At 37.2% G+C, this 124,064-nt stretch overlaps 1 protein-coding gene across 1 annotated transcript; it reads left to right on the top strand.

Moving 5' to 3' along the window:
• Positions 1–15,303: 15,303 nt before the first annotated feature.
• Positions 15,304–93,282, top strand: eIF2D (eukaryotic translation initiation factor 2D). The gene is made up of 7 exons (XM_090373822.1): positions 15,304–15,394; positions 44,739–45,980; positions 66,887–66,976; positions 78,033–78,122; positions 86,495–86,615; positions 88,084–88,255; positions 93,171–93,282. Exons 1-7 carry the CDS (start codon positions 15,339–15,341, stop codon positions 93,236–93,238), a joined length of 1,839 nt encoding a protein of 612 aa, XP_090229948.1. The 5' UTR covers positions 15,304–15,338; the 3' UTR covers positions 93,239–93,282.
• Positions 93,283–124,064: the final 30,782 nt, after the last annotated feature.

Below are 124,064 nucleotides of genomic sequence, written 5' to 3'. Positions count from 1 at the left end.
AATTTGTATACAGATTACTAGTTATAATTGATAATATTGGTTTTTAAAATTGCATGTACGCTCTTTTCTTTATACAGATTTGATTAACAATGCCTTCAAGTGAAGAGGATCTCTTAGGATAAGAAGGGTTAACGGCCACCTCAGAAGTGACTGAAGATGAAAGAGATTAAATAGATCGTGAAATTCTTTCTCAAGTTCAAGAAATGACTGACATTGAGGTTTTCTCGGGGCGAAATATACCTAGGACACCTATGCAGTAGCCAACGAAGTGCGGGAATACCCGACATCCTATACAACCGTCCAGGTGGACGGTGAAACCCCCTGGACAGCCATTCTGGTTAGGAACCCAAACCTAACGGTCACAAAGATCTCACAGTTATGCTAGGCGGAGCCCTCTTGCTTGCACATCATCTCCGCCCTTCGAGATTTCTATATCATATCTCACTACTGTCGACCGGGCAAAGACATTCTCCTGGAAACACAGTACCTGAATCAAATTCTGGCAGAGCTCTCAGACTCCAGAATTCTAATCTCCTGAGTAAATTCGTTCCCCCTTTGGAACAATGCCACCCCAGAGCACAGAGGATCCAGGAATGCATAAAAAATGAAGGAATTCTTGGTAAACAGTGGCATGTCCCATTAAAATCTGTCCAAACAACCTTCCAACTTTTGCCTCCACACTCTGGGAGGCATCTCTGGATGTTACGCTATCAACAAGATCTCTCGACCGCTATATAACGGAATGGAAGGTCCAGGAGGGTTGGACCACATTCGACCACCGTGCCATCACTTTCACCATGCACAGAACAATACATCAAGAGCCCATTCCAAGCTAGAAGCTCCAGAGATACACTGTGGAAAAGGAAGAGTGGAATGTGTTTGCGGAAGCGATCATTACAAACGCACAGAGACTGTCGACTGAGCACTACCAGACCCAAACCCCTGACCTCCACCAGCGTGCAGTCACAAATGCAATTGTAGACGGAGCAAACCAGGCCATTAAGAGAAAATCACCACGACCAGGGGACGTTCTCTGGTGGTCTAGTGATCTGGATGCCCTGCACAGAGAACTCAACCAAAATAGATGAGCATTCCAAACAGCCAAGCGTTCCTCGCCCCCGACAGAGGTGGAGGCTCTCAGGCAACCATATTGGGAAAACAGAATGCCGACACTGCAATGATCAGGCAGCGGAAAAAGTTATCCTGGGAGCATCTGGTCTCCACAATGAGAAACTCATACCCCTGGGGCAAGCCTATAAAATCACAATGAACAAACTGCCCAGAAGTGACACTCTCTACCAGGACGCCCCAGAGACGAATGACGAAAAATTGGAATGAATCCAATGGAATTGGAAAATAATCGGTTAACGAGATCCTAAACACCATATTCAAAACCATGGACAGTCAAAACTCCCCTGAGCAAGATCGAATCTGCCAGGAGAATGACACATGTCGCACAATCCTCAGAGAGGTACCTTCACGCAGCTGCACCTAATATCCGCAGTCGGCAAATTAAGAAACAGGAAATCACCAGGAATGGATATCTGATAGAACCTAAAATAGTCAAAAAGTTGGCAGAGCTTGCCCCAAATCTTCTCCTGAACCTATACAACAATGCCTCCAAAGCGACCGCTTTCCCACAGACTGGAAAACTGCCAACATTAAACCGATTCTGAAAAGCCCACCCAAGCCACAACACAGGCCTGATTCATACCGCCCAATCGCTCTTCTATTTGTACTAAGCAAAGTCTTTGAGCAGTTCCTATGTCAAAGCACAGAAACCTATTACAACTCAGCACAGAACCAATTTGGATTTAGGAAAGACCGATCCACCACTGACGCACTTGAAAGAATCATCATCGCAGCTGAAAATTGCCAAAGAAAATACCTCCTCGTCGTCTCAGTCGATTTTGGGGAGCGTTCAACACCCTCTGGTGGCCAAGCGTCCTTGTTTGTTCATTTGTTTGTTATTTGGTTTTTAGGAGTATTAGCAACAAAGGCCATACTAGTCCGGGGTATTGCGGTGGTCATTCCCTGACCTATCCGCATCCTCCGTATTTGGTGTCAAGGGATCGAAACCCGGTCTGTTCGCACTGAGACCATCAAACCTTCCCATGAACCTGTACAACTGCCTGCAGAGTTATCTCACCGAGAGAAGAGTGATTATCCAGGAACCTTACTCTAGAATTGAAAGACAGATCTCTGGATCGCTCCTTTGGAACTATGTATTGGATGAATTCCTCTCCATGTACCTTGAGGGCATCAGGGAGCTGGCTTTTGCGAACGACCTGACCATGATCTTGGAAGTTGACTCAAGGGCTCAGATGGACAGAACTGCAAATGGAGCCCTATCAGTCCATCAGGAATGGACCAGAAAGCACTACTTTCAAATCTCTCCAACCAAGAGTCAATCCATTCTCCTCAAAGGATAACAAACACACAGAGACGTGTTGTCCCACAGATATAAGGAATGCAGAACTGGAATTTGGGCAGTACAACATCTATAGAAAGGATAGACAGGATAGGAAGGGAGGAGGGGTTATGCTATTAGTTAAGAAACACATAAAATCCAAGGAAGTGAAGCCAGTCGACATCGCTGGACAGTGCAGTGTCAAGTCGGTTTGGTATGACATAAACATTGGAAGATCAAAATTGAGGGTAGGAGTGTGCTATAGGCCTAATGATTCTAATGAGTATAATAAGGAACTGTACAGGGAAATAGAGTGGGCCAGTAAATCAGAGAGTGTTAATATGGGGGATTTTAATTTACCAGATATTGACTGGAATTTGTGGGTTGGTCACTCACACACTAGAAAGGATTTTGTGGATTTATTGGATGATTGTTTTCTACATCAGCATGTTCGGGAGGCAACTAGAGGGAGTAGTACTCTTGATTTGATTATCAGTAGTGATTCTTCATGCATTAAGAATCTGCAGATAAATGAACCACTAGGTGGCAGTGATCACAGTGTGCTGAAGTGGGATTTACTCAAAGAGGTAACTACCATCAGGGGTAAATGGAAGGGTTATTGCTTTCGAAAAGGGGACTACGATGGTGTGAGACAGTATTTATATTCTATACGGTGGGACCAACTGATGATGTTACCAACGACAAATTCAAAATAGGAAGCGTTCAAGGAACTTATCTTGGAAGCCACTAGGCTTTACATACTAACTAAGAAATATTGTTCAAGGTTTAGGCCTAAATGGATGTCAGATGAACTAATGAGACATATGGCAGAGAAGAAAAATCCAAGGGATAGATATAAATTAACACGTGACACAGAAGCCTATGATCTGTAACCAAGTTACAAAGGAGGTTAGGCAGGCGAAGGCAGATTACGAGAAATCTTTGGCAAAGGATGCAAAGAAAAACAGAAAAGAGTTCTTTACTTATGTAAACTCTAGAAGGAGGGGGGTGAATCAGATTGGTCCACTTGATATCGATGGTTCAACTGTTCATGATCCTGCTCAGGTAGCTTACAACCTAAATGAATATTTTGCATCGACATTCACACATGAGGAGATATTCAGCGAGGGGAATGCCAGAGGTTTATTCAACTCTGGCAGTAAGCTAGATGATCTTGTAATAACTGAGAGTAAACTGGAGGAGAAATTGTTAAAGATAAACACCAGAAAGACACCTCGGGTGGATGGGATCTATCCAGTTATATTAAAGGAGGCAGCAAAGGAAGTAAGCAAACCCTTAGACATAATTATGAGAACTTCCTTAGACTCAGGGGAGGTACCCATAGACTAGAGATGTGCAAATATGATCCCAATTCACAAAGGAGGATCGAAGGCTGACACAAGCAATTATAGACCTGTGAGTTTAACTTCGGTTCCAGGAAAATTAATGGAGGCACTGGTTAAAGAAGCACTGCAGGATCATCTAGACAACACTTCAGTTATAGTTCAGACACAGCATGGTTTTGTTAAGGGGAAGTCTTGCCTGACCAATTTGATTGGATACTATGATGCAGTCACAAAAGAACTGGATGCAGGGAATAACTTTGTTATTATATACTTGGATCTTAGAAAGGCTTTCGATACTGTTGCACATGGAAGACTGCTGCACAGATTGGAGCAGTGTGGCATTGGAGGCAAATTGCTGCTATTGATAAGGGGGAGGTTGAGGGGAAGTAGGCAGAGAGTGGTAATCAATGGACACTGCTCATCGTGAACTAATGTTATTAGTGGAGTCCCTCAGGGTTCAGTGTTGGGTCCATTATTGTTCTCTGTATTTATAAATAATATTGATGATGGTAAATCAAGCTTAATGTCCAAGTTTTCAGACGATACAAAGGTTGGCAGGGTTGCGAAGGACACTACTGACGCTATTCTGCTGCAACAGGATCTGGAAAGGTTGAGCAGATGGGCTGAGAGGTGGCAAATGAAGCTTAACGTTGACAAATGTAAAGTACTACATATGGGAAGCAGCAATCCCAGAGCAACGTATCAACTCTGTGGTACTACACTGACAGTGGTAGAGAATGAAAGGGACCTGGGGGTGGTTGTGCAGGCAGATATGAAGTTTTCTGAGCAGTGCAGACGGGCTGCTAGAGTAGCTCATGGAGTATTGTCGCTGATATATAGGAATTTTTCTATCAGGTATAAGGAGGTGATTATTCCCTTGTATAAGGCAATGGTCAGGCCACATCTAGAGTACTGTATACAGGTCTGGAGGCCTCATTTCAAGAAGGATGTAGAGCTGATGGAACGAGTACATAGAAGGGAAACAAGATGGAATGGAACAAAGGGTTGCTTTTAGGAAGAAAGGCTTAAATTTTGCAAATTACAGTGTCTGGAGACAAGGCACCGGCGAGGTGATCTCATAGAGGTGTATAAAGCCTTGAATGGTTTGAGCATGCTCAATCCTGATGGAATTCTTCCTCTTGCTCAGATAATCACCTGAGAGGGCATAAATTCAAATTGAGGAAAGACCGATGTAGGATAGATGTGAGGAAATTTGCTTTTAGCCAGCGGGTGGTTGGTTGGTGGAATAAACTTCCATCTCTTGTTGTGGAAGTTGATAGCCTAAATAAATTTAAGACTCGCTGGACAGGTATTTCGAACGAACTGAGGGGTCAAGTGGAAGTGTTTTTTTTTTATTTTTGGCTGATGCTGCATAAGCTTTCTTTCTTGCATCATATGCCTCTACTAATGCTAACACCCACAAGGCCTGCACAAATTAAAATTAAAAACAAAACCATAAAACTGGTCATGGAACTAAAGTACCTGGGAATCATTCTCGATAATAAACTATCTTTACTATCAATCCATCTGAACTACATCCAAACAAAAAAGAAGAAATACACAGAAATGGTGGCAAGGATCGTCTGCCGGGACTGGAGCCTAAACAGGCCCACTCTTACCCTCCTCTACAAAAGTATTCATTCCAGCAGCTACATATGCGTCAGGTGTGTGGTTTAAGGAAACTCAATATTATTCAACTACCAGATCTTCTTACCATGACGCGGGCCTGTAACGCCGTCTTTACCCACACCCTGCAGGTGATCACGAGAGGCTGGGAATCGATCTGCAGAAAAGAAACGACTGCAAAACTACCTCCCATCATAATAGCAACAACGTTGGATGGAGTCCACAAAAGGGGGGATAACTCGCAAGTTCATTCTAGATGAGAAACTGCAGATGATACAAAGGTTGGCACTTGGCAAGTTGTTAATGACAGTAATGACGGTATGCGTCTACAACAACAACTAGGATCCATCAGAGTTGGGCAGATGGGCTGAAAGGTGGAAACTGAAGTTTAACGTTAACAAATGCGAACTACTGCATATGGGTAAAAGTAAACCCTGAGTAACGTACCATCTGTGCAATACTACACTCCCAGGAGTGTAGTATTGCACAGAAAAAGTCCTGGGAGTAAATTTGCACTCAGTTATGCAATTTTAAAGCAGTTCAGACACGATGACAGAATAGCTAATTGGGTCGTCTGAGTGATATACAGAACTTTGATAGCCGGGATAAGGAGGCGATTATCCCCTTGTATAAGGCAATGGTCAGGGGCCACACATGGAGTACTGCGTACAGGTCCGGAGGCCTCATTTTAGGATGGAAGTAGAGCGGCTAGAACGAGTACAGAGAAGGGCAACCAGATTGGTGAGGGAGAGAAAAGGGTTGCTTTTTCCAAGGAAGGCTTAAATTATACATATTGTAACGTCTGGAGACGAGATGCCTGCGAGGTGATCTGATTGAGGTGTATAACCTCTAGAATGGTTTGAGCTGGCTCAATGTTTATGGGATTCTTCCTCTTGGTCATATTGCGAACCTGAGGGGGGCATTTTGTTGGAACGATCAATATTCACCCTCAGGCGGCATGATATATTGTTGGAATTCCTGACCAAGAGCTAATCAAAGAAAATTTAATTAAATTCAAATTGAGGAAAGACATTTGTAGAATAGATGTGCAGAACTTTGCCTTTATCCAGTGGGTGGTTAATTGTTGGAACAAACTTTTCCGACCATCTGGCTTTACGGAAGTTGATAGTTAAATAAATTGAAGGAAGAACTGCATAAACTTTTGGAGCGAACGGATTGGTGAAATGGGATTTTTTTTTTTTCTTCTTTTTGTTTGATGCTGTGTAAGCCCGCTTTTTTCATCATATGCCACTGGTAATGCTAGTCTTTCCAGACTTAATATTTTAAAAGCCGGGTTGCCACTGGTGTGTCGAGGTGGGGGGAGAGGAAAAAGTAGGTCAAAGGAGTCAGGATGCCCAGCGATTAGTGTGGTATGATTATTATAGATTAGTGGTTCTCAAAGTGTTGAGTGGCCCCCGCTGGAAGTTTACTTGGTTTTTGTTGGGGGGAGTGTTGTTGTTTTCACGAAGCACTGTTTTAACAAAATATGGACAGACTATTCAACTAATAAAGGTATGAAGCGTTTATTTCTGTTCTTCTATATGATATCGGTGTTGATACACCATAGTTTACCTATGAATTTAACTACGTAGTGTAAAGGCATCGTTTAATTTTATGTCATATTTTGGTTACCTTCAGAACGAGTTACCAGGCATTGCACTATTTTGAATAAATATCGCTTCTATTGGAGAGGAGGCTACTGTTATATATTCTCAGGGTGCACCACTACCGAGATGCGGTTCGAAGCTTGTTGACTTACTCATCGGTGGGTGGGAAGGTCAGTGGTGTATTCGGGCCGTAACGCACCGGAACGGCTTTCCGATACTTTTTTCTAAATTTCATAATAGAAAATCATTAAATTTATACACCTAATATTATGAAACAATAGCATAATCAAAGGGGAGGGAGAAATATCTATTTTACCCATTGCTACTAAGAATATATATTAATAGTAATCTTTAAAATTAATAGATCTCTTTAAAAATTTATTTAAGAACAAAAATATAAATTTCGCAATGAAACTTGAACGTTTCTTATTAAAGTACAATGTGTTAGATAAAGAGATCGAATGAATGAAATATGCTGTGATGCGTGCGAACGCTGCATTTTGATTCGTATGAGCTGAACACTAGAACTAGTTGTTCTATGAACTGTGAGTCTGAAGTCTGATTCAGTTACTGTACAGTCGATGACGCATTATCATATAGTCTTCTGGAGAACGAGCGTTCCGGTACTATTTTTTTAGCAATACTCCTCTGGGAAAGGTACTCTGATAAGTTAAAGTTATGGCTAAACTATGTATCTACACTGATATTGTATAGTTAATTTAAACCCATATCATATTATGCCTTGTGCATTTAGTCTTTAAATACAGTATTATTCTGTTCACCATTTGACATCTCTCAAATTGTGGAATTAAATTCGGAAAACTCTGATGGCATGTTTGCATTATTAGGGTACCTGCCCACCCACCGATGAGTAAGCCAACAAGCTTCGAATTGCGCCTGGGTGGTGGTACCTACTGAAAAAAAAAATAATAATAACAGTAGCCTCCTCTATTAGAGAAGCGTTAATTATTCGAAGTTTTGCCATACGATGTCTTTGCCATAAATTAAAAGTTTTGCCATAAATTAAACGATGTCTTTACACTACGTATATAGTTAAATTTATGGGCAAACTGTGGTGTATCTACACCGATATTATATAGTTAATTTAAACCCATATCATATTATACCTTGTGTAATTTAATCTTTAGATTCAATTTCTGTTATTCGTATTTTCTTTCTTTGAGATTAAACATATTGAAGTATATATTAATTTATAAAAGTATGTATGAGTGAAAAACTTTATGCGAAATTTTAAGGGGCTCAGGGTATAAAAGTTTGGGAACTTCTGTTACAGATCATGTGAGGACAATTCAGCAATCGTTCTCCCTCTCTCCTTTAATGCAGGTTAATCTGGGGAAGGTAATACAGAAAGAGCAGTAATACAGAAAGACAAATGATACTGAAACTGATGAATAGCGATGGTGTACTTATAAACAGCAAAGAAGGCATAATTCAAATAGCAGAAGACTACTATAGAGAATTATACAAGGGGGGCTTAGAGGGGAACAGGTATCCTGTGTGTTATCAGACACTCAGCCTAAAACACTGACGGATCCAATATCTCTCTATTACAGAAGATTTAGGAGAAGTCCGGTTGGCCTGCCTCCCTAAAATCCACTCATGCACACCTTCTCGATGGTAAGCCCTGTTACGTCACTTAGGTGGCAACGAACGTGTAGAGTGGTTCTCTTCAAGACGCCTGGTCAGCGTGAAGAGGAAAAGACCAAACCCTCCAGCAATGAGAGCACAACAATACAAATGGCCCTCAGTCCCCAGCAGCTTTCACTCTCCCTCTTACGGCAGCGAGAGGATCAGAGTGGAAGCAGAGGGTGCTAAGAATCTCTGGGTACGACCAGGCTGCCATGCACGGAAATTGAACTTGGCCTGTTATAACGTACGATCACTCATCGGTGAAGACAGGATATTAGAGCTGGAAAAGGAATTAGAAAATGTGAATTGGAATATCATCGGTTTGGCTGAAACAAGATGAAGAAATAAATCACTTATAAGTTTATCAAGTGGAAATCTGCTGTACACCAATGGAAACAGTGAAAGGAGTGAAGGTGGAGTTGGGTTTCTGGTCCATAAAGATTTTAAAAACAACATTTTGGAATTCAAAAGTACATCACCAAGGGTGTCAAGACTAATACTCAAGATTTCTAAGAGGTACAAGCTAAAGATTATAATGATTTATGCACCAACATCGAGCCATGATGATGAAGAGGTTGAAGAAATGTACACTGAAATTGAGAGTCTTCTAGATGAGCAGAAAACCCACTACACTATTATTATGGGGGACTTCAATGCTAAGGTTGGAAAAAGGCAGAACAGCGCAGAAAGAGGAACTATAGGAAATTTTGGAATTGGTGAAAGAAATAAAAGAGGTGAAAGACTTGTGGAATTTGCAGAATCTCAAGGAATGTCAGTAATGAACACTTTTTTCAAGAAAAGGGTGAACAGAAAGTGGACATGGAAGAGTCCAAATGGATTAACAACTAATGAAATCGACTTCATCCTCACTAACAGAAGATATATTGTGAATGATGTTACCGTCCTGAATAAGGTAAATGTTAGAAGTGATCACAGAATGGTAAGATGTACACTTGATATAGATGTAGGAAAGGAAAGGAAAAAACTGACTCGAGTAAATAATAAAAGAAAGGTCTTTGAGATAACAGAAGAGGAGAAAAAGCAGTATGTACTGGAACTTAAGAACAAGTATGAGCTTCTGCAGACTGCTGAGGACCAAGATATCGACGAGGAATATTACAACTTTCTGAAAGTGATAAAGCCCAAGAAACCTATAGGGAAACAGAAATCCAAAGAAGAAAAAATTAGTCAAGAAACACTTGTCATGATGAACCAAAGACGACAAATGAAGAGCAAGAAAAACACTGACAGGGAGAAAATTGACTATACTGAGTTATGCAAAGCCATTAGAAAGAGACTCAGAGAGGACATAAGAAGATTTAACACAAGAAAAGTAGAACAAGCATTAAGGGAAAACATAGGATTTAAATCAGCAGCCATGAGCAGTAATACAGAAAGACAAATGATACTGAAACTGAAGAATAGCGATGGTGTACTTATAAACAGCAGAGAAGGCATAATTCAAATAGCAGAAGACTACTATAGAGAATTATACAAGGAGCGAGGGAATGATACCAGCAGTGGGGAAGATGGATTGCAAAGCAGCAACACATACGACATACCCGATATTCTTCCTGATGAAGTAGAACATGCATTGAAGAAAATGAAGAATCGGAAAGCCCCGGGGGAAGGTGAAGTTACTGTAGAGTTGTTAAAATTGGGAGGAAGAGACATAACGCAAAAACTGGCAAGGCTCTTCACAAAGTGCATTAGAAAAGGTGCGATGCCTAAGCAGTGGAATAATGCAATCATAGTTTTGCTGCATAAGAAAGGAGATAAATCAGAAATTGGAAATTATAGACCAATTAGCTTGTTATCCCACATCTACAAGTTGTTCACAAGGGTCATTACTAACAGATTAGAAAGAATACTTGATGAGAATCAACCGAAAGAGCAAGCTGGCTTTAGGACAGGATTCTCAACTATGGATCACCTTCACGTAATATCACAGCTAATGGAGAAAGCAAATGAATATAAAACACCATTATGCCTGGCATTTGTGGATTATGAAAAGGCATTTGACTCCATACAGCATAAGGCAATGTTTCGGACACTGGAAAGACAAAGCATAGATACTCCATATATTATGATTTTGAAGAAAATATATGAGAGTGCTACATCCTTTATTAGACTAGACAAAGACAGTAGCAAATTTAAAATCGAGAAAGGAGTTCGACAAGGAGACACAATATCTCCGAAGCTGTTTACTGCTGCCCTTGAGGAAGCTTTCAGAAGATTAGACTGGGCGCAGAAAGGAGTCAATGTGAACGGAGAGTACCTAAACCATTTACGATTTGCAGATGACATTGTGGTCATAAGCCACGATCCCAAAGAATTAGAGGAAAATCTTAATCAGTTATGCACAGTTAGTAAGAATTTTGGACTAAAGATGAATATGGCTAAAACAAAAGTAATGATGAACAAGTATGCCACAGAGAGGGAAATAATGATTGAAGGAGCAGTAATTGAAATGGTGGAGTCATATACTTATCTGGGACAAGTTATTAGCTGTAATAATGATAAATGGCTGGAAGTCAAGAGAAGAATAAATTTTGGATGGATAGCATTCAGGAAATATAGTCACATACTGAAGAGTAATATCCCAGTTTGTCTGAAACGTAAAATAATGAATCAATGTATACTCCCCACCATGACTTATGGAAGTGAAACTTGGACACTCACCAAAAGAATGGAAGAGAAGCTGAGAACTACACAGCGAAGAATGGAACGAATTATATTGGGAATCAGACGGTTAGATAAGAAGAGAAACACATGGATTAGGCAGCAAACTCAAGTAAAGGACATTCTTATCAAAACTAAAGAACTAAAATGGTCTTGGGCAGGACACATAGCTCGAAGACATGATGACAGATGGACTAAGAACAGAATGGAACCCAAGAGGAGCTAGAAGAAAACCTGGAAGACAAAGGAGGAGATGGATAGATGAAATTCATGAGTTTTTGAGTAGTAAATGGATGGCCAGTGCTCAAAACAGAAGGAACTGGAAAGTTGCTGGGGAGACCTTCATCCTGCAGTGGATTGAAAATGGCTGATGATGATGATGATGATGAATCTGGTGAAGGGTGATTAATGACCTGCTCGAAAACACTGCTTCCACGGTGGCTCACATCTGGTGAGTATGGACGTGGCACACACAGGGTCCTGAGCTGGATATCATCATTATTCTCTCTCTCGGTGATTCCTTTCTACTTCTGACTTCTCTCTCTCTAACCCCCCTCTCTCTTTCTCTCAGGGTAATTCTAAAATTTTTTTTTTTTTTTTTTTTGGCTGGTGCAGCATAAGCTTCAGGCTTCCTTGCACCATAAGGCTAATAATTAGAATCAGCAGAAGCCTGAAAAACAAGATGCATGGTATTTCAGAGACTTCTGGGAGCCATTGCGGTACAAGTAAACACATGGGTTGTGTTAGGGTAGCTAAGAATAGAAACAGGTGCAGGTATACTTGCGTGTACACCAATGCTAGGAGTTTAGTAAATAAATTTGATGAATTTGAGGTATTGCTCAAAACATCAAAGGCAGATATTGTTGCGATATCAGAGACGTGGTGTCACACAGACATAAGGGATGCAGAACGGCAATTTGGGGAGTACAACGTCTACAGAAAGGATAGACAGGATAGGAAGGGGGGAGGGGTTATGCTATTAGTTAAGAAACACATAAAAACCAAGGAAATGAAGCCAGTCGACATCGCTGGACAGTGCAGTGTTGAGTCAGTTTGGTGTGACATAAGCATTGAGAGATCAAAATTGAGAGTAGGAGTGTGCTATAGGCCTAATGATTCTAATGAGTATAATAAGGAACTGTACAGGGAAATAGAGTGGGCCAGTAAATCAGAGAGTCTTATAATGGGAGATTTTAATTTCCCAGATATTGACTGGAATTTGGGGGCTGGTTACTCACGCACTAGCAGGGTTTTTGTGGATTTATTGGATGATTGTTTTCTACGTCAGCATGTTCGGGAGGCAACTAGAGGGAGTAATACTCTTCATTTGATTATCAGCAGTGATTCTTCATGCATTAAGAATCTGCAGATAAATGAACCACTAGGTGGCAGTGATCATAGGGTGCTGAAGTTGGATTTACTGAAAGAGGTAACTACCATTAGGGGTAAAGGGAAGGGTTATTGCTTCCGTAAAGGCGACTACGATGGACTGAGACAGTATTTAAATTCTATACAGTGGGACCAACTGATGATGTTACCAACAGCAAATTCAAAATGTGAAGCATTCAAAGAACTTATCTTGGAAGCTACTAGGCTTTACATACCAACTAAGAAATATTGTTCAAGGTTTAGGCCAAAATGGATGTCAGATGAACTAATGAGGCATATGGCAGAGAAGAAAAATGCATGGGATACTTACAAATTAACACATGACACAGAAGCCTATGATAGATACAAGTTGATATGCAACCAAGTGAAAAAGGAGGTTAGGCAGGCGAAGGCAGATTACGAGAAATCTTTGGCAAGGGATGCAAAGAAAACAGCAAAGAGTTTTTTACTTATGTAAATTCTAGAAGGAAGGGGATGAATCAGATTGGTCCACTTGATATTGATGGGTCAACTGTTGATGATCCTGCTCAGGTAGCTAACAAACTAAATGAATATTTTGCATCGACATTCACACGTGAGTAGTTATTCAGCAAGGGGAATGCCAGAGGTGTATTCAACTCTAGCAGTAAGCTACAGAATCTTGAAATAACTGGGGGTAAAGTGGAGGAGAAACTGTTGAAGATAAGCACAAGAAAGGCACCCGGGGTGGATGGGATCTATCCAGTTATATTAAAGGAGGCAGCAAAGGAAGTCAGCAAACCCTTAGCCATAATTATGAGAGCTTCCTTGGACTCAGGGGAAGTACCCATGGACTGCAGATGTGCAAATGTGACCCCAATTCACAAAGGAGGATCAAAGGGCGACACAAGTAATTATAGACCTGTTAGTTTAACTTCTGTTCCTAGAATATTAATGGAGGCACTGGTTAAAGAAGCACTGCAGGATCATCTAGACAAGACTTCAGTTATAGCTCAGACACAGCATGGTTTTGTTAAGGGGAAGTCTTGCCTGACCAATTTGATTGGATACTATGATGCAGTCACAAAAGAACTGGATGCAGGGAATAACTTTGATATTATATACTTGGATCTTAGAAAGGCTTTTGATACTGTTGCACATGGAAGACTGCTACACAAATTGGAGCAGTGTGGCATTGGAGGCAAATTGCTGCTATGGATAAAGGGGTGGTTGAGGGGGAGAAGACAGAGAGTGGTGATCAATGGACACTGCTCATCGTGGACTAATGTTATTAGTGGAGTCCCTCAGGCCTCAGTGTTGGGTCCATTATTGTTTTCTGTATTCATAAATGATATTGATGATGGTATATCAAGCTTAATGTCGAAGTTTGCAGACGAAACAAAGGTTGGCAGGGTTGTCAAGGACACTACTGACACTATGCTGCTGCAACAGGATCTGGAAAGGTTGAGCAGATGGGCTGAGAGGTGGCAAATGAAGTTTAACATTGACAAATGTAAAGTACTACACATGGGAAACAGCAACCCCAGAGCAACGTATCAACTCTGTGGTACTACACTGACAGTGGTAGAGAATGAAAGGGACTTGGGGGTGGTTGTGCCGGCAGATATGAAGTTTTCTGAGCAGTGCAGACGGGCTGCAAGAGTAGCTCATGGAGTATTGTCAATGATATACAGGACTTTTTTCAGCAGGGATAAGGAGGTGATTATTCCATTGTATAAGGCAATGGTCAGGCCACACCTAGAGTACTGTATACAGGTCTAGAGGCCTCATTTCAAGAAGGATGTAGAGCTGCTGGAACGAGTACAGAGAAGGCAACAAGATTAGTGAATGGAACAAAGGGGTGCTCTTACGAAGAAAGGCTTAAGTTTTGCGAATTACAGTGTCTGGAGACTAGGCACCAGCGAGGTGATCTGATAGAGGTGTATAAAGCCTTGAATGGTTTAAGCATGCTCAATGCAGATGGGATTCTTCCTCTAACTCAGAAAAATCACCTGAGAGGGCATAAATTCAAATTGAGGAAAGACAGATGTAGGATAGACGTGCGGAAATTTGCCTTTAGCCAGCGGGTGGTTGGTTGGTGGAACAGACTTCCATCCCTCGTGGTGGAGGTTGATAGCCTAAATAAGTTTAAGGCTCAGCTGGACAGGTATTTTGAACGAACAGAGGGGTGAACTGGAAGTGGGGTTTTTTTTTTTTTTGGCTGATGCTGCATAAGCTTGCTTTCTTGCATCAAATGCCGCTACTAATGCTAATGCTAATAATTATTAGCATTAGCATGTACATGGTTAAAAATACACTGTACGATATACACACATACAGTATTATGTGTAAAATAATGACGAAATTATATGGTTTACCGATATTTTTCATTGACAGGGTGCAGCACTTTGATTTCCAAAAAGCGTTTTTGGAGAAAGCACATCTGTAAAGGGATATGTAGGGTACAAACATGTGTGTTCTGAAAACGGAGGTCTGGCTGATTTTGCCTGTTTACTGAATTAACTGATGTCAACCGTTATTGTTCAATAGATTTTTTTTTTTTTTGTATAAGTTAAAATGCATTTTGTGTAAACCGTATGCTGCATTTATATATCATTATAAGAGGAAGTAATATTTAAAACAAAATATCACTTAGTGACTTTGGCAGCTATGTTTCGCAAACCATTTAAAGTGAAAACGAATTCTCAGATGAAAGGATCTGAAAGGTGATTTATTTTTCATACGAGTCATTTTTATATTAATGGTTTGTTACTTTGTTTTGCTAAGTTACTATTTAAAAAAATGTATACTATGCTGTAACGAAACTATAACATTGGAAAGGAATAATAGTTTCTTTACTGCATATTATTATTATTAGCCATATGGTGCAAGGAAGTCTGACGCTTATGCTGCGCCAGCCAAAAAAAAAAAAAAATTCTGAATTATTCAGAGAGAAAGAAAGAGAAGTAGAAGGGAATCATCAAGAAAGAATGATTATATCCAGCCAGGACCCTGGGTGTGCCAAGCACATATCAGATGTGAGCCACTGGGTTGTATCCCCCAACTGTAGCTAGCTTCTCGAACAGAACATCCATGTGCCTTATGGTAGTTTCGCCGTTGTGAATTTGTAATCAGTGACGGATGACGACACTCTGGGTGCCCCCTTGACACCCAGGTTTTGCAATAACTCTTATCACACAGCCACACTATGCATGTGGCAGTTGCACCAGTCAGTAGGCTCTTAGGATTCACATAGTTGGAAGACAAAAAAGATGAGTATGTATCAAATTAACTATACAAGTGAAGATAGATGTAAAAGTTACATACAAATATTATTGTATTTTAATTTCTTAGAATAACAAAATAAACTGTTTTGGCTGAACTCCAGATTATGGGTACACCTTGTTACTGCGTTGTGGGCACGGCCAAATTCGAGTCGGATTTGAAGATGAGTGCAGAATAGAAAGCAAAAGAAGTATGGGTTTTTAAATAGACTTTCATTTTTGGCTAGTGAAAAAAAGGTTAGGGTAGTTTACTCCAGTAATTTGGGATGGATTCAAGCAAAAGAATCCACTTCCTCCGGTGTATCCATAATCACTGTTTTTATTATTTATTTATTATTTTTTTTTTTTTCAGTAATACTGCTTACATAAGTCAATATTCTTGAGTGAGTCATAAGGCAATGCCTCCAGTGCCTATTGAATAATCTAGCAATGTATGTAATCCATTTATGTATGGAAACATATGTTCCTATTGGGTTGTGACTAAGAGAGGGCACTACAACCACACGGGAGTTAAGCAATACCACCAACATTGCAGATGGTGTCGATATGCCAGGGACCCATTCAAGAGATTCTCTTTATGCCAGCTTTACTTAAGGAAACTTTCTGTCTCAAGCATCATTCAGACTAGCACTACACCTTGTAAAAATTGGGACAGAGCTACTGTTCCAATTTTTACAATGGCAAGTTACTGCTCTGGATAAAGGTATGGGTGAGTGGGAGAAGACAGAGTATTTATCAGTGGACATTGCTCTTCGTGGACTAATGCTATTAGTGGAGACCCCTCCCTCCAGGGTTTCGGTGCTTGGTTCATTGTTGTTTTCTGTATTTATTCAGGATACTGATGAAGGTATATCGGGCTTAATGTCTAAGTTTGCAGATGACACAAAGGTTGGCAGAGTGTTAATGATAGTAATCAAGGTAAGCTACTGCAGCAAGATCTGGAAAAATTAGTCAGATGAACTGAAAAATGGTAGTTGAAGTTTAACATTGACTAATGCAAGGTACTGCATATGGGTAGCAGTAATTCCCAATTAATGTACAAACTATGCAGTACTACACTCAGGGTAGTGGAAAATGAAAAAGACCTTGTGCAGTCAGATATGAAGTTCTCTGAGCAGTGCAGACAGACTTCCATGACAGCACATGGAGTTTCATTAATGATGTACAGAAATTTTGCTAGCAGGGATAAAAGGGTCCTTATCCCATTGTATAAGGCAGTGGTCAGGCCACATCTTGAGTACTACATACAAGTCCGGAGGCCTCGTTTTAGGAAGGATGTAAGTTTGCTGGAATTGGTGCAGAGAAGGGCAATGAGATTGATGAAGGAAACAGAAGGGTGGTTTTACCAAGAAAGACTTCAGTTCTGCAACTTGTAGCATCTGGAGACTAGCTACCTGCAGTGTGTGGTCTGATTGAAGTGTTTAAAGCCTTGAATGGATTGAGCAAGCTCAGTGCTGAAGGCATTCTTCCTTTTACTCAGACTACACACAGGAGGGGACATAAATTCAAATTACGGATGGATGGGTGCAGAATAGATGTGCCAAAGTTTACTTTTAGCTAGTGGGTGGTTGATCATTGCAACAAACTTCGATCTGTTGTTGTGGAAGTGGGTAGTTTGACTAAATTCAAGGAAGAACTAGACAAATTACTGGAGGGGATGAACAGGTGATGTTTTAAGTTTTTTTGGCTAATGCTTTATCTTATCTTATCTTCCTTCATAGATTAGGCGACCTGCCTGTTCTAATCTCGAAGAGGTCTGCCCATCTTTTCTTTGGTCTTCCTCTGTCTCTTTTTCCTTTTGCTCTATATGTATAAGATAATTTAGGGTATCTATTGTCTTCAATTCTTTCTACATGTTCTTTCCATCTTTGTCTATATTCTATAATTTTTCCATTAATTGAGTAAATCTTTAATTCCTTTCTAATATTTACATTTGGTATTTTATCTAATTTTGTACATCCTTTAACATATCTTAAAAATTTCATTTCTGTAGCTTGTATTCTATTAATGTCTCTTTGCTTTATAAACTTAATTTCTTGCACCATTTGCCACTACTACCGGTAATACTAATCGGAATTAAAGCATGTGTTTAGGGTTAGAAAGATACAAATATATGTACAATTTATTATATATGTATTTTTATACAAAATATATAGGTTGTTTCTTATCTCTTAAAACCCAAGAATTGGTTTTGTTCTTCACCAGATGAAAACAATTCATAGAATTTAAGAGTTATGCATGCAGGTTTACTTTTTGAGTTCCCGAAAAGAAAATAAGCTTATATATTGGGGCATTATTCACTGAGAAACCAATTTGCAGTGTAGTACTAAACAGACAACAAGGAATGGTTACATAATCAAAGCCTTGAACATACACATATAGCATCACTAAAAATTACGATATCATCTATGCCTGTAAGTTTTTGTTTTCTACATAAGGGAACACTGTATAGCTTACTGCTTTCTTTAGTTTACATTTAAGTGTAATGAAATGTCATGATGTAAACTTTTAGAAGAGAGAGCAGAAATAATTGAATTCAAAAGTGGACTGTTCTTAATGCAGATTTTACTCTAATACCGGAGATGTGAAAGATGACTAAGGAAAAGGGGGCTGACTTGTGTGGTACGTGATTAGGATGAATTTTCAAAGCAGAAAATATGTTGACTTATATGCTGGAATATATGATATGTAGGGGAATCACGTCTGCCTTAGCTACTGGCCAGCCTTGAATTTTTAAAAAATCCTGTTTAATGGCAGACTTCAAACTTAGCTTGCCACACATGTAAAAATTGGGATAGAACCCCTAAATTTTAGATATCTGGTCACTACTATATATATATATATTTATATATCATTGTGTATCTAGTCACCATATATATATATATCCTTAAAGCATGGCACCACTTGTGGGGGTTATGCTTTAAGAATAAGATTAATTCAGGACCTGAAAACAGTAAAAATAGTTTATATAAATGTCTGATTCTGAACAGGTGTAGAGCTGTGGCTGTTTGAATTTTTAAAATGACTGAGTTTTAAATATTAAAAATAATAAATAAAAATAAGCAGGTGCATACCTAGTAAATGTTTATTAATACTAGGTACATGTGTTCTTATATACAGTATTTTTTATTCTTTTTATAATAAATAAGAAGAAAAATTAAACAGCTATAGCTCCATAACTATTCAGAATCTGACACATTTGTGTGAACTTTTTTTTTTCCATTGTTTTCATATGACTTTCATATGCTGAATCAATCATCAAAGTACTATCCATATGTCACTAAACACCCTGTATAAATTATTAATATAATTTCACTTAAAATTTCAGAACTGTGTTCTACCCCCCCTTTGTGTTTAGAAGTTTAGTGGCCAACAATTGCTTAAAGTATAATAGAACATTGTAAAATGTTTCCTTGCATCATTTTGCCCATATTAATATTAGTTTACTTTGCTTTATAGATTAAAAAGGTGATTCCCTTCTACTTTCTCTCTCTCTCTCTCTCTCTCTCTCTCTCTCTCTCTGGGTGATTCAGAAAATTTTTTGGCTGGTGCAGCATAAGCCTCAGGCTTCCTTGTACCATATTTCTAATAATAATAATAATCTCTATAGATTTACATTAGGTGCTATATTGCATATCGTATGAAAAAGTGACACAGCTCAAAAAATGTGATTTTTCAGAAAAGCAAAAACATTGAAACCAAATAAGGTTTCACTTCAATTGCGGGCATTAATAATAGATTTGAAAAAAAATTACCAATTTGATAAAGTGCAATAAACCTTTCTAACAGATTTTATAAATATTATTTTCAAATTTGTTACCATAGAGGCCATACCATGACTTGTCACTTTTTCTTATTTGTTATTTATGTTTTTTCAGTTGTGACATTTTTCTATAGGTAAGGTACAGAAAAATTAACATTTTGAAATAGTTTAGACAAAAATAGCATATTTTGTTAATTAATAAAAATGTTTTGAAATGAAAAATTAAAAAAAATACAATAATTGTCTTATTAATCAAAACAAGGTTTAAGGTTTGAATGCCGAAACATAAAATGGTTCGTAACTTTTAGGGATCTGATTTTTTTAATCAGATCCAGGATATCTGATTTTTTTTTTTTTTAAACCGAAACTTGTATCTTCTTGGTTTATGCTGATTTCATTTCGATAGTTTTACCCTGAGATTACTGACGTCTCTTGTTAGTTGCAGTTTTTTTGTAGTCCTCCTGCTCGTACAATGTTTTTATGAAGAATGTGCTGGGACTACGTTTTTCAACCTTCAGTATCTTGATTTCGCCTAACTTTACATTTTCATTATCTTCCATCTTTGAGTTGTTCCCATAATGCTGACAAACGTTTCTAAAATCAATGAAATCATCATGAGTCATTTCAGTTATTCTATACGGGTTCCCTTGTTTCTTTGCTGCACATATTAATATAACATACTGCCAAGGAATATAAATTGGTCCTGATTTTAATGCTTTCTTTACGGATTTTTCTATCATGAATGTACATTATCCCATTCATTTTGCGTATGTCCTGTAATTAGGAACTTGTGAGTGATGGACAATACGCAAGTAGATACAGCATGCATGTTCATGGCAACAGTGAATTTATTCTTCTGTTGTCCACTGCAGTTGTCTAAGTAGAAGGTAATCTCAAGATTCTTACTGTTCACGGATCTGCCAGTCTCTTCTAAATATTTGTAAATGCGATTGTCTATTTCTATGGCCTCCCCAGTTACCTTCACCATCGTGCCAGAAGAAACACTGTACTTTTATCACTTTTAAGTTCTAAAATTGTAAAGTTATAGCAGTTTAATTTATATTTGTAATAGAATAAGGCAACATCACCCCATCACCCAGTCACAATTAAAAAAGTGTTGTTTTACCAGCACAATAAATACAGTCTTGTCTGTTACAACTGTGATGTGTCACTTTTCTACTGTGACCAGTGGTGATACCTGTTTAGTAGAAAAGTGACACAACTGCACTCTACTGGCTCAAAATTGGAGTTAAGTATTTCATGTTTTCCAGGATGTGGAGTTCAAGCTTGTGCATCCTCCTATTATTAACTCAAATTTGACAATTTTCGAGTTCTCTCTTTTCCATACAATGTGCAACATTTGCATCATTGTGTTTTTATTGATTTAAGATTTTCCAGAAGACAGCTTTTAGTAATATCCATTTAAAGTGTTGGGGTAGATTTTAGTTATACAGGGTGTTTCAAAAGTGTTAGTCAATAATTTAAAGGTGAACTATATAGACTACAATATGCAAAAAAGCCTAGTAAACATGGGTCCTTAAGTGAATCGTTTTCGAGATATTGCACATTTCTGGTTTGGATCCAACACTAACAAGATGAACTGTACAGAGTTGGGATCAACTACTGACTTGTTTGTTTAGGTTAGGTTATGCTCATTCTCTCCATTTTTCCCTGTCTCAGTGCTCTGAGATGTAGCAGGTATACTAGTACTTGCCAAAGGATAGTCAACATGGAAAGAGGTTACAGCAACGAAGGGTATGCGGACATGCACTTCATGTATGGTGAAGCCAATGGCAGTGCACTCAAGAGTGCACGTTTGTACCAAGAAGCATTTCCCCTCCAAAGGCAGCCCAACAGGTACGCATTCACCAGGGTACATCTATGCCTTAGAGAACATGGGCGCTTCGCACATGGAGTATGAGCAGGTAGGCCCAGAAAGATGTTGAAGAAAGGGTGTTAGAAAGAATATTATTATTATTATTGTCTTTGGTGGCCCCTAGACATTTGTCCAAATCCACCTGGTATCCCTGATTTTATTATCCTTATACAGAATACCCAGCCACCAGAGAGCAGTCATCACCGAGGATAACTGCTACCTGATGCTCGTCTTTATGAACATGGAGTTGGGCCTAGGTCTACTGTACTGTCTGTGGTGACCGCACAAAATTCCCGCATCCTCTGGTAGAAGTGCTAGACCAGAGGGCGCCAGCAATCCCACCCCAAGCCGCCCAAGCCTGGGAGCCAGAAAAAAAAAAAAAAAAAAAATTACTAATAAAAAATAACGTTTACAAAAAAAAAATATTTATATATTAATAAAATAAACTAATAAATCTCTCCTCCCCGCACAGGTATTCAGGAATCAAAGCTTCCTACTCCTATGGGCAGAGAGAAAAAAAAAAACCCTTCCTGGTCCACAATCCCACACTTAGTTACTTACATAGTACCAGCAAACACAACAAAAATAAAAAAATAAAAAATAATAACAATAAATAAATACTAAAAAAAAAAACCTCTAGCTCCCACCCAAATCTCACCCTGGCAATTTATCCCGCACTATGTTAATTTCCACAGTGCCAGCAAACAAAAAAAAAAAAAAAAAAAAAAAAAAAAAGTAATTAAATAAATAAAATAAAAAAAAAAAAAGCAGGATAAGAATAGGATGGGGAGAGAGATAGGGAAAAAAAAATCTATACAGTAAATAGCTATTAGTTGTTTACTGTATAGATTTTATTTTCTTTCTCTCTCCCCCCATCCTATTATTATACCTGTTTTTTTTTTTTTTTTTTTAGAAAGAATAGAAAGAAATCCAGGAATTTTGACAAGGAGGGTTGCTCTGCAAGAGCACGTACTGAGTCATAGCAGTGTGTAGTGAATTTTACATTGCCAGTTACTGTACCCCTATCATATCCATTGTGTACAAGGTCTCAGCAATACAGACTACCCTCCTAGAGTGAACTTCTGTCAGTGAATGCGACAACAGTGTGTCCTGACCCCCCCCCCTTTTAAACAACATTTTGTTCATTGACGAAGCTGGGTTTACTCGTGATAGTATTTTTAATTTTCATAACTGTCACGTTTGGTCTGACTAAAATCCTAATGAAATTCATGCGTCACAACATCAGAAATGTTTCTCGTTGAATGTCTGGGCGGGACTACTAGGAGACCGTCTAATATTACCACAGTTTCTGCCAAACAGGTTAACAGGAGAGCTGTACCTTCAGTTCCTGCAGAATGTTCATCCAGACCTCCTTGATGATAATGTTCCGCTTCAGCAACCAGAACATGTGATTTATGCATGATGGTGCCCCACACATTTTGCTTGAGTTGTGACTCAGTATCTAACTAGAAGGTATGGTCAATGGTGGATAGGTAGAGGTGGGTCTCCCAGATCACCAGACTTAAATCCTATAGATTTTTGTATCTGGGGTCATGTAAAAACCTTGGTGTACATTTCTGACATTAACACAGCTGCAGAATTGCAGCATCTGATAGAAGGAGCCTTTCAGCAAATCAAAAATAACCCAAGAATGCCTGAGAGGATTTGCAACTTAGAATGTTAGTTCTAAGTTGCGAATCCTCTCAGGCATTCCAACTCAATGCAGAGAAGACTACAAAGCTGCGTATAGATGTAAGGACAGCATTTTGAACACCTTTTGTAACATCCTGTAACATGTAACATCTGTAAAATCCTGTGGTGTTGAAACCAAAAATTAAAATGTATTATCTTATGTTTAATAAAACCACCCATAGTAAAATTTACAGCTTTTTGCTAAACTACTGCTCCCATAGTCAGTGGTGGATCTTAACAGAAAATGTGCGTTATCTCAAAAATGGTTCATTTGCAGCCCGATGTTCACTGGGACTTTTTTGCTTATTTTAGTTTGTACTTTTCACCTTTAAATTATTGGCCATCATTTTTGAAACACCCTGTATATATAATTAGTTTTTGCTTATTTATTTTACATAGAGCTATTGTCATTCGTTTCAGAATCTGCCAGAAAAACACCAATCTGGATGTTCCTTTTATTCCCTGTAAAGTGGAATAAAATTTGATAATTGATTCTTCCATATTCAGCTGTTAACTTTGTAAATAATAGTGACATTGATGTTATCTTTTAACATTCTAAAGTCTAATATTCTAAATAAAGAATAACATTCTAAAATTATAGATTATAATTTATTATCATGTTTAAAAATGTGTTTATAAAGCTCTTTTCTGTGCAGTGGCGTATCCAGGTATCGTATTTGTAAGTGGCGTATTTGTATGTAAGAAATTGAATATGTCTATTCTTTCCGTTTCCACTATACATTTTTTATCTCGGTGTAAGCACCTCCAACATATTCAGGTATGTCATTCAGGGTATCTCTTTCCTGCTGTGCTTTTGTATATATCTTAATGATGAACTGATGACCAATAAACTGATATTTATTTGATGTATTGTTAAAATGAGGCTTCTACCTGTATGCAGTACTGAAGATGTGGCCTAACCATTTTCTTTTATAATAGGATAATCCAGGGCTTCTTAAACTCTAGGGGTCATTAAAAATTTTAGGGGGTTGCAGAAATTTAGGAAAAATAAAAAATTTTAAAAGGCTAATGGAGTTACTAATCACCCTTTCTTGAAAAGGTAACTAATATAAGCTATTAGAGTTTTGCACCTGCACTTACAGTCGAGAGTGTGGACTTACACAACAGTCAGAATTTGAATCACATTTACAAAAGTATGGTGGCATAACTTTGCTGGCTGAGCCGGTACAATTACGATTAGTATCCGAAAGAGGTGTTGAGAGTAATGGTATGATGTCATGATTTAGTGGTAAATATGAATTAGAAGTAAACAAAAATTAGAAGAATTACATTTCATTTATGCTTTCATCTATTGACAAACCTGTTGCGAAATTGTATCGTATAACTACACGAATTTCATTTTGCGACCATGATGCCATACTTGATATTTTTAATTGAATTGTGCTCAACAATTGCTGCATTTCCATTAATGATTATTACTATTCTCCCCCCTCTTGACACATTCTTTGAAATTACACCCACCTAAAGTCTCTACTGTTCTTAGAACTAACACACTGCAAAACTTTCCTTGTAACCATTGTACTACAAACAGCTATTGTTCCAAACATAATTGAAAGCAGCTCAGTTGTTATTCATGCAGGGCGATCTGATTGTTGATTTTCATGCGATCCTTCAACATTTTTTGGGTGAGTTTATCATCGTGGGAAACTAGTGTGTAACAGTATTTGAATTTTAATAGTACTGAAAATTTAAACTATGATAAAATTAATTATCATTATGGATAAATGGTTAAATTTAGTTTAAAAAGACAAAACAGGAAAAGATGATGATGTGATGGATGCTGAAATATCAGGAAGTAGTAAAATGACACAAGAATCAAATAAGGGCACACTCGCACGTACAAAAAAGAGGAAATATAATGAATTGTTTTCCCAATATGGATTTGCTTTTAACTGTAATCATGATGAACAGCAACCAGTCTTTAATTTCTAACGAAACTTTGGCCAATGAAAGTTTGAAGCCTGCAAAATTAAGAAGACATCTCAAGATGTCTTCTTAATTTTAACTGTAAACCAGTAGAGTATTTTGAAAGGCTCTTAAACTCCTTGAACAAGAAAAACAATTTTTCGAAAAATATGTAAGTGTTCAAGAAAAATATTTAATTGCATCTTATGAAGTGTCATATTTAATAACGAAAGCTAAAAACCATATACGATTGGTGAAGACCTTATTCTGCCTGTTGCAGTACAAATAACAGAAACATGGAAAAAAATATGCAGGCAAATTACATAAAATTCCTTTGTCAAATGACATGTTCAGTAAAAGAATTTCAGAAATTAGCAATGATCAGTTCCAGCAACTTATTGTAAGAATTAAAGAAAGTTCCAAATTTGCTATTCAGCTGGACGAGTTGGCAGACATTTCAGGCTTAGCCCTACTGTTAACATGTCATATATTATTATGATGGCAATGTACATGAAGACTTATTGTTCTGCCGGCCATTACATGGCCCTACAACAGGTGAAGATATTTTTCAGAAAGTAGATGAATTTTTCAAGGAAGAAGGTCTAGAATGGAGTAACTACATTAGTGTATGTAGGTGCTGGAGCAATGATAGGAAAGAATGCTGGATTTGTAGCCAGAATTAAATCTGCTGTTAATAAACATTACTTTTATTCATTGTGTAATTTGTCGAGAGGCACTTGTGGCTAAGAACATTTCTGCTGATCTAAATATTGTACTACAAGATGCTGTAAAAGTTATCAACTTCATTAAATGTCGTGCACTTAATAGCTGCCTTTTTGCAAATCTATGCAAGTATATGGGATCCAATTATGATAAATTGTTGTTGCATATGGAAGTAAGATGGTTGCCAAGGGGGGGAGCAAAGTTTGAGACGGCTAATAGAGTTAAAAAATAAAGTAGTGTTATTTTTGTCTGAAATTCACTTGGATTTTGCAAAACTTTTTCACAATGACATTTGGCTTTGAAAATTATCTTATTTATCAGATATATATGAGAATATGTCTCTGCAGGGAGAGAACACTAATATTTTCCTTCTGAAAGATAGTCCAAACATTTATGAAAAAAATAAACATGTGGAAGAGCGAAATGGAAAATGACTCATTTGAAATGTTTTCATGCATGGATGAGTTTATTAGTAGAAATAATTTCAGTTTTAATCTGATAAAGCAGATTATACTTGGTCATTTGCCAGGTGGGAAGGAGCAGCAGTGCGTAGCACACGCTTCTTGATTAGACCGGGGTTCGAGCCCGTCACCACCAAATACGGATGATGTGGAAAGGTCAGGGAATGACCACCGCATATCCCGGAGCAATATGGCCTTAGTTGCTAATGCTCCTAAAAACCAAATAATAACAAATAACTTGGTCATTTGATATGCGTGGAAAATCAGTTAAATATTTTTTTCCATTTTTTAAAACTGATCATTTTGATTGGGTTCAAAACCCATTCATTGTACAAATGGAGGAGTTAAAACATCTCTCATTGTATAGGCTCAAGAAGAATTTGCAGAGCTTTCTAGCAATGGAAAGCTTAAGCTTGAATTCTCGAAGAAATCTTTAAATGCTTTTTGGCTTCAGGTTAAAGATGAATATCCACTACTCTCTGATCTGGCAATGAGAGCACTTCTACCATTTGCCACCACTTATTTATGTGAGTCAGCATCTTCAACGTTGGTTCTAATGAAAACGAAATAACATTCTAGCCTTAACAACATTGAAGTTGCTATGAGACCTGCATTAAACAAAAATTTTGCCAAGATTTAATTTATTGTGCCGAAATAAACAAGCTCATCCATCTCATTAAAGAATTTTACATTTATGGTTGTTCTTCTGTTTGCTACATATTTAGTTGCACTTTTGTATTTTTTTATGTTTGTATTTTTTGAAAGGGAATATTTTTTGTAAAACTATAAATTTTAGTGTAATAAAGTTTTTGTTTAATACCACAATATGTACCTCAATGTACAAGGTAGAGATAAGTGTATTAAGGAAGGAATGTGTGACACACTTGCTAATAATCACCTATCCTCATGCTCACATCTGGTGAGTATGGGCTTGGCACACCATCATTCTGGATATCATCATTCTTTTTCTTTGTGATTCCTTTTCTCTCTCTCTCACAGGGTAAATTCAGAATTTTTTTTTTTTTTTTTTTTTTTTTGGCTGGTGCAGTATGTTTCAGGTTTCCTTGCATCATATGGCTAATAATAATAATAATAATATATTGTAATTGTATGAAAAAATGTAAATTTTAGGTTATGCCTGTCTGATAGAGGTTTGTTTTGGACCATATGTACCAGGGATTGCAAAAATTTTTCCATTGTAAAAAGGGATTGTGGGTGAAAAAAGTTTAAGAAGCTCTGGGATAAACAAACTTTATCTTATCCCTCTTGAGTTCCTGTATATCATTGACAAAACCCTCATGAGCTGTCCTAACTGTCCATTTTCATGCTTAGAAAACTTTCTGACTGCACAATTACCCCCAGGTCTTTTTAATTCTCCACCACCCTGATTGTGGTACCATACAGTTAATGTTATTCTGAGATTACTGCTACTACCCATATGCAGTACCTTGCATTTATCAGTGTTGAATTTCAGTTGCCTTTACTCAGCCCACCTGTCTAATCTTTCTAGATTTTGTTGCAGTAGCATAACCTGATTACTGTCATTAACCACCCTTCCAACTTTTGTATCATCTGCAAACTTAGACATTGTCTGATATGCCTTTATCAATATCATTACTAAATATAGAAAACAACAATGGGCACAGCACTAAACCCAAGGGAAATACACTAATAACAGTAGTCCAAGAAGAGCAGTGCCCTTTTATAATCACCTTTGGTAATGATGAAGAAAACAGCTGTGTTGTGAAACTAACAAATGTGTTTGTCAGTTTCTCAAGCATAAAGTCGTGACAATGTTAGGGCCAAGAACAGTGTGCAGAAATTCTAACACAGTGTTAGCCCTATGTAGCATGAGTAGTGCTGCAAAAACCATTGGGTGCTCACAGGAAGATGAGATACTGTGATCTGTTGTAGAAAGTCATTCTGATGCATATGAAGGATATCACTGCAAGTTAAAAGTTATGTTGAAGAAGATGGGTTCAGTTAAACTTGCCAGAGCTACCCATATGGTCCCTTTTCCTGTGTGTCTGTTTTTGTCAGGAAGCTGGTAGGGAGGTTGTGGTGTCTGAACACCCATATTCCACCCATTGAGTTTTGGTCTCTGTTATATTTTGTTTTTTGCTTATAGGCTTTCATGAAGTCTCCCCTCCCCCTTTATTTTCCCTGGTGCTTGTAATATTATTTTTTGCTGCAGAAATGCACAAAAGAAAGTCTTCTGGAAGTAATGGACAGTCCATTAATAAGAAAGTGATAAGAAGACATCTATCAATTAACTATCAAGCATTGATAGTAATTTGTTACATAGTACAGTGGGATTGATAGTAATGTTACATAACTTGTTATTACATTTGGTTTGCAAAAATCGATAGCATTAAATGGAGGGATGTTTTTTGATAAAATATAAAAAGTTGTTTATCTTACCAGTCTTTATTTATTATCTAGTACAGTGTATATAGTATGACTACAATATAAACACATATCAACCAATTTCAGTTTAGAAATTTAAAAACAAAATACAAATAAAAAAATAATAATAAATAAATTAAATAAATACAAAAACAGATTATAAACATTCTGGTCCATTTAAAAAAATTCCCAAATTTTTGTTGTTTTAAATCCTTGGCAGTTAAATTTTCAATACATTCTTATAACCTCTACAGTAATTTGTAGTATTCACTTTTCCCTTCCTTAAGTTCTAATGCACTCTGTAACACTTAAAAATTCACTGGTCATTGGCATAACTCTCTGGACCTCAATATCTTCATTATCAGAATTTTCCTCAGTGTCAGGATTATCTGGTATAATGCCGACCGGGCTGGCCGGGTAGGTAAAGTGCTTGCCTGGCAACTCAAAGGTCGCGGGTTCAAATCCCACCTCGGGCTTGGATCAAAGTACTGCAAAAATCTTGGGAGATGCATTATGGCCACAGAAGCCGATGCACCAACAACTAACTAAAAAAAAAAAAAACAAAAAAAATCTGGTATAATTCCATCGACTATATCCTTTACCAGGAGATCACTTGTTACCAGAAGATTTTCATCAATTTTTATCCATGCTTCAAACTTTTATGTAACATTAAATGAATTACTGGTATACTCTGGCACTACACTACTTTCTTCAGTATTTATCACAACACCTGGCTGAATAAATCCAGCTTTATGAAAACAGGTTTTGATTGTTTGGAAATTAAATCCCAAGTGCCAGCCATCATATTCTGCTTAACTTATCAGATGTGCTGCATCTAATAAGTTAATTCTTTTTGCTATGTCCTTAGCTTGGGCATCATTGCTCTTCAATTTGTGTAATAAATTTTCATTGCATTACACTCTGTACAATGCTTGCACGCGGTAAAACCATTGAGTCCTTGTTCCAAAAGTTGCACAATGGACGTTTTATTCACTGAAAAAATATGATACATTCAGCTACACATTTGGATGAGCTGTACAGTTGTCTAAGGTAAGCGCACTTTTTTTTATTGACTTGTGATAATTCTCTCTCCTGTTCCTTCTGAAAGTCAATGTAAATTTGACACACAATCCATACAATTGTTACTCTTATATTGAACTTGTAGTGTCCCCCCCCCCCCGTTGAAGACACATGGATGCTTACTTTTACCAATTAAGAAAAGCCTTTTTGTTTTCCTTTTCCTTTTGCCTGTTATATTGCACATAAGAAGTACAGTCACACTTTCTTTCTTTCTGCTTTTTTCCAGCTGTTGAATGTTCATTTCTGAATAAAATAGGCTTAGGCATTGCTCTAAAACAAACACTAATTTCATCAGTATTGAAAATACAGTGAAAACTAAATTCTTCCAATAAATTAGGTAAGACATTTTCCACCCATTTTTGTGCTAAACCTATATCAGATTTTTCTCTGATGCTTTTTTTTTTTGTACACAATGTTGTGTTTTTCCTCCCACCTGCTTAGCAACCCATTTGTAGGCTTAAAACCATTTATACAGAGTTCATTAACAAATTTCTTTGCCTTTTTCCATAGGATATTTCTATGGACAGGAGCATTTTTTTAATCTTGCATTTGTGAACTATCTCAGAAGCTCTTCTTCAACAAGTTCATTCTGTTCATTCTTTCCACATCTTTTCCTTTTCCTGTTCGAATTGTCATTTTCAGTCACTCCTAATTCATGTGATTTTCTATTCTTTAAAAGTTTATGCAAAAGAGGCAGTGGGACAGTTTTAATTCAGCTTCTCTCTGACTACACTTAGAATTTTGTTCTTTTCACTCAAAATTAAATCTATGTTTCTGTAACATTTCTAAGAAAAATCTCAGTTCACGCCTCTGCATACATTAATTGCAAACTAAACTCAAATCTGTTCATGGAAAGCAGACAGTGGATACTGTACTATACATACGCACAGTAATCATGTGATCTTACTTCATGTAAGATCACATGAAGCACATGTGGGAAAATTTCAAATGTGTTTGCAAATTAAACACCAATAACTTGTACATAGTTGTAAAACTTTACAATAGTGTGTTAGATTGCTCCATTCCTCAAATGTATAGCCCAGTAGCAAAAGCATAACTTTCTTGATTGTTCACTTGCTTTTGTTTATGGGCACTCTACTTCTTTTCCAGAAGGCTACAGATGTGGCAGGAATTATAAGTTAAAAGGCATCACTTTCACATAACAAGGGGGCAGGGCCGTAAACATTATTTGGCATGGTTGAAGGTTGTAAATAATTGCAAATTTCTGATTATATACAATTTTTGGTTTTCTGAAAGACATCTTTCTCCTAATTGAAGTGAAAAATGATAACAGTAAATGACAGTATGATCATATAAAGTTATAAAGTGGCAGTATTTATATACATAATAATAATTTATTTATCCCTATTTTATGTTACATTTTTTTTTTTTTTTGGGAGCAAAAAGGGAGGGAGAACACATAAGCCAGTGGCTTTTTAGGGGGTGTTTGCTTAAAAAATTATGAATATACAAATATACAATTGAAAAATGTACAGTTCCGAAATTTTGCAGGTAATGTTCAACAGGAAAGACATAAATAAATTGGAGTTTTTTTGTACATTTCTTTACAGAAGACTTCAAAAAGCATCACTACTTATAACATCATTGTGAACATTTTTACAATTAAATGAGAAGAGAAAAGAAAAATGATGAGATACATGCACAGAAATTTACAAACTATTTGCCAATTGCCTCCTTTAACATTTGTACATTATTTCCATGTTGGTGTTTTTAAAATCCAGGTTAAGTGGAAGGTAATTTGAATCAGACATCCCTGGTGATGTGTTTAATTAGTAGTTTCTTGAATTGATTTAGTGAAGTGACATTTTTGATTTTTGCAGGAAGTTTGTTCCAGGTTTAAGCACCTCTGTATTTTATGCTTTTCTGACCTATGGCTTTTCTGAAAAGTGGAATCTTCAGGTTTGGTTTCATTACTTAGATTGTATGATATTTCTTCTTCATCTGTGGTTATGAAAAAGGATCTGAAGAGAGGGGGAAAGTCTGCTGTCTTCATAGCATTGTAAACAAGGATTGCTTCGGCTTTCTGCAATAGTTGGTAGATGCTTAGGAGTCTCACTTCCTTGTATCTCGAACTAACCGATGTGTTCCAGGGAAGGCCCAAAATTGAACGAACGCATCGATTGAGAATGGAGTTGATTCTTGCGAGGTTTTCTTGGCTGGTGAGATGATTCCATAGGTGAGGTGTGGCTGAATTAAAGAAAGGAATACTTGTCTGAGAAGAGAAGGAGACACCCAGGCAGAGGCCCTGGCAAGTATTCTCGCTAGTGACGAAGTTTTCTTTCATAGGGTTATCATTTGTTTTGCCCAATTTAGCTTATCATCTAGCCAGATTCCGAGAAACTTGGTTTCATTCACCCTTTCAAGTTGTTTTTCTTTGTATGTTATGTCTAAACCAATATTTAGTGGTTTGTTTTTCGTTCTAAACACCATATTTTTCTGGATTCAGTATAAGCTGATTCTTTTGAAGCCAATTATGCATCACAGAAAGCAAGGCAGAGATTTTGAGTTGGAGCTCATTAGGGTCTTTATCTGTGATTAGGATGGAAATATCATCGGCATACGCTACTAGGTGAGAAGATGGAAGAAGAGAGAGAAATTCATCGATGTATAGAACAAATAGGATAGGTCCAAGAAGTGAGCCTTGAGGTACTCCCCTGGAGAAATAACAGATGTCAGAGTATGATTGATTTGTTCTTATGACAAATGGCCGATTGGTAAGGTAGTTTTCAAGGAGAAGGTTAATTTTCCCTCTCAAGCCAAGGTTATTGAGTTTGTTAAGTAGAATAGTATGGTTTATGCAATCAAAAGCTTTAGATAAGTCAAGAAACAGTGCTATAGCATAGTGACCCTTTTCATTTTCAAGGCTATCAATGATCCTTGAGCAGAAGTCAACAATTTCAAGATCAGTGAATCTTTTAGCATACTGTTGTTGATGGATGAGCTGATTTTCTTCAAGAAAACCCATGAGTCTGCTATGAAGAATTTTTTCGGGTAATTTTTGTTCGGGTTGAATTTCGGGTTGAAAGTTGTTGATTGAGTTACAACGGTTTCCCTTTGGAACAGGAATGATTATTGCTTTTTTGAATTGTGAAGGGAATTTACCAGATTGAAAGGAGAGATTGAATATATACTTCAGTGGCATAAGAATTGAGCTAAGGACCTTTTTCAGCAGAGACGGAGATATTTCATCAAAGCCAGGGGCTCCTTTTTCTTTCAATTGATTCCCTGCTTCTTAAATCTCTTGATCGGAGAGAGGAACGAGAAAAAAAGAGTTTCTGACTGATTACTTGGCATATTCTCTCATTTCATTGTCTCTGAAGTCAAGTTCATCTTGAAAAAGGTTATTCACACTTGAATTAAAGTGGTTACAGAAGGCAGTAGCTTTTAGCTTGTCATCTGAAACGAATACCTTGTTTTTCAACTACATCTCCAACGTAGCTCCGTGATTTCAGTTTCCTTCCCAGTAATAGTTTGTTCAAAACTGTCCATTTTTTCTTGCTTGTTATGATACCTGTAAGTTGAGAACTGTAGTACTGTATTTTCTTTTCTCTGACCGAATGCAGTCAGTGACTATGTTTCTGTATGTTGTGTATTTAATTTTATCTGCCTCGATTCCTGTTGCTCTAGCAATTCTTGCAAAGTTGTCTCTTTTCTTTAACATATTACAAATCTTGTTTGAGATGAACGGGCATATTTTCCCTCTTGGCCTGGTGGCCTTTTTATTCTCTGGGTTCCTGATATATGACACATTGCAAGATCAGGATAATATAAATGGTTTTAGATTTTTATTTTTGATTATAGTAAATGACTGATAATAATAACGAGCATTTACTGTATATGCAAGTTGTTACTGGAGTAACAAATGTCCAGTAACAAATGTATAAAATCAAAAATATATCCCTGTTATAAAATTTGCTTGCCAGAATTTTATTTTTATTACATTTCAGTATGATGTTTTCAAACCTTATTTATGATTCATATGTGTTAAATATGGTATTGATTACAACTAGGGCTTACAATATCGGGATATCAGTCTTTTTTCCGGTATTCAAATACCGGTATTGATACAAAAATACCAGTTTTTCAGTACTAATTTAAAAAAAAAATAGCTTATAATTTAATCACATAAAGGTTATAAAATCATCTTTATGTGATTATGATGTCCTTATCTCTACTAGCAAATGTTCGATAAATCATCGTTAGGACACCATGCAACATTGCAACCCGTCCACAATTCTCGGACAACTTTGTGTCTGACCGTATCATAACTCCCAAGTCCCGTTCCTCCACTACTGACTTTAGTTCAGCTCCACCAAGTGTATAAGTTATTTTGGGGTTGCTGTTCCCCGGGTGCTATCCATCTAAGGATTTTCCCTATGATTCCACACTGCTCCAATTTATAAAGTAACCGCTTATGTGGTTACTTTATAAATTGGTATCTTTGCTGATATCTAAATAAACAATGTCGAAATTATTCTCTAAATCCAGCTCACAAGTGACCTGTCAAAATGGCTAACCAGATTTGTTAAACATTATTTTCCCTTTACAAAACCATGCTGTGTATCCTACAGAATTCCATTTCCATCTAAATGATCCTGAATTCCACCCTTGATCATTGCCTCCATGATTTTCCCTACTACTGAAGTTAGACTGGCCGGTCGGTAATTTCCTGTTATACTCCTAGAACTGCCTTTATGTTCCAATTTACACCAATCCAACAGAATCTCTCCTGAGTCCAGTGATGCTCTCATAACTAGCCTTAATGGTTCAATGCACTTACTTGCCCCCTCCTTTAAGATTATAGGGTATATGCTGTCAACCACAGGAGCCTTACTCGCCTGTGGGTGCAAAAGTTTTCTTATTAAATCAACATGTGAAATTTCAACATCATTAATTACAATTTTTTTCAACTTCACTCCCATAATTTCTCATTGACGTGAAGGGTTTTTCTTCTATAAATATTGATGCAAAGTAACTGTCAAGTTCATCTGCAACATCAGTTGGGGTATCTAATACTATTCCACACAGTTACATATGTATCCGATCTGATTTGTCCTTCTCTTCTTGCATTTATATACATGAGGAATTCCTGAACTGTACTCTTTGCTCTCTTTATTCCTTATCCCCACTCTTTGCTCTCTCTCCCAGACTCAGTAAAGATGCTATAGGGAAAATTATACTTCTCTGAATAAAACGTCTTTCTCCTTCAGAAAATGATGAACATAATTCAACCATGGAAGACCAACATGGAACAGAACATCAGTGTTCCGCAAATTCTTTCCGAAATAAGAAATTGCCCGACTCCAATGAGATTTTAAATGATGAACTTGAGTCAGAAATTAATGAAACACTTTTAATTATTTTTGCTAAAAAAAGTTCAAAGCCTAGAAAATATGGACTGAGATCATCTACGATTATCTCAGTACAATAGTACCAGAATATAATCCGAAAGGGCATTTTCTGCGGCTAATCAAATAATGTATGTACCATAATTAGATCCATTTTAAATGATCATACTATTGATTGCTTATGTTTCTTAAGAGCTCACTTTATTCGGACAGGTAGTGTGGATGCTTAAACATAACTAAACTTTGGCGCCTCTGTAGCCAGGTGGGCAGGAGCAGCAGCAGTGCATAGCACACGCTTCTTGATTAGGCCGGGGTTCGAGCCCGTTACCATCAAATACGGAGGATGCGGAAAGGTCAGGGAATTGATCGCCGCATATCCCCGGAGCAATATGGCCTTAGTTGCTAATGCTCCTAAAAACTAAAAAATAACAATATAACTAAACTTTGTAGTAACAATGTGTATTTTTTGTTTTTGGAATAACTGTATTTTTAATGATTTTTTTTTTCAGAATATTTATTATTGTAATAAATGTTTATTCGAAACTTGGATTCAAGTAATTACAGTACTGTACTTGTTTTTTCCTTACTTGATTAATAGTCATAAAAATTTATTGAGAAAAACGTTTGTTTTTGGAATACACCAGTATCCCGGTTTCATAAATTAAAAATACCGAATACTGGTATTTTGACCGGTATTGTAAGCCCTAATTACAACATCAGATTCATTTCTGATGTACATATTAGGTGTAATAGTAATAGCCATATAGTGCAAGGAAGCCACAGGTTTTTGCTGCACTGGCTGGGGGGAAAAAAGCAACTAGATAAGAAAATACAAATTATTTCCTTCTCTCCTCGCATAGGTGTCTATCCAGTTGACCTTTAAATTTATTCAAACTGTCAGCCTCAACTACCTGTGAACTCAACCTGTTCCAGCAATCAACGACTCAATGACTAAAAAAAAACTTCCTACAATCTAATCTGCACCTTTTCCCCTGTAAGTTGAATTTATGCCCCCGAATTCTGGAATTCTGTATAACAGTGAAAATTACTCCTTCATTCATTTTACTAATCCCTCCCAGAGCATTATAAACCTCAATCACATTACTTCTGAAGTGTGGGCACCTCCGTAGCCAGGTGGGCAGGAGCAGTAGTGCATAGCACATGCTTCTTGATTAGACCGGGATTTGAGCCTGTGACCACCAAATACGGAGGATGCAGAAAGTCAGGGAATGACCACCGCATATCCCCAGCCCGAATAAAGGGTGAGGGTTGGCATCAGGCCGTAAAAATTGCATGCCAAAACAATAAAAACGCTGACCCCATATAATAATGGGAAAAGGCGAGAACAAAAAAAAAAAAAAAAACATCTGAAGTGCCTTTTTCCAAACTCTGTAGTCCATATGTACAGAGTCTTGCTTCATGCAGTCACCCTTTTGCCCGATCTCACCATGCTAGTTGTAAATCTTTGGACCCTTTCAAGAAGCTCAATTTCTTTTTTTCAGATGAGGTCTCTGTACTTGAACACAGTATTCCAATTGTGGTCTTACAATTGCCTTATACAGTAGGACTATGACTTCCATATCTCTACAGGATAATGTTCAGTAAATCATCGATAGGATGCCATGGGCTTTCCTGGCGGACTGTTTATGCTGCTCAGAAAACTTCATATCTGTCCATATTATGTAACCCCCAGTCGCTTTCTTCCTTTACTGTTTTTAATTCAACCCTACCAAGTGTATAATTTATTTTGGGGTTGCTATTCAAGTAAGACCTTGCATTGCATTTTGCTGCATTAAAACATAGCTGCCACTTTTCAGACCATTCTTGTAGCCTGTTCAAGTCATCCTGAAGGAGCACTGCTTGGTACTGATTATTAATTACTTTACTAATCTTTACATTGTTTGCAAATTTTGACATCAAGCCTTCTATCTCATTGTCAATGTCATTTATGAAAATCAGAAACAACAATTGTCCAAGAACCAATCCATGGGACCCCATTTCTGACTTACCACCACTCTGAAGAATATCCATTAATCACAACCTTCTGCCCTGCAGCCACCCACCTTAGAATTTTTCCAGTAATTCCAACATGTTCCAGCTTATACAATAACTTTTCAATGGACTGAGTCCAATGCCTTGCTAAAATCCAAATAGACTGTCAAAATTGTTCTCTACATCTAGCTCATGAGTAACTGACAAAATAGCTTACTAAATTAGTTAAACATGATTTTCCCTTAAAAATCACGTATGTCCTTCAGAATGCCATATCTATCTAAATTTTGAGCAGAAAAAGACAGCATGGAAAAGTTAGAGCGATAAAAAGTACTGAAGCCTATAACAGCTACAAATTGATCTGTAATGGTGCCACAAAAAAGATTAGGCTGGCAAAGGCAGATTAGAAATTGCTGGCAAAGAGAGCAAAGAGGGGGGGATAAGGAATTCACATATATAAATGCAAAGAAGAGAATGACAAATCAGATTGGACCCTTATGTAGTGGACGTGGGATAGTATTAGATACCCGTGCTGAAGTTGCAGATAAACTCAACAGTTATTTTGCATTGATATTTACAGAAGAAAAACCCTTTATGTCAATGAGAAATTATGGGTGTGAAGTTTTAAAAAAATGTGATTATTGATGTTGAAATTTCACATGTTTATTTAATGAAACTTTTTTAGGCTCAAAAGTTTTTAAAAAAACATTTGAGCCTACAGGCCAGTAAGGCTCCTGGGGTTGATGACATATACCCTATAATCTTTAGTGAGGTGGCAAGTGAGTGCATTGCACCATTGAGGCTAATTATGAGAGCAATCACTGGACTCAGGAGTGATTCTGCTGGATTGGAAAAGTACCAATGTGTCTTCAGTACATAAGGGTGGTTTTAAGAGTGAAGTGAGGAAATTACCAGCTGGTTAGTCTAACTTCAGTAGTAGGGAAAATCATGGAGACTATGATCAAGGATGGAATTCAGGATCATTTAGATAGAAATGGAATTCTGAAATATACTCAGCATGGTTTTGTAAAGGGAAAATAATGTTTAGCTAATCTGGTTAGCTATGTTGACAGGGTCACTCAAGAGCTGGACTTAGGGAATAATTTCGACATTGTTTATTTGGATTTAAGCAAAGCATTTGACTCAGTCCCACATGACTGGTTACTTTATAAGCTGGAACAGGTTGGAATCACAGGGAAAATTCTTATGGATAGTTGGATGGCTTTAGGGCAGGAGGCAGATGGTTGTGATAAATGGTTATTCCTCAGATTGGGTTGATGTAAGAACTGGGGTTTCCCAAGGATCAGTATTAGTACTATTTTTGATTTTTGTTTTTGATTTTCATAAATGACATTGATGAAGGGATAGAGAGCGTGATATCTAAATTTGCATATGATGTAAAGGTTGGTAGAGTAGTTAATGATCATAACCAAGCAGAGCTTCTTAAGAGTGACCTAGATAGACTTCAGGGATGGTCGGGAAAATGGCAGCTATGCTTTAATCCAGTAAAGTGTAAGGTAGTGCACCTGGGGAACAGTAACCCCAAAATAACCTATACACTTGAAGGAGTTGAACTAAAGCTGGTAGTGGAGGAAAGGGACTTGGGAGTTACGATACGGTCAGACATGAAGTTCTCTGAGCATTGTAGACTGGTTGCAAGGAAGGCCCATGGTGTCCTATCTATGATTTATCGAACAATTGCTAGTAGAGATAAGGATGTCATAATCCCATTATATAAAACTATTGTTAGACCACACTTGGAATACTGTGTTCAAGTATGCTTGTTGAAAGGGCAAAAGGTTGTCCATATGAGGAAAGACTTCGAATATGTGAGTTGCAGAGCTTGGAAACTAGGCACCTTAGAGGAGACTTGATTGAGGTGTTTAAGGCTCTGAGAAGCATAAGCAATGAATGAGGATAAAATTTTCATGGTTATAAATGATTCGAGGACAAGGGGCCGTAATTTCAAGGTGGGGGGAGGGATGTTTAGACTGGATTGCAGGAAGTTTTATTTTAGCCAACAAGATATAAATTACTGGAAAAAGTTACCTACATGGGTGGTAGGGGTGACAGTTTGGGGAAATTAAAAGGTCAGCTGGATAATTACCTACAGGAGAAGGAAAACGCATAGATTGTAGTTGTCTATTTCCTTTCCTTTTCTCTTATTAATTATTATTTTTAAAATTTTCTTATTTTATTTTATTTTTTGTTATTTTATTTTATTATTATTATTTTTTTTTTTTTTCTTTTTGGCGGGTGCAGCATAAGACATAGGCTTCCTTGCACCATGTGGTCATTGCTAATAATAATACTAAATGTCCCTGGATTGGACTCTTAATTATTGCTTCTAAGATTTTCCCTACCATTGAAGTCAGACTAACTGGTCTGTAGTTACTAACTTCACTCTTGAAATTGCCTTTATGTATTGGTCTGTTGGCACTTCTCCAATCCAAATACTGTAATTAACTTTAATAGTACAGTACACTCCCTGGTGGCCACCCTCAAAATTACTGGGTACATGCCATCAGCATGAATTGTTGAGGAGGCTTCCATCCTGCAGTGGGTTGATAATGGCTGCACTTTACCTTTTATATGCCATCAAATGTTCATGTATTTTCAGTTCGAGTGTGTTTCTGAAAAGCAGTGTTTAAATTAAAAACACTTAAATAGAACCAATTTTCCCATTAAAAAAAAAAAATATGGAAGAAGTTGGGAGGGTGTCTCAAATGATAGATAATTTCTAATGAAAATTCCTCTTATATAGCAAACTACTGCATATGTGGTGGTCTGTGCTTGTTAATGGGCGAGATTGCTTCAACAGGGATGGGATACACTTAAATAGAAGAGCTGCAAGAATATTTGCAGATGCTATCGAGGCAATGTTAGGTGGGTCGGAAAACTGCCAGCTTTGGGGGGGATTCACAGGCTAATAGATTAACAGTAGCTGAAGGCAGAGGTGGAAATGATTCTTGCACTGCTTCAATTGTAATGAGCAGCAGCCTGGAAAGCCAATTGCTGGGGGTTTCAGGAATTGCTGGGGGTCATGAAAGAAGTAAATACATGGGCTGTGTTAGAGTAAGAACAGGTGCATGCATACTTATGCTAGGAGTACAGTAAATAAACTTGAAAGATATCCAAGGCGGATATTGTTGGGATATGTGGTGCCACTCGGATATAAAGGATGCAGAAGTGGAATTTTGGGAGTATAGTGTGTACAGAAAGGATATGAAGGGAGGAGGGGTAATGCTGTTAGTTAAGAAACACAAAATCTAAGGAAAATGCATCCAGTTGACATAGATGGACAGCACAATGTTGAGTCAGTTTGGTGTGACATAAGCACTGGTAAAGCAAAAATGAGGGTAGGAGTTTGTTTTAGGCCTAATGACTCTGATGAGTACAATGAACAATTATACAGAGAAATAGTGGGCCAGTAAATTAGTGTGTCTTATAATGGGGGATTTTAACTTCCCAGATATAGACTGGAACTTGTGAGTTGGTCATTCACACACTAGCAAGGCTTTTGTGGATTTATTGGATGATTGTTTTCTACAGCAGCATGTTACAGAGGCAACAAGAAGGAGTAACACTCTTGATTGGATTATCAGCAGTGATTATTCATGTATTAAGAATTTACAGATAAAGGAACCACAGGTGGCAGTGATCACAGTATACTGATGTGGGATTCACTTAAAGATATACCTACCATCAGGGGTAAAGGGAAGGGTTTTTGCTTTCATAAAGGCAACTACAGTGGTCTCGGAGATTTTTTAGGTTCTATACAGTGGCCCCAACTGATGATATTACCAACAGCAAATTCTAAATGGGAAGCTTTCAGGGAAGTAATTTTGGAAGCACTAGGCATTTTGTTCCAACTAAGAAATACTGCTCTAGGTTTAGGCCCAAATGGATGTCTCATGAACTAATGAAACTCCTGGCAGAGAAGAAAAATGCACGGGATGCATATAAATTGTCAGGTGACACAGAAGCCCATGGTAGATACAACTGGTCTGTAATCAAGTCACAAAGGAGGTTAGGCAAGTGAAGGCAGATTATGAGAAATCTTTGGCAAAGGAGGCAAAGAAAAACAGCAAAGACTTCTTTACTTAAATAAACTCTAAAAGGAAGGGGATGAATCAGGTTGGTCCACTTGATATCAATGGTTTGACTGTAAATGATCATTCTCAGATAGCTGCTGAACTAAATGAGTATTTTGCATCTACATTCACGCATGAAGAGTTATTCAAGTAGGAGAGGGCCTGATGTTTATCAAACTCTAAAAAAAAAAAAAAAGGTAAAGTGCAGCCATTATCAACCCACTGCAGGATGGAAGCCTCCTCAACAATTCATTGTGAGGGAAATGGACCATAATCTGCCACGCTGGTCCAGTGCGGGTTGGCAGATCAACCATATTCAGCAGTCAGGGGCTTTAACTCCGGTCTACTCAAAGAACGTGTACTACTGCACTCCCGCTCCTGACCACTCGGCTACGGGATCAAACTCTAATAGGGAGTTAAATGATTCTGTAATAACTGAGAGCAAAGTGGAGGAGAAATCATTGAAGTTAAACATAAGAAAGGCACGTGGGATAGATAGGATCTATCCAGTTATATTAAAGGAGGTGGCAAAGGAAGTAAGCAAACCCTTAGCCATAATTATGAGAGCATCCTTGGACTTGGGAGAAGTCCCCATGGATTGGAGATGTGCAAATGTATCTCCACTTCACAAAAGGGGGGGGGATGATAGGGTGACATGAGTAATTACAGACCTGTTAGTTTGACTTCTTTTCCAGGGAAAATAATGGCGTCACTGGTTAAAGAAGCATTGCAGGATCATCTAGACAAGGCAGCTGTAATAATTCAGACACAGCATGGGTTTGTCAAGGGAAAGTCTTGACTGACCAATTTGATTGGATATTATGATGTAGTCACAAAGGAACTGGGTGCAAAAAAATATTATATACTTGGATTTCAGGAAAGCTTTTGATACTGCTTAATGTCAAAGTTTGCAGATGTTATAAAGGTTGACAGGGTTGTTAATAACAGTAATGACAGTATGCTGCTGCAACAGGATCTGGAAAAGTTGAGCAAATGGGCTGGGAAGTGGCATCTGAAGTTTAACATTGACAAATGCAAAGTACTGCATATGGGTAGCAGTAACCTAAGAGAAATGTATCAACTGTGTGCTACACTGACAGTGATAGAGAATGAAAAGGACCTGGGGTAATTGTGCAGGCAGACAGGCTGCCAGAGTAGATCATGGGGTCTTGCTAATGATATACAGGAATTTTGAGAGCAGGGATAAGGAGGTGATTATCTCCTTGTATGAGGCAATGGTCAAGCCACACCTTGAGTACTGCATACAGGTCTTGGAAGCCTCATTTTAAGATGGATGGCGAGTTGCTAGAATGAGTACAGAGAAGGACAACAATACTGGTGAAGGGAACAAAGGGGTATTCTTATGAAGAAAGGCTTAAGTTCTGCAAATTGCAGCTTCTGAAGACTAGGCACCTGCAAGGTATCTGATTGGGGTGTATAAGGTCTTTTATGGATTGAGCAGGCTCAATGCTGATGGGATTCTTCCTCTTGTTAAGATTACATACCTGAGGGGGCATAGATTCAAACCAAGGAAAGGCAGTTGTAGAATAGCTGTGCGAAAGTTTGCCTTTAGCCAGTGGGTAGTTGATTATTGGAACAAACTTCCATCTGTTGTTGTGGAAGTTGATGGCTTAAATAAATTCAAAGCAGAACTAGACAAACATTTGGAATGAATGGATCAGTGAAATGGAAAGGTTTTTTTTTTTTTCTTTTGGTTAATGCTATATAAGCTTGCTTTCTTGTATCGTGTGCCCCTGCTAATGCTAATATGAATCACACGGAGGATGAAGTTTAGTACACAACTACTGCAGCTGTGATTTCTTATTTCATGCTTTTATCTTTTTTTTTTTTTTTTTAATTTGCTATTGGATTTTATAGTTAGTTTTAATTTGGGCTTCTTTTCTTTTCTTAAACTGAAGATAAGGCTAATAAGTAAATGAAATTGGTTTTACTTTTTATTATTACAGTATAGAAAAATGCAAAGTTACAATTCAATATTGAGAAATTTAAATGCAACCAATTTAAATTATAAATATTTAAATTGGTGGCATTTATAATAAATAATAGGCTTGGAATCTAGTTAATTTTTTTTTATTCTAGTCTAAAGAAAAAATTAATGTTTTCATGGTGGCATTTTGTGAGGCTGTTGCTGCAAGTTTCTATAGTGTAAAAGGCATATGCTAGTATATCTGTTTTGATGATTATTGCCATCTCATTTGTGTATGGCTTTACAACCCACTGACAATTTCACTAAAAGTATGAGCCTCATGCTACATGGTAGAATAACTAACATCTATTAGTGCAATTGCATCAGTTTAATTCGTAGCCATTTACCAAAGTAGTTAAATTGGCATCCTTTTAATTATATCTCATATCGCGAATACCTACTTTGGTAGATGGCTACGAGTTAAACTGATACTATTGCACTAACCTATATGTTAGCTATTTAACCACATAGCATGAGGCTCTTTCCCTAAAATACTCTATAGTCTATGCTACTGCATCAGGAATTTCTCATATTGTGGAGTTATACTTCATAACTGGATTGTCACTATTGCAACACCAGGGTACCTTCCCACCCACTGATGAGAAGCCAATAAGGTTCGAAACAGTACTGTCTGGGTGATGGTATCTACTGAGAGTAAGTAACAGTAGTCTTCTCCACTGGTGAAGTGTTACTTATTCGAGGTAGTACAATACCATGACAACTTGTTGTGAAGGTGTTCATAATATGAGATATAATTAAAACAATGCCAACTACTTTGGTAGATGGCTATGAATTAAACTGATGCTATTGCACTAACCTATACATTAGTTATTCCACCACACAGCATGAGGCTCTTGTCCTAAAATACTCTATAGTAACTAACTATTGTAACTTTCAACCAATATTCTGCATTTTGGTTCAATTTTTAATTACAGTAATAATCAGATAAATGTTCTTCTAAGTGTTATTCTAGTTGAGCGATAGTAATTAAAATCAGCTTTTAAATGTGTTAACTGTGTATAAATAGCCCTGAAACTGTGCCGTCTGGGTGGTGGTATCCATCTGAGAATAAGTAACATTAGTCTTCTCCCTAGGTGAAGCGTTACTTATTCGAAGTAGTGCAATATCATGGCAACTCGTTGTAAAGGTATTCACAATATGAGATATAACTTAAAACGATGCCGTTTTACTAATACTCTGATTTATTCAGATATAGCTATGTATTTCTGATGCGCTTGCACTATATTTATACATAGTCTAGACTCCTCCATAGCTTGAGGCTTATGCCCTAAACGCTTTGAGTGAACTGTTAAAGTTTTTTATGTCAAAGTTTGAAAGCTTTAAAGTTTTGTTTATTTGTTGACTTTTCATCATCAGAGAGAACTTATATATACATATTTTTTTTCTTTTTATATAGGAAACGACTGAAAACTGTGTTAAGCAGTAATTTTGCACTGTCTTCTGATGATCTAAGCAATCTGTTATCAAATGCTACTAATGTGAATCAAGCAAAACTGGTATGCTATAATGGTAGTATCGTCACAGTTTATTATTGTGGACAGAATCCATATTTCTTTGTTGTAGATGGTGTATATTTTCCCACTGTATATTTGCTCTGGAGGTTTCCAAATTTGTTACCCATTGTAGCTACATGGCCGCCAGTGTTTGAGAAATTGTCTGGTGGAGCTGATCTAATGCTTCCTGGAGCAGTCATAAAATCATGCCAAATAGAAAACTTGAGGAAAGGTGACACGTGTTCAATAAGATTAGTGGACTGTGGTGTACCTATTGCTGTTGGGACTGCTGTTGTAGGTCAAGAATCTTTTTTGTCTGAAGAAAGAAAAGGTAAAGCTGTACTAATTAGTCATATTTATAAAGATTATCTCTGGGCATCTGGGGATAAGTCGCATCCTCCTACATTACTTGAATCTCCTTTTTCAGATCCATGTTCAGAATCAAACATGCAAGTAGAGGAAGAAGAAGAGGAGGAGGAAGAAGAAGAAGAGGAGGAGGAGGAAGAAGAAGAGGAAGAGAAGGAGGATGATGATAAAGTACATACAAATGAAGATCTTTTAGAAAATGAAGAGAGGATTTCCGAACTACATCTATGTGAAGCTGTAGAAATACCAGAAAATTCCCATGAAAAGGAAGATATTGAAAAACATGATGTTCCAGCAGTAGAAACAGTAGACTTGAAAGAAAACCCCAAAATAGATATGGATAATCTGTTAATGAAATATTTTATGACAGTATTAAAAGTGATGGGTAAAAAAATTGAAGTTCCAATACTAACAAGTACGTTCTATCGATCCTACGTACTCTCTTGTTGCTCTCAAGGAGAAAAGTTGGACATTAAAAAAACAAGTTATAAAAAACTTTCTACTTTTTTGGAAACCATACAAAAAACTGGACTTATAAAGGTACAAGAATTAACCAAAGGTGTTGAAAGCATTGTTTTTATTGACACTGCTCACAATGACCTAATGTCATATATTCCTGATCGTACTGTTGTGCTTCAGCTGAAAAGCCAGATGGAATCTGCTGCAACTGGGAGTTCCTCCACAGATAATTCTCAAAGTAGTTACCAACTTCCAGATATTAAAGAACTGTATACAATAACAGCTAGCGTCTTTCCACTCTTCCGATCTCAGAAGTTAAGGTATGTAATTTTGTTACTTTGAATTTAAGATTGCAGTTTTGATTAATAAACTAATTCTTTTTGTGCTCTGTTGCATTGATTGAAGTTGGAAGAAAATTAGCATCTGTCATTTTGCAACTTTGTTCATAATTAGGTTGTCAATGTTGTAATAATGAGATGTATGAAGATCTTATAATAGGTAATGTTATATGGAAGGAATGTTTTAGTCTCACTTGCCCTAATTTATATGCCCTGATCTCAGAAACACTAATGGTCACTTGCCCTAATTGCACATACCCTAATGAATGCTTGCCCTAATCACATATGCCCTAATGTCACATGCCCTAATAAATGCTTGCCATAAGGTAACTTGCCCTAATTGTCCCATTGGTAGAGGGGGTGCTACTGTCAGTTGCCCTAAGTAAGTATATAACTGCATACCTACAATCCCTTTCACTCTAATGACCCTTTACAGAAGGTTGATGAGCAAGTGAGGTAACGCCCCCCCCCATTGTTTCCATCTACATTTGTCGACCTAAGAATTTGTTCAAATAGAGAAAACATCAGCATGGCATTTGCTTTTTACAGCAGGGGATAATACCTATTAATATACTTATATTAATACCACATGAAATTAATAATATAATAATATAGTTTAATAATAATAATATAGTTTATTAGGCTGTTTGCCTACATTACTATACGTTAAGGTGATGTTTCGGGTATCTTACCAATACCCATCATCAGACCATGCTATTGGTGTGCAGGCTGGTCCAGAGTATGGGATTTGCTGGTCCAACCCTGATGTTCAGAGTATGGGAGAAAAGGTCACCCCAGGCTCCTACTACACAAGAACCCTGGATCCAGGATAAAAACTTGGCAGCAGCAGCAGCAAGGTGTGATGATAGGTATCGGTAAGATCCTGTAAGATCGGTAAGAGCCAATGGAGTTAATCCTCTTCTGCTAAGAGGGATTAACTCCATTGGCTAATGGAGTTAATCCCTCTCCTATAATTAACTGCTGGCAGCTCCTCTCGCCTGTTTGCACATCAGGTTTCTGGTAGCATCGGCAGTTAGAATTTAATTTTATATTATATTATTATTAGCCCTATGGTACAAGGAAGCCTGAGGCTTATGCTGTACCAAACAAAAAATACTTTCTGTGTTACAGAGAGAGAGAGAGAGAGAGAGAGAGAGAGAGAGAGAGAGAGAGAGAGAGAGAGAGAGAGAGAGAAGAGAGAGAGAGAGAGAGAGAGTAATGATGATATCCAGCTCAGGACCCTGGGTTCTTTGTATTTACCTTAGAGTTTCCTGTTTTCTATTGTAATGGCAATTCAAACAACCTTAAAATTTAATACTTTAGGATCATAATTTGCAAATTGTAATTGTAATATTAGTATTTTAGGGCATGAGCCTTATGCTACGTGGTAGAATGACTAGCATATGGGTTAGCGCAATTGCATCAGTTTAATTCATTGCCATCTACCAAAGTAGTTAAGTTGGCATCGTTTTAATTATATCTCATATTGTGAATACCTTCATAACAAGTTTCCATGGTATTGCACTACCTTGAATAAGTAACACTTCACCAGTGGAGAAGACTAATGTTACTTATTCTTGGCAAAGTTTATTCAAAGTGAGTGTCAACTTAACTACTTTGGTAGATGGCTACGAATTAAACTGATGCAATTGCACTAACCTATATTGATAAGTGTAATTGTAAAATTGGTAATTTTAACTAATATTTATTTGTAACCCTTTCTATTTTCCTGTCCCTTTAATTATATTAACCATTAAATTCTATTATTAAATTTAGTAAAGAATATTATTATGTATTATTATATTAAATAAAACTCACTAATTAATTTAAATATTCGTTTCCATTTCATATTAGACCTTTAAAATGTCCTCAGTCGAGATCTGCAAAACTAATAAAAGAAAACAGGAATATTTTATTGATGGTTATATTTACCAATATAATTCAAAAGGTCATTTTCAATTCACCTCCATGCAATGTTACCTGCACCATTGGTGCATCCACATTGAGGACTTAATTAAATACATTAAATTTAAAAACAGTTAAATTTTTTTTTTTTTTTTTTTTTTTCAATTTTGGATCAGTCTTTTAGCCCCAGTCACCACAAGAAAATATTCTGTACTTTATGACTGGGTTACCGCCCCCAACCCCAGGGAGGTAGACCCTACTATCTAGCTCCAAGACTCATTTTATAAAAGAAACTCTTATATACATTTGTTGGCTCCCAGTTGCAGGACAACGAAGAGCATGCCACCGCTCTTAACCAACCAGCATCCACTACTCCATGTCATCATGCATCTCAACTTTACATCGAAATAGTTACTTTATTGTTTGCTCCATTAAAATTAATATACAATAAAACTAAAATTTGCATATCATAAAATCTAAATAAAATTCTTTCACCTTCACAATCTGATACTAAAAACCCTTCTAACAAAAGTCAGAAAGGAAACATAATTTTATTTAGTTGCGAAAACCACATCCAATGTCCAATCAAATTCAATTCCATCATTTCCAAACGACAAGCCTTATAACACACACACGATGTGTTCCATGCTTTCTATTTCACCACACTGGCAAAGAGGAGATTCTGTTATGCCAAGCTGAAAAAGCCTTTCCTTCAGCCCATGTCCAGTAATCATCATGGTCGCATGAACACCCAAATCAGGCCATGTCACACATTCTCTGATCCTAAAGGCATTTGGCAGATAGGCAAATGTGACTCTCCCCTTTTCTGAGCTGTTCTGTCTTTCTTGCTAAATCTGCTCCAACTCTCTGTTTATCCTTTTCATCTCAAGTTTTCTTAACTGCCTGACATAAGTCATGCTTCTATTTGGACATGCAACAACTCTATCTCAGTCAGAATATTTTTCACTGTTGCATATTGCAAATACTTGGCAATTACCATGAGATCATTTTCTCAGCAAGAACAATTAGAGCTAAATTCAAAAGGACAGAAGGGTGTTTATCTTTTATGCAGTTGATACTGTCGTCATGGCTGTTTGGGGGTATATGACAGTTATCAAAGTGGAGAATGGAGCCATTTTTAAAGCAAAAAGTGGTTGTCATAATCATGAGTCTGATATTCAGAACGCTATTAAAGCGAAAGTGGAACAAATGAAGGAGTAAATCTTTACACAGCGAGAAGCAATGGTTACTACATTTTATAGAAAAATATTAACCAAAGCACTAGATTCTGAAGACAGAAGTTGTTTCTGCTATGCCTAGCTATGAGAACGTATGATCACTGTTTCATAGAGCTTCTGCTAAAAATTTTGTCCTTGTCTTCCGGATTCATTATCAGAACTGATCATCCCGGATGAATATAAGAAGTTGGAAGATGAAGAATTTTTGCTCTTTGAAGATGGTGAGGAAGAAAAGAAAAGATACTTGGTTTTGGAATTGCGCAGTTACTTCAGATTCTGTGCAGAAATTCAGGAAATGCTATTTATGGATGGGACATTTAAAGTTGTTATTTTGCCAACTTTATACTCCTCATGCCATGCATTGAGGCCAATTATTTCCATTTCTTTGTATTCTTCTAGATAAGTCAAAATCAACTTACAATTGCATGTACTGATTAATTCAACAGAAAGCATTGCAAATCGAGACAGCATTTCAACCAAGAAAATTCCAAGTTGATTACGAAAGTGCTGTTATCAGTTCCATAGAAGAAATATTTTCTGATGCTGAGATTAAGGGCTGTTTATTTCATTTCAGTCAAGCAATTTGGCAGAAAGTACAGCATTTAGAATTATAATTGGTACACATCGAGGAACAAATTGTTAGAAAGTTAGTGAAGTCAGTGGTGGGATTGGCATTTGTTTCTTTAGGTGAACTAGTGGAAGCTTGGGAAGGAATTATTCAAGAACGTCCACTGCCATAGCATCCTTCAGATGAAAAGTGTGAAAACAAATTGGATTTGACCCACTGCTCGCTTTCTGCCATCATTCTGGAATCATCGTGCTAATTTTGGTCCTCGGACAGAAAATCATGTGGAAGGATGGCATTATGCTTTAAATAAATCTGTAAAGAACCATCGTGTTAATATATGGAAAATGATTACCCATTTAAAAAAACAACAAGCTAACTTTATAGGATTAGTAAATTTGGAAATCTTCCACCTCTTAAAAACTAAATATGAGGGAATAAATAAGAAATTAATGAAATTAACAGCAGAAGCAAAACAGGGACATCGATTTACACACTTTTGTGCAAGCATTTGGTTACTTTCATTCCACTAAATGATTGGTATAATTTAAATTCTAATAAAATGTATTTTAAACTTTTGCTTATTTCTTTATTTTATACTGAGGAAAGAGTTGTAGGATAGATGTGCAGAAGTTTGCCTTTAGCTAGTGGGTAGTTGATTGCTGCAACAGACTTCCATCTGTTGTTGTGGAAGTTGATAGCTTAAATAAATTGAAGGCTGAACTAGACAAATATTTCGAGTGACCAGATTGACAAAATGGGAAGGTTTTTTTTTTTTTTTGTCTGTTGCTTTCTTGCATCATATGCCTCAACTAATGCTAATATCAAAACATTTGAATTTTAAATTTGTTTATTTTTTTATTTGATATCAAAACATTTATATGAAGAAAAATAAATTGTTTATCAACTAAACAATATTTTTTTATTACTGTATTTTTATTTTAGTGTTATTTTTTATTATGTTTTTGAAGTACATTTTTATATTTTTATCGCTCCGAAAAAATAGAATATGGTTACATACACAATGGAAATGTGGGAATAGGGCAAATAGGGAATAAGTCATGCGATTAGGGCAAGTGGGACATAGAGCATATACTTTTAGGGCAAGTGGGACATAGAGCATATACTTTTAGGGCAAGTGGAATATAGGGATTAAGCTATTAGGGCAAGGGGGGTAATACATTATTATTAGCATTAGTAGAGGCATATGATGCAAGATAGCATGAAATTAACAGCAGAAGCAAAACAGGGACATCGATTTACACACTTTTGTGCAAGCATTTGGTTACTTTCATTCCACTAAATGAAGCAAGCTTATGCAGCATCAGCCAAAAAAATTAAAAAAACACTCTCCCATTTCACCCCTCCATTCGTTCCAAATGCCTCTCCAACTCAGCCTTAAATTTATTTAGGCTATCAACTTCCATAACAAAAGATGGAAGTCTGTTCCACCAATCAACTACCTGCTGGCTAAAGGCAAATTTCCGCATGTCTATTCTTCAACTTGTCTTTCCTCAGTTTGAATCTGTGCTCCCTCAAGTTCTTAATCTGAGCAAGAGAAAGAATCCCATCAGCATTCAGCTTGCTCAACCCATTCAAGGCCTTATATAGCTCAATCAGATCACCTCACAGGTGCCTACTCTCCAGGCACTGCAATTTGCAGAACTTAAGCCTTTCTTGGTAAGAGCACCCCTTTGTTCCCCTCACCAATCTTGTTGCCCTTCTTTGTATTCATTCTAGCAACTCTACATCCTTCCTAAAACGAGACCTCCAGACCTGTACACAGTATGCTAGGTGTGACCTGAGCATTGCCTTGTATAACGGGATAATCACCTCCTTGGTCTTTTTCACTTTCCACTTCCCTGAGTGTAGTACCACACAGTTGGTATGTTTCTTTTCAGTTATTGCTACCCATATGCAATACTTTGTATTTGTCAATGTTAAACTTCAGTTGCCACTTTTCAGCCCATTTGCCCAACTTACCCAGATCCAGTTGGAGTAGCATACTGTTTTTACTGTTGTTAAGACAGTGTGCTACTCCAACTGGATCTAGATAAGTTGGGAATATTATTGATAATTACTCTCCATCTTTTTCCACTCAGCCATCCCTTTATCCATAGTAGTACCTTTCCCCTTAATGCCATACTGCTCCAATTCGTACAGCAGTCTTTTATGTGCAATAATAATAACAAAAGATTCCATGAAATACAAGTATATTATATCGAAATTATTTTTTGTGTCCAGTTCCTTTGTGACTTCATAGTATCCAGTCAAATTAGCCAGACAAGATTTACTCTTAACAAACCCATGCCGTGTCTGAAGTGTAATTGCACTCCCGTCTAGATGGTCCTGCATTACTACTTTAACCAGTGACTCCATTATTTTCCTTGGAACAGAAGTTAAACTAATATGGCTGTAATTACTCCTGTCACTCTCTGATCCCTCTTTGTGAACTGGAGACATTTACACATCGCCAGTCCCCAGGAATTTCCCCAAGGATGCTCTCATAATTATGGCTAAGGGTTTGTTCACCTCCTTTGCTGCCTCTCTTAATATAAGGGAGGAGCAAAGGAAGTTATGTTTAATTTCAACAATTTTTCTTCCACTTTCCTATCAGTTATCACAAAATTGTTTAGCTCTCTCTTAGAGTTTGACAAACTTCTGACATTCCCCCCCCCACCCACTAAAAGAATTCTTCCTCGTGTGTGAATGAAAAATACCTATTCAGCCTGTTGTCAACCTGGGCAGGGTCTTTTTTTTTTTTTTGGCTGATGCTGCATAAGCAAGTGTATGAGCTTATGCAGCATCAGCCAAAAAAAAAAAAAAATCACACCATTCCCTCCAAATGCCTTTCCGGTTCCTCCTTAAATTTATTCAAACTACCAACTTCCACAACGACAGATGGAAGTTTGTTCCAGCAATTAACCACCCGCTGGCCAAAGGCAAATTTCCGCACATCTAATCTATATGTCTTTTCTTAATTTGAATTTATGCCCCCTTAGGTTCGTAATCTGAACAAGTGGAAGGATCCCATCAGAATTCAGCGTGCTCAATCCATTCAAGGCCTTATACACCTCAATCAGATCACCGCGCAGGTGCCTAGTCTCCAGCCACTGCAATTTGCAGAACTTAAGCCGCTCTTGGTAAGAGGATCCCTTCATTCCCCTCACCAATCTTGTTGCCCTTCTCTGTACACGCTCAAGTAAATCTACATCCTTCCTAAAATGAGGCCTCCAGACCTGTACGCAGTACTCAAGGCGTGGCCTGACCATTGCCTTATACAGAGGGATAATCACCTCCTTTTCCCTGCTAGCAAAATTCCTATATATCATTGACAAAACCCCATGACCTGCCCTGGCAGCCTGTCTGCATTGCTCAGAAAACTTCATATCTGACTGCACAATTACTCCCAGGTCTCTTTCATTTTCTACCACCTTAAGTGTAGTACCACACAGTTGGTACGTTTCTCTGGGGTTATGTCAGGTGGACCTGCGTGATTCATCCCCTTCCTTCTAGTATTTACAAAAGTAAAGAAGTCTTTGCAAAAGATTCAAAGAAAATGGCCAAAGATTTCTCCTAATTTGGCTTGGCTTGCCTAACCTTTTTTTAACTCCATTACAGGTTTCTGTAGTAGTAGTGGCATGTGATGCAAGAAAGCAAGTGTATGAGCTTATGCAGCATCAGCCAAAAAAAATCACACCATTCCCTCCAAATGCGTTTCCAGTTCCTCCTTAAATTTATTCAACTTATCAACTTCCACAACGACAGATGGAAGTTTGTTCCAGCAATTAACCACCCGCTGGCCAAAGGCAAACTTCTGCACATCTATTTTACATCTGTCCTTTCTTAATTTGAATTTATGCCCCCTTAGGTTCGTAATCTGACCAAGTGGAAGGATCCCATCAGAATTCAGTATGCTCAACCCATTCAAGGCCTTATACACCTCAATCAGATCACCGTGCAGGGGCCTAGTCTCCAGCCACCGCAATTTGCAGAACTTAAGCCTCTCTTGGTAAGAGGATCCCTTCATTCCCCTCACCAATCTTGTTGCCCTTCTCTGTATCGGGTGACACTTAAGTCAAGTGGACCCAATTTCGGTGAAGTCCGGACGGTCTATGACAGCCAAATCCTCTGCTTGCACCTTCACGATGGTGGGACTGTTAGTAATCCTGGGTATAACCTCCATGCACAAGTACATGGTGGGTGACCACCTAGGTGTGAACCAACGTAAGCAGGTGTCGAGGTGTGGCGCCCACACCACATGGAGGAACGCCGCCCCTCTATGTTACCAGGCAGTACTAGGTGGTAGATGACTCTCATCAACCGGTGAAATACCACCACTTTGCTTATTGGAGGCTTGAAGTGGTGGAACCCATGTTTAGTCTCTAGAGCTAAGTTCCGGCCAACCTTTCCCTATCTCTTCGATCATGCAGTATGATTGATGATTTTTGAGGTTATGATGAACGTCGTGGCGAGATCCAATATTCCTTACATTTCGAGGGTACAGCTCTAAAACGGTGTTCGCAGGCCGGCCGCTAGATAGTACACCGGACCAAACCTATTGGTAACTCTCTAGGAGGCTTCCGGATCAGCTAGTGTATAATCTTGCTACCTCTACTCTGCCAGATAGTGACTGGAGGGAGTCCGAGTAGTGTGTATGCGGGGAGCATTGTTGAGGCCACGTTATGTCAAGGATCTGCGTATATTCTTACCACATGTACGCCATATCCAAAAATTTCATTACTTCATACAGCATGTCCCACCCACTTTTTCTTACTATTCAATACACTATGAATTGTCAAATTAATAGAGCAAGCTTATCTGCGAAAAGATCTAAACCTCCCAAGGACTTCCTAATTCATTTCACAAATATACGTGGTCTTAATTCCAATCTCAACGATGTCCATTTCCACTTGCAGTCTTCCAAACCCCATGTACTTTTTCTGACTGAATCTCAGTTATCAGTTGATTCAACTACTTCTCATCTCAGATGTCCAAATTATTTGCTGTATGATTCCTTTCGCCCCAAAGGTGGTACTTGTGCATATGTCCGTTCTAATATATTCCCTGTCAGAGACTTGGCAATTTGGAATCTCCTCTCTTTGATCTTCTCTGGCTTAAAATCTCTCTACCTCATACCCGGACAATCCTAATTGTGTCAAATTCATCTGTTGTCTCTACCGTTCTCCCAACTCCACTAATCACTTGGAGCTCTTTGACTTCCTCTCTTTGCAACTTGACTTTCTCCAGTCTAACTTTCCTAACAGTGAGGTAATTTTCCTTGGTGATTTTAACGTTCACAACTCCAGCTGGCTTCCATTTTCTAGTCACACCGACCCAGCAGGTCGAGATGCTGAGGCTTTTGCAATTACTGATGACCTAGCACAGATTGTTCATTTACCTACAAGCATACCGGACAATCCTAATCATACAGCCAATACGCTTGATCTTTTTCTCACAAACAACCCTTCTAAGTACAAGGTCGAAGTGAGAGGTCCTTTAGGCACTTCAGATCACAACTTGGTGATTGTCATTTCTCCAATGGAACCTTTATCTCATGGCTATACCCAACCTCGTATTGTTTGGCATTACAAGAATGCAAAATGGGATGACCTGCGAGACTTCTTTTCTTCTTTTCCTTGATCTGATTACTGTTTCAAAACTTCTGATGTCAACGTTTGCTCAGATCGTGTCAGTGAAATTATTCTTCCAGGAATGGAATCCTTTATCCCACACTCCACTTTAAAATCTCGTCCTTTATCTAAACCTTGGTTTTCCAATAAATGTGCTAAGGCTGTCCAAGAGAAGAATGTTGCATATCGTAATTGGCTTGTTTCTAATTCTTCAGTTTCATTTTCTGCCTACACCAAAGCTCGCAACAATTGTAAAGCAGTTATTAATCAGTCCAAACTAGAGTTTGAACAGGCTAAGAGTAGAAAACTTGCTTCTTGCCCTAATGGTAGCCGAGCATTCTGGTCTCTTTCCAAAGCTATTGGCCGCAACTTTTGCCCATCTCTGCTCCCACCTCTGTCCAAACCAGATGGTTCTGTTGTCACTTCAGCCAAGGATAAAGCTGACCTGCTAGCATCCCATTTTTCTTCCAGCTCATGTATTAATGATCTTGGTAAAACACCTCCCACCATTCCTAACACGTTCCATTCAATGCCTCCTGTGGTCTTCCGTCAAAAGGATATCAGAAGGATTTTGATGAATCTTGATGCTAAGAAAGCTCCAGGTCCTGATGGTATTTCTCCACTTGTTCTCAAAACTTGTGCTCCTGAACTTACTCCTATTCTTTGCCGCCTTTTTTCACTTTCTTATTCCAAAGGTGTTTTTCCTTCTGCTTGGAAATTTGCTCATATCCAGCCAGTTCCTAAAAAGGGTGACAAATCCCTCCCATCCAATTATCGTCCCATTGCAATTACTTCTACTCTTTCTAAAGTAATGGAGAAATCAATTAACCGCCAACTCTTAAACTACCTAGAAACCTTCCGTCTGATCAACGATCGCCAGTATGGATTCCGTCAGTGTCGATCCACTGGTGATATTCTGGCTTATGTTACCCATTTATGGACTAATTCAATGGAAAGGTTCGGTGAAACACAAGTAGTTGCTCTTGACATCTCAAAGGCTTTTGATCGTGTTTGGCATAAAGGTCTTCTAAACACGCTTCCATCTTATGGTTTGCCAACTGTTTTTAGTAATTGGTTATCCAGTTTTCTCTCTGATCGCTCACTGAGGGTGATGGTAGATGGCTCTCTGTCTTCTAACTTCTCCACTAATGCCGGTGTCCCCCAAGGTTCAGTTCTTTCCCCCACTCTTTTCCTCTTGTATATCAATGACCTTCTTCCATCGACTGGAAATCCTATCCATAGTTTTGCCGATGATAGCACATTGCATTCAACTTTCCATTTTGAGAAACCCTGTCCTGCTCAATCAGCTTCAAGTTCTCGAAAATCTGCTGCCAATTCCTTAAATGCCGATCTTCAGGTAATTCTCCAGTGGGGCAAAGACAACTTAGTTAATTTCAATCCTTCTAAAACTCAGTCTTGTCTTATATCTCGCAAAAAGGGTTCTTCTGCTCCTATGCTTAACTTTAGTGATACTCCCATTTCTAGGAAAAATGATATATCTCTTTTGGGGATTACCCTGACTTCTAATCTCTCTTGGCACAAGCACATTACAAATATTGCTTCCTCTGCATCAAAAAAACTTGGTTTTCTCTTTCGCTGTCGGCGTTACTTTTCTTCCAAACAGCTGCTCACTCTGTATAAATCGCAAATCCGCCCTGCCATGGAATATTGTTCCCACATCTGGGGTGGTGCCGCCAAAACCTCTCTCAGGCTTCTTGATTCCATTCAGAAGAGGGCAGTTAGGTTAATTAATGATTCATCTCTAACAGAGTCTCTCCACTCGCTTTCTCATAGACGCACTGTTTCTGCTGCTTGCCTCTTTTACAGATACTTCCATGGGCACTGTTCTTCTGAATTGGCTTCTATAATTCCCGCTCTCTCTTTCAAAACAGTCCGAACACGTGCCGCCACCAGCCAACATCCATTTACTGTCCAACTTCAAACCCACAGAACCAACTTTTCATCTTCCTCATTTATTCATTCAACTGCCGTTTTCTGGAACAACCTTCCTTCATACGTATTTCCTGAAAATTACAAACTACAGAAGTTCAAGTCCAATTTCAACAAATATCTTCCTTCATCTTCTCAACCTCCAACCCAAGCACGGTACTAAGTACTATAGGTTCTAATACCTCTCGTGTTTGGGGTTCACATAAAAAAAAAAAAAATACGCTCAAGTAAATCTACATCCTTCCTAAAATGAGGCCTACAGACCTGTACGCAGTACTCAAGGCGTGGCCTGACCATTGCCTTATACAGAGCGATAATCACCTCCTTTTCCCTGCTAGCAAAATTCCTATATATCATTGACAAAACCCCATGACCTGCCCTGACAGCCTGACTGCATTGCTCAGAAAACTTCATATCTGACTGCACAATTACTCCTAGGTATTTTTCAATTTCTACCACCTTAAGTGTAGTACCACACAGTTGGTACGTTTCTCTGAGGTTACTTCTACCCATTTGCAGTACTTTGCATTTGTCAAGTTTAAACTTCAGTTGCCACTTCTTAGCCCATTTGCCCAAATTATCTAGATCCTGTTGCAGTAGCACACTGCCATTACTGTCATTAACAACCCTGCCAACCTTTGTGTCATCTGCAAACTTCGACATTAAGCCTGATATACCTTCATCAATATCATTGATAAATATAACATTAATATATTAATGTTATATTAATATATAACATTAATATAACATTAACATTAATATAACATAAATATAGCAATAACTAATAACATTAGTCCACGAAGAGCAGCACCCATTGATTACAACCCTCTGTCTTCTCCCACTTAACCATCCTTTTATCCATTGTAACAACTTACCCTTAATACCATTCTGCTCCAATTTGTACAATAGTCTTCCATGCGCAACAGTGTCAAAAGTTTTCCTGAAATCCAAATATATGATATCAAAATAATTTTTTGCATCCAGTTCCTTTGTAACGACATTATAATATCCTATCAAATTTGTGAGACAAGACTTTCCCTTAACAAACCCATGCTGTGTCTGAATTATTGCTGTAGTCTTGTCTAGATGATCCTGCAATGCATCTTTAACCAGTGACTCCATTATTTTACCCGGAACAGAAGTTAAACTAACTGGTCTGTAATTACTCGTGTCACCCTTTGATCCCGCTTTGTGAATTGGGGATACATTTGCACATCTCCAGTCCGTGGGAAGCTTCCCTGAGTCCATGGATGCTCATAATTATGGCTAAGGGTTTGCTTAGTTGCTTTGCTGCCTCCTTTAATATAACTGGATAGATCCCATCCACCCCAGGTGCTTTTCTTATGTTTAACTTAAACAATTTCTCCTCCACTTTGCTCTCAGTTATTACAAAATCATTAAGTATCCTGCTACAATTTGATAACCTTCTGCCATTTTCAAACCTTAATAATTCCTCGTGTGTGAATATAGATGCAAAATACTCATTCAGTTTGTTTGCTATCTGAGCAGGATCATCAACAGTCGAACCATCAATGTCAATTGGACCAATCGGATTCATCCTCTTCCTTTTAGAGTTTATATAAGTAAAGAAATCCTTGTTGTTTTTCTCAGCATCTTTTGCCAAGGATTTCTCGTAATCTGCCTTCACCTGCCTAACCTCCTTTGTGATCTGATTACAGACTAGCTTATGTCTGCCATAGGCTTCTGAGTCGCTTGATAATTTATATGCATCCCATGCATTTTTCTTCCCTGTTCATTAGATAACCATTTAGGCCTAAACCTTGAACAATATTTCCTTGAACAATAGGTATGAAACTTTTAGTAGCATTCACGTTTAATTCCTTGAATGCTTCCCACTTAGAATTTACTGTTGGTAACATCATCAGTTGATCCCACTGTACAGAATTTAAAAACTTTCTGAGACCACTGTACTCACCTTTATGGAAGCAAAACCCTTTTCCTTTACCCCTGATGGTAATTAAATCTTTAAGTAAATCTTAAAGATTTACTTAAACATTGATTTACTTACGCTGTGATCACTGCCACCTAGTGGATCCTTTATCTGCAAATTCTTAATACACGAATGATCACTGCTGATAACCAGATCAAGAGTATTACTCTCTCTGGTTGCCTCTCGAACATGCTGCTGCAGAAAACAATCATCCAATAAATCCACAAAATCTGACTAGTGTGTGAGTGACCAACCCACAAGTTCCAGTCAATATCTGGGAAGTTAAAATCCCCCATTATAAGACATTCTGATTTACTAGCCCATTCTATTTCTCTGTACAATTGTTCATTGTACTCATTCGAGTCATTAGGCCTATAACACACTCCTACTCTTATTTTTGCTTTCGCAGTGCTTATGTCACCAAACTGACTCAACAGTGCACTGTTCATCTATATCAACTTGGTGCACTTCTTTTGATTTTATGTTTTTCTTAATTAACAGCATAACACCTCCTCCCTGTCTATCCTTTCTGTACACTTTGTACTCCCCAAATTCCAGTTCTGCTTTCCTTATATCTGTGTGATACCACGTCTCTGCTATCCCAACAATATCTGCCTTTGATGTCTTGACCAACACTTCAAATTCATCAAATTTATTTACTATACTTCTAGCATTGGTATACATGCAAGCATACATGCTCCTAGTTCTATTCCTAGTTACCCTAACACATCCCATATTCCCACCTATTTCAGGATGACTGCCATCCGTCCCTGAAACCCCCAACACCCCTCGCTCCAGGTCACTACTTATTCTAATAGAAGTTATGCAAGAATCACCTTCACCTCTGCCTATGGCTACTGTTAAACTATTAGTCCTTGTATCCCCCCAAGCTGTGGTCTTGGCACATTATAGCCTTAGTTGCTAATGCGCCAATAAAATCCAATCCAAACCAAACCAAACCCCCAAGCTGTCAGTTTTCCGACCCGCCTAACACTGCCTCGATAGCATCAACAAATATTCTTGCACCCTTTCTATTTAAGTGTATCCCATCCCTGTAGAAGCAGTCTCTCCTATTAACAAGTACAGACCAGGCTGAAAAAAATTCTACCCCTTGAGCCTTGCACATTCCCTCCAAGGCCGAATTGATCGACAAGGCTCTCATCAAATACTCCCTCCTATCATGTCTGGGCAGAATTGCAGACACTTTCAAATTCAACCCTAATTCTCGGCTTTTGTTCAACAGTTGGCCTATACTTAAGTAATTCTGCCAGTCTCCTACTCTTAATATCATTAGTGCCAACGTGTACAACTATATCACCTTTTGTGCCCTTAAAAGATGATATCCGCTCTACAGGTGGTCCTGTTCCACCTGTCCTTTTTACAAAGCGTGTTCCCCGTTTCCCTGACAATAGTCACCAAAAACTACTAGTTCCTGTGGGATCAGCGCATTCTGCCTTGGGGGTTGCCGCTGTGTTGCGTGATGACCAAGTGCAAGCCCTGGCATTGATGTGGGCAGCTTGTGAGCTTGATGGGCTCCTCAATTTAGATCTTTCGAGGGCATCCACCCTGTCCTTCAAACTCTCATATAGGCCCATAACAATGCTGAGTTGTCGCCTGATTTCCTTACACTCCTTACATCGTGCACACACAAAGACATCCCCCATGGCAATATCATGTTCCATTCCAGAGAGTTTGGCAAACATTTCACAAATTGCACATTTTTTTAGGCTGTGATGCATTGGAGAATCGCTCCCCTCCCCCTCAGTTCTCCCCAAGTCACAGCACTCCTGCCACTCTTGCCCGTTGCTTTGCTGCTCTAGTTTGGGGCATGCTATATCACCTGATAATTTATATGCATTTTTGTCTTCCACAAATCTCATCAGTTCTTCTAGCATCCATTTAGGTCTAAGCCTGGAGCAGTATTTCCCCACTGATATTTCCCTACATTGCATTAAAATCAGAAGGAATGTTTTGGAAGTTATGAACATAAACAATTCTTTACAAAGATAGTTTAATTTTGATTGTGAAATGAAATGAGCATCATCAATATAGATTTCTGAAGATGTGGATCCATAAATTCAGATATTACAGTTGGATCATTGTCTGAATAATTGCTTGATTTTTCTTTCAGTCCATTCTTTAGTTTGGTTTTGGTATTGTAGGTTCTCATTGTGAGATATTTTTTGAATAATGAATAGTGTGTTCAGGTACTGTATTTAGAATGTTTAGTATTATTAGTATTGGCAACATGATGCAAGGAAGCAAAGCTTGTGTAGCACCACTCAAAAATGGGAGGGGGGACAAAAAGCGAGTGACCATACTTTCCCCAGTTGAAGTTTCCCATTATATTGCCACAGATTCAGCTGTTCCCCATGCAAATGCTTAACAAGATGTTTTTGCTATTGCGATTTTAAAAACATGTTAGCAGAATAATTCTTGGCAACTTTGTTCTCAGAAATGAGGATAGAAAACATCTTAAGTAAAAGAATGAGAATATATTTCTTTTTCTATTCTTATTGTTTAATAAGGCTTTTTAAAAAGAGGAGTCTCTTGCAAATAATCATGTTTAGCAGTACAGTAGACTCTCGATTTTCCGGGATAGATGGTAAAAATAAAATCCCGGATGATGATTTCCCGGTTAATCCAAAAATATCAAAATGTTCAGGAACATACGGAACATTTTTAACTTAAAAATACAGGAACATTTTTAACTTAAAAAGTCTATTGATATCTTAAAAACACGTTTTGCTTTAAAATTATATTTTAATTTTACAAAAAATCAGATCAGCAAAAATCAGTTCACTTAGAGAAATAAGAAAGTATTGAAGTTTTTTTTTTTTTGCTTTTGCAACTTTTTGATGAATGTCGCTTCGAATATTTCTTAAAACCAATTTTTCCGATAAAACACTATCGCCTTGCTGCTCTAGGTAGTCAAGAAGTGCTTCTGCATGGCTTAAAGCAACACTGGCTAATTTTTTGTGACAATATCAACTCTTCTTTCTCTGCTTCAGGTTCACCATCATTATTTAGTGGTGGTGTAGTAGCCGTTACTTTATATAAAATTTCTTCATCATTTAGTACTTCATGGCCAGCTAAATCCTTGTCAGAATTAAGCCAATCATGAATTGATTGCTCATCGACATCCCTGCACCCCTCGATTTGTTTCAAATTTCATAATATTTCTGGTACCATATCTTTGCAGTTGTTGTCAAATCCCAAGAATCCTTCATCGCTTCCCAGTAAAATTTTACGCCAAGACCTCTTTAAGGTTATGTTTTTTATTGAATTCCATGCTGCTGAAACTTTGTAAATAGCATCCAATACAGTAAGGTTTTTCCAAAATGTCAATAAATCACAATCATTTTCTTCCGCTAACTTGAGAGATAAATTTCTGCGATAAACTGCTTTCATTTGTTGGATGGCACCTTGATCCATAGGTTGTATTAAAGCTGTCACATTGGGAGGTAAATATTTGATGAACATATTTCCATCGTCTGATTTTAGAATTTCTTCATTAGGACGACTTGGTGCCTTATCTAATAGCAAAATCTAATAGTAGGATAGCTTTCTGTGGCAAGCCCAGTGACTCCAGATGTTGGCTCACTTAGTTTTAAACCAACTGGCAAATATCTCCCTGTCCATCCAGGCTGACTTATTGTTGTAGTAATCAACAGATAAATTTGATATTACAATAGTCGAGAAAGCCCGTGGTTTTTTTGCTATTCCAGTTATGCAGAGTTTTAAAGAACTGTCAATCTTTGCTTTTGCATTTTATGTCCTGGAGCTTTTACCTCGATTTCATAAGCCAAAGTTTTTGTCGGAAGACACTTCCAGTACAATCCTGTTTCGTCGTCATTGTAAATTTGATTCAGCACAAGTTCGTTAGTTTCCATAAATTTTTGAAACTCACTGGTGAATTCTTGGGTGGCCAGTGCATCACTACTTAGTTTTTTACCTTGATTGGAAATCTGACAAATGCCGTGCCTCTGTTTAAACCATGTCAACCACCCAGAAGATGCGTTAAAATCACCCTGCAGTTTTAATTTATCAAAAAAATATTTTGCTTTTGCTGCACAAACTGCCCCACAGACAGGAATGCCTTCTGCTTTTTGTTGGCTAAACCACAACACCATTGCCTTGTCGAGGTCCTCGTATGTAGACAGTTTCATTGTTTTTCTGTTAGTCATGCCTTGAACGCTATCAGACATGACCACAAAATCTAATAGCTTCCCTTTATTTTTTGTGATGTCGCGTATGGTTTGGACACTAACATTATAATGGTTCTTTAAAGATTTAATGGATGCACTGTTTACAAACTTTTCAATAATTTGAAGTTTTTGCTCAATTGAAAGCACAACTCTTACGTTTACCCGTCATTTTCGCAATTTATAAATAAAAAAATTACTATAAAAAATCGACTGAATCACTCCTGACTTAGATAACAAAAGAATTTTTTTTTTTTGCAGTACTACGGAACACAGCAATCCACGCAATGCACTAAAACAAACTAAACATTTTCTCTCTTTCTGTTGTTTATTTGTTTAATAGGTTCATCTATCAATCATGACATAATGCCACTTATTTTCGACTTGTAAAATATCTGTTTATACCTATTCTATTTATTACTTGAATTTTATGATTTCTGGTGGATTTTTTTTTTTTTTTTTTTCTCTCTTCTTCCTTCCTACTTTGGAGTCTTGAAGTTTCCTGGTTAATACAATCCCAGTAAATCGAGAGTCTGCTGTACTTATGTTAAATGACTTGCTCTTTGTGCAAACATATTTTACTCATTTTTGCAGATGATCTTTATCATTTATTTGAGTATATATGTATCTTTTTCGTTACCATTAACTTTCAAGCATGTTTACCATATCAGAATTATTCAGTCTTTCTTTGCAACAGTTCCTACTTTTTTACTTAACTTTTGTTTGGTTCTTCTGCATTGTCTTCATTAAGTTTAATCTGTCATTAACTTATGACATCTGCTCAAATTAAGTCTCAATTCTATGAAAATTACGACTATTAATTATTCATTTAACTGTTTTCTTTCCTGTTATGATTACTATATATACACACACACATTGGCTCTCTTCATGTATTTCCTACATGTCATTCTTGCATTGAGTTGTGATCTCATTGTTGAGAAGAACACGCGCGCGCACACACACACACACACACATTCACCTTAAGCCATGTGTTCTCAGAATAACAATATTTAGATTATTACAATAATTCATCTCAATAACAGTTTTATTGCATGTTTAATGAAAGCGATGATAATAACTATTTCTAGCTTAATTTCTAGCGATGATAATAACTATTTTTCAGCATGTAGAATCCTTCTACAGCTGAATGCAAATTTTTGTACATTTGTTTTGTAACCAGCCTTTTTCAATTAAAACTTATGTTCCCATGTATGTGTGTTATCTGAGAAAGAGTAAAAATGCTCTGTATTTAGTTTACTTATCCTTTTAAAGCCTTATGCACTTCAATAAGGTCACCACAAAGAGTACCTCGTTTACAGTGATTGCAAATTACAGAACCCCAGTCTTTCTTGGTAAGAATATCCTTTTGTGACCACAAGTATTCTTGTTGCTTTTTTTTGTGCTCTTTCCAACAGATCTGTGTCCTTCCTAAAATGAGGTTTCCTGATCTGTATGCAGTATTTCAGATGCAGCAAAACCATTGCCTTATACAATGGGAAAATTTCTTATTTGTCCCGGCTGGTAAAGTTTCTGTATATTAATGACAGAACTCTATGTACTGCTCTAGCAGCCTGTTTCAGAGAATTTCATGTCAGTTTATACAGTTACCCCTATATCTTTTTCATACTCCATTAATAAATGCAAAGTACTGCTGCCCATATGCACAGTACCTTGCATTTATTAATGGTAAACTTGTTTGCCACTTTTTAGTCCATCTGCTTAGTTTATATATGTTTTTTTTGAAGTAGCGCAACATTTGTATTTGTATCATCAACAAACTTGAACATCAAACTTGCAGTATTTTCTTTGTTTTACAAAGTACTGTAACCATTAAAAAAATATGCTACTAGAACAAATATCTTGATAATTACTCTTGGTGTTAGAAGCTTAAACATCAAAGAAACAGGAATTGCAGAACTAAATCAATATGATATCAAAATAGAAAGTATGAAGAATGTAATCCAGTGATTATTTTCAATGATAGATCATAGATGGTGTTCCTGAAGAGAAGATAGCCCTGACTCAAAGTTTATCCAGAGTCCTTACTTTCAGATTTATTCATTGAGCCAAAAAATGGCTCTATGAATAAATCTGAGAGAGATAAATCAAAGTTGAGAGCCCAAACTCTGCTTTAATCCCAGTAGTGGCTCTTGTTTTCTGAGCAGTTTGGTTTTCTGTTCTGGCATTCAGAACCATCATCAGAGAGAGTTGATCTTGATACACAGTCCGAGGCCCTCTATGACAGTAGAGTGGTTTCATCATGTTGCTCATTTGGAGAGGGCAGTTCAAATCCTTTGGAATCTGGAAGCATTCTCAAAGGCTTCTTCAGTTGGGGCTGTATTTAGCTGATCTAAGATGGAGGGAGTAGGTTTCCCCTGTGAGTTATTTTGGATTTTTCAGCCTGCATAATGCAAATTAGCTAGTGAACATGTGCTATGCTCACAGTGCAATATGACCTTAGATATTAATGCACTATATAAATAATAACAAGAGTAAAATAAATCCTCAGATATGCTTTTGGACATGTATAAAAAATTAAGTTGAAACAGAATCTGTTTGTTTCTTTACAAAAGTAGAAATTTTTGAGACTTTTAAATGGTTATTTATCCTTTTAGTATTTTTAAGATATTCTACAGAAAAATAATTCCATACACTATTCCCTGGATTCGTAATTTTTATTCATTTATTTATTTATTATATATATATATTTTTTTTTTTTTGTTTTTTTTTTCGTGTTGAATCACTAAGCAGAGTTTAAGCAAATAGACTTCAGAGAAGTACCCTGTAACAGAAATAGTCATTTACTTGGTGTTACTGTTGACTTCTATGAGGATTAAGTATTATTGACAGAATGTACCAGTGAGTTTATATATCTATGTAATCTGAGATCATTCCAGAACGTTCTATCATGTTCTGAAGGGCATTGTTCCAGAGAATTCTGAAATGAAATGCTAATATTCAATCACAAAAATTTAAAAAAATACTGAAATAAGAGGATAATCTTTCAGAGAATATTTTCAGAATAGGCTTTTTCCTCCATGAATATTCTTTTAAAGAACATTCTCCAGTCACATCACTATTATTACTTAATGATACATTTACAATGCTTTACGTGTAGTCATTTCAGTATACTTAATTTGTTGTTCAGAATTTATTTTTGAGTGGTGCAATGTTAGATCAACTCATTGAATAATTGTGATGTTACAGTGAGAGGCTAATATTAAAAGAGTTGGTAATGAGAATTGAAGATTAATTCAAATTTTTATAGGCCTGTACTTTATTTCTTATACAAGGTTAATGTCACCTTAAAATCTGTAAATTTAAAGTATTTATTTAAATTTTTTTTAGCCTAAAAGATATAATTACAAAAATAATACAGACATTACAAAATTGCTGTTTAATTTTTATTGTTAATTATTAATTAAATTTTAATTTTTCAAGCAAAGGATCAGCACTTTCATCATCGGAAGTTCGTAATATTTTGAAAGATTATGTTAAGGGAAACTGTCTTCAGAATGCAGCAAATCAGAGGTAGATTGATTTATCTGAGCATCTTTGGTTATCAAACTTAATCTTATTATTATGATTCATTGAAAGCTAGACTGTAATAAATGTTAAATATACAATTATTCTTCCTTTTAGTGGGTTTTTTTTTCCCCTGTTTAATGATTTTTTTTTTTTTTTTGCAGGAACATGCATAATGGTAAAATTCTATTTAATGACATTTTCATTTTGCTTTGTTCTTGAATTTTCAATGAAACTTTAAGCAGATCTTCTGCCCTTTGCAAAGGGTAGAAGACTATTTATTTACTACTGTAAATTTACTCTTCCAAATATTGCAAGTATCTGAAAAGTGTTTAAATATTGGCAAGAAACAAAAGAATGTCGATTTGAAAAATGCAATAGGTTTCTGTAATTATCATGATTTATAACTGAGACAAAATGAGAAATTGATCCTGATTGAATAACTACTGTGTGTGTGTGTGTGTGTGTGTGTTGGAAAGATTTGGATAAAGCAATTTTGAAGCTGATCCACATGATAAGAATGTCCCCTTGTCTGTTGCACTAATTAAGCAAAGGCAGTGGAATATGCAAAATTTCTAAGACGATAATTTTCAAGCAGGCAGTGGATAGGTATCCAGAGTAGTTTAAAAAGATGCATGGCATTGCTGAAATAATGATTTGTGGTGTAGGTACAGATGTAATTGCAAATGTAACAAGTGGAAGGAAAGGTTTTAAAACTGTTTTAAAGATAATAATATACCCATACAGGATACGGCAGGCCCTCGTTATAACGCGGTTCGCTTTACGCTGATTCGCTATAATGCTGTTCTTATATTATAACCCGTATCTGACTATAACGCTGTCACAGATCACTATAACGCTCTTTTACAGATTGCATTTTTGCATATTTAAGGAAATCGTTTCATTTGATGGAGTGGATAACTTGAAAATGAATAGCAAAACAGCATTAAAACGTATCCCACGCCGACTTGAGAAATTTTCCCACGCTCAGTTAAATTTTATCGCACGCTAATTTAATTGCAGTACAGTGAGTTGTTATGTAGTTCCGAGATCAACATTTTAAAAAATGATCAAGTATATTGCTTGTAATATTTGCATTATATGCATTTATCCGAAGTCTAGTCATCACTCAGTACAGTATTAGACTTCGTGCGTACGGACAGTTTACTGGAACATCATCATCATCAGCCATTTTCAATCCACTGCAGGATGAAGGCCTCTCCAGCAACTTTCCAGTTCCTTCTGTTTTGAGCACTGGCCATCCATTTACTACTCAAAAACTCATGAATTTCATCTATCCATCTCCGCCTTTGTCTTCCAGGTTTTCTTCTAGCTCCTCTTGGGTACCATTCTGTTATTTTCTTAGTCCATCTGTCATCATGTCTTCGAGCTATGTGTCCTGCCCAAGACCATTTTAGTTCTTTAATTTTGATAAGAATGTCCTTTACTTGAGTTTGCTGCCTAATCCATGTGTTTCTCTTCTTATCTAACAGTCTGATTCCCAATATGATTCGTTCCATTCTTCGCTGTGTAGTTCTCAGCTTCTCTTCCATTCTTTTGGTGAGTGCCCAAGTTTCACTTCCATAAGTCATGGTGGGGAGTATACATTGATTCATTATTTTACGTTTCAGACAAACTGGGATATTGCTCTTCAGTATGTGACTATATTTCCTGAATGCTATCCATCCAAAATTTATTCTTCTCTTGACTTCCAGCCATTTATCATTATTACAGCTAATAACTTGTCCCAGATAAGTATATGACTCCACGTTTTCAATTACTGCTCTTTCAATCATTATTTCCCTTTCCGTGGCATACTTGTTCATCATTACTTTTGTTTTAGCCATATTCATCTTTAGTCCAAAATCCTTACTAACTGTGCATAACTGATTAAGATTTTCCTCTAATTCTTTGGGATCGTGGCTTATGACCACAATGTCATCTGCAAATCGTAAATGGTTTAGGTACTCTCCGTTCACATTGACTCCTTTCTGCGACCAGTCTAATCTTCTGAAAGCTTCCTCAAGGGCAGCAGTAAACAGCTTCGGAGATATTGTGTCTCCCTGTTGAACTCCTTTCTCGATTTTAAATTTGATACTGTCTTTGTCTAGTCTAATAAAGGATGTAGCACTCTCATATATTTTCTTCAAAATCATAATATATGGAGTATCTATGCCTTGTCTTTCCAGTGCCTGAAACATTGCCTTATGCTGTATGGAGTCAAATGCCTTTTCATAATCCACAAATGCCAGGCATAATGGTGTTTTATATTCATTTGCTTTCTCCATTAGCTGTGATATTACGTGAAGGTGATCCATAGTTGAGAATCCTGTCCTAAAGCCAGCTTGCTCTTTCGGTTGATTCTCATCAAGTATTCTTTCTAATCTGTTAGTAATGACCCTTGTGAACAACTTGTAGATATGGGATAACAAGCTAATTGGTCTATAATTTCCAATTTCTGATTTATCTCCTTTCTTATGCAGCAAAACTATGATTGCATTATTCCACTGCTTAGGCATCACACCTTTTCTAATGCACTTTGTGAAGAGCCTTGCCAGTTTTTGTGTTATGTCTCTTCCTCCCAATTTTAACAACTCTACAGTAACTTCATCTTCCCCCGGGGCTTTCCGATTCTTCATTTTCTTCAATGCATGTTCTACCTCATCAGGAAGAATATCGGGTATGTCGTATGTGTTGCTACTTTGCAATCCATCTTCCCCACTGCTGGTATCATTCCCTCGCTCCTTGTATAATTCTCAATAGTAGTCTTCTGCTATTTGAATTATGCCTTCTCTGCTGTTTATAAGTACACCATCGCTATTCTTCAGTTTCAGTATCATTTGTCTTTCTGTATTACTGCTCATGGCTGCTGATTTAAATCCTTTGTTTTCCCTTAATGCTTGTTCTACTTTTCTTGTGTTAAATCTTCTTATGTCCTCTCTGAGTCTCTTTCTAATGGCTTTGCATAACTCAGTATACTCAATTTTCTCCCTGTCAGTGTTTTTCTTGCTCTTCATTTGTCGTCTTTGGTTCATCATGACAAGTGTTTCTTGACTAATTTTTTCTTCTTTGGATTTCTGTTTCCCTATAGGTTTCTTGGGCTTTATCACTTTCAGAAAGTTGTAATATTCCTCGTCGATATCTTGGTCCTGAGCAGTCTGCAGAAGCTGAAACTTGTTCTTAAGTTCCAGTACATACTGCTTTTTCTCCTCCTCTGTTATCTCAAAGACCTTTGTATTATTTACTCGAGTCAGTTTTTTCCTTTCCTTTCCTACATCTATATCAAGTGTACATCTTACCATTCTGTGATCACTTCCAACATTTACCTTATTCAGGACGGTAACATCATTCACAATATATCTTCTGTTAGTGAGGATGAAGTCGATTTCATTAGTTGTTAATCCATTTGGACTCTTCCATGTCCACTTTCTGTTCACCCTTTTCTTGAAAAAAGTGTTCATTACTGACATTCCTTGAGATTCTGCAAATTCCACAAGTCTTTCACCTCTTTTATTTCTTTCACCAATTCCAAAATTTCCTATAGTTCCTCTTTCTGCGCTGTTTTGCCTTTTTCCAACCTTAGCATTGAAGTCCCCCATAATAATAGTGTAGTGGGTTTTCTGCTCATCTAGAAGACTCTCAATTTCAGTGTACATTTCTTCAACCTCTTCATCATCATGGCTCGATGTTGGTACATAAATCATTATAATCTTCAGCTTGTATCTCTTAGAAATCTTGAGTATTAGTCGTGACACCCTTGGTGATGTACTTTTGAATTCCAAAATGTTGTTTTTAAAATCTTTATGGACCAGAAACCCAACTCCACCTTCACTCCTTTCACTGTTTCCATTGGTGTACAGCAGATTTCCACTTGATAAACTTATAAGTGATTCATTTCTTCTTCTTGTTTCAGCCAAACCAATGATATTCCAATACACATTTTCTAATTCCTTTTCCAGCTCTAATATCCTGTCTTCACCGATGAGTGATCGTACGTTATAACAGGCCAAGTTCAATTTCCGTGCATGGCAGCCTGGTCGTACCCAGAGATTCTTAGCACCCTCTGCTTCCACTCTGATCCTCTCGCTGCCGTAAGAGGGAGAGTGAAAGCTGCTGGGGACTGAGGGCCATTTGTATTGTTGTGCTCTCATTGCTGGAGGGTTTGGTCTTTTCCTCTTCACGCTGACCAGGCGTCTTGAAGAGAACCACTCTACACGTTCGTTGCCACCTAAGTGACGTAACAGGGCTTACCATCGAGAAGGTGTGCATGAGTGGATTTTAGGGAGGCAGGCCAACCGGACTTCTCCTAAATCTTCTGTAATAGAGAGATATTGGATCCATCAGTGTTTTAGGCTGAGTGTCTGATAACACACAGGATACCTGTTCCCCTCTAAGCCCCTAATGTAATTAATCGTAATTAATGCAACCAACACAGTTACATTTTCGAAGAGTTAATAATGGCCTATAAGAATGAAAAAGCAACAATGTCTGAGCGCAGTACGAAGACTATAAATGTAAGAAAAAGACCTGAATTTGAAAATTAAATTAGATGTTTTGAAGCGAATCGATTCCAGTCAACGACAAGCGGATGTGTGCCATAATTTAGGACTTGCGAGTTTAACTGCAAGAACAATTATAAAAAAATAAAGAATTAATTTTAGCAGCGGGAAAGATAGCTGTTCCACTGCAAGCAACTAGTGCTAGGCTGACTATTGGGATTGAAATGGAAAGACGTTAACTAATTTTATTGAAGATAATATCCAATGCAGAATTCAGTTAAGTTAAATATTACCAAAAAAAAAAAAAAAAAAGAGAGAGAGAGAGATTAGTTACTATGATGATCTGAAGAAAACTCGCCTAAAAAAAAAAAAAAATGTGGAACCATTTAAAACTGGTAAGGGCTGGTTACAGAAAGACAAATGATACTGAAACTGAAGAATAGCGATGGTGTACTTATAAACAGCAGAGAAGGCATAATTCAAATAGCAGAAGACTACTATAGAGAATTATACAAGGAGCAGGGGAATGATGCCAGCAGTGGGGAAGATGGATTGCAAAGTAGCAACACATACGACATACCCAATATTCTTCCTGATGAGGTAGAACATGCATTGAAGAAAATGAAGAATCAGAAAGCCCCGGGGGAAGATGAAGTTACTGTAGAGTTGTTAAAATTGGGAGGAAGAGACATAACACAAAAACTGGCAAGGCTCTTCACAAAGTGCATTAGAAAAGGTGTGACGCCTAAGCAGTGGAATAATGCAATCATAGTTTTGCTGCATAAGAAAGGAGATAAATCAGAAATTGGAAATTATAGACCAATTAGCTTGTTATCCCACATCTACAAGTTGTTCACAAGGGTCATTACTAACAGATTAGAAAGAATACTTGATGAGAATCAACCGAAAGAGCAAGCTGGCTTTAGGACAGGATTCTCGACTATGGATCACCTTCATGTAATATCACAGCTAATGGAGAAAGCAAATGAATATAAAACACCATTATGCCTGGCATTTGTGGATTATGAAAAGGCATTTGACTCCATACAGCATAAGGCAATGTTTCGGGCACTGGAAAGACAAGCCATTGATACCCCATATATTATGATTTTGAAGAAAATATATACGAGAGTGCTACATCCTTTATTAGACTAGACAAAGACAGTAGGAAATTTAAAATTGAGAAAGGAGTTCGACAAGGAGACACAATATCTCTGAAGCTGTTTACTGCTGCCCTTGAGGAAGCTTTCAGAAGATTAGACTGGTCGCAGAAAGGAGTCAATGTGAACGGAGAGTACCTAAACCATTTACAATTTGCAGATGACATTGTGGTCATAAGCCATGATCTCAAAGAATTAGAAGAAAATCTTAATCAGTTATGCACAGCTAGTAAGGATTTTGGACTAAAGATGAATATGGCTAAAACAAAAGTAATGATGAACAAGTATGCCACAGAAAGGGAAATAATGATTGAAGGAGCAGTAATTGAAAAGGTGGAGTCATATACTTATCTGGGACAAGTTATTAGCTGTAATAATGATAAATGGTTGGAAGTCAAGAGAAGAATAAATTTTGGATGGATAGCATTCAGGAAATATATTCACATACTGAAGAGCAATATTCCAGTTTGTCTGAAACGTAAAATAATGAATCAATGTATACTCCCCACCATGACTTATGGAAGTGAAACTTGGGCACTCACCAAAAGAATGGAAGAGAAGCTGAGAACTACACAGCGAAGAATGGAACGAATCATATTGGAAATCAGACTGTTAGATAAGAAGAGAAACACATGGATTAGGCAACAAACTCAAGTAAAGGACATTCTTATCAAAACTAAAGAACTAAAATGGTCTTGGGCAGGACACATAGCTCGAAGACATGATGACAGATGGACTAAGAAAATAACAGAATCGTATCCAAGAGGAGCTAGAAGAAAACCTGGAAGACAAAGGCGGAGATGGATAGATGAAATTCATGAGTTTGTGGGTAGTAAATGGATGTCCAGTGCTCAAAACAGAAGGAACTGGAAAGTTGCTGGAGAGGCCTTCATCCTGCAGTGGATTGAAAATGGCTGATGATGATGAAGGACTGGTTGAATAGATTTAAAATCTAGGGAGAAGCTGCAAGTGCAGATCAAGGAACCACAACTTTCAAAAAGGAACTTGTTAAAATTTTGAAGAGAGGTATTGTGAGTTATACTTCTCAACAAGTTTATAACATAGATTAAGCAAGACTTTTGTGGAAACAAATGTCTAAAAGAAGTTTCATATTGAAAGAAAGAAAAAAACATGCCAGGTTTCAAAGCGGCGAAGATCGGTTGACTTTATTGTTGGGTGGTAACGCTGTGGGGGATTTAAAATTAATACCCCTTTTAGTTTATTTCGAAGAGGGCCAACCCAAAATCGACACATTTTTTGATTAAATTCATCATTTAAATTAAATTGATTTATATCAATTAAATTCATGATTTTAATTGGAATTTTAAGTTTAATTTTGATATGTACGTAGTTTCCACATAATTATATACGTATGTAATGCAGAATGTTTTAAATGTATAAATATTAGAATATTAAATATTTTGACCGACATTTGTGCATCTTTTCACTACTGTTTATTACTGATTAGGAAATATCCTATGGCACCGACCGCAACTTACAAATGCATATGTTACCTTATGGTAAGGCGGTGCTCGCTTAGCGTGGATTCACTTAGCGCTCTGTTTTTCCGGAACAAATTATCAGCGTTAAGCGGGGGTCACCTGTATATTATTTTTGAACATATCCAACAAAACCTTGACCTCCAAGAAAGAACCATATTTTGTTGGAAAACACAACTAAGAGGGACTTAAGGTTGTGGTTGGAAGAACCATAACTTCCTCCAGTTCCAGTTTTAGTGATTTTATTGTTAGCACTCAGTGTTTCAAATTTGTGGATGACCAGCAAAATCTTTGAGAAATGGGTATTGAAATTTGATAGCGAGATGTGTAAATAAAGTGAAAGTGACAATAATCGTTAACAAAACTTAAGCACATTCCCTTCTTCCAGCACGACTTCAGAATTTACAACCGATGGATCAATGAAATCATTAAAGTTCATTACAGAAGAAGGATTTTCACAAAATTATTTTTGCTGTAAAATAACCAGCTGACTGATAAAATCATTACCCATACAGGAATCCATCATGAAATTCCCAAAAGAGGTTACAGTTAACTGTTCTAGCAAAGCTAGACTTTTCAATATGGATGCATCAGATTGGAAGAAGGCAATGCTATTACCTTCTCAGAATTGAAAACAAGATGAGAGTTGAACAAAACACCAAGAAACATTAGCGAAAGAAATTAACTGCCACAGATTACCTTAGCAATACAGCTATTTTGGAAGAATCAAATAATGTAGAAGAGGTGGCTGGTGAAGAGGGCATTTTTGAAAATTATTTAGTCGAGGAAATGGCAAAAGAATTTAAACCAATTTGTGGATTTTGATTTCAAGAAAATGTTTTCGGAAGGTGTTTTTAGCTTTTAAGTAAATGTGAAACTTATTTTGAAAGGAATACTGTTCAAAAAACTTACAAGTTTTATATATATATTAGCATTAGTAGAGGCATTTGATGCAAGAAAGCAAGCTTATGCAGCATCAGCCAAAAAAAAAAAAAAATAAATAAATAAATAAATAAAAAATAACCACTTCCACTTCACCCCTCTGTTCATTCAAAATACCTGTCCAGCTGAGCCTTAAACTTATTTAGGCTATCAACTTCCACGACAAGGGATGGAAGTCTATTCCACCAACCAACCACCCGCTGGCTAAAGGCAAATTTCCTCACGTCTATCCTACATCTGTCTTTTCTCAATTTGAATTTATGCCCTCTCAGGTGATTATTCTGAGCAAGAGGAAGAATCCCATCAGCGTTGAGCATGCTCAAACCATTCAAGGCTTTATACACCTCTATCAGATCACCTTGCTGGTGCCTAGTCTCCAGACACTGTAATTTGCAAAACTTAAGCCTTTCTTCATAAGAGCACCCCTTTGTTCCATTCACTAATCTTGTTGCCCTTCTCTATACTCGTTCCAGCATCTCTACATCCTTCTTGAAATGAGGCCTCCAGACCTGTATACAGTACTCTAGGTGTGGTCTGACCGTTGCCTTATACAAGGGAATAATCACCTCCTTATCCCTGCTAGAAAAATTCCTATATATCATTGACAATACACCATGAGCTACTCTTGCAGCCCGTCTGCACTGCTCAGAAAACTTCATATCTGCCTGCACAACCACCCCCAGGTCCCTTTCATTCTCTACCACTGTCAGTGTAGTACCACAGAGTTGATATGTTGCTCTGGGATTGCTGTTTCCCATGTGTAGTACTTTACATTTGTCAATGTTAAACTTCATTTGCCACCTCGAAGCCCATCTGCTCATCCTTTCCAGATCCTGTTGCAGTAGCATAGTGTCAGTATAACGTATGTTAGTTAAGAAAAGGAGGAATTACCTCTATGATGTCATGTATAATACTTCTGCGCTGATACTCTCCATTGTTGAATTAACTATGCAAATAATTTACATGAATTTCACACTCGTGTATTTTGGGGTCAGATACCCCTGACCACTGAAATATGATCTTCAGACGACCATATTTCAGTGGTAATATCGTACCTGGAAATTTTTTCTTTTTATTTCTTTAGTGATCAAAAATTATATTTGATAACATTATATACATTTTTTAAATACAGTAGTGCGTCAGTTATCCGGAATAATTGTCAGACCTCTTCTGGATGGCAAAATTTTCCAGATAATCAAACGTAAGGTAAAATTTAATAATAAATTCTGTTATTAATGTATTAAGGTAAAAGAAAAAGACTTTAAATAGCATGAAAAAAACAAATTTATTTAATTAAAAATAATAATAATAATAACTTATACATAAAAATTTGCACATTTACATATGTATTTATATTCAGATAGGTATTTCACTGCAAATTTTGTGGGAAAAAATTTAAAGTAATTTTTTAAAATAATGTTTGATCATTTTTTGTTTAGTTTGTTATGACCTTTTTTTGCGCTGCAAAATCACTCAAGTTCCTTAATAATATCAATTTGATTATATTGAATTCTGTCTGGTTTTCTGCCCATTTCAGTGCTGTTTCTTTTTGTTGATATTTTACTATAAAAAAACTGAGAAAAATAATAAATCACAGTTTCGGGATAATATTATTCTTATCGAATCTGGATCTAAACTAAACAATATGAAATGAAATGAACAAAATATGTCATTGAAAATTGGGTTCCTCAGAAACACCTTGATAATCTTATTATGCAGTTTCCTCCCTCTTTCTTACTTCTTGGGAATTTTAATTTATATAACACCATGTGGGGTAGTGCCGATATCAGTGGAAGGGGACAAGTCATAGAGTATATACACTCACTGACAATGACCTCTCCTTCCTAAATCCACCAAATACAGAGGATGCGGAAAGGTCAGGGAATGACCACCGCATATCCCCAGAGCAATATGGCCTTAGTTGCTAATGCTCCTAAAAACCAAATAACAATAACCTTCCTAAATGTTGAAACAAACACCTACTCATACGTCTTCTGCCACTGATCTTTCTATCTGCTCCCCTTCTCTCCTCCCCTCTACCTGGGAGGTGAAAGAAAACCATATGGAAATGATCATTTCCCTATGATAACTTGCTTACATAGTGGGAAACTGTCTCTTCCTCTTAGGTTACGGGGTGGAAAATTGATCAGGCTGACTGGAATGCCTTTCAACATCTGGAAAATTTTGACATCACCACAGTCAGTCAGGAACCTATCAATAATGCAGTCATACATCACAGAAAGCATCTTCCATGCAGCTGCAGTTGCAATTCCAAAACATCGATCTGGTTTCCACAATTTCCCAAACCATGTTGGAATTCAGAATGCACAGCAGCAAAAAAGTGCAAGACAAAGCCTGGAGGATATTCTGCCAATATCCCACCACAGCCAATCTCATTGCTTTTAAATGTGCACGTGCTGAAGCACTTTTTATCTGATGTCAGAGCAAAAAGGATCCTGTTCTTTTTGCTCTGAAGATTCCAGAAGATTCAAAACAATCCTGGATTGTTTTGAATCTTCTATTAATTAGACGACCAGTTCTAAGGTGGTCTGGAAAATGAAGGGAGAGTACGCTGCACACCCTTCATTGGCCCTGGAATATAATGGATGTGCTATTGCATGCTCTTGGGGGAAACATTTTCTAACATCTCGGCAACATCATCTTACTCCTTTAAGAAATTAAAGATAGATTACACTTTTCACTAGTTGAATTTTTAGATTTTCATTATTTTCCATTCTGATTTACCTGTGCACCATGCCACTAAAAGAACAACTTAGTTTTTATAGGCCCTTGAGAGCTACATGCCTGAAAATGATCACCTGAATTTTATTTAATCAAATAGAATTTTATGTAATGTTATTCTGCTGAACCATCTAGTGGAATTATACTAAGATAATAAAATTGTATAATCATTTTACTTAACCTTAATCTTTTTTTTAACCTTATTATTATATTTTCATAGAAAAGTTCTTCTGGATCCTGTTTTAACAAATTGCTTATTAAACAAGAATGAAAATATTAGTATGTTACCTTGGGAGGAATTGCATACTCGGTAAGAATTATCAAGTTTTACATATTTATAAATTGCTGTTATCTCATTTTGAAATGTTTAAGGAAAAAAAAAAACAGCAAAATATTTTATGTATAAAAGGCTGATTCAAAAAGTAAGCAATTTTATTATGAAAAGTAAAGTAAAGGTAATGGAAAAATATATATTTTTTATTAATTTTCTGTGTAATCCCCATTCTTTACCCCCCCACATTGTGTATATATTCCACAATATGGATATATTCTTTATTTTATTGTTAAATCTATACCTTTGGAAGTGATCAAAAATCATAAGAAGCCAGATCAGGTGTTAATAGTAATGTTCTCAGATTTCAAATCCAAGTGTATTAGTTTTAAGCAATAATGTAAAGATTCACATATAGATTTATAACACCAGTACCATTTTATTATAATCTTATTGTAACAGATGTATTGTCCAAAATCACACTTCCATTTGAAACAGAATTTGGAAATGTTCCAACTTGCTATAATGGGTGGCACACTGGAGCATTGCATGCTGGTGGAGGGGGGGCAGCTCAGCTGGCTGCCTCAGGCTGGATGTTATAGAGGGAGCCATATCTGGATTTCAGCCCCCATGGGGAAAATTGGCTCCTCCTCACCAGTCCACCTTGGGCATACTTGTGTGGGGGGGGGGGCACTGACTTGATTGTCTCTGGGTGAAAGTGGTATTCACTTGAAATTTTTTTAGAATTTAGTCCATTTGACTTTCCAGGTTACAAGCCAAGGGACGATTCCAATTCTGGTAGCTTAACAATTCAAAATTGCAACTGTTTGGAGTCAGATAATGTGACAAATGAGTTCCATGCCTGCTTCAATTTTACTGATTTCAGTCAGTGGTTTGATCATCTCTCTTAATTTTGTTGGTTCTGTTACTTATCTGTCAAGGCCAAGGCATAAATGATAAGAGTAGTGTTGCTTTCTTATCATTTATGCTAAAATCTGTTATCATATCATAAAAGATTTGTAAATGTAATACAATTTGTTTTGTATATGAAATTTTACTGGTATAATCCTAGAACTCATCCCACAATCTTCATTTGCTTCTTGTAAGCAGGATCATTCCTAGAGGTCAGTGGCCTGGGCAAGAATTAGTGTTGGGACTACTTGGTCCTTCCTGTCAGGACTGGGAGGTGGGGGGGGTCCGATTATTTTGACTTGGGACTCTTTTCAGTTGGGAGCCTGGCTGCATTGCATCCTCTGCACCTCCCTTAAGGACATATTATCCAAGGGTGCACTTCTATGCAAAACAGAACAGTTTCGGCCATAATCATAAGTGTTCTATATGTTTGTTGTTTGTTTGTTATTTGGTTTTTAGGAGCATTAGCAACTAAGGCCATATTGCTCCGGGATATGCGGTGGTTGACCTTTCCGCATCCTCCATATTTGGTGGTGACGGGCTCGAACCCCAGTCTAATCAAGAGGCGTGTGCTACACACTGCTGCTCCTTCCCACCTGGCTATGGTGGCGCCAAGTGTTCTATAGCAAGTTTATTCTGTCAGTCTTAATTACTAAGCATGTACATAGTTATGCATTATGTATAGGTGTGCCTAGGATAGGATGAGCATAGTTCCTGTTTTTGAAATGCGAGATCCCATTGTCCTGACAAAGACAGTGGGATCTCTGTTTTAATTTGTTCTCTTTAAATACTTTAAAGAGAACAATAAAAATAAAACACAATGTGTACTGATTGGTTAGTATGTCAGGTTTAAAATGATTTAAAGAAAAACAATAATAACAAAATAATGTGTACTGACTAATTAATGAAACATCTCTTTATAATTATACAAAAGTTTGTAAAGCATAACAGCAATACAAATAAAGCATAGCATGACGTTTTTGCAATTTACATACACACTGCAGTCCCATGGGTGTATCCTGCTTTTTATATTTTAAATATGTGGTCACCCTAATAAAGGGTTTTTTTTTTTTTTTTCAGAATTTACTTAAAACATCACTATACAGACCATTAGTGATTTGATTGCACTCTAGCTTACACTTACAGAAAGTTTGTCTCTCCCTGATAATTTATAATTATCCCATACATTTTTCTTCTCTGCCATTTGTAATCATCAGTCTGTTTGATATCCACTTAGGTCTAAACCTTGAATAATATCTTTTAGTTGATATAAAAAAAAACAGGCTGCTAGAACAGCACATGAGAATCTGTCAGTAGTATACAGGAATTTTGCCTTTAGGAAGTGATTATGCCATTACATACAGGTCTGGAAGCCTCATTTTAGGAAGGATGTGGATCTGTTAGAATGGGTGCAGAGCAAAGCAACAAGATTAGTCAGGAACATGAAAAGGTACTCTTGCCAAAAAAAGACTTAATTTCTGCAAATGGCAGCTCCTGGAAACTAGGCACTTGTGAGGAGACCTGATTTGAAGTGTTTAATGCTTTAAATGAGTAAATTAAATTCTGATGGCATCTTACTCTTTCCCATTTTCTAAAATGAAAATGGATGGCTGCAAGATAGTTGTGCAAAAATTTCTTTTTAGACAGAGTGTAATTGGTTGTTGGAACAAATTTCTATCTGATGTGGAATTGAATAGTTTGACAAATTATAAGATGGAGTTGTTGTTGTATGTTTTACGGTGCAACGGCAGCTATAGGCCATTATGCGCCAAACAATGGTAGGAGGCAGAAGGCTTTATTAAAAGTGAGATTTAAGCATTATATTCTGTCATAGCATTTTATCCTTTTTAGGAAAGTGAAAACTGCATTAATATCAGATCTGTTGCCTAATATTTGTTGCAAAGTGGGTGTGATTTGGGCTGCATAGTTTGATAAGAAGGTCATCTGCTGTACTCCATTATAGAGAGGGCAGTCAACAATGATGTGCTGGACTGTGATTTGCGCATGGCAGTTCGGACAAGAAGGCGGGTCTGAGGAAGAGAGAAGATAAAGGTGAGTAAGGTGTGTATGTCCTATTCGTAATCTTGCAAGTGTGACTTCTTCCTTTCGGTTCGAGCGGAAACTAGATGGCCAAGACTGGAGTTTTGGTTTAATCCGAAGGAGTTTGTTGCCTTCTTGGTTTTGCCAGTAAATCATACTTCGCTTTGTTATAAGACTTTTATAATCGGTGAAAGGAATTTTGAAAGAGTCATCAATTGGTTGCACAGTAGATTTGGCTGCGTGGTCAGCACTCTCATTGCCAGGTATGCCAACGTGGCTAGTGACCCAACAAAATTTTATTACTTTCGTTTTCTTAGCTAGATGAGCCAGCAAGTTTTGAATATTATCAAGTAGGTAGTTATGATGCTTTCTTGGCTGCTGTAAAGCGAGAAGGGCACTCAGAGAGTCGGTAAAAATAATACTTTGGGTAAACTGCTTCAACTTTATAGTTTCTAGCACCATTTGAATGGCATGAAGTTCAGCAGTAAAGATACTGCATTCTAAAGGTAACTGATTAGAGGTTGTAGATGATGGAAGAACAACAGCAGCACCGACGTGGTGATCAGTTTTGGAACAGTCTATGTATATCCTGGTATAAGATTCATATTTCTCAAGTAGAAATTTATGAAGCTGGTTTACATTCTGTGAAGAAAGAGTACTTTTCTCCCATTCTTGAAGGGACAGATCACAGGTGGCAGGGCAAAAAGCCCATGGAGGAGTTATGAAACTAGAGATGGCTATTTTAGAAAAGTCAAGCTGCCAATTATCAAGTAGTGAGCAAAGATGTATGCCAGCGGGTCGATTTATTGATGGATAAACGGCATACAAGTTCTCCCAATCTGGTGTAAATAGATGTTTCCACGATGGATGCAGGGGTTGGCTTTTTATTTTGATGGCATAATTTAGCAGTAAAATTTGTCTTCGTAGAGAGAGTGGGGGATTGTCAGCTTCAGCGTACAGGCTCTGCACAGGAGCTGTGCGGTAGGCTCCAAGAGCAATGCGAAGGCCACTATGGTGAATAGGGTCCAAAGCCCTCAAAATGCTAGGTCTAGCAGAGTTGTAAACTGGTGACGCATAGTCTAACCTTGATCTTACAATAGCATGATATAAATGAAGGAGTGTTTGATGGTCAGCACCCCATGTTGTAGCTGATAATACTCTCAAAATGTTTAATTTCTTGAAACAGGTGGTTCTATGTTTAATATGGTCAAGAAAGGTCAATTTTTTATCTAAAGTTAACCCAAGGAAACAAATGGTAGGCACAACAGGTATATCATGGTTCCCCAGCTTTAGAAGTGGGTCAGGGTGGAGATTACGTCTTCTACAGAAACGAACTGCAACAGTTTTTTTCAAGTGATATGCGAAACCCGTTATCTGTGGCCCACGTTGTAATCTTATTAAGAGCTCCTTGCAGTTGTCTCTCAATCATTCTCATGTTCTGTGAGTGACAAGATATACTAACATCATCTGCATATAAAGTAGTAAATACAGTGGCCGGAATGATCTTGGTAATTGAGTTGATTTTTATAATGAATAGAGTGGCACTTAAAACTGAGCCCTGTGGAACACCTTCTTGGATGAATTTTCAGGAAAGAGTGGATTGAATACGGACCTGGAAGGATCGCTGCTTCAAAAAGTTCTGTATAAATCTTGGCATATTACCCCTGAAGCCTAATGCATGTAGATCACGGAGAATACCGTATCGCCAAGCTGTGTCAAAATCTTTCTCAACGTCTAAATAAACTGTAGTCAAATGTTCCTTCCTTAAGAAGGCATTACGAATCTGGTTTTCCATTTGTATCAAGAGGTCTAAAGTTGATCTACCTGTATGAAATCCACACTGCGATGAATTGATGAGGTTGTATTTGCTCAGCACCCAGGTGAGTAGGCGCCTCCGTAGCCAGGTGGGAAGGAGCAGCAGTGCGTAGCACACGCTTCTTGATTAGACCGGGGTTCGAGCCCGTCACCACCAAATACAGAGGATGCGGAAAGGTCAGGGAATGACCACCGCATATCCCGGAGCAATATGGCCTTAGTTATTAATGCTCCTAAAAAAAAAACCAAACCAAACCCAGGTGAGTCGAGAGTTTACCAGTTTTTCCATTATTTTCCCCATACAGCCGGTGAGGGCAACAGGTCGATAGTGATGTGGGTTGATTGGATCCTTGCCAGGTTTTAATAATGCTATGACATATGAGTGTCGCCAGTTATCAGAGAAAGTATTTTCTGTGAAAACCCAATTATATAGCTGGAGTAAGACACGAAGCGACTTTTCGCTCAGCTCTTTCAACATGACATAGTGTATTCCGTCAGGTCCAGCAGCACTGTGTTTCGAGCTGTTAAGAGCAAGCCGTAGTTCAATTATGATAAAGGGACAGTTGTACATTTGATAGGTGGTCTGTGTTAAAATTTAGGGTCTGCTTTTCAGCAAGGGACTTTAATTTCTGAAAGTTTGGTGAGTATGAGGATACAGCAGAGGTTTCAGCAAAGGATTCTCCGAGAGTGTTGGCTATGTCTTGAGGTAGTGAAACATCATTGCCGTTTATATTCAGTATTGATAGATGCAAAGGAGGATATTTATTATACATTTTTCTAATATTTTTCCAGATGGTTTGTGTTTTAGTGGACCGCATAATAGTTGAGGCAAAGCGTTTCCATGACTCTCTTTTACTTGCACGCTGAATGCGTCTAGCATTGGCTCTGGCTTTCTTAAAGTGAACTAGAATAGCAGCAGTAGGGATTTTGCGAAATTTATTCCAGGCTTTATTTTTCTCTTGTTTTGCTTGATTGCATTCATTGTTCCACCAGGGTTTTGGTCTCATTCTATGATTTGTGGACACTCTTGGTATTTCTGCTTCTGTGGCCAGCAATATTTGATTTGTTACGTAATCAACCGCATTATTTATTGACATATTTGAAACAGCTGTTTTCTGCAGAATGGCTAGTTGCCTATATTTTACCCAATCAGCTTTGGTAAAGTTCCATTTGACAGTTTGATTATGACAAGGAGGTGAATTTGATTCTACACGGCAGACTATTGGATAATGGTCACTACCCAGTAGTCTGTCATGAACAGACCAATCAAACAGCGGAAAAAGGACTGGTGAGCATATGGAGAGATCAGTTGCTGAGCTTGATCCAGAAGGTAGATGAAAATAAGTGGGTAAACCAGTATTCAGTAGTGTCAGATTAAATTTATCAAAAAGCTTTTCTAGTATTTTTCCTTGTTTATTGTGTATTCTATCACCCCATAGAGGATTATGAGCGTTAAAATCTCCCATGATGCAAAAGGGAGGAGGGAGCTGAGATACAACAGTTTCAAGATCAGTGTAAGAAATGTCTTGGTTAGGGGAAAGATATAAGGAGACAATGGTAAAAGAAAAACGAAAGGATATTCGAGCAGCTACTGCTTCTAGATTTGCTTGTAACATTAATGGTCGGGAAGGGATATTAGAGTTGACTACAAGTGCAACCCCTCCATGCGCCGAATTGCTTAAATGAGAAACTCTATCTTTTCTGTAGATAACATGATGTTTAAGTGAGGTACCAACAGAAGCTGTTAAGTTAGTTTATTGGAGGCAGAAGGTAACTGGGTTATACTGGAGAAGGAGATCCCGAATGTCATCAAGGTTGGTGCGATACCCTCTACAATTCCATTGAAGAAAACTGGGCATTATTTGGGTGAAGTGTGGTCCTCGGTTTCTGTCCGAGGTACTGTTGGCTTATGGTGACCAGATTTTCTTTTTGGGAAGTACGGTCTTCCTGTTTCCATCTCTTCTTCTGGGAAGAGATTGAGAACGGGATCTTTGCAGTCAGTGTTTCCTTCCATTTCAATCGAATCAGTTTTAGTAATATCAACACGTTTTGAGTACATTGGGTTATTGGTAGAATGCGGAACAGTGATTGGTGTGTTAACAGCCTTGTTTGATTTATATATGGTTATCAGAAAGGGGCACAGCTTCCAAAATTGACCGAGCACAATCTGACATTGATCTGTCTGGGGGAAACGTTACCTCAGTTTGAGTACCAGTTGTTATTGTTCTTTGCACAGTACTGCTTACTGCAGTTGGCTTTTGTACTACTTCAGCGTAGCTGGGTCGAGTGTTAAATTGAGCCTGTACAGATTTTTTAGCTTCTTGGTACGAGATGTTATTTTCGGCTTTGACCTGTTGAATGTTTTTTTCCTTTTTCCAAAGGGGACAATCTCTGGAGTAGGTAGTATGTGGACCATTACAATTTGAGCATTTGTGCTGCTCTGCTTTGCAGTCGGAGTGATTGTGCTCGCGTGAACCGCAATTGGCACAAGTGGCTGAACCTCTACACGCGTTTTGGGAATGCCCAAATTTTTGGCATTTAAAACACCATGTAGGGTTAGGAATGTACAATTTTATTTGACAATTCAGATAACCTGCTTTGATGGATGCTGGAGGTTTGGGACTATCAAATGTTAGTATTATGTTCCGAGTTGGAACTAGAGCATTGTCTTGTTTTGTGTATATGCGCTTTACATGCACAATTCCCTGGTCTTGCAATTCATTTTTCAACTCTTCTTCTGAGAGATTTATGAGATCCCACTCAGCTATCACACCCCTGGAGGTGTTTAGAGTAGCATGAGGGGAGACAGTGATCGATAATCCTCCAAAGGATGTTAGTTTTTGGAGCCGTTGTGATTGCCGTTCATCTGAGACCTCAATGAGCAAGTCGCCCGATCTCAGACGCTTAGTTGTTTTCGGAGATCCTATTAGATTTTCTAGGTATTTCTGAATTTTAAAAGGTGAGAGACTACCAAGAGACAGTTCTTGAGTCGAATGCAATACAAGGTGCATTGGATGCCTTCTTTGTACACTGTCAGTTTTTTGACATTTAGCACTGCATGAGTTAGTCTTCTATCTCATGAGCAGCCATATTAGGATCCCTATGCCCTGTAGGAGAAATCATTTTGCTCCTTTTAGCCCCAGAAAGATAGCTTTTCTTTCCAGGTTACCGGCCCCGCCACGGGGAGGCAGGAGCAGTGCCACAAGGGTAACCAAGCGGTTGAGTTAGTTTGGTTAGTAAGATTAACAAGAAACAGAAAGGTGAATTTCCTTCCTGTAACTCTGCCTACTTTTTGTAGTGCAAAAGTTTCTCAATACAAATAAATGAAGAAAATTGTGTTTAAAATCTAAATAAAACTATTTGCTTTGCACACACACAATATATAGATCGCTTGGAAATCGCTTGGCTACAGTAATAATTGCTTGGCACCCGGGGCCATAAGATGGAGTGTACAAATGATGTGAATAACTTTTTTTTTTAGCTGATACTACATGAGCTTATTGCTTTGCATCATTTTCCAATACAATACAATATCTATAAAGCAAAAACATACAGAAATAAATTGAAGTTCCTTGGCTTATTATTAATGTTAGTTTTAAAATTTTTTTGAAGTTTCATATTTCTAATTCCATTTTACTTTATAGTTGTTTGTTGAAAATGCAGAAAGCATATGAAGTAACATTTCCTGGAGAGAAACCCATTTTTAAGAAAGGACAGTTGGAGCCAATAAACTTAAGTGTTGTTCAAAGATCTGGAAACAAAAAGGTATGTTTAACAAAGTTCCAGCATCATTTAAAGTATGACTGTTAAATATACAATTGATTTAAATATGCAAAATAGATCAGTTTCATATGCTAGTTAATTTTTATCATGCATTGTTTGAATTTGAGTATTCTTTACTTTAAGAAGATAATTTTTAATGTTTGATAATTGATATGCTTATATATTTTCATATACTGCTAAAAAATATTGGGATTCAAGAGTCTCTTACCATATTAATGCATAATTTAAAATTTGATCAGTTAATATGCAGTATTTTGAACTATGTTCATCTTTGTAATTATTTAATTAAAAGAAGTCTTTTAAGAGACTAAGTTAGTAGCCGAATGGCTTATTTGAAAAAAAAAAAAAAAAAAAAAAATCACTTATGCACCATGATAGTTTTATTTTTATGGATTGTTACATTCAGGAACTTCTTAAACATGAAAAAATCATCTGTTGAAATAATATTAATTATTGGATAAAATACACCACTGTTCGAGGAAATCACATCATCCAAAAAGTTTCATTCTGCTGTATTCAGCAATAAAATTATAGCTATAGGTTGTAATTATGAATACATATTACGTTAGACACTTCTTGCACAAATGATGATAAAGCACTGTGAGGAAACATTTGTTATCTCACTTGTGATCCATAGTAGTAGTAGTATAGAGGAATTTTTCTGTGCCATTTAGGCTCTAGTAGCCAAGCAAATCTTGAGTCATACAAGGAATTTCTCTCTGATTTCTGTAGCAAGTATGCTAGAGAATAAAGTTTTCCACTTTTAAGTCTGATGTTTTTATTTAATTTTCTGCAAGTATTTTCATTTTCTGCAATTTGCTCTCAAGGGTGGTTAGAAGGGTAATGGTTAATGTGCTCTTCTGATCATCACATCTGTGACCATTACTGAATTAACTGACTCAGTGGAATAACTATGTGTTATCTCTTGCTGATAATAAAGAGTTTTTATTGGAGTATATATGGATCTGATTTTGCGGAGTGGATGGAAGTATAACTTGGTGCATTTCAGGCATTTTTAGCCTAATATATCAATAGCACATGTTTAACAATCCATAATAGGCAGGATTAATTTGTTTTAATAATAGAAAATATATAATAGTGTATATATAAATTGTTATTATGCTATATAATTTGCAATTATATAGCAGTGTGCTGTATGCAAGTATCCTTAAATGGTATGTTTTATCTAATTTTTATTTATGTTCAAACATCTATTTCCTCCTGGAATTTTAATCTCTCTGAACAGTTAAATATTATTTTGACTGAAAGAATTTAGGACTGGCCTCAACCTTATTATTTTTAATAATCTGTTATTTACCCAAAGAGCAGTATTTATCTTCTAATAAAGTTATTAAATTATCTTTCATCAACAAATATGCTTCTATAAAAGATACTTGATTTTGCGTTTTCTGTCATTTAATGCTAATAAACTATTCTGTTTGTATAACAGGTGACTATTGTTCACAATTTGGAAACTTATGGAATTGATCCTGTTAAATTTGCTCATGAGGTCCAATTAGGTGTTGCTGCAAGTACTAGTGTGAGTCCAACACCAAATGGAAAAGGAATGCAAGCTTTAGTCCAGGGCAACCAGCTGAAATACTTAGGTAGACTTCTTCTTGGTGAGTTTCCATTCAGAGCTTTTTAATGAGTTATTTTACAATTTTATATAGGCCACTTAAATGGATGCATTCATCATTCATGCGCTCATGCTACATAAAATTCTATTTTTACATGATAAAAGAAACATTTTAAAAAAATATATATTTTAAAAGAAAATATTCCTTAAAAAGCTGCTAATGATAAATGGAAACTGGTCATCATTTTCCTAGCTTCAGCGAGATGGGTTAGTTTTTGTGTAAATCCATCACTTGTCAATTTAAATTTATGGCTTTGTTTGTAGCATTTATCGTTCTGGCCACATAGGTCATGTCGCCATGATGAGAAATATTGTTTCTAGTACTTGTACCGTGCTTAGCAGCAATAAAGAAGTCACAACAATTAGTACCAGGAACTGATAGTTTACAATTAGTGTTCTACTTCTATTTAAAATTGTAATGGTGAATATTTCAAAATATACGGTCAAACTTTGGTTATAACAAGCATCATGAGACCGACAAAATTTCCTCGTTATAACCATTACTCACTATATTAGTGATGAATTAAAGCTACCTCCTATTTTTTTAATTCTCAATAACTTGATAAAAAGATAGATTCAAAAAACAAAAGAAATATTATAGAGAAAAAAATATTAGTATATATTAACATTTTATTTGTATTAATGTGCTTTTTTTTTTTTTTTTTTTTCTCGGTTATGTTCTTTTCTAGTGCTGATATGTAAACATGTTTATTCTTCCACAATGTCAATACTGTTGAAGAGGACAAAGAATACTTTTTCACACTTCAAATTTTTTGCACCACGTTCTAACTCATGAATAATTTCGGCTTTTTCGTGAATTGAGAGACTTCCATTTGTTAGTAGACATGTTTCTGAAGGAAGGGTTCATTTCTGATTTTACTTTAAAATGACAGATTTTACTTTAAAAAGTCCCGAAATAAATTTATGGTTCAGTGACTACAAGACAATCTGTAAATTGGATAATGCAACAAGTGGGATGCCAATGTACTATTGTATAGCCCTCATCTCTGAAACGCGGCCGCTATCCGATGCGGGCAGTGCCAGATTAATCATTAAGCAAAATAAGCATGTGCTTAGGGTACCAAGGGAAAGGGCATTGCAGTTTTTTTCCTAGCTATCTTGCCAACTTTAACTCTTTCACTGCCACACGCTACTTTAGTGGCGCCTCTGTAGCCAGGTGGGAAGGAGCAGCAGTGCATAGCACACACTTCTTGATTAGACCGGGGTTCGAGCCCATCACCACCAAATACGGAGGATGCAGAAACGTCAGGGAATGACCACCGCATATCCTGGAGCAATATGGCCTTAGTTGCTAATGCTCATAAAAACCAAATAACAAACAAACAGCTACTTTAGTTGATTTTTTGTAATTGTTCTTACCTGTCATGTTTGACTTTTCTCCGCATTGTTAAAAAAAAATTTCTTCCAAAAAAAATCGCTGTTGTTGTGATACTAAAGGTTAAATTTACAAAGTCCACTCGCAATTAGTGTATTTATTACAAATTGAAAATAGCAGCTTTCGTGAGTTTCATGTGTATTTTATTTAATAAAATACACATGAAATTTTTTATTTAACATGGTTGTGGGGTCTTGCCTGGAAGAAACTGAAAAAGGGTTATAAATTTTCAAACTCTTATTTCATGTTCAGCACTTATTGAGTCTTAATGTCTTGTAAGTTAAACAATGGAGAAGCAGAGGCTGAGGGGGCACCATTGCTGGGCTGTGCTTAGGGCATCACTTGGCCTTAATCCAGCACTGGATGCGGGTGGTCATAAAAGCTAAATCGCCATTTTCATTTTTGTCTATTCTAAGAATTGGGTTTTTTCCACTACCCAAGCAATTAAGAATGTTTGCATAGTTACTGATATTTGTATGGTATATCCGTATAAGTATGCTCATTATAACAGTGAGCGATTGTATGAGAATACATGTAAATTAAAATTGGCTTTTTGCTCATTACAGCTATGATCTCTTTATTTCCATGCTCATTATAACCAAGTTCGACTGTATGTTGTTGTATTATGAATAATATTTTACTGACTATATTGCATCGTATTGAATATTACCAAGAGATATAGCCCCAAAGGCTTCCAGAAATGCAGATACTAATAAGAGATATATTTAGAAATTTCTTTTAAAAATAACACACTTTTATAATGTGCATATTTAAATTTTCGTACAAAAGTAGTAAAAATAAAAAAGAGACAGCTGAGAAAACTGAGGAATCATTAAAAATTGCTAATTATCCTGGTGAATAAAAACTTGAAGATATCCCTGTCACCCTGGAAGCGGTTTCAGATTTGTATCACATACCGTTTGCACAGTAATGTTTTATAGTTTTGTAAAGGAGGTTTGTGGATGCAGAAAATGCTCGTGGCTGGTCAAAATTATCTATTACAGCCATTCCATACCAGAAGGAGTGAGAGTATTAATGACATATTGTGCCATTGTTTCAAATGCCTGCTGACCAATGAAAAAATTCCTGTGCCCAATTACTCTTGAAAGTATTCTGTTTAGAGAGGTTGAAAATACCAAAAGGATCCCATGTTAAAGTGTCTCCATTCATATTAGAAAGTATTGTTTTGGGGAGGTCATCTAAAATGTAATTTCTAATACTTCTGGCCAGGACCAGAAGTATTAGAGTGTCTACAACAAAAGGTGTCCACTAAGGGAGGGTTTTACTATATCTCTGATCCTACACAGAGATATAGTAATACAGCACAGACACTATTTTATTATAATTCTCTAATGGGCTGTTCTTGCATTGTGAAGCAGTTGGATTAGTGATGTGCGATGTAGTCTCTTATATTAAGGAGAAGGGGGAGTATCTCTGGCATGTAATAGTGAATTCAACTACTGCAGTTATTGCTCTAAGAGCAATATTTTTTTTTTTTTGTGTTGAGGACTTGTGTATGTAAATGGATTTCTTTACACTCAATGGAATATTGGGTTCTCTTTGTTGACCTTAGTGTTGTATGAGGCTTTGTTAATTTTATTTTATTTAGTGGTGCAAATTGTAATGTAGAAATTGACTGTAATGTGTGGGCTCCCTGTAGAATGGAGTACCAAGAGAAGTGCCCAGGTTTATTCTGGTCAGATTTAGGAGATTAATACATTGGTTTCTACTTCAAGGATATGTATTTCATTGTGGGTTAGAACAAATTGAATTTAATTAGAAGGCTGCCTATAGAAGCATTATTGCTTATGCTTTTTGCTGTCATTGGCAAAAAAGGTGAAAAATAAACAGCTGTACTGCTTATTATGAGAATGCTGTAGACTGCCTTCTAATTTAATTGAGTTTATTATGTTCCAACAATCTACTTCAGGGGTTGAAATACATCCTTGAAGTAGAAACCAATAATAGTATTAATTTCATAAATCTGACCATGATAATACAGGGCACAAAACATCTCTGTACTCTTGAAAGGTTAAAGCATTATTAATCCAAGCCTTGATCAAAGCGGGTAACCACTGAATTGATGTGTTCGTTAACAAAGAAGAAAGTCATCTAGAATAAATATAAATTATCAAAATATGATGTGTGTTATATTTAGTTACTCGGGGAGTAGGAAATGCTAAGGTAGACTTTAAAAAGATATTGGCAAAGAGTGCAAAGGACAGTAATAAAGAATATTTTGCATGTTACCACTAGAAGGATGGGACTAAACCATATTGGGCTGCTACAGATAATCCTAAACAGAAAGCTGATGAACAAAAAAAAAAATTTTTTTGCATGTGTATTTACATGTGAGCATTCTTTTATTCTTGTCAGTACTATTAGTCCACAAAATAGTACTGAGCATTCTTTTATGCTTGTCAGTACTATTATTCCATATAATAGGTATCAGGAACTAATGATTGTGATCACTGAAAATTCTCACAACAAGATTTGTCACCTTTTTTAAATATAGGGATGACAAGGACATTCTTTCAGCTTGATGGACTTGTTCCTTGGTTCCAAACTAAATTATAGAGTTTTAACAGGCATTTATGGAAATTATTACCAGCATATTTTAATTCCATGTTGAACTTGGAGACTTTCCAGATTTACAGAATTAAATATGTTTAAAAACATATTTAAAGTAGCTTTAAATTCTCGTAAAGATATATATCTTCCCTATCTGTATTTTAATTTTGTGATATATTATACAAATTAGTATCAATTTCTGTCCATAAATTTTGGAAGTAATCTAACCAGGTTTCTTTTTTTAATCAGTATTTTCTTTAATGTCTTTATTCATATTTTTTTATGATTTTATTAAAATTGTGTCTTTTCACTGATATATCCCTTTCCATTTTTGATATAAAATGGTCCCACATTTCTCTATTTTTCTTTCTACATGCCTCTCCAGCTATTGATCTTTTTCTTTTATATTCAATTGCTGCTCCTTATTTTGTTTTGCTGTTTAACCAATTTTTATAGGCTTCTTTCTTTTCCTGTATAATGATTTTAATATCATTATTCCAATTCCTGCTTTGGGATAATGAATTTTTGAAATCTGCTTCCAAATTGATTATATCAAGAACAAAATCTGTATAGCTACCAATCAGATTTTGCAGCTTCATTCTTTCATATCACCTAGCAATGTTTAATATAACTGAGCTGCGCATTTTTTTGTGATGACATAGAACACACAATGTATATATTGGTGACTATGCATGTTTCTCCAGAACCACAGCCAATGGATCCTATGAAGAAAATTGAATTATCTGAATATGTTGGTTTCCAAACTGGTCAATCCCTAATTAGTTGGGATAATCAACATTCTACTCTGTTTGGTATACATTATTCATTTAAAAACTTAATAGAAAAATTTTTTTATTTATTTTTTTTAAATTTTTCCTTTTTTAAACTGATGCTAGTAAGTTATACTAATTATTATTTTTTTTTTTTTCAGAGAAATACATGATACCAAGGAAATATGTGAATGGATTAGAGGCAGTTAAAAAGAAATCCACAAAATAGTCTTAAGAGCTGTGATAGGTGAATAATGATGAAAGTTTGGATTCCTTTTGAAAACGTCTTTTGAATGGATTACTTTTTAAATAAACAATTTTTTTTTTCCTTTTTAGAAATTTGATATCTATTGAGGCAGTACCTTCATCATGCTAGCTATTCAGGTCAGTGAAGAAAAAAAAAAAAAGAGGATCAAATGCCAATTGGAACTGGTTTCCAATTGGATTTTTTATTTTATAATGAATATACACAAAATATTGAATCCAAATTATGACGTTATGAAGAATATTTGCATATTTTAAGAAAGAACTAAACATGAGGCATAGAACAGTTTTATATTTCTTATTTATTCATTTAGCTACCAAATTGATTTGCTAAATTATGGAATATGATCCGAATTACTCTTCTGAAGGATTAAGACACCTAACCACACAAAATTTGCATTGTAGCAAGTCTGGCATTTTTAAAAATTATGCTGGCTGGTTTGAGTTAATCCTTCCTAATAATTTTGTTAACTGCTTAAATATTTACTTTAAATTCTCAGAATGCTCTAAAAATTTGGGTGCCCACCTATCACAATCTGATTTTAGTAAAGTTCTGTGCTGATAAGACTTAACCCCAACAAACATAAAAATGCAAAAATAATCAGGGTAATGTACATTTCACACCAAGTTACTGCTGCCAGTATCATTTAGAAAAAGAATGATCATTTGCAATGAATTGGTTGAAAAACTAGCAGATTTTGGTTACATCCTTAGAGTAAGTGAAAAGGTATCTTTGTGATCGTTTATATCAATACTTCTCAAGCAGAGGTGTACAGACTCTTTCTCAGGGATCCAACATATTTTTAAAGGAATATTGGGTTCTCTTTGTTGACCTTAGTGTTGTATGAGGCTTTGTTAATTTTATTTTATTTAGTGGTTGCAAAATAATGTGCTTTGTGAGCAGTGAGGAAGACATGTTCATCAGTTGCAGACATTCAGGCAAACACTGTTCTGAAAAATAAATGTTGGCTAATAAAATGCCAGTTACTCTCACCTTGTGACTTTCAATGCCTTGAGATCACAGATAAGAATTCATAGATTTTGGATTTAACAGTGGATAGGAAAATGACTTCTGGGTTCTATGCTTGGAGTTCAGTCAAGTCTTAATTTTATTTTCATTATGAGGGAAAAATGTAAATAAATAAAATTATTGTAGATATGACTTGTCATCTGCTAGGTTGAAGAGTTGTAATGACTTGCTCATGCACCTGTTTATAAAAATAGTGGACACTATCAAATTATACTTCTTAATATTTAGGAAGAAGTTGCTCATTCGTTTTAAGTTATGCTGATAGGAATGCAGTATTGGCTGCAATATGATTTTATGGAATGAGTTTGCTGAAGTTATTCACATTGTGATATTAACACCTTTTTTTCATAGGGCTCATGTAACAGTGAACTATACACAAATCCTGTTGAAAATTGTGGTTTCATTGTATATGTGATTACTGCTTTTTTTTTTTTTTTTCTTCTTTAATCAGTCAATTTCTGATTTAATTTGAAAGCTGTGCTCTGTACATATCAAGATGAAATGCTGTTTGCACACTCAGAGTAGTGCACAAGTTGCTGTAAGTGGGAATGCTGGAGATTAGCTACATTTTATGTAGAATGATTCAAAAATTAGCATCTTTACAATAATCTTTTATTGTTGAAAATAATCAGAAATTACCAGATAAAGAAGTTCATAACATATTCTCAAAACTTCACTGCCTGTTCTTCCTTCAACAATTGCCTAATTCATTACAAGTATAGGAGCATCTTGTTGAACCACTGCCAGAACTGAACTGTGCATGCCAATAATACAATAATAAGTCCTTTTTCTCTTGAAAATGCTTGAATTGTTCTCTGAGTATATAGTGAGTTTGTTACTTGTTTCAGGAATTAAAGACACTGTAGTTATCTAGTCTCAAGCAGATAGTTCCCCCCCCACACAAGTTATTCCAAATTTTTCAGCCTGGTAACATGCAGATTGGCCTGTGAGTGCAAACTTGTACAGACATAATGCACACAAAATTAAATTATTATTATTAGTAGTAGTAGTAGTAGTAGTGGCATATAATGCAAGAAAACAAGCTTATAAAGCATCAGCCAAAAATAAACCCTTCCACATCGCCTGCCACTCCTTCCAATAATTTGTCTAGCTCTTCCTTGAATCTATGCAAACTACCTACTTCCACAACAACAGATAGAAGCCTGTTCCAACAATTAACCACCTGCTGGCTGAGGGCAGACCTCTGCACAGCTGTCCTACAACCATCCTTCCTCAATTTGAATTTATGGCTCCTTTTGTGTAGTCTGAACAAGAGGAAGAATTCCATGAGCATTGAGCTTTCTCATTCCATTTAAAGCTGTAAACACCTCAATCAGATCACCTTGCAGGTGCCTAGCTCCAGATGCTGTAATTTGTAGAACAAGCTTCTTGGTAAGATCACCCTTTCATTTCCTTCAATCTCGTTGCCCTTCTCTGCATTCGAGCAGATCTACATCCTTCCTAAAATGAGGCCTAGGCCTGTACGTAGTACTGAAGCTGCAGCCTAACCATTGCTTTGTACAATGGGATAATCACCTCCTTATCCCTGCTAGCAAAGTTCCTGTATATCAATGATAAAACCCCATTAGCTGTGTAATTATTGTTTAACGGTGCAACAAATTACTCGGCTAACAAAACACTGTTGCTCATCTCTACGGTTTTTTTTTTTTTTTTTTTTGTATGTTCTTAGAAGAGTGTTCATGAGCCAATTTGTATGCTGTGCAAGCTGAAAAACCTAGAATAACTCGCAAGGTATTTCTGCATTCCCTCTTCCATAGATTGGCTAAAACACCCTAAACCTTCAGCCTTGATTTATAGGGCTTTAGAGATTCCTGCCATCATTGACATTAATCAAACCTATATGTGACCTCTCTAAATGAGTGGCAAATAGCGACTAAGCTGCTTGAGATAGTGACTATCATGCTGACTAAACTGCCACAGAGGATATATATACAATGAAGAGCACATCTAGAACCATATGAATGATTATGGCCAAAAGTATTGATAGTTGCACCATACAATCCAAAAAACCAAACAGCAAACTTTACTTCTATTGTTTATCTGACTGCAGTTACCAAGAAATGAAATTTTGGTATGCACATTGTATTTCTATTAAAAGGGGTGAAAAAATAGTGTATTATACTGATGCTCCAACTTGTATGTTTATCACACAGAGATTACCATCCAGCATTCAAATAAATGTACTGGGGATGTGATCCTAGAGTGTTTTCTGGTATTAATGTTTTGTGAATTTCAGTTCTTAATTTTTTAATACTGATGTTTGTAGAATGTCTAGTTATGTAAAAATCTGGATTGCTATATAAGAATATACCAATAAAATAAATAAAATATAGGGAATACATTGCATTATTTTCACACCAATTTAATATCATTGAACATTATCCAGGACTGAAAAAAATAATGAATAAATAAAATATATATGAGGTGGGATCAAAATATTTCAGGGACTGACTACTGGCTATTCAAATGGATCTCCTTTGACGTATTCTTGACACTATACATCAATTCCAACATTTCTGAAGCTTCTGGAAGCATTCCTAATAGGTGTCTTTTGTAATTACTAATAGTTCCTCTGTTGTGTTATAGAGGATATATATATCCTCAATTGTTGAAAATTGCAACTTTTCAGGGGCCTTTAAGCTTGGGAATCAAAAATCACAGGGAACTAAATCAGGGGGTGAGGATGGAAGACCACAGTGATTGAATTCTTTCAAGAAATTCTTGAATGGGTTGAGCAGAGTATGTAGAGGTGTTGTCACGATGCAAGTGCTAATTCCAGGAAGCCAATACTGTACAATGCTGTTTTCTTCAAATAGCATTGTGCAGTCACCACAGAAATGTTTTGTTGTACTACTATACAATTTTCACTGGTAGTGATGGAAGAAACAAAGTGTGGATCAGCAGCATATTGACAAAAGATCCTGGCATACAAGAATTTGCCACTCTGTGATTGTCAGTAAGGATGCGGGACAAAAACTTGGCTGAAATGCATCACATTTCCAAATCTTGTGTTAGAATTGATTTTCATGTCCCATAAGAAATACCTGTTTCACTAGCAACTTTGTGCATATTAAACGCCAATAACTCCGAAAGGCTTCAGAGCAAGGATCATCTTCAGTGGACAATTGTCCTTTAACATTTGTCAACACTGAAAAGTCTTTCCAAAATGTTGTTTTACTATTTCGTGAGTTTCTGTTGCACTGTGCCCAAATTTGATGCAAATTTTTTTGTTGTCAGTAAAATCACTCGCGTTAAAATGCAACAAAATACATAAAACATTTTCTATTAAATGTGCACTAATTTAGACTAGATAAATAGGCGATTCATGCATTATTATGTCCAGATGAGTTACCGAACATGTTTGCAACAATCGCAAATCATTATGCTGTGACAGTCTCGAGGTAGAGTTAGTCCCTGAACTTTTTGATCACACACACTTGAACTGTGATTCCACTGTTTATACAACTAAGTGATAATGGCAGAATTTTGATGTATCTATTGTACATTTCAATAAAAACAAATGATGAAAGAATTTGTTGGATTCTCTAAAATCCACTACAAAAATTTCACATTAATAATTATTTAATTTTGTGACTACACAATGTTTTTTAAGATTAGTGTGCACACCAGTTTTCATTTATTTCGTATAAGGTGTTATGACATACTAAAAAAAATCATCTAAACTTATAAGGTTAACTTATATACCAAGTATAAAATCATAAGCTTGAATTAAAGGCATGTGTTAAAGATTAGAAAGACTTGAATTTATATCAATATATTTACAATTTATCTATATCTTAACCATATATACATTGTTGCTCAAAGTTTAAAACCCAAGAATTTGTGCAAGAATTTCTGTTATTTTCCTTGGACATTGCTGTATCTTATAGTACAGCTGCACTAGGGTAGTAGGAAAAGAAATATGAGAACATAAAAAAAAATTGCTTTGCAATTTTTTTATGAACCTCTCAAGCTGATGACTGCCTCTGGTTGGAGTACTGTTTTAAATCTTCCAATCCCGATATGTGTTTAGATTGCATCACAACTTCTTGTGGGTATAAAAACATTTATTGCCCATTCCACTGCAAATCTCATCCTTTATATAAAGCAGTGATGTAAACTTTTTTGACCTGTGAAACATTGTGATTTCTACCATTGGGCCAACGTGAGTTATTTTATTGTTCTCAATAAATTGTGATTTAAAAAAAAAGTATTTCCAACCAACGTGCAAAATTTGCCCTTAAATTTTTCAGGATAGAAGGGAAAATTTTAAAAATAATGCAGATTTCAAAAATCTGCATTTTTACTCAGTCTAATTGATACATTGCTTATTTCTAGGCTTTCAAAACTGCCAGAGAAAAATATTGTAAAGATACTTACGTCTCAGGGTTAGTGTGACAGGTGATCCTGTATCTTCTTGAAAACCCTGTGGACTACTGTTTTTGTGCCATTGATCTAAAGCATAGATTTGAAATTCCAAAAAGCAGTTTTTTTATGAACCTCTAAAGCTGATGACTGCCTCTGGTTGGACTACTGTTTTAAATCTTTTTAATTATTAATAACATTTATTATTAATAATAATAAAAATAAAACTGCTGGTTCAAGGTAAGAATGTAATAGTATAATATGTTGTAGTAGTGATGGAAAATGATGCAAGAGAGCAAGCCATCGTCGGCCAAAAAAAAAAAAAAAAACCACTTCCCATATCACTTGTTCATCTCTTCAGTTTTCCTTTGAATTTATTTAAACTGCTCACTTCTATAACAAAATATATACCAGAAGGCTCACTCTTTTTGGACAAGAAGAGTTTCCTACTCTTAGCATTTTTGAAATAGTTTGAATTTATTAATAATTTGTTTGTAAATGTGAGCTTTAGAATAAGCAGAAAATGAAGCAGATTAGATTAGTAAGCTCAATGCTGATGGTATTCTTCCTCAGTCTACACACGAGGAGCATAAATTGACGATAAGGATGGTTGCAGAATACATGCAAGTTTGCCTTCAGCCAGTGTGTGGTTGATTGGAAGTTCGTTCCAATAAATTGAATATGAGGAAGAATACCATCAGCATTGAGCTTACTAATCTAATCTGCTTCATTTTCTGCTTATGCTAAAGCTCACATTTACAAACAAATTATTAATAAATTCAAACTATTTCCAAAATGCTAAGAGTAGGAAACTCTTCTTCTCCAAAAAGAGCAAGCTTTCTGGTATCTTGCTGAAGTGATTGGTTGCAAGAAAGCTTCTCTCTATCCCTACTTCCACCAGATCTTACACACTAATGATTCTATTTTGTCCTTGTAGAAGATAAAGTTGACTTATGAACAAAGAGGCTGGGATGTAGTGAACACTTGTCAAACCCAGTTTTTCACTGCTACCTCCTACGCTGTCACATTCAGTCCAGGCTACTTTCCTCACTTTTTTCAAAAATCTGGATTAAAATGAGACAGTAATTTTTGGATCTGACAGCACTGTTCTCTTGTTCATTCTATATCCTTCAATTAAAATCCAGATTTCTGTGCTTAGGTAGAAAGCCTCTTGCAAGAGTGACATTCCATTTAGTTATTGAGATATTTATGTTCTGTGTCTGCAAATCAGTGTACTTTTTAATTTACACTGTCCATCAGTCCAGAGTGAATCCAGATAGGACTAATTATCTCTACTCCCAAGAGTATTCCTAAAGCTCATGTTTAATATTCTACTTCTGTGTTATCCAGATAGTAATCTGTTCTATCCAAAACAGTGCTTTTTTTGTTGATGTTGCCCTAGGGCCACCTGGAATACACATTCACCTGCCCGTTGTATATTATGTTTGTGAATTGCATGTATTCTTTGGTCAATTTGCCTGTTTTGCGGATGAAAAACTTGAGTTTCCAGGGGAGGGAGGCCTTGCTATCTACACCTTAGACCGACTAATTCAACCACTGGGTGCACAGACCCATAATTTCTCTAACATAATTCATGGGATTTAAACCTGGGGCTTTGCTCTCCATGTGGCAAGGACTGACATTGTCACTGTGCAGACCAAATTAGTATTAGAAAATGTAAACAAAAGATTTCACATGCTATTACACCACCCCCCCCCAAACATAAAGGATAGATCCCCTTGCCACTAATCCTAAAATGCATTCCATTTGCATTAAAAATACCAACTTTCTAAGAGTAGCTGTAATGTAAATACTCATTTCATTTGGTTTCAATGAAGTTTTTCTAGCATTGCATAGTATCCAAACAATTTTACCCTACTCAAAATTAGAAGTGTCTATCTTAAAAGCTTTCTTGATTAATGAAATGCAGTCTTGTACTGGTTTCTAACAAGAATTTTTATGAGGTATTTTGAAACATACCTCACTTTTTCTGTGCATTTGTGATTTATGTTAGTGTTCATGTGCTCTTGCTTACATGCCCTGTCTCCTTTCTGCAAACAGTAGCCGTCCTATTACCCTGTCAAATATTTTGTCCTCTACTGGCTTAAATGTGAAGATGCGTATCCTCCGATTTACCCCTCTGATTTACCCACTTTCAGTTCCTAATTGGACTGATTCATCTGCACTAAAGAAAAGGCAGTGATAAACTTATTGAACCTTTTGGAAGCATTGAACGAGTTTTTTATTTCTGGATATTACCAAATTCACCCAAACTTACTTTATTGAGGTGGGTTGATAAATGCTGAAAAACGAGCAGTGATTCTTTAAAGCAAGGGGTCAAGAAAAGGCACTACTCAAGAGCCTTGTTTGCTAATATATTTTTTTTTAATTCATTTGCATGATGCTAATGTGGAAATAATATTTTCTTAGAATGCAAAGGGGAATGAAGAACGAAATCAGAGGTCACTATACTCTAATCGATTCTTGAAGTAGCAATTGATTAAGAATTGACTTGCTTGAAGTTTTGTTATAAAACAAAAAATAAACTTATAAATAAAGATCTAGAGAAAAACAGTTGAATTTTCAACTTCTGCATCGTCAGAAATGGAACTTTTGGATAAGTTGTGGGTCCATTTTCAATCTAAATCCAAATGTGCATCTTTACAATGGAAGCGTCCTAGTTAACTCCCAACAATGATTATTGCTGTGCTGTCTGTAGGTGTTGACAACTTTTCTGAGAGTGTCATGGATTTTCAAAGCCTTAGGATGCCATCAGGGCTGTAGTGGAGGGTATATGCCCTATACCCTCTGGATTTTTTTAGATGAATAGTGTATACTTTCTGGTTTTTGAAAGACTGGAGAAAAAAATATATTAAAATATTTTACTGAAAATTTAAAAATAAATTTATTAGAATTTGATTCTTAGGCAATACTTATAGTTTTATTATTTTTAATATATATATATATATTCCGTATATATAAGTAAGTAAATATGCAGTGTGTATCAAAGAAAGTGCATCATCCCTTAAAATTGTAATTGTCATCCAAATAACAAGTATATGACAATATTTCTCACAGGTTGCATCAGATAAGATTGACATGCGTAGGTGATGCCGTAATATTGCATCAGCTGTTACTTTCAGCTATTTAAGCATGCTCTGCAAGAGGTGCAATCATTCCTTGCTTGTGTCAGGATGGCGAGTTATGTGCAGTTGATGCCATGAAGAAAGAGTGCTAGTGTCACTTTACGTGAGGAAGGATGTTCTTCCCATCATATTTCTTATAGAGTCTTGTAATCAGTCAGCAATGAGTATGTTTCTTTCCAAACTCAAGAATACTGGTTCTTCTGATAGGAAAAAAGGAACTGGATGCAAATGAGTCTACCCCAAAACAGGGCCGTGTATTGAAGCGCTTATGCCTTAAAAACCATAAAGCTTCGTCTGAGCTGAAAAGAGAATGGGAAGAACATACAGGAGTGGCAGCAAGTGCAGTAACAGTCAGAAGACACCTCTTCAAAAATGGACTTGTATCCTCTCCTAAGAAGCCCCTCACATAAAAAATGAAAAAGGCCTGATTAATTTGGTGTAAGGAGCATGTCAAATGGACCCCCAAGCAGTGGAAGTCAGTTATTTTTTCGGATGAAAAGAAATTCAACCTGCATGGCTCTGATGGGAGACAAACGATCTGCCGTAGACGTGAAGAATATCCAGACCGTATGGTGTCTACAGTGAAATTGCCTACCAGCCAAATGATATGGGGGTGCATATCGTATTGCATAGTAGGTCAGCGGCAGTTTATAAAAGGTTCCATAAATGCCAATGGATACCTGGCTATATTGGAAGGCAAATTGCTGCCAACCATTAGAGACCATTTCAACTTGCCAAGTAACTGCATCTTTCAGGATGACTCTGCTCCTTGTCATCGGGTGAAAAGTTAATGAGGTACTTCTGTAGTTACATTGGCTTCATTTCTACATTGATGGTTTGACAATATGTTTACATTTGTTACAGGTGAAAAAATATTTGGAATAATGGTCCATTACAACTGTTAGCTGACCATGAAACAGCCCGTACCTGAATCCTATAGAGAACTGTTGGCATCTGCAATTGCCAGAAAGAAACCAAAGACCCTTCATGAACTTGGGGAAGCCATAATTCGTGTTTGGAACCATAAACTATCAGTTGATTTATCTTCAGAAATTGATCTTGTCACCTCGACTGTGTGCTGCTTTCATCAGGGTCAGAGGCGGTTCAACTAAATATTAGTTTGCACCTGGTGAACTTTTCATTTTGTTTTCCATTTAAAATGATAAACTGAAGCAAACTGAGGGCTTCTGATAACATTTGAGCCATAATTGTCTTGTTTACCAAAACTTGTATAAAGGTTGCAAGTGCTCATTGGAATATTTTGAGAGCACCTGTCAAATATTACTTAGCTTTGTCTTAACTATTAATAAATATCTTTTGTTTATATTTCTATTTGTGATGCTAGTTATTAATGTAACATACCATCTCGAAACGGGTTAGAATTTTTAAATTCATAGGTGATGCACTTTCTTTGAACACCACTGTGTGTGTATGGATGGGTATATAATCGAAATCCAGATGGTATATGCCGTATACCTGGATTTCTATTAATAAGCACAGTATACTCTCTCTGCATATGTAACATTCACAGAGTATACCTTCTGCTAATTTTACAACTACAGCACTGGATACCATGTATGCTGCATTGTTTATCATATTACAAAAGAATTAGGGACTTATTCATAGAAAATGGCCTGAGCTAATGAGACCTGAAAAACTGCTAATGTATGACAACATAATTTACACGAAAAGAGCTGATTCCAAGAGATTATTAAGGATTTGGTTTGGAAACTTCATTATTCCTACAGTCTGACCTGGCTCCTAGAAATCAGATTGTCCAATTGTTTGGAAATCTCTGGGAGATTTCCTCCAAACAATGGTGCTGTTTTTCCGACGATGCGGAGGTTGACAATGATGTATGTCACTCACTGGTCAGGAAAGCAACTGACGTCTTTTAAGCATTGGGTTTCCAGAACTCTATGAAGCGGACATGAAAAAATGCATTTAGCGTTCACGTTGATAAATATTTAATTTTTATTATTAGCTATATGGTGCAAGGAAACCTGAGGCTTATGCTGCACTAGGCAAAAAAAAAAAAAAAAAAAAAAATTAACGAGTTACTCTGAGAGAAAGAGAAGTAAAGCAGCCGCCAAGAAAGAGAGGAATGATGATATCCAGCTCAAGACCCTGGGTGTGCTAAGCCCATACTCACCAGATGTAAGTCCCTGGGGTTCATGCAAGGAGCTATATTGCTCACTATCATCTGTACCTGCTGCACAGCCTCCTCCGTAGCCAGATGGGAAGGAGCAGCAGTGCGTAGCACACGCTTCTTGATTAGACCGGGGTTCGAGCCCGTCACCACCAAATACGAAGGACGCGGAAAGGTCAGGGAATGACCACCGCATATCCCGGAGCAATATGGCCGTAGTTTCTAATGCTCCTAAAAACCAAATAACAACAACAACAACAACCTGCTGCACGGTGAGCACCCACGCCCTTCATGTCCTCGCTGGTGTTCTTCCTCTGGACGGACTTGGAAATCGTGCGCAGTGGGCTGTTGTTTCACCTTTCCAAGGGTACTTCATACACTCACTTTAGTATCACCACAGATCCTGAAAACAACAGTTCATTGCTGTTGTTTTCAACAGATCCTGAAAACAACAGAAGCGAAATAGATGCTGCATTCAATCCAGTTTCTTGCATGCTTCTTTTTCTATTCATACTTTATGATTAGCTGCATGTGTATCACAGTGGTATCGTCACCGTCCTCTTCACACCGGGTTAAAAAGGTCCAGGTTCGAATGTGATCGATGACGCAAAGAACTTTTATGGGCATTTTTCACTCTGTGGTTGAGTTATTCGGTCTCAGGTGTAGTTAGCAAGGCTTTTCGTCCAGCAAAACAGGTAAATCAACCAGAGAAACCCCCCGCACAACTACAGACAATACATATATGAACTAACTTTCCGGGTGACCGTAATGTAATAGTTTTTTTTTTTTTTTACTTTGTGACTTATGTAGTAACTCTCCATGAAATGTATTCTGATTTTGTTTCTGTAGCTAAAGCTTTCTTGTCCAAAATCGTTATAATTTCTTCCGGAATTTGAATTGTGTATTCCTACAATCAATTAAATTACAATTTTACTTGAAGTAAAAAACATTTTTTCCCTTTGTGCATTGTTTTACGAAATAGCGTAGCTAATAGTGTATTAGGATGCGTAGGGTGGTAATGTAACTACCCTGAAGTTAGGGAGGTAAAATTATTTTGATTAGTGTTTTTTTAGATTCGTTCCAGAAATTTCTATTTTTCTTGTTCGGGGTACGTTTTATTTCGATTTTCATCCTTAAAAATCTGTTTTTGCCTTGGCCCTATCATATATTTAAAAATTCTAATCGAACGGTCTGTATTGAAACATAATTGAAATTCGTATATTAATATATTTATAATGAAATAATAAATTAAGAATATTACATGGAAGGTATTAATTTTAAAAAATAATTTTAAAGATAATATATGCAATTTTAGAACATGTACTAGGTGGAGTAACTTAATTTATCAATCAGTCTGCAACGAGTACTGCGTCTGCTTGCTTCACATGATTATATGGTATATATTTCTTGCTGCTGAAGTAGTGTAGTCCAGCAAACGAAGGTAAGAGATTTTGCTAATATATTTAAAAAAATCGGTTAGGCTTTACAGTCTGGTGCCCCTTTATATTGATTGTTGATTGACATAGTCCGCTAGTCTTAGGGTGTTTATCTCTTTCTTACCACATTTTAACGATTCTCTGCTGCTATCATTTCAACTGGTCATGGTCAGTTGACATAACTCGGTTACTGTAATTTTTAGCAGTGGTAATAAATGAAGAGCTAAGTTTTGATTGAAACAAACGAAGAAAAGAAAAGTTAGAAGTTAAATCGAAGTTATCACGCAAGAGGGTGCACGAGGACTTACTTTTGAGTGACCTGTTTCAAACAGGGTCCTGAGCTGGATATCATCATTCTTCTCTTTCTTGGTGACTCCTTTCTACTTCTCTCTCTCACACACAAGGTAACTTGGGAATTTTTTTTTGCTGGTGCAGCATATGCCTCAGGCTTCCTTGCACCATATGGCTGATAATAATAAACCCCGATTTATAAGTAAATACGGTGCTGTTTCTTGTATTCTTTCTATCGTGTGAGCTCATCTGACCGTATGGTCGTCCTGGAGCATAGACAGCAAGTTTATGTAACTAATCGTGCCATTTTGCTGAAGGTTAAATTTTGTAATATCTGGTATTTGTATTTTTGTATCGTGTATTAATTTTTCTATCGAAGTTATTTCTTTTTTAAGATTAAGTTTACTTATACTATAGTGTTTGCTATACTATCAGTTAACTACAGTACTGTATAGAGTTCCTGTCTGTGTTAAGGCATTTTATAAAAATATAGGAATGGAAACGAATCCCAATAACGGCGCTGAGAAGTTGGAAAGCTTACATGAGCAATAAAGAAATAACATTACGGAAACAGGGTCGATTTATCTGGAGCGTACGTAACGGAGCAGGAATTTAAGCCAAAAGAAGTTGACTTATACGCTGGAATATATTGTATTCTTACATTCGATCAAAAGCTTTTCAGAAATCTTAAGTATTTAAATCAGAATTATTTTTGACTCTAATCCCTTGGTTACTACATCATAGTATCCAATCAGATTGGTCAGACAGGATTGCCCCTTACAAATCCATGCTGTGAGTGCCATATAACTGCATTTCTGTGTAGATCGTATTTAATTACTTCTTTAACCAATGACTCCGTTATTTCCATAAGCAGAAGTCACGCTTACAGATTTGTATTTACTCATTTCCATTGTAAAAACTTTACGATAGTAAAATCATTTTCCTTTACTGCAGTCATACCATAAAGTATTATTATGTGTTCATTGCTCTGCTCAAGAGTTGCTCCACTCCTTTGTTACATGGAGAAACGTGTATACTTAATGAAAGGTACAGTATTTACGGAGTTTTTATTTCCATACTTGAAATTTCAATATATCGAAGTGTCCCAAATTAAGAAAGATATTGATTTTATCAAAAATGTGCTGTACAATAATATAAACGATATCTTTGGTTGAGGCAGTTCGTTACTGGTTGTTGTCGGTGGTATCTCTTCTTTCTTGTCTATCTCAGCATTCACTGCCAGGTGTTTTTTAATGAGATCAGTAACGACTTCATTTTATTTTATATTTATCCTGTCATGGGAAGAATTGTCGTGGCTTGAAAGTCAACGATAGATTTGTGTATATGTCCATTAGTTTCAGACGTCTGTATGCATTCTGATGGCAGAATTTATCAAGATCGAAGGACAGATTGTTAATCAAATTTACCGCGTTTCCTGGAAACATGCGTCCCAAGCCCTTGAGCGCATATGGGCAACACCCGGCCCGTGGGCCCAGACGTACTGTTGTCCGACGGATAGAAATTATGGCTGATGACATCAAAAAAAGTTTAAAAGAGAAGATTGCTAGATTGAAAGCATTTTCAATTGCTTTGGATGACAGCACCGATGCCTCCGATACAGCACAACTAGCAATATTTCTTCGAGGAGTTGATGTGGATTTCAACATCACAGAAGAATTATTGGCGCTTCGGCCGTTAAAAGGAACAACTACCGGTGAAGATATATTTGAAACATCTTCGAGAGATTTGGGCTTAAATGGAGTTCACTATCTGGCATATGCACTGATAGAGCCCCTAAAATGGTTGGTACACGGAAGGGATTTATTGGAATAGTTCATGAAAGAGCAATATACAGATCCATCAGGAAAATTTAACAAATTTTATCTGCATTATCCACCAACAAAATCTGTGTGCGAAATCGATTAAATTCACAAATGTTATGGAAGTTGTAGTAGCCAGTATTAAATTTATTAAGTCACGTGCACTTAATCACCGCCAATTTAAGGAGTATTTGGCAGACCTATTTTCGGATGTCAAAGCTTTTTGTAATAAACTAAGATTGTTGGAAAGTCAGATAAGAGCTAAAAATTGTTATCATTTTCCTACTCTAGCAACTCATAAAAATATCCCTTATAATTGTTATGGAGAAGAACTGAAGACACTAATAGAGCAATTTGATACAAGGTTTGCTGACTTCCAAAACAAAGACCCCACATTCGCTATATTTGCTCGTCCGATGGATGCTGATGTAAATAATGTGCCAAGAAACTTACAGATGGAAGTTTTTGAGCTTCAGGCGGATTTAGTGCTAAAATCATAATTTAACAACATTGCTTTGACGGATTTTTATAAATTTTATTTGGTGGAAGAAAAATATACAAATTTACGCGCCTTTTCAAGAAAAATCATTTGTCTTTTCGGCAGCACATATATGTGTGAACAGTTTTTTTCGAGGATAAAATACAATAAATCAAAAATTCGGACAAGAATAACGGACGAATATTCTATGCGATTATCCTTATGTAATATTAACGTCAATATTGATAGTCTCGTAGTTCAAGTATAAGGCCAATCTTCACATTAAATTATGTCGTTCATTATATTATAAAATGTATGTACAGCTTTATACCAAAGCATTATATTATAAATAAATGAAATATGAAGTAGCAACTTGTTTTAATTCATTTAATATTAATTTATTTTATTTAATAATTTGGTCCGGCCCTTGACTTAGAGACAGAATGATAATTTGGCCTCCATGCCTGCCTTTCAGGTTGTTGAAACTGATTCTGAGCGAGAGCCTAGGGTTCATTTGATTCTTCCAGCAATTCGGGGAGTTTTAATTAGGTTTGTGATATCAGGGGCGGCGTCGAGGGTCCTGTGATTAGTCTAGCCTGTGAAAGAAAGCTGTGACGATGTGATGTACATGGGGTGGCTTCAAGGTTGATGTAGAGTTTGGCCTTAGAAATAGTATACTGGTTTCCAATCCGCCGGTTGAGCCCTTTCGGGGGCCAGTATTTCAGGCTGAGGAAGTTGTTGAAATGTGTTGTAGATGCAGAGGACCAAATATATATTGCTGAAAAAATATATATGGGACAGAGAAATCGGAGGACGTATTTCTTGACCAATTCGCACTGCTGAATTGATCAAGAACATTTTAGTTCCTGGCGGATCGACCACATAGCAGAAGTACGTAGATCGAAATCAATAGTGATCACTCTAGTGGTTTCTATATTTCGTGCTCCCAATGTGCTCCTCTCCTGTTTTATTCTGCTGTTTTGTTTTGTTCTGGTTAGAAATTTGCTCACATCTAGCCAGTTTCTAAAACTGGTGACAAATCCATCCAGCCATCATCCCATTGCTCTTACCTATACTGTTTCCAAAATAATTGAGGATTCATGAACCACCAACTCGAATCCTAGCAATAATCGCTAATATTGATTCCTTCACTGTTGATCCACTGATGTTTTGCGTTATGTTACTGATGTGAGGACAAATTCGATGGCAAATTTGCGTTAACTTTTAACAGTGGCAAAAAATGCAAGGAAGCAAGCTTATATTGCATCAGAAAAACACTTCCCAAACATTTGTCCACACCTAATAATTTGTCTAGTTTTCTACTTCCACAGCACCAGATGGAAGCGTGTTCTGCAATCAACTACACACTGACAGAAGGCAAATTTCCACGCATCTGCCCACCATCCGTCCTCGATTTAAACTGTGCTCCATTTTGTGGAATATCGGCAGTTAGCCTACTCAATCCATTCAAAGCCTTAAACTTCAATTCAATCTCTGAGGCGCCTAGTTTCCAGACTACACAATTTACAGAACTGAAGTCTTTCGTGGTCAGAATTTCGTGTTCTAATCTTACTAATGTCGTTTCTCCTCTCCACACCCGATTCAGTAGATTTTTACAGAATAAGCGGCTCATTTTCCCTTCTGGCAAAATTTTTTGTGTATTGTTGGCAGAACGTGATGAGCTGCCCTAGCAGCCTATTTGTACCAACTGTTCACAAAACTTTAAGTCAGAGTGTACAATTACCCTAGCTCAGTGGTTTTCAACCTTTTTTTTTTTTTTTAACAACGGCACCCCTAAGTAATTTATTTTATTTTGCGGCACTCCTACTCAAATTTTCTCAACATATATAATATTAAAAAATATGTTATTTATTACAATAATATAATTATAAAAATTACATTTCATAATACAAATTATATATATACAGAATATAATTTTTACAGATCACCAAAAATTAAAAAGATAATGTACACCTTTTTATAATGAAATAAACATATAAATAAAAAAATAATAATAAGTTTAAGTAACTTAAACCCAAATTACGTAGCACCCCTGGAATGTTGTTGCGCCACCCTGGTTAAAAACCATGCCCTAGCTCTTTCGTTTTCCACAACTTCACTGTGGTACTATCTAATTATTGTTATTAGCCATATGGTGCAAGGAAGCCTGCGGCTTATGCTGCACGAACAAAAAAAAAATAATAATAAATAAATAAATAATTGAGTACCCTGAGAGAGAAGTAGGAGAGAATCACCAAAAAAAGAAAAGAATGGTGATGTCCAGCTCAGGACCCTGGGTGTGCCAAGCCCATACCAGAGCCCCTGGGGTTACATTCTGGGATTACTGTTGCTCATAGGCAGTACCTTGCTTTCATCAAGTTAAATGTCTCTTGACATTTCTAAGGATTTTGATCGTGTTTGGAAGAAAGTTATTTTTCACAAGCTCCACTCTTACAGGTTGCCGATTTCCGTTTTCAGTTGAATATCTGATCTTCTCTCGGACCGCTCACCACGAGTGGTGGTAGAGATGGTCTTCGTCTTCTGACCTCCACTCATGCTGGTAATTCACACGGTTCACTTCTTTCTTCCATTTTCATGTAATGGTATATTAAAGGCCTTTCACTAAATCCTGCCCATAATTTTTGCTGATGAGAGCACTTTTCGTTCCAACTTCCTATAAGATAAGCATACCTTACAAAAACTGCTTCAACTTATTGAACGTCCACCACTACGACCTTAAATAGTGACTGTAGGCAATTATCCAATGTGGTAAATAAACGTTAATTTGAGTACTTCTAAAACTCATTCTTGCACCCCAGAGTTGTAATGTCTCTTGCCATAAACACACATCACAACTCCAAATTCACAGAGCTAATTTTTCTGCCTCCTCATTTATTGCTTTTATTTCTTTTATCTGGAACAACCCTGCTCATGCTGTTCCTACTTATTCCTACACAAGTTGAGGGCGCTGACTTGGGTAGGCAGGCGAAGGCAGATTATGAGAAATCCTTGGCAAAAGATGCTAAGAAAAACAGCAAGGATTTCTTTACTTATATAAACTCTAAAAGGAAGGGGATGAATCTCATTGGTCCACTGGACATCGATGGTTCGACTGTTGATGATCCTGCTCAGATAGTAAACAAACTGAATGAGTATTTTGCATCTACATTCACACATGAGGAATTATTAAGGTTTGAAAATGGCAGAAAGTTATCAAATTGTAGCAGGATACTTAATGATTTTGGAATAACTGAAAACAAAGTGGAGGAGAAATTGCTGAAGTTAAACATAAGAAAAGCACCTGGGGTGGATGGGATCTATCCGGTTATATTAAAGGATGCGGCAAAGCAACTAAGCAAACCCTTAGCCATAATTATGAGAGCATCCTTGGACTCAGGGGAGGTTCCCACGGACTGGAGGGGTGACACGAGTAATTACAGACCAGTTAGTTTAACTTCTGTTCCGGGTAAAATAATGGAGTCACTGGTTAAAGATGCATTGCAGGATCATCTAGACAAGACTGCAGCAATAATTCAGACAGAGCATGGGTTTGTTAAGGGAAAGTCTTGTCTGACAAATTTGATAGGATATTATGATGTGGTTACAAAGGAACTGGATGCAAAAAATAATTTTGATATCATATATTTGGATTTCAGGAAAGCTTTTGACACTGTTGCGCATGGAAGACTTTTGTACAAATTGGAGCAGAATGGTATTAAGGGTAAGTTGCTACAATGGATAAAAGGATGATTAAGTGGGAGAAGACAGAGGGTGGTGGTAATCAATGGGTACTGCTCTTCGTGGAATGTTATTAGTGGAGTCCCACAGGGTTCGGTGTTGGGTCCACTGTTGTTTTGTATATTTATCAATGATATTGATGAAGGTATATCAGGCTTAATGTCGAAGTTTGCAGATGATACAAAGGTTGGCAGGGTTAGTAATGGCAGTGTGCTACTGCAACAGGATCTAGAAAATTTGGGCAGATGGGCTAAGAAGTGACAACTGAGCTAAGAAGTGACAACTGAAGTTTAACCTTTACAAATGAAAAGTACTGCATATGGGTAGAAGTAACCCCAGAGAAACGTACCAACTGTGTGGTACTACACTTAAGGTGGTAGAAAATGAAAAAGACCTGGGAGTAATTGTGCAGTCAGATATGAAGTTTTCTGAGCAATGCAGACAGGCTGCCAGGGCAGGTCATGGGGTTTTGTCAATGATATATAGGAATTTTGCTAGCAGGGAGAAGGAGGTGATTGTCCCTCTGTATAAGGCAATGGTCAGGCCACGCCTTGAGTACTGCATACAGGTCTGGAGGCCTCATTTTAGGAAGGATGTAGATTTACTTGAGCGTGTATAGAGAAGGGCAACAAGATTGGTGAGGGGAATGAAGGGATCCTCTTACCAAGAGAGGCTTAAGTCCTGCAAATTGCAGTGGCTGGAGACTAGGCATCAGCACGCTGAATTCTGATGGGATTCTTCCACTTGTTCAGATTACGAACCTAAGGGGGCATAAATTCAAATTAAGAAAGGACAGATGTAGAATAGATGTAAGGAAATTTGCCTTTAGCCAGCGGGTGGTTAACAGCTGGAACAAACTTCCATCTGTCGTTGTGGAAGTTGATAGGTTGAATAAATTTAAGGAGGAAATGGACAGGTATTTGGAGGGAATGGTGTGATTTTTTTTTTTTTTTTTTTTTGGCTGATGCTGCATAAGTTCATACACTTGCTTTCTTGCATCACATGCCACTACTGCTGCTGCTACTACTACTACTCTGTAAAAATTACAGGCTCCGAAAAAGCGATGAGTGTTTGCCTTTTTATTTACCTAATTGTTATTTTATATTGTACTTTATACTTAGTCTCGTAGTTATAGTTACGCTGGTTATTTTTAATTTAGATAAAGAGTTTTTGTAGATAACTACTTAATATACATAAAACCGTTATTTCGTTCGAATCTTGCAGCCATTGTTTTTGAATAGAGTGGTAGCGAATTTAGATTTTTAATTGTGGAAACTAGGTAGCTCTAACGTATAATTATATAGCGTTAAACGCATCACTGCATTTAGGATTCTATTAGATAGCGTAGTATTGACAATTAATTAAATTTATTGATCTTATTAATTTAAAATATCACAGCCCAGACCAGAGCAGCAAAGCAACGGGCACAAAGTGACAGCAGTGCTGTAATTCGGTGGAGAACTGAGAATGGGGGCGATTCTCCAACGCATCACTGCCAAAAAAAATGTGCAACTTGTGAAATGTTTGCCAAACTCTCTGGAACAGAACATAATCTAGCCAAGGAGGATGTCTTTGTGTGTGCCAGGTGCAGAGAGAGAGTCTAGAAATTAGGCATCAACTCAGCGTTCTACTGGGCGTCTATGAGAGCTTGAGGTGTAGGGTAGGTGCCCTCGAAGAAATTACTATGAGGGGTCTATCCAGCTCTCAGCTGCCCAACTCAACGCCAGAGCTCACTCCTGGGCATCAGGCAACACAGCAGCAATCTCCAAGGCAGGATGAGCCTGTCTTATAGGAACTGGATGGAAGACTGCTGCACAAATTGGAGCACTGTGGCATTGGAGGCAAATTGCTGCTGTGGGTAAAGGGGTGGCTGGGGGGGAAAAGACAGAGAGTGGTAATCAATGGACACTACTCGTCGTGGACTAATGTTATTAGTGGAGTCCCTCAGGGCTCAGTGTTGGGTCCATTATTGTTTTCTGTATTCATAAATGATATTGATGATGGTATATCAAGCTTAATGTCGAAGTTTGCAGACGATACAAAGGTAGGCAGGGTTGTCAAGGACACTACTGACACTATGCTGCTGCAACAGGATCTGGAAAGGTTGAGCAGATGGGCTGAGAGGTGGCAAATGAAGTTTAACATTGACAAATGTAAAGTACTACACATGGGAAACAGCAACCCCAGAGCAACGTATCAACTCTGTGGTACTACACTGACAGTGGTAGAGAATGAAAGGGACCTGGGGGTGGTTGTGCAGTCAGATATGAAGTTCTCTGAGCAGTGCAGACGGGCTGCAAGAGTAGCTCATGCTGTATTGTCAATGATATACAGGAATTTTTCTAGCAGGGATAAGGAGGTGATTATTCCCTTGTATAAGGCAATGGTCATTCCACACCTAGAATACTGTATACAGGTCTGGAGGCCTCATTTCAAGAAGGATGTAGAGCTGCTGGAACGAGTACAGAGAAGGACAACAAGATTAGTGAATGGAACAAAGGGGTGCTCTTACGAATAAAGGCTTAAGTTTTGCAAATTACAGTGTCTGGAGACTAGGCACCAGCGAGGTGATCTGATAGAGGTGTATAAAGCCTTGAATGGTTTGAGCATGCTCAATGCTGATGGGATTCTTCCTCTAGCTCAGAATAATCACCTGAGAGGGCATAAATTCAAATTGAGGAAAGACAGATGTAGGATAGACGTGCGGAAATTTGTCTTTAGCCAGCGGGTGGTTTGTTGGTGGAACAGACTTCCATCCCTTGTCGTGGAAGTTGATAGCCTAAATACGTTTAAGGCTCAGCTGGACAGGTTATTTTGAACGAACAGAGGGGTGAAGTGGAAGTGGTTTTTTTTTTCTTTTTTTGGCTGATGCTGCATAAGCTTGCTTTGTTGCATCAAATGCCTCTACTAATGGTAATGCTGACTAGTTATTGTTGGTGACTCTATTGTCAGGGAGACGGGGAATATATAGTGTAAAAAGGATAGATGGAACAGGGCTAAAGTATGTCTACCAGGGGCAAACGTTGATGACGTTGTAAAGCATATATCATCTTTTAAGGGCACCAAAGGTGATATTGTTGTACATGTTGGCACCAATGACATTAAGAGAAGGAGATCTGCAGATTTACTTAACAAGTACAGGTCAATGTTGCAAAAAAGTCGTGAGTTAGGGTTAAATTTGAAAGTGTCTGTAATTCTGCCCAGACACGATAGGAGGGAGTACATGATGAGAGCCTTGTCAATCAATTCGGCCCTGTAGGGAATGTGCAAGGCTCAAGGGGTAGAATTTTTTCAGCGTGGTCTGTGCTTGTTAAAAGAAGAGACTGCTTCTACAGGGATGGGATACACTTAAATGGAAAGGGTGCAAGAATATTTGCTGATGCTATCGAGGCAGTGTTAGGTGGGTCGGAAAACTGCTAGCTTGAGGGGATTCACAGACTAAAAGGTTAAAAGTAACCGGAGGCAGAGGTGAAGGTGATTCTCGCAGAAATTCAATTAGAATAAGTAGCGACATGGAGCGAGGGGTGCTGGGAGTTCCAGCGACTGATGGCAGTCATCGTGAAACAGGTGGGTATATGGGATGTGTCAGGGTAACTAGGAATAGGTATAGGTGTTTGTATGCTTACCAATGCCAGAAGTATAGTAAATGAATTCGAAGTGCTGGTCAAGACATCAAAGGCGAATATTGTTGGTATATCAGAGACGTGGTGTCACACTGATATTAGGAACGCAGAATTGTAATTTGGGGAGTACAATGTGTACAGAAAGGATAGGAAGGGAGGGGATGTCATGCTGTTAATTGAGAAAAAACATATAATCAAAAGAAGTGTATCCAGTTGATATAGATGAACAGTGCACTGTTGAGTCAGTTTGGTGTGACATAAGTACTGCAAAAGTAAGAGTAAGATTAGGAGTGTGTTATAGGCCTAATGAGTACAATGAACAATTGTACAAAGTAATAGAGTGGTCTAGTAAATCAGAATGTCTTATAATGGGGGATTTTAATTTCCCAGATATTGACTGGAACTTGTGTTTGGTCACTCACACACTAGTGAGACTTTTGCGGATTTATTGGATGATTGTTTTCTGCAGCAGCATGTTCGAGAGGCAACCAGAGAAGGTAATACTCTTGATCTGGTTATCAGCAGTGATCATTCGTGTATTAAGAATTTGCAGAGATAAAGGAACCACTAGGTGGCAGTGATCACAGTGTACTGATGTGGGATTTACTTAAAGATATAATTCCCATCAGGGGTAAAGGAAAGGGTTTTTGCTTCTGTAAAGGTGAGTACGGTGGTCTCAGGCAGTTTTTAAAATTCTGTACAGTGGGATCAACAAACGACGTTACCAACAGTAAATTCTAAGTGGGAAGCATTCAAGGAATTAATCGTGGAAGCTACTAAAAGTTTCATACCTATTAAGAAATATTGTTCAAGGTTTTGGCCTAAATGATTATCAAATGAACTAATGAGACTCGGGACAGAGAAGAAAAATGCATGGGATGCATATAAATTATCAATCGACTCAGAAGCCTATGGCAGATATAAGCTAGTCTGTAATCAGGTCACAAAGGAGGTTAGGCAGGCGAAGGCAGATTACGAGAAATCTTTGGCAAAGGATGCTAAGAAAATCAGCAAGGATTTCTTTACTTATATAAACTCTAAAAGGAAGAGGATGAATCTGATTGGTCTACTTGATATCGATGGTTCGATTGTTGATGATCTTGCTCAGATAGCAAACAAACTGAATGAGTATTTTTCATCTACATTCACACATGAGGAGTAATTAAGGTTTGTAAATGGCAGAAGGTTATCAAATTGTAGCAGGGTGCTTAATGATTTTGTAATAACTGAGAGCAAAGTGGAGGAGAAATTGTTGAAGTTAAACATAAGAAAGGCATCTCGTGTGGATGGGATCTATCCAGTTATATTAAAGGAGGCGGCAAAGCAACTAAGCAAACCCTTAGCCATAATTATGAGATCATCCTTGGACTCAGAGGAGGTTCCCACGGACTGAAGATGTGCAAATGTATCCCCAATTCACAAAGGGGGATCGAAGGGTGACATGAGTAATTACAGACCAGTTAGTTTAACTTCTGTTCCGGGTAAAATAATGGAGTCACTGGTTAAAGATGCATTGCAGGATCATCTAGACAAGACTGCAGCAATAATTCAGACAGAGCATGGGTTTGTTAAGGGAAAGTCTTGTCTGACAAATTTGATAGGATATTATGATGTGGTTACAATGGAACTGGATGCAAAAAATAATTTTGATATCATATCCTTGGATTTCAGGAAAGCTTTTGATACTGTTGCAAATGGAAGACTACTGTACAAATTGAAGTAGTATGACATTAAGGGCAAGGTGCTAAAATGGATAAAACAATGGTTGAGTGGGAGAAAACAGAGGGTTGTAAACAATGGGTGCTGCTCTTCGTGGATTAATGTTCGTAGTGGAGTCCCACAGGGTTCGGTGTTGGGTCAACTGTTGTTTTGTGTATTTATCATTGATATTGATGAAGGTATATCAGGCTTAATGTCGAAGTTTTCTGATGATACAAAGGTTAATGGCAGTGTGCTACTGCAACAGGATCTTGAAAATTTGGGCAGATGGGCTAAAAGTGGCAACGAAGTTTAACCTTGACAAATGCAAAGTACTGCATATAGGTAGAAGTAACCCCAGAGAAACGTACCAAATGTGTGGTACGTTTCTCTGGGGTTACTTCTACCTACACTTAAGGTGGTAGAAAATGAAAAAGACCTGGGAGTAATTGTGCAGTCAGATATGATGTTTTCTGAGCAAAACAGACAGGCTGCCAGGATAGGTCATGGGGTTTTGTCCATGATATATAGCAATTTTGCTAGCAGGAAAAAGGAGGTGATTGTCCCTCTGTATAAGGCAATGGTCAGGCCACGCCTTGAGTATTGCGTACAGGTCTGGAGGCCTCATTTTAGGAAGGATGTAGATTTACTTGAGTGTGTACAGAGAAGGGCAACAAGATTGGTGAGGGAAATGAAGGGATCCTCTTACCAAGAGAGGCTTAAGTTCTGCAAATTGCAGTGACTGGAGACTAGGCACTTGCGCGGTGATCTGATTGAGGTGTATAAGGCCTTGATTGGGTTGAGCACGCTGAATTCTGATGAGATTCTTCCACTTGTTCAGATTACGAACCTAAGGGGGCATTACTTCAAATTAAGAAAAGACAGATGTAGAATAGATGTGCAGAAATTTGCCTTTAGCCAGCGGGTGATTAATTGCTGGAACAAACTTCCATCTGTCGTTGTGGAAATTGATAGGTTAAATAAATTTAAGTTGGAGCTGGACAGGCATTTGGAGGGAATGGTGTGAATTTTTTTATTTTTTTTTATTTAGGTGATGCTGCATAAGCTCATACACTTGCTTTCTTGCATCACATGCCTCTACTACTACCAATACTACTACAAACTGCTCGTCAACTAATGGCCGTTTTTTGCATACTGGGACAGTCTCGTTCGCGAATAAAACTATCAGTTGTTTGCCACTAATGGACAGATTTTTCCACTGTTTTAGACCGGCATTATATAAATTAACGCATAAAACTGCTCTTGTCTGGCGTACCAATCTGTTTTATAAACGTTTTCAGCACCCGAAAGATCATGGGGCTGTGCTGCGTCTTGTCAGACGTGTTGGATCTCTGCTATCAGTGTTAACGTCAGAGAGCGAAGGAAGCATTTTCCCAAAATGTCTACAGTGACATATTATTTCGATTTGGGCCCTGAAATTGAAGTAAATATTTGTCATGCCGAACAGCGAAGTGATGAAGCAAGCGGTTTGAAAACAACAAGCAGTCCGCCGATAATTTCGTGGGAAACTCGGGTACTTTCTGCAAGGGGCATTTGAAACTTCGATCGATATACCTAGAGATTATGCTGAAAAATAATTAGGAATTTGGATATTCTGAAATATCCATAAACCACAAAATATGTCAAATAAAAAGAATGTTGGCAAAGACATTTCGATTTTCCTTCGTTGGTTGAGATTTCTATAATTTTTATTGTTAATATCGTTCTCATTTCTAGTTTACCCACGTGGTAGCACAGTTGGTAGAATCGCCGCCTTTCCGACATCGGGAGGGAATAAAAGACGTTATTTCAAATCCCGTCCAAGGCTTTTTTCACAATGTGACTGAGTTGGTCTCGGGCAAGGGTTGCATGTTTTTTTTTTTTTAATTCCTCCCGGATTTTTCGTGCAGCAAACCTGCAAGTTAACCACAGAAGACACGTAATTTACAGATTTGTACGGCGCGATATGGCCTAAGGGCGAAAACACACTTATCACCTCACAGGACTCTCGTCATGTCACTGTTTAGTGTAAACTGTGAAGTCGGTCGTAGGAGACGCATTACGACCACCACAGAGAAGTATGTGACTATCACGTCACATTATATATGTGTTGCTGTCTTTGAGGAAAGCTGAAGCAATACAGTTCATCCTTTTCTTCAGATTTGGAAGAAGATTTAGAAAATGCGTGTACTTTTCTTATACCCGAGAAAACAAATGAAAGAGATACACGACATAAACTGGAAGAGAACAGAAAAAGGCGAATCCCATCATTTACTGCAGGACTTAGAAGAAGATGAAAATCTTTTAAGATGTACTTACGGATGAATAAAAAAGAATTTAATTTCCTATATAATTTAATTATATAGGGTGCGAGGTTAGCCTGTGCGGACATTGCTCCTTAAAGCTCTTCAAACAGAGAAGTTTTTCCTGATTTATTTTCTGCTTTATTAGTTTAAATTGTCATATTAACTTATTTTCTAGAGTAGCTTTATATTCCTAGTTACGATACTTAGTTTAAAGTTTAACTTAGACAGAGATTTCGTAGATATTACTTAGTATCGGTAACGGTATCAAATCCACGTGTCACAAACCAAATTTTTTTTTTAACCAAATTTAGTCGATTTATTAACCAACTGTTATATCAAATTATCATCTATAAGTAGATTATAGACCTAGTCAGGATCCTTAGTTTATTCTAAATTGAGATAGCGAGATTTCGAAGCTAATCAATACTTACGAGTCCGTAAAAATACCGTTCGTGAATTCCCGCCATTTTTACACGATAGCATAAGCTTAGTGTCGTATAGTGCATAATATAATATTGTCAATTAATCAGTAAATCTATTAATCTTGATAAACTTTATTGTCAATTAAATTGTACTTTTAACTCTATATATATATATATATATATATATATATATATATATATATATATATATATATATATAACGACTTAATCGTAACAAATAATTAATACATAACTATAGTGGTACACGTGATACGGAAGTTGTATAAAGGGAACTCGTAGAAAACACTAGATACCGAAAAAAAAATATATATAACATAACTGTTTTGGGATATAACTTAAGGATTTAATTTTTGTTTTGAATTTTATTGAATTAAATCGGAATCATGACTCTGACCAGAGCAGCAAAGCAAAAGGCTCAAGCTAATGGGAGTGCTGTGGTTCAGGGGAGAACTGAGGGGGGCAGTTGCCCTCTGAATCACAGTCTATTAAAATGCACTGTTTGCTTGATGTTTGCGGAGCAGTCGGGTACGGGACATGATACTGCCAAGGGGGATGTCTTTGTGTGTGCACGATGTAAGGAGTGCAAGGAAATCAGGCGACAACTCAGCGTTGTTATGGGCCTTTATGAGAGCTTGAAGGACAGGGTGGATGCCCTCGAAGGAAATAAATTGAGGGGCCCATCAAGCTCTCAGCTGCCCACATCAACGCCAGAGCTTGCACTTGGTCATCAGGCAACACAGAAGCAGCCCCCTAGGCAGAATGCGCTGGTCCCACAGGAACTAGTAGTTGTTGGTGACTCTATTGTCAGGGAAACGGGGAACATACTTTGTAAAAAGGATAGGTGGAATAGGACCAGGGTATGTCTGCCAGGGGCAAAGGTTGATGACGTTGTAGAGCGGATATCATCTTTTAAGGGCACAAAAGGTGATATAGTTGTACACGTTGGCACTAATGATATTAAGAGTAGGAGACCGGCGGAATTACTTAGCAAGTACAGGTCACTGTTGAAAAAAAGCCGTGAATTAGGGTTGAACTTGAAAGTGTCTGCAATTCTGCCCAGACACGATAGGAGGGAGTATATGATGAGAGCCTTGTCGATCAATTCGGCCCTGGAGGGATTGTGCAAGGCTCAAGGGGTAGAATTTTTTTCAGCCTGGACTGTACTTGTTAACAGGAGAGATTGCTTCTACAGGGATGGGATACACTTAAATAGAAAGGGTGCAAGAATTTTTGCTGATGCTGTCGAGGCAGTGTTAGGTGGGTCGGAAAACTGCTAGTTGGGGGGGATACAAGGACTAATAGATTAACAGTAGCCACTGGCAGAGGTGGAAGTGATTCTTGCACTGCTTCTATTGAAATGAGCAGAAGTCTGAAAAACAAGATGCAGGATATTTCAGAGACTGCTGGTAGTCATTGCGGTACAAGTAAACACATGGGTTGTGTTAGGGTAGCTAAGAATAGAAACAGGTGCATGTATACCTGCGTGTACACCAATGCTAGGAGTTTGGTAAATAAATTTGATGAATTTGAGGTATTGCTCAAAACATCAAAGGCAGATATTGTTGGGATATCAGAGACGTGGTGTCACACAGATATAAGTAATGCGGAACTGGAATTTGGGGAATACAATGTGTATAGAAAGGATAGACAGGACAGGAGGGGAGGAGGGGTTATGCTATTAATTAAGAAACACATAAAGTCCAAGGAAGTGAAGCCAGTCGACATCGATGGACAGGGCAGTGTCGAGTCAGTTTGGTGCGACATAAGCATAGGGAAATCAAAATTGAGAGTAGGAGTGTGCTATAGGCCTAATGACTCTGATGAGTATAATAAGATATTGTACAGGGAAATAGAGTGGGCCAGTAAATCTGAGAGTCTTATAATGGGGGACTTTAATTTCCCAGATATTGACTGGAATTTGTGGGTTGGTCACTCGCACACTAGCAAGGCTTTTGTGGATTTATTGGATGATTGTTTTCTACATCAGCATGTTCGTGAGGCAACAAGAGGGAGCAATACTCTTGATCTGATTATCAGTAGTGATTCTTCATGCATTAAGAACCTGCAGATAAATGAACCACTAGGTGGCAGTGATCACAGTGTGTTGAAGTGGGATTTACTCAAGGAGGTAACTACCATCAGAGGTAAAGGGAAGGGTTTTTGTTTTCGTAAAGGCGACTATGATGGTCTGAGACAGTATTTAAATTCTATACAGTGGGACCAACTGATGATGTTACCAACAGCAAACTCAAAATGGGAAGCATTCAAGGAACTAATCTTGGAGGCTACCAGGCTTTACATACCAACTAAGAAATATTGTTCAAGGTTTAGGCCTAAATGGTTGTCAGATGAACTAATGAGACATGTGGCAGAGAAGAAAAATGCATGGGATACATACAAATTAATGGGTGACATGGAAGCCTATGATAGATATAAGTTGGTCTGTAACCAAGTCACAAAGGAGATTAGGCAGGCAAAGGCAGACTATGAAAAATCCTTGGCAAAGGATGCAAAGAAAAACAGAAAAGAGTTTTTTACATACTTGAACTCGAAAAGGAAAGGGATGAATCAGTTTGGTCCACTGGATATTGATGGTTCAACAGTTGAGGATCCTGCTCAGGTGGCTAACAATCTAAACGAGTATTTTGCATCTACATTCACGCATGAGGAGTTATTCAGGAAGGAGAATGATGTAGGTAAAGTAAACATTGGCAGTGAGCTGGATGATTTTGTAATAACTGAGAGGAAAGTGGAGGAGAGATTGTTGAGGATAAACATAAAAAATGCACCTGGGGTGGATGGGATCTATCCAGTTATATTAAAGGAGGCAGCAAAGGAAGTATGCAAACCCCTAGCCATAATTATGAGAGCTTCTTTGGACTCAGGGGAGGTGCCCATAGACTGGAGATGTGCAAATGTAACCCCAATTCACAAAGGAGGATCAAAGGCTGACACAAGTAATTATAGACCTGTTAGTTTAACTTCTGTTCCAGGTAAATTAATGGAGGCACTGGTTAAAGAAGCACTGCAGGATCATCTAGACAAGAATTCAGTTATAGCTCAGACGCAGCATGGTTTTGTTAAGGGCAGGTCTTGCCTGACCAATTTGATTGGATACTATGATGTAGTCACAAAAGAACTGGATGCAGGGAATAACTTTGATATTATATATTTGGATCTTAGAAAGGCTTTTGATACTGTTGCACATGGAAGACTGCTGCACAAATTGGAACAGTGTGGCATTGGAGGCAAATTGCTGCTATGGATAAGGGGATGGTTGAGTGGCAGAAGACAGAGAGTGGTAATCAATGGACACTGCTCAACGTGGACTAATGTTATTAGTGGAGTTCCTCAAGGTTCAGTGTTGGGTCCGTTGTTGTTTTCGGTGTTTATGAATGATATTGATGATGGGATATCAAGTTTAATGTCCAAGTTTGCAGATGATACAAAGGTTGGCAGGGTCGTTAAGGACAATACTGACGCTATGCTGCTGCAACAGGATCTGGAAAGGTTGAACAGATGGGCTGAGAGGTGGCAAATGAGGTTTAACATCGACAAATGTAAAGTGCTGCATATGGGAAACAGTAACCCCAGAGCAACGTATCAACTCTGCGGTACTACACTGACAGTGGTGGAGAATGAAAAGGACCTGGGGGTAATTGTGCAGGCAGATATGAAGTTCTCTGAGCAGTGCAGACGAGCTGCAAGAGTAGCGCATGGTGTCTTGTCAATGATATACAGGAATTTTTCTAGCAGGGATAAGGAGGTGATTATTCCCTTGTATAAGGCAATGGTAAGGCCACATCTTGAGTACTGTATACAGGTCTGGAGGCCTCATTTCAAGAAGGATGTAGAGCTGCTGGAACGGGTACAGAGAAGGGCAACAAGATTAGTAAATGGAACAAAGGGTTGCTCTTACGAAGAAAGGCTTAAGTTTTGCAAATTACAGAGTCTGGAGACTAGGCACCGGCGAGGTGATCTGATAGAGGTGTATAAGGCTTTGAATGGTTTGAGCATGCTCAATGCCAATGGGATTCTTCATCTTTCTCAGAATAATCACCTCAGAGGGCATAAATTCAAATTGAGGAAGGACGGATGTCGGATAGATGTGCGGAAATTTGCCTTTGGCCAGCGGGTGGTTGGTTGGTGGAACCGACTTCCATCACTTGTTGTTGAAGTTGATAGCCTAAACAAATTTAAAGCTCAACTGGACAGGTATTTCGAACGAACGGAGGGGTGAAATGAGA

Source organism: Mastigoproctus giganteus, chromosome 5 (assembly GCF_048544385.1).
Source record: "Mastigoproctus giganteus isolate SK-2022 chromosome 5, ASM4854438v1, whole genome shotgun sequence".
In the NCBI taxonomy this organism is placed as follows: Eukaryota; Metazoa; Arthropoda; class Arachnida; order Uropygi; family Thelyphonidae; genus Mastigoproctus; species Mastigoproctus giganteus.
The sequence above is the reverse complement of the archived record's forward strand: the minus strand, read 5'-3'. Positions and strand labels throughout refer to the sequence as shown.

What these genes read in the sequence shown, in the direction of transcription:
- eIF2D (XM_090373822.1), top strand. Translation starts at nt 15,339, where the DNA reads ATGTTTCGCAAACCATTTAAAGTGAAAACGAATTCTCAGATGAAAGGA. An exon ending in TTCCGATCTCAGAAGTTAAG is followed by an intron (nt 45,981 to 66,886) that starts GTATGTAATTTT and finishes TAATTTTTCAAG; the next exon opens with CAAAGGATCAGCACTTTCAT. An exon ending in CTTAGGTAGACTTCTTCTTG is followed by an intron (nt 88,256 to 93,170) that starts GTGAGTTTCCAT and finishes TTTTTTTTTCAG; the next exon opens with AGAAATACATGATACCAAGG.